A 121,896-nucleotide genomic window follows, 5' to 3' on the forward strand; every position below is an offset into this window, starting at 1 on the left:
TACTCAACAAATAGTCCTCAATGGCACTACATCCAGACGGAGAAAAGTAAACAGTGGGGTACCACAAGGTTCCGTCTTAGGCCCAGGACTCTTCAATACCTTCATAGGTGACTGAGATGAGGGAATTGAACAGGAACTCATCAAATTCACAGATGACACCAAACTAGCAGGAGGAGCCAACACCCCAGAAGACAAACACAGGATCCAGAAAGATATTGACCAACTTGAAAAATGGGCCCTATCTAACTCAGTCAGTTTCAACGTGGAGAAAAGCAAAGTCTTACATTTAGGCAGGAAAAGTCAAAGGCACAAGTACAGAGTGCGCGAGACCTGGCTTAAAATCAGTAACTGTGAGAGGGACCTTGGAGTCCTAGTGGACCATCACTTGACTATGAGCCAGCCGTGTGCAGCAGCAGCCAAAAAAGCTAATACAATCCTGGGTTATATAAACAGAGGCACAGAATCAAGATCACGTGAAATATTAGTACCGCTTTATAAAACCCTAGTGAGACCACACCTGGAATACTGTAGCCAATTTTGGTCACCATACCACAAAAATGATGTTGAGAGTTTGGGGAAAAAATCACAGAAGAGCAACTAAGATGATCAGGGGCTTGGAGACCAAAACATACGAAGAACGGCTACAGGATTTGTGTCTGGCTAGTCTAAGGAAAAGAAGAAATAGGGGAGACATGATAGCATCTGAGGGGCTGCCACAAAGCAGAAGGGGCCAGGTTGTTCACCAAAGCACCAGATGGAAGGACGAGAAACAAGGGTTGGAGACTGACCAAAGAGAGAAGCAACTTGGAACTAAGGAGAATTTTCCTGACAGTGAAGATAATTAGCCAGTGGAACAGCTTACCCCCAGACATCGTGGGTGCTCCATCACTGGAGATTTTAAAGAGGAGGCTGGACATCCACTTGTCTGAGATGATATAGGTTCTCCTGATTGAGCGGGGGGCTGGACTAGAAGACCTCCAAGGTCCCTTCCAGCTCTATTCTATTCTATTCTTTAAAAACCACTGCAAAAAACAAACTAGAAACAAACATTAAAATAAGCAAGAGAATGGTAAGAGAACACCTATCCGACCTTGACGAATATAAATCGCTGGGACCCGACAGATTACATCCCAGAGTTCCGAAGGAGCTGGCAGATCTTATTTAAGAACCATTGCACCATATCTTTCTCCTGGGGCACCGGGGAAGTACCTGAGGATTGGAAAATGCTTGATGTGGTCCCCATCTTCAAGAAAGGGGGGGAAAAGGAAACAGGAAACTTTAGACCAATCAGTTTAACATCAATATCTGGCAAAATCTTAGAAAAGATAATCAAAACACAGATTTGCAAAGAACTAGAAGCAAATTGGGTGAGACCTGGCTTAAAAACAGTAACTGTGAGAGGGACCTTGGAGTCCTGGTGGATGATAACTTTTACTATTATCCAGCAGTGTGCAGCAGCCGCCAAAAAAGCTAACGAAATCCTGGGTTGTATAAACAGAGGCATAGAATCAAATTCACTAGAAGTGCTATTACCACTTTACGAAGCCATGGTAAGACCACACCTGGAATACTGCAGCCAATTTTGGTCACCATATCACAAAAAAGATGTTGAGATTTTGGAAAAAGTTCATAGAAGAGCAACTAAGATGATCAGGGCCTTGGAGACTAAAACATGAAGAATGGCTGCAGGACTTGGGTTTGGCTAGTCTAAAGACAAGAAGAAATAGGGGAGACATGATAGCAGTGTTCCAGTATCTGAGGGGCTGCCACAAAGAAGTGGGGTCACGTTATTCTCCAAAGCACCAGAGGGCAGGACAAGAAACAATGGTTGGAAATTGATCAAGGAGAGAAGCAACCTGGAAATAAGGAGAAACCTCCTGACAGTGAGAGCAACTAACCAGTGGAACTGCTTGCCTCCAGAAATTGTGGGCGCTCCATCGTTGGTGTTTTTTTTAAGAGGAAGATAGACAGGCACTTGTCTGAGATGGTATATGTCCTCCTGTTTGACCGGGGGCTGGACTAGAAGACCTCCAAGGTCCCGTCCATCTCTATCCTATTCTAGTATCAATTATTACACATAATGGTTGCATTTGCTCTGTTCTACTCTACTCTTCTGACCTTCAAATATGGCCTGTTGGGACAGCAGTGAACGTGGCGCCTGGAGCCCACCTGGTTTCTCCGACTGTTGCTGTCTGGAGCATCTCTCCCCAGGCTGGAGGAAGGGTTAAAGACCGTGTGAATCCACGAACTCCACTGATGGATGGCCTAGTAGATTTGATGGGTCAGTGTCAAACCTTCCAGCTAGTGTTTTCTTCCATCTATGGGTCAATTGTATCTCCCCAGTTACATCCCCCCCATTTAAGGCAAATACAAGATAAAGAAGACAGAAGTTCAGCTAAAGGGACTCTATTAAGAGAATCTTGCAAGTCTGAAAGTAGAAACCTCCCACTGTTGCTTTTAACTACAGATCTATTATGGCGGCTGCTTCCTCAGTCTCTTTCTCTGACTGTTACGTAGACGGGCGACTCCTCCTGCTCCTGTCTGACACGTCCCATTGCCCTAATTTAGAAGAAAATGAAAAAGATGAAAAAGTGTAGGAGAAAGGGGGGAAAAAAAAGAAAAGCATTGTGTTCCAACTTCTTTTGGAGCAGTACAATGATGTATTGACCTACAATCTTGATTTTTCATTTCAAATAATAATAATAGTGTAGTAGTAGTAAAATTTATTTTATTTTATTTTAATCCCATTTATATCCCACCCTTCTCCGAAGACTCAGGGCGGCTTACAATTTAAGCACAAACCAATGTGCTTAGCAATAGCCTTCATTCTATGTATATGCCTGCTTATTAGGGCTTTTGCCCCCCCCCCAGCGGCATTATTACAAAGTCAGCTTATTGCCCCCAACAATCTGGGTCCTCATTTTACCTACCTGGGAAGGATGGAAGGCTGAGTCAACCTTGAGCCTGGTGGGACTCGAACCTGCACTAATTGCAGGCAGCTGGTGTTACTTAAGGAGGCATTAGCCCACTGCTCCACCAAGGCTCCTAATAATAATAATGATAATGATGATGATGATAATGATAATAGTAGTAGTAGCAGTAAAATGATAATGATGATGATGACGATGATGACGATAATAATAATAATAATAATAATAATAATAATAATAATAATAATAATAATAGTAGTAGTAGTAGTAGTAGTAGTAGTAGTAGTAGTAATAGTGGTTGTGGGGATTGCGTACTCTGAGGAAGATGAGAGCTATGCCAGAGGCTCAACTATACTGGGCCGGTCTCATCAGAGGAGTCAAAAAGTGTCTCTCCCATAAAAAATATAGAGAGACGTAAATTGCGGAAAGCCACACCAGCTCGGATGTCGCCCAGGTTAACAAGGTCCACCCTAGATATTGGAGTTCCTGGATATCTGGTGAAAAATGGACTAGAGCAGGGATCTCCAACTCCCGGTCCGTAGACAGACTCAGTCCGCGGCCTGCCAGCAACCGGTCCGTACAAACAAACAAAGCCCCATTCGAGGCATGCAGGCAGCAGACAAAACCACGCACTGTCCGGTCTGCAGAAAAACCTCTCTCCATGGATCTCCTCCCTGGTGTCCCAATGGTTGGGGACCTCTGGGCTACAGGACTGTTGGCTGAACAACCAGGGCCAGCAGCTGCAAAACTACTGGAAGAAATGGTGGATAATCAAGTGCCTAGAAATAACAGGAGTGAGTAGAAACGTCAGAAAATGTGTGCAAAGATCGATGGCACAATGGAAGACACAGTTCCAGGTCAATGGTGAGAGACTGGGAGAGGTTAACATCAAGGGAGGAAAATTTCAATATTTCACCTGCCACATAGCATCCTGGACTTAACAATTGTCGATAAGAAAGACAAAAAAGTCTGGATAGTGGACGTGGCAGTGCCTGGAGACAGCAGAATAGACGAGAAAGAATTGGAGAAGATCATAAAATACAAAGACCTTCAAATAGCAATAGAACGACTGTGGCAAAGGCAAGCAAGGGTGGCACCAACAGTGATAGGTGCCTTGGATGCACCACTTGGACACCATTGGCATTGCAAATGGCGGCCTTACTGGGAACAGCTTCCATCCTGCGATGATATCTGTAACACCACCAAACATCCACATCTGCCCATCTGTTCTGACTCAGCTTCCGAACGCAACAGACGCATCAATAAATCTCCAACATGCTTTTTGTTCAGGAACGCCAGCAGTTTCACCCAGCTGGCTGTTAAAGTCTTTAGCTGCCTCCCAAACACCCAGAGTTAATCTCCGTCTCTCACCACGCTTGCAGCCAAAATCCTTCAGGCAAGCTGGCTCTTTTCCAATAAAAGATGCACGCTCCTGCTCCGAAAGCGCTCCGACTCCCAGCGCCACAGGATCCGAGGAAACTCCGGCAAGTTTCCTAAAGAAGAGTCAGGAGTTCCAACTAAAAGTGGCTGACCGGCAGAGAGACAGATAGTTATCTGTCATGCGTATTTGTCTCCTTCCCCTGCCATTTATGCACAGCTGAGGGTGGGACTCTGTTGACAGTGGTGGCTCTTCCGCCCCGAAGACCGGCCCATAGGCTCTCGCCATTCTCCTCTCCTCAGCCTCCGCCGTGCCCGCAGATCAATCACTGGCCCCGTGTGATCCTCCGCTCCTGAATCTCTTGCCTCCCGGCATGGAGGTCTCAGCCTTCCCCTCTGGGGCTGGCATTTGGCCCAGGCTCCCTCTTTGACCCTGGCTGCGACAGCTCCATTCCTTCATCCCCATCAGAGCTTTCAGATGGCCCTGACGCCCACTCCTGTCCTTCCTCCTCTGAGTCGGCTGTGGAGTCCTCCAGCGGCTGACAGGTGATGATACATAATAATAATGATAGAATTGGAAGGAACCTTGGAGGTCTTCTAGACCAGGGCTTTTCAACCTGTGGTACACCTACCATTGGTGGAACTTTGGCAGGTGGTACGTTTACGATGGGTTGACAAGCACTGTAAAAAAAAGTGTTAAAAGGAATTATAAAAGTGTAGCGTGGGGATGTGCTGAAGCGGTGGCAATGCAGCACAGGCCTGTGGGAGAGTCAGCTGGAGCTGCGGTCTTGCTGGGGTTCTGCCGAGCACGCAGGATCTGCACCAGGCTCCAGCTGACTGGCACTTCCCGAGGCTGCGTGCAACCTGGAGAAAGGAGTCAGTTGCAGCTACACCGAAGGCAAAAGGAGGAGGATGGGGAGAGAGGAGAGGAGGCATGGCAGCACCTTCTGGAAACTCCTGTTCCACCCCAGCCCCCGCAGCTACCTCCTTCGGAGCCTTCCAGATGCTGATGGTCCTGCCAACATAGGACTGCCCACTTCATCCTGCAAAGCGCGGCTCACCTGGCACATCTCTGTGGTGCGGAGCAAGCCATGCCACCCGCTAAGTGACTGGTGGGACTTCAATATTGGAATATCTCAAAGTGGATCAATCTGAACAGGTTGAGAAGCCCTGTTCTAGTCCAGCCCTCTGCTCAGGCAGGAAACCCTATGCCATTTCAGGCAATTGGCTGTCCAGTCTCTTCTTAAAACCCTCCAGTGTTGGAGCACTCACAACTTCTGGAGGCAGGTTGTTCCACTGGTTAACTGTTTTCACTGTCAGGAAATTCCTCCTTAGTTCCAGGTTGCTTCTCTCCTTGATTAGCTTCCATCCGTTGCTCCTTGTCCTGCCTTCACGTGCTTTGGAGAATAGGTTGACCCCCCTCTTCCTTCTGCAAACCCCATATCAGCCCTGGTCCTTCCCCACCCGCATTTTGTTTCCTAATTTGTTATACATGTTTTTTGTTTGTTATACATGTTTTGTTTGTTATACATGTTTTTCTTATAGTTGTTATATTTGTTACAGAAATAGGATTTGTTATATATGTTATATTTGTTATTTATGTTTGTTACAGTTGTTTGAGAAATAGGATTTGTTATATATGTTTGTTATATTTTTGTGTTCTGTTCTATTGTTAATATTGAAATTAAAATGTTTGAAATATTTCTCCGGCCCCTCTTTTGTCACAGAGCACACAACTTATTCACATCTTGGTCCTCTTGGCATTTGTGGTGAAAAAATGTGCAGGTGCCCCTTTTGGAGTGTTACTAGGGGGTGGAAACCAACCCAACGTCTTTTCCCCAGAAAGCGTCTTCAACGGATCACCTATTTCCACCGTCACCACAGCAGAGAAAGGACTTGTGTCCTCCAATTGTGGGTCTGTTATGCAACCCAGCCTCCAGCAGAGGCAATCTCTGCCTCAAGGGAAGAGGCCCCCGACAGCCTCCATTCGGAGATAAATGGCGTCTCCTCTGAAGAAACGGCTTCTTTCGCAGGCCTTGTGAGAAGGCCATGATACTCCGTCTGGTGTTGGGCTCGTCTAGGGGGGCTCTCTGCCATTCCCAAGCCGGTATTTGGGGAAAGATAACCTTGATTTGGCCAAAATCATCATTTCATTGCGTAGAGCAGGGGTGTCCACGCTTGGCAACTTTAAGACTCGGGGACTTCAACTCCCAGAATTCCATGGCTGGTGAATTCTGGGAATTGCAGTTGACAAGCCTTAAAGTTGCCAACTTTGAAGACGCCCCCCAACCTCCATGGGGACTTCTGGGAGTTGGAGACCAGTAGATTTAAATTAGCCCAGTTTGGAGACAGCCCCACCCCGAGTGGTGGGATTCAAATACCTGAACAACCGGTTCTCATATTTGATGCAGGCCTGGGCCTCCGATGCCTAGAACAGACTTCCGGAAGTGGCATCCACCCAGTTCCTGTGGGCTGCTCTAGGCCTGGGAGTCCACCCGCAGTCTGTTCTGAACCAGCCCTCTTCTCGCAACCCCTAATTAAGAGAAGAGTCTGGAAAGCGTCCAAGGCTAAAAGGCTTCTGCCAAGATTTAATTACGCAGTTAACAAAAACACAAGAGCTTGTCTTCTCAAGCGGAAAAGTTGCTTTCAGCAACCAGCCCCTCCCCAAACACTTCTTTTATAGAGAGCTCAGGGCGTGGTCTCCCTGTGCCTCCTTCCGAGGAGTCCCATAGTCTTTCTTTGTTTGTCCCTGCTCGTCTGCCTCCTACGTCGGGCGTCCTTGAACAGGGCCAGCTGTGGATCATCATCCTCCGCACTCTCGGGCTCACACAGCTGAGAAGAGGTCCCCGGCTGAGGACTCTGCAAAGCCTCCAAATCATCATCAGCCGGTTCGTTTCCCTCCTCCCCCACATCTGAGTCCTCCGATACATCGGACCCGGCTGTCGGACCCACAGGCTGGCCCTGAGTCACAACACTATCCCGCACCGCAGGGCCCTTCCCTCGGGTCTGCCGATCCGGATGCGGTCGGGATGGGAACTGTTCGTGAAAAGCAGTCACCAACGCAGGGGCATGAACGGCGGTCGCGTCTTCCCATGTGAAGTCCTCCGGCCCGTACCCTTTCCACTCGATCAGGTACTGGAAGCGACCTTTCAGCCAGCGGGAATCCCTGATGCTGGCGACCTCGTACTCGGGGGTGCTGCCTCCATCACGAGTTCCTGATGGGGGAGGTTCCGCTTGGCGAAGTGGACAGGCCGGTTGTTCGGGGACCAACAAGGACCGATGGAAGACGGGGTGCACGCGCAGGGAACGTGGCAGAGTTAAACGATAGGCGACCGGGTTGATGACGGCCTCGACTGGGAACGGTCCAAGGTAACGGTGGTCCAGCTTCCTCGCCGGCCGAGTGGATGGTAGGTTCCTGGTGGACAGCCAGACCCGATCCCCCACCGATAGTGGAGGCGTATCCCTTCTCGACCGATCGGCGAACCTCTTGTAGTCGGCCTTGGCCTTCTCCAGCTGCCGTCGCACCAACCGATGGATCGCCTGTAACTCCGCCATGAATTCGTTCGCTGCCGGCTCCGGTGAGTCCACGGGAGAAAGAGGGAAGAACCTGGGGTGATAACCCACGTTGGCCAAGAACGGTGTCATCTGCGTGGAGGTGTGTTGCGAGTTATTAAAGGCAAACTCGGCTATGGCCAAATAGTCCACCCAGTTGTCCTGCTGCAGGTTAACATAGCAGCGCAGATACTGCTCTAAGATGCCGATGACCTTCTCGGTACCCCCGTCGGTCTGAGGATGATGCGCGGACGAGAGGCAAACCTTAATGTCCAACGCCCGCATCAACTCCTGCCAGAAGCGGGCTGTAAACTGGGCCCCCCTATCGGAGACGACTCTATCGGGGAGGCCGTGCAGCCGAAACACCTGTTGGATGAACATGCGACTAGTGGCGCGAGCTGACGGTAAGCCGCGACAGGGGATGAAGTGCGCCATCTTGGTCAACATGTCCACCACCACAAACACTGTCGTGAAGCCGGAGGATGGGGGTAGATCCGTCAGAAAGTCCATGGACACAGCCCCCCAGGGTCTCTTGGGCGTTGGCAAAGGCTGCAGTAAACCAGGCGGGGCCCCTGTCGCTGACTTGGCCTGCCTGCATGGGACGCAGGAGGTGACATAAGACTGGACATCGTGTCGGACTCGGGGCCACCAGAAAGTACGGGAGACCAGGTTCAGAGTCTTGAACAGGCCAAAATGCCCCGCAGCCGGGTTATCATGACATTGGCTGAGGACGAGTCCCCTGAGTGGCCCTCCTGGAACATAGAGCCGGTCACGATAATACAGGAGTCCATCCGTGACCGACCAAGGCGAATCTGGCCCCACCTCTTCCTTCCGCTGAGCCACCCACGCCTCCTGCTGCTGCGCCTCCCGGATCCGAGCCCGTATATCCACCGGCTCCCGTACCGCAGCAAAAGACTCGACGGGGATCACTGTCCTGGGCGGAAGCTTGTCTTCCACTCGGGTGTACTCGGGCTTCCTGGACAGAGCATCCGCTCTCTGGTTGTGCCCGCTTGGTATGTACCGCACCCGAAAGTCAAACCTCGCAAAGAAGAGGGACCACCGGATCTGGCGTTGGTTCAAATTCCGAGCGGTCTGCAGGCTTTCCAGATTCTTGTGGTCCGTCCGGACCTCGATTTGATGCCGCGCCCCCTCCAGATGATGCCTCCAAGCCTCGAACGCCGCCTTGATGGCCAGCAGCTCCTTCTCCCAGATGGTATAGTTGCGCTCCGAGGGATTCAATTTCCGAGAGTGATACGCGCAAGGGAAAAGGGTACCGTTGGGCGTCGCTGCCTGGAGTAACACGGCCCCAATGGCAATGTCGGAGGCGTCCGCCTCCACGACAAACGGCCGTTGCGGGTCAGGATGCTTCAAGATGGGCTCCTTCATGAAGGCGTCCTTCAAAGCTTGGAACGCCTGTTGTTCGGGGGCGTTCCACTGGAACCGAGTCTTCTTCTGCAGGAGCCGGGTGAGGGGGGCTGTCAAGGCAGCAAAGCCAGGGATGAATGTCCGATAGTAGTTGGCAAATCCAAGAAGTCGCTGAACATCCTTCACGCGACGCGGGGGTTGCCAACTCTGCAACGACTCAACTTTACTTGGATCCATGGCGATGCCCTCGGGAGAAATGCGGTGGCCCAAGAAATCAATGGTCACCTGGTAGAACTGGCACTTCTCCAACTTGGCAAACAGCCGATGTTTCCGGAGGCGCTGCAGGACCTGACGGAGATGCTGATGATGCGCTTCACGCGACGGGGAGTAAATCAGGATGTCGTCCAGGTAAATCACAACAAACTGGTCCAACAGATCCCGAAAGATGTCATTCATAAAATGCTGAAACACAGCGGGGGCGTTGGTCAGGCCAAACGGCATCACCGTGTACTCGAAATGTCCATAGCGAGTACCAAACGCTGTCTTCCACTCATCACCCGGCCGAACCCTGACGAGGTTGTAAGCTCCACGCAGGTCCAGTTTCGTGAAGATCTTAGCCTCCCGGAGTCGGTCCAAGAGCTCGGGGATGAGGGGCAGCGGGTAGCGGTTACGCACCGTGATAGCGTTGAGTTTCCGGTAGTCACAGCAAAGCCGTAACTCGCCCGACTTCTTTTTGACGAAGAGCACGGGCGCAGACACTGGCGAGGACGAGGGCCGGATGAATCCACGAGCCAAGTTCTTTGTCAGGAAGTCCCGCAATGCAGCCAACTCGGGCTCCGACATGGAGTACAAACGCCCCACTGGGAGAGGCGCATCAGGGACTAGGTCAATGGAGCAGTCGTAGGGCCTGTGCGGGGGTAATTGGTCCGCCTCTGACTCGCTGAACACGTCAGCAAAGTCGGACAGTACGGGAGGCAAGGAAACCCCTGAGGAACCCTCCACCTGGCCGGCACAGATATGGCGGGTGTGGTCCACGCACTGCAAACTTGGGAAGGTGACCAAGTTCTGAGACCAATAGATCTGTGGATCATGCGCCCGGAGCCACGCCAGTCCCAAGACCACGGGGAAGTGCAGATCCGAAGTGACGTAAAACTGAATGGCCTCCACATGGGTACTGATGGCCATACACACGGGTTGCGTGGCGGCCGTGATAGGCCCGGACAGGAGCACTCGACCATCGATGGTCTCCACAAGCATGGGCGGATCCACCGGACACTGGGGAACAGCCCATTTGGCCACAAAGGCCGAATCCATAAAGTTAGTGGTAGCCCCAGAGTCAATTAAGGCATGGACCGGAATCCCCTCTGGCTTGCCAGGAAGGATCAGTCGTGCCTCCAAAATCAAATGCCGTGGAGGTTCACAGGCACCGTCGAAACGGCGTCGCTCGGCGTGATCGTTGTGGGTCGCCCGATCTTTCACACCGTCTAGATCGGGCTCGGGCCGTATTCCCGATAGCAAAGCAGGGGACTTTCTCGGGGGAGGCTTGGTCACTGACGCCCGCTGACGCTTCTTCGGGCAAGAAGCAGCCAAATGTCCAGGGTCCCCACAGTAAAAACACAACCCCTCCGATCGTCGTCTGTCCATTTCCGTCACCGATAGACGGGACCTGGCGGCACCCAGCTCCATTGGCTCCTCCCTCTGGACTGGGGGCTCACGCACAACAGGGGCGGCAGGGGTCTGTGGGGTGGCACGGCGACTCTTACGCTGCTGCAGCCGGGCATCGATCCGCAGACAAAGATGGATCAGCCCATTCAGGTCTGAGGGAATGTCCACGCGGGCCAGCTCATCCAACATCTCCTCTGTCAAGCCATCCTGAAAGGCATCCACGAGCGCAGCCTCATTCCAGGCGGAATCCTGGCTAAGCAGCCGGAAATCGCTGATATAGGCCTGTAGGGGGCGCTGACCCTGCCTCAAAGCTTTCAGACGTCGGGTGGCGGTCTGCGCCTTAATCGGGTCCTCGTACATGAGGCGCATATGGTCACAAAACCCCCCAAAGTTATCCAACAAAGGGCTAGGCTGTGCCAACAGAGGCGTGCCCCAACGAGCTGCATCTCCCGACAGAAGGCTCAACACGAATCCCACCTTATCTCGGTCAGTGGGGAAATCAGCTGCTCTCACGCTGATATAAAGCTGGCATTGTCCCAGGAAGGCAGGAAACAGTTCTGGTTTACCAGCAAATTTATCCGGCATAGCTAACTGACATTTCCTCCTGGGTGGGGGGGCAGCATGTACCTGAGCCTGCAGTTGTGCCACCTGAGTGGCCAGCAAGGTGAGTTGCTGGTTGAGCTGGGCATTCTCGGCAAGAAGCTGCTCCATCGTAGTATTAAGGGGTGGGTGGCTGAAAGCAAACTGTTCTGAACCAGCCCTCTTCTCGCAACCCCTAATTAAGAGAAGAGTCTGGAAAGCGTCCAAGGCTAAAAGGCTTCTGCCAAGATTTAATTACGCAGTTAACAAAAACACAAGAGCTTGTCTTCTCAAGCGGAAAAGTTGCTTTCAGCAACCAGCCCCTCCCCAAACACTTCTTTTATAGAGAGCTCAGGGCGTGGTCTCCCTGTGCCTCCTTCCGAGGAGTCCCATAGTCTTTCTTTGTTTGTCCCTGCTCGTCTGCCTCCTACGTCGGGCGTCCTTGAACAGGGCCAGCTGTGGATCATCATCCTCCGCACTCTCGGGCTCACACAGCTGAGAAGAGGTCCCCGGCTGAGGACTCTGCAAAGCCTCCAAATCATCATCAGCCGGTTCGTTTCCCTCCTCCCCCACATCTGAGTCCTCCGATACATCGGACCCGGCTGTCGGACCCACAGGCTGGCCCTGAGTCACAACACAGTCCTCCGATACCTTCTCCAGGCCTCCCAGGCCTAGAACAGACTTCCGGAAGTGGGCTGTTCTAGGCCTGGGAGGCCTCCTCCTAAACTGATGAGAACTGGCTGAATCCCACCACTGGACAACCCGCACCTCCCTGTCTATTTGGCTGGCTCGGGAATTCTGGGAGTTGGAGTCCAGAAGCCTTAAAATTGCCCAGCGTGGAGACCCCACTGATCTAGATGGGGAATTCTGGGAGTCCACAAGCCTTAAAGTTGCCCAGCATGGAGACCCCACTGATCTAGATGGGGAATTCTGGGAGTTGGAGTCCAGAAGCCTTAAAATTGCCCAGCGTGGAGACCCCACTGATCTAGATGGGGAATTCTGGGAGTCCACAAGCCTTAAAGTTGCCCAGCATGGAGACCCCACTGATCTAGATGGGGAATTCTTGGAGTTGGAGTCCACAATCCTTAAAGTTGTCCGGCTTGGAGACCCCACTGATCTAGATGGGGAATTCTGGGAGTTTGTGACCAAAAGATTCAAATTTGCCACCTTTGGAGACCCCCCCCCCCTAGTCTAGAGAGCCAGCTGGGGAATATGCAGCCTAGGGGAATAGGGCAGTATATAAGTCAATAAATAAATAAATAAATAAATAAATAAATAAATAAATAAATAAATAAATAAATAACAAAGAAAGAGAAAGAAAGAAAGAAAGAAAGAAAGAAAGGAAGAAAGAAAGAAAGAAAGAAAGAAAGAAAGAAAGAAAGAAAGAAAGAAAGAAAGAAAGAAAGTCCCAACCACGCTCAACTGCCAGAGTTATTCCATGCACGAAGAAGACGTAATTACACTGTAGGTTAGAAAGACCTTGAGAAAGGAGGCAAAGAAAGGCTACCTTCTACGAAGCGGTCAGATAAGAGAGGGCATAGTCTGCCCAATGAGTGGAGGAGAAAGCAGTTGAGTAGGGACCCTCCCTAGCTTCTCAGGCTATAGAGGAGATGGTGGAAGCTTTGTCAATAAAGTAGAGCTAGTTCATCTGGACACGATTCTTGTGTGGCAAATCTGAGAAGCCTGACATAAATGAACTCTTCTATGTCTGATATCAAGTTTCTGTTCTCCTGGAACACCACAATCATTTAATTAGATAGATCCATAGATGTATTTATTATAAGTTATAAATTCTCTGGAGGACTCCCTGAGTGAGAGTACTTTTTTGCAGCAGGTCGCCCTCTGATCTCCATGGATTGAAGAAGGCTGATGTCCAGAAGACAGGAGTGGCTAAAACTGACCAATGCACGGCGTGTGAAAATCATATGAATGGAAGCCGGGACTATAATTGTGAATGGATGGAGTGTGACTGAGAGTGCGGATGGGCGATGTGGAACATCCAGGAGTGGATGTAGCCCACAGTGTGTACGTGTATGAGTTGTCAAAGATGTGTGTGGTGAAAGGGGGAAGTCTAGTATTGGATTACTCTGATACAGTGGTGGCACGGAAGGATTAGCCTTAGGCCCAGCTACATCCGGCCTGGGGGTGACATGAATGCAGCTAAGCCTCCTTATGATGCAGAATGGAAGGAAACCGGTGCATATTCATTGGAGGAAGCCAGGGGAATTTGCTCAGCTCCAGTGTCCCTGACCGAGGTTGGTACAAGTATAAAACCAATAATATAAAACCAATAGAATAACAGAGTTGGAAGGGCCCTTGGAGGTCATCTAGTCCAACCCCCCCGCCCAATCAGGAGACCATACACCATTTCTGACAGATGGCACTCCAGTCTCTTCTTGATAGCATCCAGTGATGGAGCTCCCACAACCTCTGAAGGCATACGAGGCCAGCCATCGTATGCTAGTTTTCCCCCAATTAACCCCCTTCCCCAACTCTGTTATTCTATGAGTCAACCCCAAGTGTCAATGGAGACTCAAGGAACTCTCGAACCCAGACCTCTGAGTACTTCCAAACATCAACCCAAACCATTTTTCTTTAAAATAAAAATAGAGAGACAGACAGAGGGGCTTTTACGACAATTCACCCACCCAAAAATCTTTTTTTCCAACAACCCTCCTCTGGCAGGGACCCCTAACTGATGGTCTGAAAAATTAAGAAGGTGCATCAGCATCGCGATTCTTTTTAAAAAATCCTCAAATAACTGCTGCTAATAATTGCTAACACGCAAAAAGTTTCTATCGAGAGAGATTTTGCTTCCCTTTCCCCCCCCCCTTGTCATCCATATTTATACTGAGAAGCGATCTGTTTATTGGCTTTGAGATCAATAATATCCTAGCCATGTTATCATAGCAACAAAAATCCTTGGGAAAGGAAGGGTACCAATCGTATATTAAACTGAAAGTCACTAAAGTGATCACCCCAAATTCATGGTTCCTAGAAGCTGTGGCATGCTGGGGCCATGGCAGAAATGGCTGCAGTTATGTGTTGTTTTTCCCCCTTCTAAACAAGGGACACTGTGCTTATAGCCTTGAAGGACTCTTGCTGAAAAATCACTGACAATACTTAATTTCGGGTTATATTAGTCCAAAGAGGACTTGAGGGGTTTTTAGAAGAGTTTCTTTGATTACAAAAGGAAAAAAATACTTATATGCTACATAACATTGTTAGGCACCAGACCTGCCATCTTTCTAGTTTTATCCCTTCGACTGTTTTTTTTCTTTCTTACGGCTGAGTGGCAAACAGGTTCTTTAACAAGAGACTTAAGGAAAGGGAGGAATCAGCTGGTGTCTATTGGAAAATATCCTTTTTTCCTTTGAGAAGTTTTATCTATAATGCTTTATCATTATTTTTCAATAGTTGTATCAATCAGATGGATTCTATTTTTCTTGAATAATGATGGATACAATTTTCGATTGCATTTAATTTTTATTCACACTTTACTCCTCACATCAGCAGGCTTACTAAACATAAAAATAAAATAAAATAAACAGTAAAGAGAAAATCCCTCGCAATCATGGCGAACCTGCAATTTTGGATGTAAGTTGTGACAGTCATAAAGTGGATCACTTGTGGCAGTTATTAACCGAACACCGTAGTCATTAAGCAAACACCACAGTAATTAGGCAAGCCCATTCTTTGCTATGGGGCTTTTTTTTGCTAGAAATTGGAAGCAAATACCAGATTGTGCAAAAGCATAAATTGGGGTCACGTGACTGTGAGGCGGTACAAATGGCTGAAAATATCGTCCAGGTGCCAAGGCCCAAAATGCGGCCATGGGACCACAGAGGGTGGGGGGGACACTGGAACTTTGAAAGTGGGTCCTAGGAAGTTTTTTTTGGGTGGGGGGATGTTCCATTGTAACCTCAAGCCACCTTAAGGGCTCCTTGCACAGAATATTGGATTCCCTGTCACGGAAATCCTTGAGGAATTGGTTAAATTTCTCCCTCCCCTTCATTTCAGGCAGTCCTGATCTATGGATGAAAAGAAAGAGAAAAATGTTGTGTATTTTGTCGTGCTTGAACTTTGGTGGCCAGGAGAAAAAGGAGGGGGTCTTCATCGAAAGAGAGAGAATGGTGGGACCTCAGCCGTGAGGTGAACCGAAAAGAAGCAGTCAGGAAAAGCACCGGCAGAAAGCTGTCCCAATGAGTCTCACTCAAGGGAGGGACTTAATAGAGCTTCCCTAGCAAGGGGCAGTCTACCTTGGGAGATCTAGGCCTCTTGGCTAAAAAGAAGTCTGATTCTTTGGCTTTCTGGAAAGAGCAGGAGGGTCCCTCAACCCTGGAACTGGTCTACAAGAGGATCCTGTGCTTTGGGGCGCAGCTTCATTAAGGGGCGCAATATTTTGTTTTGGTGGAATCTCTTCCACGTGGTTGGATTTTTTCTTTCTTGTCTGGATTGCTTATGAGAAATTACCTCTCAATTTGAGCACTCCAGGAGAGAACTTCTCTTTTGCTTAAAAACAGCATCATCTAAAGATCCTTTGGCAGCCGGAAAAAGGTCTCTGCCCCTCAGCAGAAACAACGCAGGCAGCTGACCTTTGACAGAGGGACGTTGCCACAAAAAAGGGAAAAAAGGACCCCAAAGCAGAATGGCAACACAAAGGGAATCAAAATGGAGGCTGGCCAAGAGCTGCGTCAGCTAGCTTAGTGGAGCTTCCACATAAAGAGGCAGTCTACAGCCAAAGAGCCGTGCCCTCTGTGCCAAAAGATGGGAAAGGGGCAGATTTGGTGATTTGTGGGTCCGTTCCCAGAGACTTTGGGCTGGCCTTGGTGTGTGCAGAAAAGGTGGGGAGGGGGATCTGTGGGGACCCCAGAGGAGGCCTGTTCTCTCCTGGAGGATTCCACTGGCTTGGTGATGTCATCCAGATGGTTCAACTGACACTCATCTGCCTCACAATGGCTGCCAGGATGTAAGTGGGGCTGCTGGGCTCTGGGGAACGTTCCCCGTTTTCTGGCCAATTTCTCAGAGGATTGGGACACTCCGCAGAGGGGGGGGCAGCCATGAACGGAAGGGAAGAGCTGTCTGCGGGAGTGGAAATCTCTCCATTCTGGGGTGGGAGGCCAAACCTCTTCAAGGGAAAAGAGGAAAGTCCATTTCCCTGGTGGAAAAAGGATCTCTGGCATGATCATCCTAGGAAAGGGGATCAGGCGGGGGGAGGAGGAGGCAAATGAGTTCCAATTTTATCTTTATTTCTTTTTGGGGGATAAAAGGCTCGGTTGAGCCCTTTCCAATAGGTTTAAGGAAGGCTAAAAGGGAGGGGCTGGTTTCTGGAATCAAAGGGATGGTGGGAAGGAGGCTTTAGCGGATCCCGTTTCTTACGTTCCTTTTTTCTCTCTTCTAGGGCTTTTTTCTGCTGCTTTCCTTACTTTGCAAGAAAAGCAGCAAAGAACCCTACCCCTACCTCTACCCCTACCCCGAAACCTACCCCTACCCCTATCCCTATCCTGAAACCTACCCCTACCCCTACCCCTACCCCGAAACCTACCCCTACCGCTACCGCTACCCCTACCCCTACCCCTACCCCAAAACCTACCCCTACCCCTACCCTGAAACCTACCCCTACCCCTACCCCTACCCCGAAACCTACCCCTACCGCTACCCCTACCCCTACCCCTACCCCAAAACCTACCCCTACCCCTACCCTGAAACCTACCCCTACCCCTACCCCTACCCCGAAGAGAGTGATGTACATCTTTAATGTGGAGATGGTCAAGCGGGAGCCGTGTGGTGAGTGGACACTTTGGGCCAGGCTCCTCCTGGCCCACTCAGCACCCCTCCCTCTGCAGCTCCTGCATGACTATCTGGGAGCGTCTCCCATGGATGCCCAAAGGGAGCTGCATTTCCGAATTGCCCCCGTAGAGAGAGCAGGAGTTGCTCCAGGCCTGGGTGAGAATCTCTCCCCGGCCAGGAGGATCCACCAGCTCCGTCAACCGGAAGGAGCTTCCGGATAGATGGGGTGGGGTCTCAAGGGGAAGAGGAGTGCAGAGGAGGCTCTGATTTGGGGGGGGTCTTCATCTGGGGGAGGGCTAAAAGTTTGCTCAACACTTGTGTCTCCCTTTCCCAGAGGTCCCTATAAGGAAGAGGAGGCAGAGGAGGAGGCAGCCCCTCTTTATCAGGACTGAGAAAGTAAGTAGCCACCTGGAAAGGCCAAACTGTGGACCCCCCCCCATATAATCCCCCTCTTGGGGAGAAAGGGCAGGGGAGCCTCTTCTTCCTTTCAATCCACTGGGTGGTGGATTAGGGGATCCCTGGACCAGGCGCTAATCCTCGTCTCGGTGGGCCAAAGGGAAGGCGGGGGGTGAGTCTGCAAGACCCTTTGGCCACAGCAAGCTGGAGATCTCTCTTCTGTCTCTCTCTTCCAGTTGCCACATCCCCAGATTTTAAATCTGGAGAAGGAGGAAGAGGACATTCATATCAATGAAGGTAAGTTTCTTACTGATAAAGTGATCAATGAAGATACTTGTGGTGGGTCATTGTGTTGATAGACATAGGCTTCCCTTCCTTCTTTCCTTCATTCGTCGCACTTTTCCCCCCCAATGCAGGAGACCTCTTTTTGGAGGATGTCTAGCTTCCTCCCCACCACCTTCTCCACCATCCTCCAAAGCGCCTGAAGGCAGGACGAGAAGCAACGGATGGGAACCGATCAAGGAGAGAAGCAACCTGGAACTAAGGAGGAATTTCCTGAGAGTGAGAACAATTAATCAGTGGAACTACCTGCCTCCAGAGGTTGTGGCTGCTCCAACACTGGAGGTTTTTAACAGGAGACTGGACAGCCACTTGTCTGAAATGGGACAGGGTTTCCTGCCTGACCAGGGGGTTGGACTAGATGACCTCCAAGGTCCCTTCCACCTATTATTATTATTATTATTATTATTATTATTATTATTATTATTATTATTATTATTATTATTAGTATTATTAGTATTATTATTATTATTATTATTATTATTGCTACTATCATCATCATTATTATCATCATTATTATTATCATCATCATTATTATCATTATTATTATTCCTATAGCATGGATTTAAAGGACTTCCACTTGAACCCAACAAAAGTCCCTGTGTTTCTATTGCCATCTGTTAATGATGTTAGCCAAGATGGCGGCAGCCTTGGAAGCAGAATCGGATCAACTGGGAGAGAAGTAACCAAACTCAGTGGGAAGGTACTAGGAGAGAAGAAGGGGGAAGGGAGGAAAAAGAAGCAGAATGCTAGATAGGGAAGAGAGAAAGGATAAGGGAAAAGGGGGAATTGGGGCCAGGAGGAAAAGGCCAGCAAACAGGAGTGCAGCGAAGGAATGGCTGCACGTGGAGTCTGAGGCAGCCGGCAGCAGAGAAGGAGGGGGCCAGCTCAGGAGCTCAGCTAAGCAGATCAATGCTGGGAAGGAAAAAGAAAGAGCAACGAACCGGCAGCTGAATAGCAGACCAGGAGGGAGACTGTGGGAAGCAAAGAACCGCCAAGATTGCACGTTTTAACGGTTGGCCATCTGACTCTTGTGTCTGCAAGAGGAATTAACGGTTCAAAGGGATGCTCTTCACGAAACTCCATCCAGGCTGAGGGAGGCCCAGCTGCACCTGGGAGGATGAGCCAAGAGACCGGAGGCCCATGGAAGAAGAACCGGAGTGCCCCAGCCCCGTCCCACAGAGCGGCCGCACAGGATCATAAAGGGGAGGACGTTGGAGGACCTGAAAGGCCCGGAGGCCCAGCGACCCAGCCTGGCCCAATGTAGCAGAGTCCAGTGGCAAACCGGGCAATCCATTATGCCGGCAGCTTCAGCGGTGGAGAGGAGGCAGCCTGTGGCAGTGCAGAGCAGCGGACCAGTGAGGCGGCCAGGAGCAGCACAGGGGTGGTGGGTAGCGGCATCGCAGAGCAAAGGACGGAGAGGCAGTGGGGATGGCGCAGAGGTGGTGGACGGTGGCGGAGGCGGACTGGGAGGCCTGCAGGCAGCATCGAGGCTGCACGACAGAGGCAGCGGAGCAGCGGTGGAGCTGAACGGCAGCTCCAGAGAACCTGGCTGAATAGAGAAGCTAGAAACGAGGCTAACTGCAAAGCAGATCCACCAACTCAAAAGAAAGATTTTCAAACAACAAACTCATGCAACAGGTGACGTACTGTTGTGGTATGCAGCACATGTTCCATGTATGTTCTTATGCCCAAAGAACATACAAACTACACATGCATTAGATGTGAACTACTACAAGGAAAAGTAAGGAGCATAGAGGCAACCCCAGCCAAACCCTAACGTACGAAAAAAAGCTCTATCAAAACCTAACCAAACAATGAACAAATAACTGGCCCTACTGATAAACCCCTGGAGGAAGAGAAATGGAAGTGTGTCACACAACGAAACACAACACTGAAAGAAAGAAGCAGCGCACAACTACCAGTAGCAATCCCCTTCTGCCCAATCCAACCCAATCAGAAGCAGCCCCATTAAAAGTGAGCAATCGATGTTGCCCCTTAGATGGAAACACTCAGACCCACCACCTGCCCTTCAAAGAAAACATGCAGACATCTAGCAAAGAAACAAGTTCAAATATCCCTAAAAATAAGTTCAAATATCCCTAATAATATCACATCCACAAACACACCTGAGATAAACAAAAAAGCGCCCCAGACTGCAGCCCCCCAAAAAGGAAGTCGAGTTTTGTTAATAGGAGCTTCTCTCCTCCGAGGTACAGAAAAATCCGTCTGCAGACCAGACACACAATCCAGGGTTTGTATGTTGTCTCCCTGGAGCAAAAATCAAAGATGTGGCTGAGAACCTAACCAAAATAATACAGATCGCTACCCTTTCCTCTTCCTCCACATTGGGACGAGTGTCACAGCAAAGCACCAGAGTACAATAGTGAGAAATTATAAAGAACTAGCAAGAAGCCAGGAGCAGAAGTAGCGTTCTCATCAGTACTCGTCTCATCTGAGAAGAAGTGACAGAGGGAGTTGAAGTGGCTGTAATCTTGGGCGAAAGTGACCACGTCGTACTGGAATTTAATATAATGCAAACAGCAGCAAGAGGAAACAATGCAACCAGGGTCTTAAATTTCAAAAGAGCTGACTTTAGCAAACTCAGAGAGAACCTAGGGAAGATCCCATGAATGAAAATCCTAAAGGGGAAAACAACCCAAGAAGTGTGGTAAGCTCTGAAAAATACGATGATTAAAGCCCACACAAGCACAATACCACTGAAAAAGAAAAACAAGAAATTCAAAAAGAAACCAGCATGGCTGCACAATGATCTCTCTGATAAACTGAAAGACAAAAAGGACAAATACAAAAATTGGAAAGAGCGGCACATAACTAGGGCCAATTATGAGCAGACAGCCAGAACATGCAAAGTCACAAAAGCAAAGGCTCAGAAGGAAGAAAGACTTGCCACAGAAATCAAGGATAATAAAAAAAATCTTCCAATATATTAAGAAGAAGAAAAAACTCAAATCCACTAAAGAGAGAAGATGGCAAGGAAATAACAAGCAACAGGGAGAAAGCAGAGCTACTTAACTCATACTTTGCAACAGTCTTCACACAAAGGAAACTATAGCCCAACACATCAAAAAAAAACCCACTGCAAAACACAAAGTACCTGAGGAATGAAAAAGATCCAGGAAACTACAGACCAATCAGTCTAACATCAATACCCGGGAAGATCCTGCAAAAAATAATTAAAAAACCGATCTGCAAACAGCTAGAAGCAAACAAAGTCATAACCAGCAGCCAGCACGGGTTTGTTAAAAACAGATCACGCCAGACCAATCTTATTTCATTCTTCGATAAAGTGACTAAACGAGTAGCCTAGCAAAATGCTGTGGACATAGTAAACTTAGATTTCAGTAAGGTATTTGATAAGGTAGACCATTCCCTACTCCTTGGCAAGCTATAAAAAGCTGGAATAGACAACATCATCACCAGAAGATCTGTAGCTGGCTGGCAAACCGTACTCAACGAGTAGTCCTCAATGCCACTGCATCCACACGGAGAGAAGTAAGCAATGGGATACCACAAGGTTCCGTCTTAGACCCAGTATTCTTCAATATCTTCATAAGTGACATAGATTTGAGATTTGAGGGGGAACTCATCAAATTCACAGAGGACACCAAACTGGCAGGAGTAGCCAAACTGGCAGGAGTAGCACCAGAAGACAAACACAGGATCCAAAAAGATGTTGACAAACTTGAACAATGGGCCTTGTCCAACAAAATGAGTTTCAATGTGGAGAAAAGCAATGAGACAGCCGTGTGCAGCAGCAGCCAAAAAAGCTAATACAATCCTGGGTTGTATAAACAGAGGCATAGAATCAAGATCACGTGAAGTATTAGTACCGCTTTATAAAAGACTAATAAGGCCACAACTGTAACACTGCAGCCAATTTTGGTGACCATGTCAAAAAAGATGTTGAGAGTTTGAAAAAATTCAGAGAAGAGCAGCTAAGATGTTCAAAGCATAGATAATAAAACATACAAAGAACGGCTGCAGTTCTGGCTAGTCTAAAGAAAAGAAGAAATAGGGGAGACATGATAGCAGTATTCTGGTATTTGAAGGGCTGCCACAATGAAGAGGGAGTCGCATTATTCACCAAAACACCAGAGGGCAGGACAAGAAACAATGGTAGAAAAATAAAGAGAGAAGGAGAAACTTTAAGGAGAAACTTCCTGAAAGTGAGGACAATTACTCAGTGGAACAACTCACCTCATGAAATCATGGGTGCTCCATCCCTGGAGATTTTTAAGAAGAGGCTAGACAATCACCTGTCTGAGATGGTATAGGTTCTTCTGGTTGAGTGTACTACAAGACCTCCAAGGTCCCTCCCAACTCTACTCTATTCTACTGCCAATGAAAGGCCAACACCACTGAAGGGAAAAATAATTCTAGAAATAAAGCACTGGCTAAAGGGTTGGTGTCGCCAAGAAAACTTTGGTTTCCTGGATCATGGACTGCATTTCCTATGGGAAGGACTCTCGGCAAGGGACGGGCTGCACCTCACGAAAACAGGGGAAAATGTACTTGGGAAAAGACTGGCCCAACTCATCAGGAGGGCTTTAAACTAAAACTGAGGGGGAAGGGTGACCAATCTCTAGAACCTCTAGAACACAAAACCAATCACAAATCCCAAGAATACAAATCAAACAATGAGGTAGGGAGTGAGGAGAAGCACATCCACGGACAGGCAGAAAAGTCTTAAATGCTGATCTACAAATGTTCAAAGCTTGGGAAACAAACAGGGCGAACTAGAGGCAATGTTACACGAGGAAGGCTATGACATAGTTGGCATCATAGAAACCTGGTGGGATGAAAACCCATCAGTGAAATGGACTGATGGATGGATACAAATTGTTCAAAAGAAACAGGTCCACAAAAAGAGGAGGGGGAGTTGTACTATATGTAAGAGAACACTGCATATCTACCGAAAGGCACATAATCAAAGATAAAATCTCTCCAGAATGTACATGGGTCAATATAAAAAAGAAAAAAAGGGACATTGCCATAGATGCAAATTGCAGGCCACCCAACCAATCAGAAGAAATAGATGGATTCTTTGCCAACCAGTTAACAAATATATGTAGGAAGCACACCACAGTACTAATGGGAGACTTCAACTATCCAAATATCAACTTGGAGACAAATTCTTCAGCGAGCAGGAGATGAAACAGATTCCTAACCAACCTAACCGACAACTTTGTCATCCAAAAGGTGGAGTAGGGAACTAGAGGCAAAGCTGTGCTGGACTTTATTCTTACTAATAGAGAAGAAGTGATAGAGGGAGTTGAAGCTGCCATAATCTTGGATGAAAGTGACCACCTCATGTTGGAATTTAATATAATGCAAACACTAGCAATAAAAAAACAATCCAACCAGTGTCTTAAACTTCAAAAGAGCTGACTTTAGCAAATTCAGAGAGAACCTAGGGAAGATCCCATGAGTGAAAATCCTAAAGGGAAACACAACTCAAAAAGTGTGATATACTCTGAAAAATGAGATCATTAAAGCCCATATCAGCACAATTCCACCGAAAAAGAAAAACAAGACATTCAAGACTATACCACCATGGCTGCACAAAGATCTCTCTGACCAACTGAAAGACAAAAAGGACAAATAGAAAGAATGGAAAGAGGGACACATAAGAAAGGCCGATTATCAGCAGACAGCCAGAACATGCAAAGATGAAGTCAGGAAAACAAAGGCTCAGAAGGAACAAAGATTTGCATCAGAAATCAAGGATAATAAAAAAGTTTCTTCCAATATATTAACAAGAAGAAAAAAGTCAAGGAAACTCTAGGTCAGGGGTCGGCAACCTAAAAAAGAAAAAGAGCCACTGGGAACCGGTTCCATCACAAATTAAAAAAAGAGGGAGCCGCGTGCGTGTCTCCATGCACGCGCATGCGCAAAAAGGTTTTTTTGCGCATGCGCGGACGCACACGGCTGCCATTTTTTTAAAAATGAGATGGAACCGGTTCCCGGTTGCCCGATGGCGACGGCCCGTCTGCAAAGCTTTGCAGACGGGCCGTGGCAGCTTCCTCAAAGAGCGGCGCCCCTGCCCATTCCGAGAGGTGCGCGCGCACCTCTCCGAACGACCGGAGTTGCGCGCGCACCTCCCCAAACCTATGGGGAGGTGCGCGCGTACCTCCGTGCGAAGGGGCAGCGGCGCTGCTCTTTGAGGAAGCTGCCGAAAGCGGCAGCTTCCTCAAAGAGCGGCACCGCTGCCCGTTCGCGCGGAGGTACGCGCGCACCTCCGGTTGTTCGGAGAGGTGCGCGCGCACCTCTCGGAATGGGCAGGAGCGCCGCTCTTTGAGGAAGCTGCCGCGGCCCGTCTGCTAAGCTGCCGCTTTCGGCAGCTTCACAGACGGGCCGCGGCGGGCTTCCTGAAAGAGCGGCACCGCTGCCCATTCGCGCAGAGGTACGCGCGCACCTCCGGTCGTTCGGAGAGGTGCGCGCGCACCTCTCGGAATGGGCAGGGGCGCCGCTCTTTGAGGAAGCTGCCGCGGCCCGTCTGCTAAGCTGCCGCTTTCGGCAGCTTCACAGACGGGCCGCGGCAGCTTCCTCAAAGAGCGGCACCGCTGCCCATTCGCGCGGAGGTACGCGCGCACCTCTCCAAAGGTTTGGGGAGGTGCGCGCGCACCTCCGCCCATTCGGGGAGGTGCGCGTGCACCTCTCCAAACGGGCGGTGCCACTCTCCATTTGGAGAGGTGCGCGCGCACCACTGCCCGTTGGAAGAGGTGCGCGCGCACCGGGCGGCTGGTTGCCGACCTGTGCTCTAGGTCCACTAAAGAGAGAAGATGGCAAGGAAATAACAGGCAACAGGGAGAAAGCAGAGCTGATTAACTCATACTTTGCATCAGTCCTCACACAAAGGAAACTATAGCCCAACATATTAAAAAAAACCATGGCAAAAGAGAAACTAAAATTAAAATAAGCAAGAAAATGTAAGAGAACACCTATCCAACCTTGACAAATATAAAGTACCTGGACCCGACCGATTACATCCCAGAGTTCTGAAGAATCTGACAGGTGTTATCTTAGAACCGTTGCAACATCTCTGACAAATCCCGGAGCAGCAAAGAATTACCTGAGGATTGGAAAAGGGCTGATGTCCCTATCTTTAAGAAAGGAAAAAAACAGACCAATCAGGCTAACATCAATACCTGGGAAGATCCTGGAAAAGATATTAAAAAACCGATCTGCAAGCAACTAGAAGCAAAGAAAGTCATAACTAGCAGCCAGCACAGGTTTGTTAAAAACAGATCATGCCAAACCAATCTTATTCCATTCTTCGATAAAGTGACTAAACTAGTAGACCAGCAAAATGCTGTGGACATAATATACTTGGACTTCAGTAAGTCATTTGATAAGGTAGACCACATCCTACTCCTTGATAAACTAAGAAAAGTTGGGATAGACAACATCACTCCCAGATGGATCTGTGACTGGCTAACAAATCGTACTCAACAAATAGTCCTCAATGGCACTACATCCAGACGGAGAAAAGTAAACAGTGGGGTACCACAAGGTTCCGTCTTAGGCCCAGGACTCTTCAATACCTTCATAGGTGACTGAGATGAGGGAATTGAACAGGAACTCATCAAATTCACAGATGACACCAAACTAGCAGGAGGAGCCAACACCCCAGAAGACAAACACAGGATCCAGAAAGATATTGACCAACTTGAAAAATGGGCCCTATCTAACTCAGTCAGTTTCAACGTGGAGAAAAGCAAAGTCTTACATTTAGGCAGGAAAAGTCAAAGGCACAAGTACAGAGTGCGCGAGACCTGGCTTAAAATCAGTAACTGTGAGAGGGACCTTGGAGTCCTAGTGGACCATCACTTGACTATGAGCCAGCCGTGTGCAGCAGCAGCCAAAAAAGCTAATACAATCCTGGGTTATATAAACAGAGGCACAGAATCAAGATCACGTGAAATATTAGTACCGCTTTATAAAACCCTAGTGAGACCACACCTGGAATACTGTAGCCAATTTTGGTCACCATACCACAAAAATGATGTTGAGAGTTTGGGGAAAAAATCACAGAAGAGCAACTAAGATGATCAGGGGCTTGGAGACCAAAACATACGAAGAACGGCTACAGGATTTGTGTCTGGCTAGTCTAAGGAAAAGAAGAAATAGGGGAGACATGATAGCATCTGAGGGGCTGCCACAAAGCAGAAGGGGCCAGGTTGTTCACCAAAGCACCAGATGGAAGGACGAGAAACAAGGGTTGGAGACTGACCAAAGAGAGAAGCAACTTGGAACTAAGGAGAATTTTCCTGACAGTGAAGATAATTAGCCAGTGGAACAGCTTACCCCCAGACATCGTGGGTGCTCCATCACTGGAGATTTTAAAGAGGAGGCTGGACATCCACTTGTCTGAGATGATATAGGTTCTCCTGATTGAGCGGGGGGCTGGACTAGAAGACCTCCAAGGTCCCTTCCAGCTCTATTCTATTCTATTCTTTAAAAACCACTGCAAAAAACAAACTAGAAACAAACATTAAAATAAGCAAGAGAATGGTAAGAGAACACCTATCCGACCTTGACGAATATAAATCGCTGGGACCCGACAGATTACATCCCAGAGTTCCGAAGGAGCTGGCAGATCTTATTTAAGAACCATTGCACCATATCTTTCTCCTGGGGCACCGGGGAAGTACCTGAGGATTGGAAAATGCTTGATGTGGTCCCCATCTTCAAGAAAGGGGGGGAAAAGGAAACAGGAAACTTTAGACCAATCAGTTTAACATCAATATCTGGCAAAATCTTAGAAAAGATAATCAAAACACAGATTTGCAAAGAACTAGAAGCAAATTGGGTGAGACCTGGCTTAAAAACAGTAACTGTGAGAGGGACCTTGGAGTCCTGGTGGATGATAACTTTTACTATTATCCAGCAGTGTGCAGCAGCCGCCAAAAAAGCTAACGAAATCCTGGGTTGTATAAACAGAGGCATAGAATCAAATTCACTAGAAGTGCTATTACCACTTTACGAAGCCATGGTAAGACCACACCTGGAATACTGCAGCCAATTTTGGTCACCATATCACAAAAAAGATGTTGAGATTTTGGAAAAAGTTCATAGAAGAGCAACTAAGATGATCAGGGCCCTGGAGACTAAAACATGAAGAATGGCTGCAGGACTTGGGTTTGGCTAGTCTAAAGACAAGAAGAAATAGGGGAGACATGATAGCAGTGTTCCAGTATCTGAGGGGCTGCCACAAAGAAGTGGGGTCACGTTATTCTCCAAAGCACCAGAGGGCAGGACAAGAAACAATGGTTGGAAATTGATCAAGGAGAGAAGCAACCTGGAAATAAGGAGAAACCTCCTGACAGTGAGAACAACTAACCAGTGGAACTGCTTGCCTCCAGAAATTGTGGGCGCTCCATCGTTGGTGTTTTTTTTAAGAGGAAGATAGACAGGCACTTGTCTGAGATGGTATATGTCCTCCTGTTTGACCGGGGGCTGGACTAGAAGACCTCCAAGGTCCCGTCCATCTCTATCCTATTCTAGTATCAATTATTACACATAATGGTTGCATTTGCTCTGTTCTACTCTACTCTTCTGACCTTCAAATATGGCCTGTTGGGACAGCAGTGAACGTGGCGCCTGGAGCCCACCTGGTTTCTCCGACTGTTGCTGTCTGGAGCATCTCTCCCCAGGCTGGAGGAAGGGTTAAAGACCGTGTGAATCCACGAACTCCACTGATGGATGGCCTAGTAGATTTGATGGGTCAGTGTCAAACCTTCCAGCTAGTGTTTTCTTCCATCTATGGGTCAATTGTATCTCCCCAGTTACATCCCCCCCATTTAAGGCAAATACAAGATAAAGAAGACAGAAGTTCAGCTAAAGGGACTCTATTAAGAGAATCTTGCAAGTCTGAAAGTAGAAACCTCCCACTGTTGCTTTTAACTACAGATCTATTATGGCGGCTGCTTCCTCAGTCTCTTTCTCTGACTGTTACGTAGACGGGCGACTCCTCCTGCTCCTGTCTGACACGTCCCATTGCCCTAATTTAGAAGAAAATGAAAAAGATGAAAAAGTGTAGGAGAAAGGGGGGAAAAAAAAGAAAAGCATTGTGTTCCAACTTCTTTTGGAGCAGTACAATGATGTATTGACCTACAATCTTGATTTTTCATTTCAAATAATAATAATAGTGTAGTAGTAGTAAAATTTATTTTATTTTATTTTAATCCCATTTATATCCCACCCTTCTCCGAAGACTCAGGGCGGCTTACAATTTAAGCACAAACCAATGTGCTTAGCAATAGCCTTCATTCTATGTATATGCCTGCTTATTAGGGCTTTTGCCCCCCCCCAGCGGCATTATTACAAAGTCAGCTTATTGCCCCCAACAATCTGGGTCCTCATTTTACCTACCTGGGAAGGATGGAAGGCTGAGTCAACCTTGAGCCTGGTGGGACTCGAACCTGCACTAATTGCAGGCAGCTGGTGTTACTTAAGGAGGCATTAGCCCACTGCTCCACCAAGGCTCCTAATAATAATAATGATAATGATGATGATGATAATGATAATAGTAGTAGTAGCAGTAAAATGATAATGATGATGATGATGATGATGATGACGATGATGACGATAATAATAATAATAATAATAATAATAATAATAATAATAATAATAGTAGTAGTAGTAGTAGTAGTAGTAGTAGTAGTAGTAGTAGTAATAGTGGTTGTGGGGATTGCGTACTCTGAGGAAGATGAGAGCTATGCCAGAGGCTCAACTATACTGGGCCGGTCTCATCAGAGGAGTCAAAAAGTGTCTCTCCCATAAAAAATATAGAGAGACGTAAATTGCGGAAAGCCACACCAGCTCGGATGTCGCCCAGGTTAACAAGGTCCACCCTAGATATTGGAGTTCCTGGATATCTGGTGAAAAATGGACTAGAGCAGGGATCTCCAACTCCCGGTCCGTAGACAGACTCAGTCCGCGGCCTGCCAGCAACCGGTCCGTACAAACAAACAAAGCCCCATTCGAGGCATGCAGGCAGCAGACAAAACCACGCACTGTCCGGTCTGCAGAAAAACCTCTCTCCATGGATCTCCTCCCTGGTGTCCCAATGGTTGGGGACCTCTGGGCTACAGGACTGTTGGCTGAACAACCAGGGCCAGCAGCTGCAAAACTACTGGAAGAAATGGTGGATAATCAAGTGCCTAGAAATAACAGGAGTGAGTAGAAACGTCAGAAAATGTGTGCAAAGATCGATGGCACAATGGAAGACACAGTTCCAGGTCAATGGTGAGAGACTGGGAGAGGTTAACATCAAGGGAGGAAAATTTCAATATTTCACCTGCCACATAGCATCCTGGACTTAACAATTGTCGATAAGAAAGACAAAAAAGTCTGGATAGTGGACGTGGCAGTGCCTGGAGACAGCAGAATAGACGAGAAAGAATTGGAGAAGATCATAAAATACAAAGACCTTCAAATAGCAATAGAATGACTGTGGCAAAGGCAAGCAAGGGTGGCACCAACAGTGATAGGTGCCTTGGATGCACCACTTGGACACCATTGGCATTGCAAATGGCGGCCTTACTGGGAACAGCTTCCATCCTGCGATGATATCTGTAACACCACCAAACATCCACATCTGCCCATCTGTTCTGACTCAGCTTCCGAACGCAACAGACGCATCAATAAATCTCCAACATGCTTTTTGTTCAGGAACGCCAGCAGTTTCACCCAGCTGGCTGTTAAAGTCTTTAGCTGCCTCCCAAACACCCAGAGTTAATCTCCGTCTCTCACCACGCTTGCAGCCAAAATCCTTCAGGCAAGCTGGCTCTTTTCCAATAAAAGATGCACGCTCCTGCTCCGAAAGCGCTCCGACTCCCAGCGCCACAGGATCCGAGGAAACTCCGGCAAGTTTCCTAAAGAAGAGTCAGGAGTTCCAACTAAAAGTGGCTGACCGGCAGAGAGACAGATAGTTGTCTGTCATGCGTATTTGTCTCCTTCCCCTGCCATTTATGCACAGCTGAGGGTGGGACTCTGTTGACAGTGGTGGCTCTTCCGCCCCGAAGACCGGCCCATAGGCTCTCGCCATTCTCCTCTCCTCAGCCTCCGCCGTGCCCGCAGATCAATCACTGGCCCCGTGTGATCCTCCGCTCCTGAATCTCTTGCCTCCCGGCATGGAGGTCTCAGCCTTCCCCTCTGGGGCTGGCATTTGGCCCAGGCTCCCTCTTTGACCCTGGCTGCGACAGCTCCATTCCTTCATCCCCATCAGAGCTTTCAGATGGCCCTGACGCCCACTCCTGTCCTTCCTCCTCTGAGTCGGCTGTGGAGTCCTCCAGCGGCTGACAGGTGATGATACATAATAATAATGATAGAATTGGAAGGAACCTTGGAGGTCTTCTAGACCAGGGCTTTTCAACCTGTGGTACACCTACCATTGGTGGAACTTCGGCAGGTGGTACGTTTACGATGTGTTGACAAGCACTGTAAAATAAAGTGTTAAAAGGAATTATAAAAGTGTAGCGTGGGGATGTGCTGAAGCGGTGGCAATGCAGCACAGGCCTGTGGGAGAGTCAGCTGGAGCTGCGGTCTTGCTGGGGCTCTGCTGAGCATGCAGGATCGGCACCAGGCTCCAGCTGACTGTCACTTCCCGAGGCTGCATACAACCTGGAGAAAGGAGTCAGTTGCAGCTTCACCAAAGACAAAAGGAGGAGGATGGGGAGAGAGGAGAGGAGGCATGGCAGCACCTTCTGGAAACTCCTGCACCCCCCAGCCTCCGCAGCTACCTCCTTCGGAGCCTTCCAGATGCCGATGGTCTTGACAGCATAGGTCTGCCCGCTTAATCCTGCAAAGCACGGCTCATACAGTGCATGTCTGTGGCACTGAGCAAGCCATGCCACCCACTAGGCAACTGGTAGGATTCGAATATTGGCATATCCCAAAGTGGAACTATCTGAACAGGTTGAAAAACCTTGTTCTAGTCCAGCCCCCTGCTCAGGCAGGAGACCCTATGCCATTTCAGGCAAGTGGCTGTCCAGTCTCTTCTTAAAACCCTCCAGTGTTGGAGCACTCACAACTTCTGGAGGCAGGTTGTTCCACTGGTTAACTATTTTCACCGTCAGGAAATTCCTCCTTAGTTCCAGGTTGCTTCTCTCCTTGATTAGCTTCCATCCGTTGCTCCTTGTCCTGCCTTCACGTGCTTTGGAGAATAGGTTGACCCCCCTCTTCCTTCTGCAAACCCTATATCAGCCCTGGTCCTTCCCCACCGGCATTTTGTTTCCTATATTTGTTATACATGTTTTTTGTTTGTTATACATGTTTTGTTTGTTATCCATGTTTTCTTTTCTTATAGTTGTTATATTTGTTACAGAAATAGGATTTGTTATATATGTTTGTTATATTTTTGTGTTCTGTTCTATTGTTAATATTGAAATAAAAATGTTTGAAATATTTCTCCTGCCCTTCTTTTGTCACAGAGCACACAACTTATTCACATCTTGGTCCTCTTGGCATTTGTGGTGAAAAAATGTGCAGGTGCCCCTTTTGGAGTGTTACTAGGGGGTGGAAACCAACCCAACGTCTTTTCCCCAGAAAGCGTCTTCAACGGATCACCTATTTCCACCGTCACCACAGCAGAGAAAGGACTTGTGTCCTCCAATTGTGGGTCTGTTACGCAACCCAGCCTCCAGCAGGGGCAATCTCTGCCTCAAGGGAAGAGGCCCCCGACAGCCTCCATTCGGAGATAAATGGCGTCTCCTCTGAAGAAACGGCTTCTTTCGCAGGCCGGGCCTTGTGAGAAGGCCGTGATACTCCGTCTGGTGTTGGGCTCGTCTAGGGGGGCTCTCTGCCATTCCCAAGCCGGTATTTGGGGAAAGATAACCTTGATTTGGCCAAAATCATCATTTCATTGCGTAGAGCAGGGGTGTCCACGCTTGGCAACTTTAAGACTCGGGGACTTCAACTCCCAGAATTCCATGGCTGGTGAGTTCTGGGAATTGCAGTTGACAAGCCTTAAAGTTGCCAACTTTGAAGACGCCCCCCAACCTCCATGGGGACTTTTCTGTTCCTAAGCGAGACAGACATTAAGTGAGTTTTGCCCCATTTTATGACCTTCATTGAGGATAGGAAGGCCTGGAGGAACGTTGTCCATGGGGTCACAATGGTTGGACACGACTTCGCAACTAACAACAACAAATGACCTTCATTGCCAGAGCTGTCAGTGAATCACTGCAGGTGTTAACTTACTAACACGGTTGTTAAGTGAATCTGGGTTCTCCATTGACTTCACTTGTCAGAAGGTTGCAAAAGGGGATCCCATAAGCCCAGAACACAACTGTCATAAGTACATGCCAGTTGCCAAGCATCCAAATTTTGATCACATGACAAGGGGATGCTGCAAGCATGAAAATCATAAGTCACTTTTTTCAAGTGGTCATTGTAACTTAGAACGGGCACTAAACGAGTGGTTGTCCTTGTAAGTCAAGGATTATTTTTAAAAAAGTTGTACTACAAAAATAACAGAAATAATATTAATATTAAATAATATTAAATGCTAAATAGTAGTTAGCATGAAGTATAGTTTAGCCTGAAAGAGGTGTAATCTGGTTCTCTCTTCATTTTCTAAAGGTAAAGGTAAAGGTTCCCCCGCACATGCGTGCTAGTCATTTCCGACTCTAGGGGCCGGTGCTCATCTCCGTTTCAAAGCCGAAGAGCCAGCGCTTGTCTGAGGACATCTCCGTGGTCATGTGGCCGGCATGACTAGACGCCAAAGGCACACGGAACGCTGTTACCTTCCCACCGTAGTGGTCCCTATTTTTCTACTTGCATTTTCTACTTTTACGTAATAAACGATACAACGGATAAATGACACCTGTATTTTTACTTCTTTTGCAAAGAATTTTCCTGCCGTTTCAGCTCAGGTCCTTGGCAGAAAAAGGGGGTTAATTACCAGGTGGCCAATGTCAAACCTGCCATTTTCTCTCCATGCAAAGAAAGAAATTTTCATTTTCCGTTCATCTCGCTAACAGGCAGCAATCTTGTTGACTGACTCTCCAGGAAGCGCTTTTATCCATCCTTAACCAACGTTTAAATCAAGTGTCCAACCGGACTATGAAATAATATGCGCCCATTGGCAAATCGTTCTTGGGTGTTTCAAAAGCGACCATGTAATTTGGGTTTCCCCCCCCCAACAAAATGATTTACAGCAGTGGCCAAAATTGTGGAAACCTTTTGGGGAAAGTGTACAGTAGAGATGCCACCTTTGGTTAAGTTTCCACCCATTTTTCTTCTGATTTCTTTATAACTGTAGCCTTGTTCGCTTAATAATACTATTTGGCATCGCTTTCTGGGCAACAGGTCGACTCTTTGCACCATTATTTTAATTTTATTACGTTTTTCAAGCTCACTAAGTGAACACCAAAAAAAACCAACCGACTTGATGGTGATCACGTAATACACTGACAAATGTCGTCCTCTCGGCTTCAATACAATGACATCAATAACTGGATCCTACTGCGATTTGATTGGCTCATTGCCCAAACAAGATGACACTCGATTGGCTCTCTAAAACATTACCATTTCGTGATAATCACTTCAAAAGTTTAGAACAGGGGTGTCCAGTCTTGGCAACATTAAGATGTGTGAAGTCCTGTTCTATACCTTTGAGTGATATCATGAAATTGTGGGAAGTCAGCCCCCCACACGCACACACAGAGGGAAATATTTTGGAGGATATTAAAAAGGCAGAATATTATATTTCCCCGAAGGAGAGCGGGCCCAGGTTTTCTTAATAGCCCCAGACACAAACTCAGCAGGCCAGCTCTGCAGAAATGCAGCTTTGATAATCCCACTGAGAAAGTCTGAGGCCCCATTCATGAGCAAATACTGACTGCATAAATCCACTCAAGAGAGGATCTTTCGAAATCCCTTGGAGCAAAATTGATAGCAAAACTGATAGGATTAGAACCAGCATCCCCTCATTCAAAAAAATACAATATAAGAAGTAAACCATCAGCCACAGCCCCCAGGGAAGCAGGACATGACCGTTAGGACATAATAGGATTAACCCAGTACCATCAGGGCACACTGAACCCCAGGTCAAAGTTCATGCCACAGGAACAGGAACAACTCCAAAGACAAAAGCCCAAGAAGGTATAAAAACCCGCCACTCCCAGCACCATGTGGTCAGCCACCCCAAAAGCACGCTGCTATTACTGAAGTTTCTGGCAGCTCAATAGACAAAAACTTCTTTCTTAAAGCAGTCTCCATTTTGTTTATTCCCGCCTTGGACTGCACCCTGATGAAGATTTTTCTTTGAACATAATGATATACCTTCAAACACTTATATGTTTTTAACAGCCTAGAAGCCTCAAACATTCTGAATTCCCTCAGGAAACGTGCCAGCATTTATACCACCGTGGTGCCCATTCAACTCACATACACCGTAAAACAGTTCAAGTGCCAGGCTACATAGCATTGCGTAAAAGCATTTATTGGCTTTAGCATTTGTGTGTGTGTGTGTGTGTGTGTGTTTATATTTATATTTATATTTCTGGCTCTCCAGAAGCTTCCAGTGCCGCAGTTAGCTTTTTTGGTCCTGCTTCTCAAATGGTACACTTGGCTGGTTATGGAATGGGGTAGGAAGCCATGTTGGTGATGCCACATTGATTGGATCCTTGTTCCAAGAGCATGTATCCGTTGTCCCCCCAAAAGTGAGACCAACTGTGAAGGGAAGCATGCAAGAGATTTATTTATTTCAAAACCATGTAGGGCAGGGCCTGTTGGGAACTGGGCCACGCAAGCAGCGGATGAGCACATGAAACATTTATGTGTGCATGCACGGGAACTAGGTTGCATGTGCGAAACCATTCCCCACCTTGCTGCTTCTGCTGCCGGTTCACGCGGCTAGAAAGGTTGGGGACTGCTGGAGTAGGGAATCATGCTGGCTGTGGAATTCTGGGAGTTGTAGTCCATGTGTCTTCAAGTGGCCAAGACTGAGACACTCTGGAATGGAATGGAATGGAATGGAATGGAATGGAATGGAATAGAATGGAGTGGAGTGGAGTGGAGTGGAGTGGAGTGGAGTGGAGTGGAGTGGAGTGGAGTGGAGTGGAGTGGAATGGAATGGAAAGGAGTGGAGTGGAATAGAATAGAATAGAATAGAATAGAATAGAATAGAATAGAATAGAATAGAATAGAATAGAATAGAATAGAATAGAATAGAATAGAATAGAATAGAATAGAATAGAATAGAATAGCAGAGTTGGAAGGGACCTTGAAGATCATCTAGCCCAACCCCCTGCTCAGGTAGCAAACCCTATACCATCTGAGACAAATGATTCTCCAATCTCTTCTTAAAAACTTCCAGTGTTGGAGCACCCACAACTCCTGGAGGCAAGTTGTTCCACTTGTTAATTGTTCTCACTTTCAGGAAATTTCTCCAGGTTGCTTGATTAGTTTCCATCTGTTGCTTCTTGTCAGGTGCTTTGGGGAATAGCTTGACTCCCTCTTCTTTGGGGCAGCCCCTGAGATACTGGAAGGCTGCTATCATGTCCCCCCTGGTCCTTCTCTTCATTAAACTAGAGAGACCCAATTCTGGAAACTGTTCTTTATATGTTTTAGCCTCCAGTCCCCTGATCATCTTTGTTGCTCTTCTCTGCCCTCTTTCTAGTCGCCAAGATTGTGACACTCAGGAATAGTAGAAGTTGCCCTTTAGTTACCCTCCTGCCAGCATCCCCTTCTCTTCACTCACCTGTTCTTCACAATCCAGTACTTGGTGCTGTTATATCCAACCACCAGCATAGCATGAGTCAAGTGGGGGTCTCCAAGCCAGGGGTTTTTGAAGATACCTAGAGAAAGAGGAGGAGAAATTGTTCGGTAAAGTGAAAGCTCCGTGCTTCTTTGCCAGATCATCCGGATTTTGAAATAATAGGAAACGCTTGTAGCTCGGCATTTTAGATTTTGGCTGTGGTTTGTTTCTCCAGGCTTCTTTTAATATAACTATTGAACGTTTCATTAGCAAACTAGGTAACACCATCACCAGGAGCTGCAGGCATTTCCTATTATTTTGAAATGATACGGGCGTCAACTTACTGAGGCCTGATATTCCACCAAAGGAGCAGTTAACATGGATCTAGATCAGGGGTAGGCAACCTTGGCTCTTTCATGATTCGTGAACTTCAACTCCCAGAATTCCTGAGCCAGCCGGGAGAATTCGAAGTGCCAATCAACAACAGAACCAATCAGCTGCTCGGAATTCAACTGTAGCTCCAGACAATTGAGCACAGAGTCAAAACGAGACGCTTCTGAGCTAAGGAGGGTCGTAGAATTAAATTATGCTGCTGGTGTTACCGAGTTTGGGAATAAAACATTCAGGAATCATATTGAAACAAGCTTGGAGAACAAACCACAGCCAAGGTCATCTGGATTCCCAAAAGGACAGCCAGGAACATCACTCCGTCCTCGAATTTTGCTCTTTTTAATGGGACCACCTCTTCTGCAAAACAGGCAGGCCGGAAGAAGCTTTTACCTAGAGCCATTCAGATCTTTTCCAAGTAAAGATGTGTCTTCCTACCTGGAATAATATACCATCTCCACACTCAAGCTGAGGGCTGCCCCTCCATGGAGTTGGGTATCATGGTGAAAAAAGTACAGTTCTACATTTGAGCAAGAAAAACCAAATGCACAGGTACAGTGTAGATCAGTGGTGGCAAACCTATGACACGCATGCCAGAGGCGGCACTCAGAACCCTCTCTGTTGCCACATGCACCACCATCAAGCCACCACCACCACCCGGAGCAGGAGCCCCGCCCAGCACAAAGGAGACGAAACGGCCAACTAGCAAGCTCGAGTAGACCATAGTCAATTGGTGGACTGGAAGAGAGGGAGAAGCATTTTACATGCGTGCATGGGGCCACGAGCACGCACACACTGCAAAAGGGGCAAGGCTAGTGCCTGCGTGATACTCATTAGCCCTGCCCTGTCATTGTGTGGTGCAGTGCCTTGTATCTGCATCCCATGGCGCGGCGGTGGCCATTTTTGCACCTTGCAGCACTATGGCCCATTTTTGCACCCCCGGGTTTTGCATGCCAGAGGTGGTACTCAGAGGTGCTTCTTTGCCCCCCCCCAAAGCCACTACAATGCTGATGTGACCCTGCCACTTTGCAATAAATAAGTGGGTTTGGGGTTGTGGTTTGGGCACTTGGTCTCTAAAAGGTTCGCCATCACTGGTGCAGGGGGTACCTTGCTCAATAGCAGTAACTGTGAGAGGGATGTCAGAGTCCTAGTGGACAATCCCTTAAAATGAGCCAGCAGTGTGCTGCAGCTGCCAAAAAAGCCAACACGGTGCTAAGCTGCATTAACAGAGGGATGGAATCAAGTTCACATGAAGTGTTCATACAACTTTACAAGGCCTTGGTAAGGCCACATTTGGAATCCTGCATCCAGTTTTGGTCGCCACAATGTAAACAAGATGTTGAGAGTCTAGAAAGAATCCAGAGAAGAACAACAAAGATGATCAGGGGGCTGGAGGCTAAAACATATAAGGAACGGTTGCTGGAATTGGGTATGTCTAGTTTAATGAAGAGAAGGACCAGGGGTGACATGATAGCAGTCTTCCAATATCTCAAGGGCTGCCACAAAGAGGAGGGAGTCAAGCTATTCTCCAAAGCACCTGAAAGCAGGACAAGAAGCAACGGATGGAAACTAATCAAGGAGAGAAGCAACCTAGAACTAAGGAGAAACTTCCTGACAGTGAGAACAATTAACCAGTGGAACAACCTGCCTCCAGAAGCGGTGAATGCTTCCACACTGGAAGTTTTTAAGAAGAGCCGGGACAGCCATTTGTCTGAAATGGTACAGGATTTCCTGCCTGAGCAAGAGGTTGCTCTAGAAGACCTCCAAAGTCCCTTCCAACTCTGTTATTCCATTCCATTCCATTCCATTCCATTCCATTCCATTCCATTCCATTCCATTCTATTCTATTCTATTCTATTCTATTCTATTCTATTCTATTCTATTCTATCCTATCCTATCCTATTCTATTCTATTCTATTATTCTATTCTATTCTTCCAATCAAGCTGATCATAGGAACATTCAAAGTTCAAATGCAAGGGGCCCCTTTCTTATTCCACAGGAACCTTACCTGACTTGTAAAAATGAAACTCTGAACTCCGGGCATCCACTCCGACAGAAATTGGGCCAACGGCGGCCACTGCCTGCAGAAGGCCCTTTTCGTCTCCTGGCAAGATGACTCCTATTGTGGAACACTTAGTAACAGAATTCTCAGCTTCATAGCGACAACTATAATCGTCCTGAAGAAAAATAAAAGAGTAATCATAGTTAGACCCAAAAAATAGGGTTTCCTGCCTGAGCAGGGGGTTGGACTAGAAGACCACCAAGGTCCCTTCCAACTATTCTATTCTGTTCTATTCTATTCTATCTTATCCTCAATTGCTATTCTATTCCATTCCGTATTCTATTCTTTTCTGTTCTGTTCTGTTCTACTCTGTTCTGTTCTGTTTTGTTCTGTTCTGTTCTGTTCTATTCTGTTCTGTTCTGTTCTGTTCTATTCTATATTCTATTCTGTTCTGTTCTGTTCTATTCTATTCTACTCTACTGTACTCTACTGTATTCTACTCTACTCTATTCTATTCTATTCTATTCTATTCTATTCTATTCTATTCTATTCTATTCTATTCTACTCTACTCTACTCTACTCTACTCTACTCTACTCTACTCTACTCTACTCTACTCTACTCTACTCTACTCTACTCTACTCTATTCCACAGCACTCTATTCAACCCAACCCAACTATAGTTTGAAGAATGCACAGGAACACACAGAGAATTACCATTCCATCATATGGGTAGCTTTTCTCTGAGTTGATCCCTCCTTCCTTCTGCACATAGGTAAAAGCATCTGGCATAAGTCCACCCATGCACCCGTGATTCCCCTGTTCGCTGGAACAGTCGATAAGATTTTGTTCGCTCAGCGAGACCAGCTTCTCCGTCTTCTTGAAATGCATGCCTTCCAGAGCGCCGGTGGCACTGAAGGACCAGCAGGAGCCACAATCGCCCTGGGTAAAAAAAGAAAGCTGCAGTGATTCACCAAGCAAGGGAAAACTCGACATATGTCCCTTTAGCAAGTTACTTGTTTTCAGTTCTTGGTAGTAGGCAGCTGGGCAAAATATAAGTTACAACAGAAAAGAATATTTTGTAGCTCAGGGTTGAACTGTGGGGTCCTTGCTGCTCTCTAAGCCTAGTTGGGTTCTTGGAGATGTTTCATTACCTAGCTAGGTAACATCATCAGTGCTAGAGTGGGGATTGCAGGAGGGAGGGAGGGAGGGGAGGATGGAGGGAGGGAGGGTGGAGGAGGAGGAGGAGGACTGTGGAGTCTTGGTGCTCTCTGAGCCTGGCTGTTTTTTGCAGACATTTCATGACCCAATTAGGGAACATCATCAGTGCTAGAGTGGAGATTGCAGGGATGATGATGATGATGAGGAGGAGGAGGAGGAGGAGGAGGAGGAAAAAGGAATAAGCCTGTGGAGTGTTGGTGCTCTCTGAGCTTGGCTGTTTTTTGCAGACATTTCATGACCCAACTAGGGATTGCAGGGAGGATGATGATGATGATGATGAGGAGGAGGAGGAGGAGGAGGAGAAGGAGGAGGAGGAGGACTGTGGAGTCCTTAGTACTCTCTGAGCTTGGCTGTTTTTTGCAAACATCTCATTACCCAACTAGGTAATATCATCAGTGCTAGAAGGGAATGTGGGGTTTGTTCTCTCTTGATATACATGAGCTGTGACAAAATTGGAGCTTCAAAAATGCAGTTAAAGGAGGAAAGAATTTAGCTTTGTCTGCAAGATTTCACAAGTCCACTAAATTCTGACTTGAACTGCAAATGGGCAGATCATACCCCCTCTCCTTTTCCTTAAAAGCCCCTCTGCATCTGTCCTCCGTTCCTGGCTGGTCTCACACACACACACACACACACACACACACACACACACACAGAGAGAGAGAGAGAGAGAGAGAGAGAGAGAGAGAGAGAGAGAGAGAGAGAGAGAAGCACACAAACACATACACACACACAGAGGCTCTTCAGCACCCACCTGATCTTTGACTTCAGTCACGGCACCTTTGGCTCGCCAGTCCACCCCAGTTGGAATCTGCAGGTCTTTGGAGGATTGGAAGGTGACCACGTCCTTTCGAGTTGCATGATCCACGTCAGGAAGCAAACATTTCAGCTTCTGGTTAATCTCTTCATGAGTCTGAGGGTTGCAAAGAATATGAAGATCAAACATCAGTTACTGGAGGCAGTCTGGCCTAGTGGTTAAGGCACTGGGCCAGAAAGAAGAAAACTGTCAGTTCTAGTCCCGCCTTAAGCATGAAAACCAACTTGAAGACTTTGGGCCAATCACCAGTAGACAGTGAGTTCCAGTCCCACCTTAGCTATGAAAGTCAGCTGGGTGACCTTGGGCCAATCACTAGGAGACAGTGAGTTCTAGTTCCATATTAGGTATGAAAGCCAGCTGGGTGACTTTGGGCCAATCACCAGGAGACAGTGAGTTCCAGTCCCACCTTAGCTATGAAAGTCAGCTGGGTGACCTTGGGCCAATCACTAGGAGACAGTGAGTTCTAGTTCCATATTAGGTATGAAAGCCAGCTTGGTGACTTTGGGCCAATCACCAGGAGACAGTAGGTTCTAGTTCCATATTAGGCATGAAAGCCAGCTGGGTGAATTTGGGTCAATCACTAGGAGACTGGGAGTTCTAGTCCCACCTTAGGCATAGGGGGAGGGCATTCTCTGTGAGTGCGCCCGCCCTTTGGAACGAACTGCCGATGGAGCTTTCGACTGCCCCCGACCTTCGCTCATTTCGCCAGGACTTAAAAACCTGGTTGTTCGAATTGTCTGGCCTGGACTGAGGGATTTTAAATTTTAAAGTATTTTAATTAAATCATATTAAATTAATTTTAAAATTTTAATTTTATTGTTATTATGAATCGTGGGCTTGTACTAATTTAATTCCATTTTATTCTCTTTTTGTACTGTTTTAACTGCCCTGTGAACCGCCCTGAGTCCTTTGGGAATAAGGTAAAAAGGTAAAGGTTCCCCCGCACATGCGTGCTAGTCGTTTCCGACTCTAGGGGCCGGTGCTCATCTCCGTTTCAAAGCCGAAGAGCCAGCGCTTGTCCGAGGACGTCTCCGTGGTCATGTGGCCGGCATGACTAGACGCCAAAGGCGCACAGAACGCTGTTACCTTCCCACCGGAGTGGTCCCTATTTTTCTACTTGCATTTTTACGTGCTTTCGAACTGCTAGGTTGGCAGAAGCTGGGATGAGTAACAGGCGCTCACTCTGTTACACGGCACTCGGGATTCGACCCGCCAAACTGCCGACCTTCTGATCGACAAGCTCAGTGTCCTAACCCACTGAGCCACCGCGTCTCTCCTTTGGGAATAGGGCGGTATATAAATTAAACTAATAAATAAATAAATAATAAATAAATGCCAGCTGAGTGACTTTGGGCCAATCACCAGGAGACTATGAGTTCTAGTCCCGCCTTAGGCATCAAAGTCTGCTGGGTGACTTTCGGTCAGTCCGTCTCCCTCAGCACAACCCGCCTCACAAGGTTGTTGTTGGGAAAATGGGAGGAGAAATTTATCCTGGGGACGTTCACCACCTTAAATTATTTGCAAATAAGGGGGGATGACGGGATGATAATCAATTAATTGAATTAATGAATTGCCCAGAGTCATTGACTTGAGATGGCGGGAGTGCGGGGGGACGACAGCAAACAAACATCTATGTCTTATTGAATAAATAAAACTAGCATTGATCCACACATACCAAGTCACCAAAGTGATTCATCCCGAGCTTGTAGGTGTGTTTTCCCCGGTCAGCCTGGCTGTTATGCTCTTGGATCATCTTCAGATTATCCTCCCAAACAGCTCTCCGAAAGGATTCTTCCCCCTGCTGGGAAGCCAACATTAAGACGGTCAACACCCAGTGACACCTAGCAGGCCTAGAATGAGGGTTCCTCCCTTCCACAAATTTGCAGGTGACACTAAGGAATAGCCCACAGCCCAGAAGACAAGGATCCAAAAAGATCTTGACCAACTTGAACCATGGGCCCTGTCCAACAAAATGAGTTTCAATGGGGAGAAAAGCTAAGGTTTACACTTAGGCGGGGAAAAACATAGGTACAAGCGCCGATTAGGCGAGACCTGGCTGAAAAACAGCAACTGTGAGAGGGTCCTTGGAATCCTAGTGGACGATCACTTGACCATGAGTCAGCCATGTGCAGAGCAGCCCCCAAAGCTAATACAATCCTGGCTTGTATAAACAGAGGCATAGAATCAAGATCACGCAAAGTGTCAGTACCGCTTTATAAGTAAGACCACACCTGGAATACTGCAGCCAATTTTGGTCACCATATCACAGAAAAAGATGTTGAGACTTTGGAAAAAATTCAGAGAATTGCAACTAAGGTGATCAGGGGTCTGGAGACTAAAACGTATGAAGAACGTTTGAAGGATTTGGGTTTGGCCAGTCTAGAGAAAAGAAAGATTTGGGGAGACATGACAGCAGCGTTCCAGTATTTGAGGGATCACCACAAAGAAGAGGAGGGGGTCAACTTATTTTTCCAGAGCACCAGAAGGCAAGACAAGAAACAATGGTTGGAAACATCTGTGCAGATTCTCAGTCCTCCAGGTCACAGTTGTCCCAAAGAAGCTTTTTCACAACAGAGATGGACTTCCTTGTTTTTCTTTGAAGACATTTCGCTTCTCCTCCAGGAAGCTTGGGAGCTGAAGAAGCTTCTTGGAGGAGAAGTGAAACGCCTTCAGAGAAGAACAAGGAAGTCCAACTGCCTCCTGAAAAAGCATCTTTGAGACAATGGATGGAAACCAGTCAAGGAGAGAAGCAACCTGGAATTAAGGAGAAACTTCCCAACGGTGAAGACAATTCACCCGTGGAACAGCTTGCCTCCAGAAGTTGTGTGTGCTCCATCACCGGAAGCTTTTAGGAAAGGACCTGTCTGAAATGGTAGAGCATCTCCTGCTTGAGCAGGGGGCTGGACTAGGAGACCTCCAAGGTCCCTTCCAGCTCTGTTATTCTGTAATTCTATTCTCCAAAGCACCAGAAGACAGGACAAGAAACGATAGATGGAAACTAATTAAGGAGAGATTGATTTGAGTTCCAGTGGGGCAAACTCACCAGGGCGTATTCCTTACTGTGAGTGGCTTTCCACTCTCTCCATGTCCCCTCCAGGGTCGGATCCAGAGCTGTGGACAAGGTCCTCAGGGCCACCAAATAGGCCAAGGCTAGCAGCCAGGTGGACAACATTGTCTTTCTCTAGGAGAAGGAAGAGCATTGAAGAACTCAAAGAACAGTAACGATGGGACATGCAGGCTAGCAGTTGCAGGTCAGCAAGAAATAGTTGGCTACAGTGTCCCCATCCCTGACTTTGAAGGATAAGACAATTCTATATAAACGACTGCCAATACATACACGGACCAGATGAGAACCCTGGAAATATTTGGAGAGTCTAGTCCAGGGGTAGGCAACCTCGGCTCTTTTATGACTCATGGACTTCAACTCCCAGAATTGCCTACCCCTGGTCAAGTCTAATTGGACTCTAATTGGAATTGGGTATGTCCAGTTTAATGAAGAGAAGGACATGATAGCAGTCTTCCAATATTTGAGGGGCTACCACAAAGAAAAGGGGGTCAAGATATTCTCCAAAGTGCCTGAAGGCAGGACAAGAAGCAACGGATGGAAAGTAATCGAGGAGAGAAGCAACCCGGAACTAAGGAGAAACTTCCTGACAGTGAGAACAATTAACCAGTGGAACAACTTGCCTCCAGAAGTTGTGGATGCTCCACCACTGGAAGTTTTAAAGAAGAGATTGTACAACCATTTGTCTGAAATGGTATAAGGTTTCCCACCTAAACAAGGGGTTGGACTAGAAGACCTCCAAGGTCTTGTTCTGTTCTGTTCTGTTCTACTCTATTCTATTCTACTCTACTCTATTTCAATCCAGTAAATTATTCTATTGCTATTACATTCCATATCCTATCCTATCCTATCCTATCCTATCCTATCCTATCCTACCCCATTCTATTCTATTCTATTCTATTCTATTCTATTCTATTCTATTCTATTCTATTCTATTCTATTCTATTCTATTCTATTCCATTCCATTCCATTCCATTCCATTCCATTCCATTCTACTCTATTGCAGTCCAGTATATTATTCTATTGCTATTGCATTCCATATCCTATCCTATCCCATTCCATTCCATTCCATTCCATTCTATTCTATTCTATTCTATTCTATTCTATTCTATTCTATTCTATTCTATTCTATTCTATTCTATTCTATTCTATTCTATTCTATTCCATTCCATTCCATTCCATTCCATTCCATTCCATTCCAATTCCTACTGGAGAAATAAAGCGTGGCTTTTTTGTAAGAACTACACAGAGGGGACTTTAGCAAGAAAACGGAGACCTCACCTCAAGCAGGGCTGTCCTACGGAAGGCAAAGAGGCAGTTGTGAAACCAAAAGGCAGGCAGCCCTTTTATACCAAGGCACGCAGCCCAAAAATTCACACCTCCCACCGCATTTAACTGACTCCTTCAAGGAAATTGCTACCTGATCTCTCGATATCTTCAGACAGCAACATTTTTCGCTTAAATAAGATAATCCTTTTTTAAAATCTCTCTCTCTTTGTCTTCTTATGCTGGGGAAAGGGACCCTCTACCACTGCATGAAGGCCACTGATCAAACTGCTGATCTGATTTGTATCTCCTGTTTCTGGAAAGTTCCCTGGCTTTCTGTGGTTGCAACAGTTTTAATGGGCAAAGAAGATAAATGTTTGATTTCTATCTAGCTTCTCTGTCTTATCTTGCTCCTTCCAAGAAACGCATTCTTCTCCATCCTGCCTTTCCCCCCCCCAAGCAGGAGATTCAAAATCAACTCGTTGTGACTAACTCTGTGTGTGGGGGGGATATGTGAATTGTGGGTCCATCTTTATCTGTGCAACTGTCACATTGAGTTCTTCCACCTTGAGAACCATTCATTAATGCTTGTGCTAAAACGGTTATGATTTGATATTTATTTTCCAGATGTGGACTCTACATGCAATTTCGCAGCCCCCCACAATGCACGACCACCATTGCACCCAAAATGTATGTTGCTAAGTGAGACATTGGTTGTTTTGGCTCCATTTGATAGCCTTTCTTGCCACATCACAGCTGCAGTTGTTAAATGAATAACATGGTTGTAAAGTGAAATTGGTTTCCCCCTCTTAACTTTGTCGCAAAAGTTGAGCACGTGACCCTGGGACGTTGCAACCATCACAAATATGAACCAGTTGCCCATCACACGGATTTTGATCGTGACACCACCCACTGCAACCATCATAAATGTGAGTCAGCTGTTGAGCATCCAAATGTAAATCATGTGACCATGGGGATGCTGAAACGGCCATAAGTGTGAAAGATGACAATTACTCACTTTTTGCAGTGCTGCTTCAACTCCAGGCACTAAGTTTTAACTCGAGGACTACCTATAGAGGTTTGGTAAACTTCGGGGCGGTGTACAGGGCAGTTAAAACATAGCATACAAAGTTAAAAATAAATTAAATTAAGTTTAGCCCCAACCAAGTAAATCAAATTCTAAAATTTAAAATCCCAATCCCTCAGTCCAGGCCAGCAAGCTCAAATAACCAGGTTTTCAGGTCACGGCAAAAAGAGCGAAGGTTGGGAGCCATCCGGAGCTCAACAGGGAGCTCATTCCAGAGGGCAGGCACGCCCACAGAGAATGCTCTTCCCCTGGGGGCCACCAGCTGGCACTCCCTGGCCGACAGCACCCTGAGGAGGCCCTCTCTGTGGGAGCGCACAGGACGATGGGAAGTTGACGCCGGCAGAAGGTGCTCCCGTAAATAATCTGGACCCATGTCAGTTAGGGCTTTGTAGGTCATCACCAGCACCTTGAATCTCACCCGGAGGGCAACTGGGAGCCAATGCAGCTCGCGGAGCAGAGGTGTTACATGGGAGTATTGGGAGACCCCCATCACAACTCGCACAGCCGCATTCTGCACCAGTTGGAGCCTCCGAGTGGTCCTCAAGGGCAGCCCCATGTAAAGAGCATTGCAGTAGTCTATTCGAGAGGTCACGAGCGCATGAGTGACTGTACGTAGGGCATCTCGGTCCAAAAAGGGCCACAACTGGCGCACCAGACGAACCTGGGCAAAAGCCCCCCTGGTCACAGCTCCTTTATGATCTTCCAAACTGAGCTGTGAGTCAAGGAGGACACCCAAGTTGCGAGCCCTATCTACAGGGGGTAACACCTCACCCCCCATAGTTAAAGATGGAATAGGCTGGATTACCCGAGATGCCGGTATGTACAGCCACTCGGTCTTGTCGGGATTAAGTCGAAGCCTGTTCCTCCCCATCCAGACCCTAACCGCCTCCAGGCAATGGGACATCACGTCGAGGGCATCACTGGGTTGATTTGGGGTGGAGATAAAAAGCTGGGTATCATCAGCATACTGATGATACCCCATCCCAAAACCATGAATGATCTCACCCAGCGGCTTCATATAGATGTTGAACAGGAGGGGCGAGAGGACCGACCCCTGAGGGACTCCACAAACGAGAGGCCTCGAGGCCGACCTCTGCCCTCCTTCCAACACCGACTGCGAACGACCCAGGAGGTAGGAGGAGAACCACTGTAAAACAGTGCCACCCTTATTAAGCCTTTTGATTTATCTTTTCCAGACCTATGTTCTGCGGTGTGTGCAGTTTCGCCTAGCGTGTAAAGACTTTGCAAACATCTGTTTTATAATCGATTCTTGTACCATTTGTTCATAAACAGAGGCTCCTTTGGCAGATTATAATATTCTTATTTGCAAATTGCAACAGCAAAGTTGGGAGAATGCGGGATTTCACTAGTTAAACAGAGGCACAGAATCAGAATGGCATGAAGTACTAGTACCGCTTTATAAAGCCTTAGTAAGGCCGTGCCTGAAATACACCATCCAATTTTGGTCACCACGTTACAAAAAAAAAGATGTTGAGATTTTGGAAAAAGTGCAGAGAAGAGCAACTAAGATGATTAAAGGCCTGGAAGACAAAAAAAATATATGAAGAATGGTTGCAGGATTTGGGTTTGGCCAATCTACAGAAAAGAAGGATTTGGGGGGGACATGATAGCAGTCTTCCAGTATTTGAGGGGGTCCCACAAAGAAGAGGGGGGGTCCACCTATTCTCCAAAGCACCCGAAGGCAGGACAAGAAGCAACGGATGGAAACTAATCAAGGAGAGAAGCAACCTGGAATTTAGGAAGAATTTCCTGACAGTGAGAACAATTAGCCAGTGGAACAACTTGCCTCCATAAGTTATGAGTGTTCCAACACTGGAGGTTTTTAAGAAGTGACTAGACAGACATTTGTCTGAAATTGTATAGAGGTTCCTGCCTGATCAGGGGGTTGGACTAGAAGACCTCCAAGGTCTCTTCCAACTATTCTATTCTGTTCTGTTCTGTTCTGTTCTGTTCTGTTCCGTTCCGTTTCTTTCCGTTCCGTTCCGTTCTATTCTATTCTATTCTATTCTATTCTAAAGCTTTGCACTCTAAAGTGCAAAAATTACTGGGATTTTCCTGTTTTAATGTTTTTTTACTGATTCTACTGTTTAAAATGTTTTTTAGAATTTTAACTGAAAAATATGTTTTGAATTGTGAGCCTCCCAAAGTCATTTGATGGGATTGGCATCTATAGAAATAAGAAAGAAAGATGGGCTTGTCCAGAGTCTTCTTAAAGATCTCCCAAATTGGAGCGCCCACAACTTCTGGAGGCAGGTAGTTCCACTGGTTAATTGTTCTCACTGCCAAGAAGTTTCTCCTTAGTTCCAGGTTGCTTCTCTCCTTAATCAAATGTCTGGACTCGATTCTCCAGCCAGCCAAGTCCAGACATCAGAAAGTTGCCAAGGTTGAGAAAGACTGATCTTAGCATAGTATTTTTCAGACTTGGCAGCTTTAAGACGTGTGGACGTCAACTCCCAGAATTGACTTACAGCTGGAAGGGGCCTCGGAGGTCTTCTAGCCCAACCCACTGCTTAAGCAGGAGACCCAATGCCATTTCAGAGAAATGTTTATCCAATCTCTTCTTAACAGACTCCAGTGATGAAGCTTCCACAATTCCTGAAGGCAAGTTGTTTCCACTGGTTAATTGTTCCAAATATCAGGAAGTTTCTCTTTATTCCTAGGTTGAATCTCTCCTTGGTTAGTTTCCATCCCTCATTCTTTGTCTGGCCTTCAGGGGATTTGGAGAACAGCTTGACTCCCTCTTCTTTGGGGCAGCCCCTGAGATATTGGAAGACTGGTCCTTCTCTTCACTAGATGAGCCGGGCCCAGTTCCTGCAACCGTTCTTCGTATGTTTTAGCCTCTGGCCCCCTGGCCATCTTTGTTGCTCTTCTCTAATCCTTGTTTTCCTCTTTCTCTCTCTGGTTCTCCCTTCTCTCCCTCAAGGCCATCCTCTCCACACCTATTTTGATTTTATACTGAGCTCTCTTTTCCTTTTGCTTCTATGGTTATAAATGTGCTTCAAATGCTTTCTTGCTGTTTATAGAAGTGATATGACTTCACGGTCTGAAATGGTGTCTATAAATGCAGGTAGTCCTCAACTTACAACCGTTTGACATTTCGACAGCACTGAAATGACCGTTTTTTACCTTTAGGACCGTTGCAGCATCCCATGGTCACAGGATCAAAATTCAGACACATCAGAACTGACTCATATTTACGAGGATCGCAGTGTCCTGGGATCACGTGATCCCCTTCTGCAACCTTCTGACATGCAAAATCAATGGGGAAGCCAGATTCAGCAGGGGGTTGGACTAGAATACTCCATACAGTTTTGGAATAGAATAGAGCTGGAAGGGACCTTGGAGGTCTCCTAGTCCAGCCCCCTGCTCAAGCAAGAAACCCTAGACCATCTCAGACAAGTGACTGTCCAGTCTCTTCTTAAAGACCTCCAGGGATGGAGTGCCCACAATTTCTGGAGGCAAGGAGTTCCACTGATGAATTGTCCTCACTGTCAGGAAGTTTCTCCTTAATTCCAGGTTGCTTCTCTCCTTGATTAGTTTCCAACCATTGTTTCTCGCCCTGCCTTCAGGTGCTTTTGGTCACCACGATGTGAAAAAAGATGTTGAGACTCTAGAAAGAGTACATAGAAACACAACACAGATGATCAGGGGACTGGAGGCTAAAACATACAAGGGACGGTTGCTGGAATTGGGGATGTCTAGTTTAATGAAGAATAGGATGAGGGGGGACGTGATAGCCATGTTCCAATATCTCAATATTCCAATATGAAGAACGGTTGCAGGATTTGGGTTTGGCTAATCTAGAGAAAAGAAGGATTTGGGGGGATATGATAGCAGTGTTCCAATATCTCAGAGGTTGCCACAAAGAAGAGGGAGTCAAGCTATTCTCCAAAATGCCTGAAGGCAGGACAAGAAGCAACGGATGGAAACTAACCAAAGAGAAGCAACCAAGAACTAAGGAGAAATTTCCTGACAGTTAGAACAATTAATCAGTGGAACAAACTGCCTCCAGAAGCTGTAAATGCTCCAACACTGGAAATTTTTAAGAAGAGACTGGACAGCCATTTGTCTGAAATGGGATAGGTTTTTCTGCCTGAGCAGGGGGTTGGACTAGATGACCTCCAAGGTCCCTTCCAACTTTATCATCATCATCATCATCATCATCATCATCATCATCATCATATTATTATTATTATTATTATTATTATTATTATTATTATTATTATTATTATTATTATTATTATTATTACTACTACTACCTCTTCCTCCTCCTCCTCCTCCTCTTCTTCTTCTTCTTCTTCTTCTTCTTATTATTATTATTATTATTATTATTATTATTATTATTATTAATTATTTGACCTACAAGGTCCCTTCCAACTCTATTCTGATTGATAGACTTTGGGCTTAATTGTGGCCATAAGTCGAGGACTGCCTGTATAGCAGTTTCAATGTTTGGCCGAATCGCCTTTTGGGGCCAATCACAAAGACACATTCTGGCCCGGCTGGGAGTGAAATCTTCCAGGTAAACCAGGGGTCTTCCAACTTGGCCCTTTTATGACTGGTGGGCCAACTCCCAGAATTCCTCAGCCAGTGTGCCTGGCTGAGGAATTCTGGGTGTCGAAGTCCACGAGTCATAAAAGGGCCAAGTTTGAAGACCCCTGACTACAGTAACCACTGTGTTACTAACTTAACAACCACAGCCATCCCCTTGGCAACTGCTGTGGGAAAGGCCGTAAAACGGGGCAAAAATCCCGGGAGAAATGTCTTGCTTAACCTTAACTGCAGAAATTTTGTGCTTGGTTGTGGCCGTAAGTTGAGGACCACCTGAAATCAGCCAAAGGACTCTTCAGCACACGTTCCACTTAGTGACTCAAGGCAGTGAGAGCATCTAATGATTCTGTTCACTTTGATTGCCACCCCAATCCTAACCGCTTGATGTTAACTCTCGTCCCATCCTTATCTGCTTCGTCCACGCCTGACTAGAATCTCCTGGCAGTTTGTGGTATTGTGACCTCTTTGTGGTTTAATGCAATGAGACAGAGTCACATGAGAGGCCTGTCAAGCCCAGTTTAGTCACCAGGTCCCAATTAGCGGCTTCTCAGGTCTACTGGTCAATGACACGGCTATAGGGAAGGGTCAACAGGGACATTTGTGATCTCCCCTGCCAATCAGTGTCACCCGCCAGCAGGGATGAAATGGATGGAAACCGACCAAGGAAAGAAGCAACCTAGAACTAAGGAGAAATTTCCTGACAGTGAGAACAATTAACCGGTGGGACAACCTGCCTCCAGAAGTGGTGAATGCTCCAACACTGGAAGTTTTTAAGAAGAGACTGGACAGCCATTTGCCTGAAATGGTATAGGCTTTCCTACCTGAGCAGGGAGTTGGACTAGATGGCCTCCAAGGTCCCTTCCAGCTCTATTTTGATAGAAAGGGGAAATCTCCCGATCGTTCACCTTGACCTGTGGTGGGCAGTTGCAGAAGGAAAGCCACAGGTATTCATATGAAGAACAGTTGCAGGATTTGGGTTTGGCTAGTCGATCAGAAGGTCGGCAGTTTGGCGGGTTGAATCCCAAGTGCCGCGTAGCAGAGTGAGCACCTGTTACTCGTCCCAGCTTCTGTCAACCTAGCAGTTCGAAAGCACGTAAAAATGCAAGTAGAAAAATAGGGACCACTACGGTGGGAAGGTAACAGCGTTCCATGCGCCTTTGGTGTCTAGTCATGCCGGCCACATGACCACGGAGACGTCCTCGGACAAGCGCTGGCTCTTCGGCTTTGAAACGGAGATGAGCACCGGCCCCTAGAGTCGGAAAGGACTAGCACGCATGTGCGGGGGAACCTTTACCTTTACCTTTACCTTTAGTCTAGAGAAAAGAAGGACTAGGGGGGCATGATAGCAATATTCCAGTATTTGAGAGGTTGCCAGAAAGAGGAGGGGGTCAACTTATTTTCCAAAGCACCAGAAGGCAAGACAAGAAACAATGGATGGAAACAAATCAAGGAGAGGAGCACATTGATTCGTGCTTTAGATTGTAAGCCACCCTGAGTCTTCGGAGAAGGGCGGGATATAAATGGGATAAAAAAACAACAACTCGGAATTAAGGAGACACGTCCTAACAGTGAAGGCAATTAACCAATGGAACAGCCTGCCACCAGAAGTTGTGGGTGCTCCAACACTGGAGGTTTCTAAGAAGAGAGTGGACAGCCACTTGTCTGAAATGGTATAGGGTCTCCTGCCTGAGCAGGGGGTTGGATTAGAAGACCTCCATGGTCCCTTGCAGCTCTATACTGATTGATTGATTGTTTGATTGATTGACTGATTGACATGATACTAATATTCCAGTATTTGATGGGTTGCCACGAAGACGAGGGGCTTAACCTGTTTTCCAATGCACCAGAAGGCAAAACAAGAAACAAGGGATGGAAACTGATCAAGGAGAGAACCAATTTCGAATTATGGAGAAACATCTTAATAGTGAGAACAATTAACCAGTGGAACAACTTGCCTCCAGAAGCTGCGAGTACTCTATCACTGGAAGCTTTTAAGAAGAGATTGGACAACCATTTGTCTGACATGGCATAGGGTCTCCTGCCTGCACCCCACATGCCTGTGTGCACACATACACAGGCAAACTCTGCTATCTGGTTACACTACTGTTGACACTCCTTGCCTCGCACTCTCCCTGAATCCTCCATGCTTTCCATGGCGCTGCAGCTGATCCGAGGCATGGAGAGCATGGCTGACAGGTGATTCTATAGCAGACGCACACACACACCTCTTAGCTTCCTCAGGTGAAGGTTATCCTCAAGGTTGCTGCTCTGGGTTTTCCCTATGCCCTTCTGGGCCTGACAGGTTCCACGTCAAGATCCAGCTCCTCCAGCCATTTTGCCTCATCTTGAGCATGGCGTGATCTGGGGGGGGGGTGAAACCCAGCCGTGGTCCTGGTCTCCTCCAGTTCACTCTTGTGACTAGGCATTTAGATGCTCAGTACCCATGGTCAACAAAAGTGTGTATATTCAAGGCTATGGTCTTCACAGTTGCAATGTATGGCAGTGAAAGTTAGACCATAAGAAAGGCTGAGCGCCAAAGAATTGAGGCCTTTGAACTGTGGTTCTGGAGAAGAGTCCTGTAAGTCCCTTGGACTGCAAGGCAATCAAATCGGTCAGTCCTAGAGAAGAACAACCCTGACTACTCTTTAGGCCAGATCCTGAAGTTGAAACTCAAATACTTTGGCCACCTAATGAGAAGGAAGGACTCACTGGAGAAGAGCCTAATGCTGGGAAAGGTTGAGGGCAAGAGAAGAAGGGGATGAGAGAGAATGAGGTGGCTGGAGGGAGTCACTGAAGCAGTAGGCGTGAGATTAAATGGACTCCAGAAGATGGTAGAGGAAAGGAAGGCCTGGAGGAATGTTGTCCATAGGGTCGTGATGGGTCGGACATGACTTTGCAGCTAACAACAACAACAACCCATGGTAGATTGCCATCTCCAGGTTGACCATGAAAACAGATCTTGCCTAATGTCAGGGCTGCCTCCATTCAATCCCTAAGGAGAAAAAAACCCTTGGCTCCATACATTTAGAAAAAGGTACTTTTACTAAGAAAGAAATTAATACAGCAGACGTCAGGCAAGATCTGAAGAAAAATGGGTGACGAAGCAAATTGAAACGAACTTGAGTCCACACAGCCCCAGTAACCAACCATCAGCCAAGAAGATGTTTTGGGAAAGTCTCTGCTTCAGGTGCCTCCATTGGCCGGATGGTTGGTCTTGGAAATTTTAAACAACTTGTGCATGAATCTTGTTTGTGTCAACAGCTAAAGGACTGGTTGGAGTTTGTTCCACAAAATCTGTGTCAAAATAAAAGGGGCTTTTTCTTACAAAGTCCTGCCTTGTTCCATGCAAAGGGGTTTTTCCTCACAAGTAAGCAGTTGAGCAGTATTCGCGGAGGCTGGAACAGAACAATATGTAGCATCAACCCAAAAAAATTATTTCCAAAATTCAGAATCTTTTTTGCTGTTTCTGCTCAATCCATAATTATCTACAAAAGATATAGCAATCAATCCCAAAAAGTTATACAATTGTGTTATATAATTCAAAAGTTTCTTAAATCATATTGATATTTTGATTAACAAACATGAATATTAGACTGTAATGGCAATAGCAGGACAAGCCCATATTATGTGAGTAAGTGCTATTACTTACTTCCAATACACTGAAGTTAACACGGTTAACCTTTTTAAGCACTTTCTGTTATATGAAGGAAAGTCATTGGTTGAATCAATCCTTCTACGGTCAGAAGAAACATGCTTTGTTTTTAAAGCCTTTATCTTAATGCGAGATATTCCAAGTCAGTGCTTGGCAAATATCTAATATTCACCTTAGCAACATTCTTTAATTTTTATATGTATAAATACGGTGGATTTAGACCCATCAGAAGTCATGGTGAGACAGATAATGGCTCGGAGTGCTCGGTGCTGCTAATGTAGCTGGATTGGATGAGAGATGGGAAGGGGCCATAAAGGCTGAGTGCTCACATTAACAGTTGCAGAACTGGGAAGCTACCTGGTCGTCTCCAAGAATGAGCCTTGGCTTCAAGAAACTGGACGCAGAAACATTGCAGTTGTAAAGCAGCAGCCCTATGTCTGTGCAGATGCACCCCCTTCCCTATGGGTTCTTCACCTCATCTATATTTGGAACAGACCCAGATTTGTAGCAGCAGAGTCCTTAAGAAAAGCTATTTTGTGTGATATAATTCACTTTAATCTTTTAAGCTTGACAGTATTTGTTTGAAAGAAGGAGCAACAGGCACATAATTATTGCACTAATTAAGCTGCCAAAACAGAATTCTGCTACATGGAGCACCTTTGAAACAGTGAGCCCTCAATTCATTAGCATCTGCGGTAAGCTTATTAAGCACCTAACAAGCAATTAGCAAGCTGTTACTGTTTGATAAATAAATTTTTGGGTTAATTTCTTCCTCTGATAATAAAGAAAACATTATGAAAATTAAGTAAGCGACAATGTAAATGACCTTTTTTTTGCTGAAGTCTAGTAGACCACAACCTTCTTCTTGGTAAACTAGAAAAATGTAGGATAGACACGATCACCACCAGATGGATTTGGAGCTGGCTGACAAACAGTACTCAACGAGTAGACCTTAATGGTACTATGTCTACATGGAGGGAAATAAGCAGGGGTCACCACAAGGTTCCATCTTAGGCCCAGGACTCTTCGACATCTACATTAATGGCTTAGATCAGACATGTCAAACTCGCGACGTCACGTGACATTGTGTGACGTATCAGAGCTTTTCCCCCATTGCTGGCAACGGGGTGGGCGCGGTTCTGTTGTGATGCGTCCAGCCCGCGGGCCGGCAGTTTGACACCCCTGGCTTAGATGGAGGAGTAGAAGGGGAAATCAATAATCTGCAGATGATAGCCGAACCCTAGAAGACGCTCCTGGGCGAGGGCTGGCTCCTTTTTGCCCAACCTGTTCCTTAGGGCCTATTGATGCTGGTGGGGTTTCAAAGCTGCTTTCGGCCCTGGCTGGGGTCCCACTAATCAACCCTGGCCCTGCTCTAGCCCGCTGCTCTGTTTCAGGCATCTTCTCCTGAGTCTTTACTACCCCTCTGGAGGCTACCAGAAAGAGCTTTGGGGTTCAGGACCCCTTAGTGGAACTGATATTGAAAGAGAGCTAGTTTAGTGAAAAACCCAATGAAGTAAAACATCAGAGACATGGTGATCTCCAATATAAACTTAGACATAGCATACTGGTATGATAGAAGGAAAGCTTGCTCTGGCAATATGGTTGGAAACAGATAATTAAACAAGTAAAACTTTCCCTCCTTCTCTGACAGTTCCAGTCACATTATCCAATTAATCTCCCAGCCATTGTTATGAGAAGAAAACTTTGGTTCGCCAAAACATCTCTTCAGCCATCTCGGCTGTCACACTGATAGGGAACACCTGTGGATCCCAAGCTCTTCCCTCCCCCCTCGCAACAGTAGGCAAGATAGAAGCAATATGGCTGTCCTAATAACAATAAGGGACGCGGTGGCTCAGTGGGTTAGGATGCTGAACTTGGCGATCAGATGGACGGCAGTTTGGCGGGTCAAATCCCGAGTGCCGCATAACAGAGTGAACGCCTGTTACTCGTCCCAGCTTCTGCCAACCTAGCAGTTCAAAAGCACATAAAAATGCAAGTAGAAAAATAGGGACCACGACGGTGGGAAGGTAACAGCGTTCCGTGCACCTTTGGCGTCTAGTCATGCCGGCCACATGACCACGGAGACGTCCTCGGACAAGCACTGGCTCTTCAGCTTTGAAACAGAGATGAGCACCGGTCCCTAGAGTTGGAAACGACTAGCATGCATGTGCGGGGGAACCTTTACCTTTACCTTTAATAACAATAAGTCTTTGTAGCTTGACGATGACTTATACAATGTTTGCATCTCAAGAGGAGCCCCCTTGACACTCCATGACTGGTAGGTCTTGGCCGAAGAGGTAGCAATTGACCAGGTACAAAACAAGTACCGTCTGACTTGGCCATGGAAAAATTCACCTCCAGAGATGAGAGAGACGGTGAGACCACCTAACCCTCAGCCATGCTCCACTGCCTGCTTCAAGTGTGGCCAGGAAGGGCGCTGAGCAGCGGAATGCAAGACTCTCCAACCCACCAAGAAGAGTGCTCCTACTGGGAAGGCCACCAAGCTACCACAGCATCCCAAGGAGACAAAAGGGATGGAGTTAGTTGAGTTCATCCCCTCCCCAATGATGAATGAACTCTGACCTCACCAGGCAAAGGCCAGGGGCCCACTGATACTGATACTGATAACAACCGCCTGCTAAGCGATATGATTGCACCACTAATGGTCCCTGTAAACTTAAATTTCCAAGCTTCGGGGCTGAGAACCACCAGATCAGCTCTCCTAGACTTGGGCTGCACCAGGTTCCTAGTCAAACCAGCCACCATAGAGGAATTGGGGGTCTGTTTAAGGTAGATGAAAGTGCCAGTTGTGTTTTGCCAACTAGATGGATCAGTAGCATGGGGCATCCCAGTGAGGTTCATCACCAAGCCCGTAGAAATGCAAATGGGGGCCCTACAAATGGGGGCCCTGAATGGAGCGCCTCTTGGTGCTAAGGCTGGCATGGTTGAGGAAGTGGAACCCTTACGTAAATTGGAGTAGGGGACTGCTAAAAATCTGAGCAAACTGTCCTCCCCCCAGCACTGAGAAGACTTGGGAGGCAGCTCCTTCATCCTGCGAATCAGGGGCTGCAGTACTAGAACAGGGGAGGACCTTGCCTTCAACCCCCAAGAGTATTGAGACCTGAGAGGGGTATTCAGCAAGAAAGGGTCGGACTTCCCCTTCACTGGCTGACAGACTGTGCCATTAAGATCCTACCAGGAACTAAACTACTCAAATCAAAACTGTATTTGATGACCCCAAGAGAGCTAGATGAGTTGTGGGTGTTCATTGACCTTGCCTATGAATTTATTCAACCGGCATGGCCCTGGGTGGCAGTCCCCTCTTGTTCTGAGAGGAAAAGGATGGGTTGCTTCATTTTTGTGTTGACTATAGAGGACTAAAAGGGGGGGGGGGGTGTGGACAGTGTTTACCCCTTGCCCCTAATGAAGGACATGCTAGCCCATATAGCCAAAGGCAAGATATTTATTAAATGGATTTACGAGAGGCTTATTATAGTATGAGGATCAAAGAGGGGGACAAATGGAAAACAGCTTCTAACTGTCCACTAGGGTGCTAGTTAAATACTAATCTAGGTAACAACTTTATTGATTAGCCCTTGGGCCATATCAAAGTACAAAGTTCCAGCAACAAACCGTCACCAAAACTAGATAAAAGCAATCCGAAATGGAATTTGATAAAATACAATTTAAAATGGAATTAAAATACAATTTAAGTTAAAATAGTAATAAAATACAAATTTAAGATATAGATAAAATATGGTAATGTTATATTTCGGAGTCGCCCTTACAATCTACCCCAATCAGTCCCACATAGGCAGATCTTAACCGGATCATTTTGTTTAAATACTGTGCTACGTTGAATGTTATTTTCAAGTTCTGGCCGGACATAAGGTAAGTTATTTTGATATGGGGATCCCAATGGGTCATTCGTTTGGTATATAGACCAAGATACCTGTCTCTCACCCTCTTATACAGACAACAGTCGAATAGGATGTGAGCCAGGTCCTCTACCTCTGCTGCTCCGCAAATGCAGAGACGCTCATTGTACGGTATAGCATGAAATCTCCCATATCTGACCATTGTATCAAGCTGTTCGAATCTCGCTCTCGTAAATATCTCCCTAAGATGTTTTGGGAGTTGTAACTTCAAATAACTGTCCACTTGAAAAGTACATTTGTATTTACTCAGCCATTTCAAGTTACCCACCTTACTAAGGATAGCTATATCAGTTTGTGCTTCTATATCCTTAATTCTTTGGGCAACTCTTTTTTTAGATTGTTCTCCTGTTACGCAAGAAACAGGAAGGCCACAGCTTCTTACAAAATTTGTTAGTTTGGTGATCCAGAAGATTTGTGATTGCAGTTTTATTTGCTCTAGTAGGCATAATTTGGGGAGTCTATCAGTCTCCATTTCATTAACTTTGCACCAGTAGTTATAAGCTCTAATTTTAGATAATGCCTGAATTGTATGAATTCCCAATTCAGCTCTAACTGCTGCAGCAGATGTTCTTGGATCTACACCCAAAATACATCTCAGATGCTGGGACTGTGTTTGTTCTAAAGCTGTGGTTGAATAAAGACCCCAAATTTCTGCTCCATACAAGAGCATTGTCGTAACCTTAGCCTTATAAACTTTGAGTAGTGGAGCTAGGGACCCTGGGTAACTATGGTTCTTTAGTTTGAGCAATAAATTCAAACGGGCTTTTGCTCTAAATGTACTTCGTTGATGATGGCAGGCCCAAGATCCAGTCTTGGAAAAAGTTACTCCCAAATATACAAAGGTATTAACCTGCTCAATTGGTTCACCATCTAATGGTTGAGGGCAAGAGAAGGTTGAGAAGGTCCCTCCACTAAGAAGTTGGCTAGAATTTTTCTCAAACATATCTACCAACTCCATGGTGCTCCAAAGCAGATTATTTCAGATATAGAGGTACAATTCACTGCCAAGTTCTGGAGAGACTTTCTGAAACTTATTGGGTCCACACAGGGACTGTCATCGGCTTTTCATCTGTCTACTAATGGAGCTGCTGAAAAAGCTAACTCTATGGTGGAGCAATATATTAGGTGCTATGTGGACTACCAACAGACTTCTTGGGCTGGCCTCCTCCCCTTTGCTGAGGTGGCTTACAATAACACTATACATAGCAGCACTGGACTCATTCCTTTTAAAATAGCCACTGGTAGGGAGTTTATTCAGGATCCTCCAATTTCTGACTTTAAATCAATGGGTGACTTCTTGGAAAACCATGTGGGACAATGCAAAAGCGGCTCTAATCAAAGCCTCAAAGATTTACAAACAGCAGGCAGAGAAGAGAAGGGCACCCCAGAGATAATTTCATGTGGGGGGAAAAGTTTACCTCTCTACAAAATATCTAAGACTTAAACTACCTAGCAAACAATTGGGACCAAAGTTCCTTGGACCTTTCCCATAGTGCGAATTATAAACCCAGCCACAGTAGAATTAAAGCTTCCTCCCCTTTTGGGAAAAATTCACCCTGTGTTTCACTGCAGCCTATTGAAACCATACCAAGAGTCCTCATTGAGACCTCCTCCCAAACAGGAACCAGGTCCCCTAGTTGTGGAGGGAGAGACTCATTATGAAAAAAAAACGAATCCTTGACTCAAGGTTGTATAAGGGAAAGTTGCAGTATCTAGTGCAGGGGTAGGCAACCTCGGCTCTTTTATGACTCATGAACTTCAACTCCCAGAGTTGAAGGCAGGCTCCATAAATGAGCCATGTTAATGACTCCAAGTGCATTTTAACAGCCAATTAATTCTTGTTTGTTAGCTGCTGCAACTTCTGGAATATTAGAGAAAGAGGAAGGCCAGGTGGATAAAACACTCTTGACCAAGCAAGCTCTTCTTTCTGCTAGACATTCAACCCTTTTCCTGCTAGCAGGGGTAGGCAACCTTGGCTCTTTTGTGACTCGTGGACTTCAACTCCCAGAATTCCTGAGCCATCATGGGGGAACTATGGCCCCTTCATGACTTGTGGACTTCAACTCCCAGAATTCCTGAGCCAGCATGGCTCAGCTTGGAAACCTCTCCCTTTTCCCTCAGCATGACTGGCTCAGGAATTCTGGGAGTTGAAGTCCATGAGTCATAAAAGAGCCGAGGTTGCCTACCCCTGATCTAGTGCAACGGAAAGGTTACCCACTATCAGAGGCCACCTGGGTGAAAAGTGCTGATGTAAAAACTGATAAATACGTCAATTTTATGATAAGCATCCAAATAAGCCTAGGGGTTGATTTCTAACTCTGAATTCTTTTCCACTCACAGAATTTCTCTCTTCTCTAGGGGATCCGACTGTCAAACCTTCAAAGACTCTGAATGCAACCATGTTTATTCGTTTTTTGTTTGCCACAGCAATGGGCGGGGGATGCATTCTTCTAGTTTAGTCAAAACAATAACTTTCTTGTGGGAACCAAGGTCAGGCAGCCTAAGTATTTGGTTGGGCTGGAGCTACCGTTAAGAGATTCCCCCCAAAGGTGTTAATTGGGGATTGTGATTTATGACACATCAAAGGGCGGGGAATTTAACTTTTATTTTGTAACCTTTGAGTGGGGGGGAGGGCGACTTTCAGTCTTGGTTTCACCTTTATGCTGATATTATGTAGCCATTGAAAGTGTTCTTTGAGGAAAGCAATTGCCTCAGTTCTTATTTCTACTGGTCTCATTTATTGGAACCATGACATACGGTAGTCGAAAGTGAGACTGAAATTGGAAGTAAATGTTGGAAACTGGCAACATTCGCTGGATGCTGAAAATGGCTGTAAAGGTAAGTCATTGCCAGCTGCCCAAAATGTGACCACATGTGTCAGGACCCACCCCAAACCACGTCTTAGGAAGACAAAATTCTTGGAGTCAAATCTATTCCAAAAAGAATCTTTACTATGACATGCTTGGTTGTAGGAACGAGACAGGACTTAATATTATTCCACAAAGTAAACCCTTATAAAGAGTTCCCGGTTTAACCCCCCTTAACCCCATTTGGTCAGTCCCCCATCCTTTCTCTCGTATCATCCATCTCATGGGAAAAAGGAAATTAGGACCCTTCATGTTTATTGCTGTCTTCAGTGACAAAAGCCCCCCCTTTTGTTTCCCCAGTTCAAAAGGCTTCTCCTTTCCTTTGAAATGCCTATTGCTGGTTCAATACACATCTATTCTCTTCTCTTCGGGAGATGGCAGAATCCATGGAATAATGTTTGAAACATTCCATTTATGAATATGATATAAATGGATTCTGACAACATGACTGCTAAGGTGTGGGTGGCTGTTGTGACTCTGAAAGTTGGTCATAAATTTTTCTGGGGAACTCTGTCGTAACTTCCAACTTTCTTAAGCAACTGGTAGAGAATTACCTGTACATCCTTAGGGTAGGCCATCCTAATCAGCTTCCTACTCTTGCAGCGTCACAGAAGGCAATAAACTGCATATGGACTAGGAAGTTATCTGAGCCTGGCAAAGAACTAATAGTCACATCCACCATCTTCAGCTCTCACATTATCAACCCTCTGCCAGGCCTTGGAGTCATGGCCAAGGCTGCACCTGAAACCCAGGAGACAAACATTGGTAGAATCACACACATGCCACTTGCTTGAATAAACGCGGTTCTGCTGCATATGAGCCTGGTTTTCATCAACATCACCCGAACCGGAAATCCAACCTCCTAGACCCAGGAATGAGGGGAAGAATCTTGGTGGGCTCCTCGATCTCTCTCAGGCACTTCCAGCTATTTGAGTAAGCTCAAAATCCATTGACAAATTAATTTACTTGTATGGGTAGCCAGAAGGCTCCCAAGATTTGCCTTGCACAGCACAGCACAGCCAAACTCAGCCTCCAAGAATAACTCCTCCATTTTGATGATGCTTGAATGCAGATTTTATAGACATAAGTGTTTTTCTGCTTACTTTGTATTCTCGTTATTGTGTCGTGGCATTTGAAGTTATTATTTATAAGCCAGAAATATAAAGCAGCCACCATTTTGCTGTATCCCCACCCACCCAAAACGGCAGCATGCCATTTCAATAAAGTACAAGAGAAGCGACACAGAAAATAAAGGTTTATTGATATGTAGTGTAAAAGGGAGACTAGAAATACATAAATACCTCCCAGAGAAAAGAGAATGATAATACTTGTAAGTATTAATATATCAAAACCAGGCAATTATTGTTCAGTTATTCAAGTTGCTGAGAACAAGAGCACTTGGTGAATTGGTTAATCTAAGCCTTCCGGAAGAGCAACACAAGAGGCATTCTCAGAATTTCTCAGTTTTGAAATCAACTTTCTCCCCACACATATTAAGCCCACCAGGTTAAGCTTCCCCACTTCTCCTCTGTTTACAATCAGCTGCAATTCCTGTCACCTCAGAAAAATAGCGATGGAGCCCGTACTCCATTGCAGTCCACACATTCTAGTTCCTTGTGCCTGGAAGGTCCACTTTTCAGGTGGACAAAGGGCAAGAATTTTGAAGCAATCTGCTTTTCACATTTCCATGTAAAAAAGTGGATTTTTTTTTCCAGAACCCCAGAACTCCATATATCTGCTTTGGAACTATTCCAAAGTTACTTAAAAAGCAACACCAAACTTTCCAGTCCTTTATATTTATTCCTAAAACACGTAACATCTATGCCAAATTAATTCTCTCACCAAAAGGTTTTCCCTGCAGATATAGTATCCTTTATAGTGGATTATCATACATCATTTACAAAATATTGTATTTTAAGATGCTGCTATTAATCACCTTAGCACGAGATCAAAGAATTTGAGCAATTGGGGCCCATTGTTTGGAATACAACTGGCACAAGCCAAGGCACAGCAGGAGCAATGTTTCCCCAGAGGAAGGGGTCTTTCCGGGAGCCCCTTTCAGCAGAGTTCCCCACTACAGGTTGAGTAGAGCCACGGCTAACAGCCACAGCCACCGGTTGACAGAACATATGTAAGAACACAATTAGATTCCATGGGTAACTGAAGAGACACACTTGCTGCTCTAGGAAGATGCCCCTTCCTCAACAAGCTACAGATCTGGAAAGGACAAGCTGGTCTTCGGCCCTTGACTGCCTCCAACCTGTAGCTGCAAAGGGGGGGGGGGTCCAGCACTACAGCCAAGCCCACTACAAGAGGCACAGGTGTTCTTTTGCTTCTGCATTTTTTTAAAAAAAAAATTTAAATTTTTCCCCCAACTATTTTAGTTGTTAATTAGCTTATCTGTAAACAGTTGATTTTTTTTTCTTTTAAAAAACAACAACGATCGAACACAAATTTTAAGCTGCTGCGTTTTAAGGTTGCATAACAGCTTTTCATTTTTATCTATCCAGTCCTGCTGTCCTTAAAGCTACAAATAAATCAGTAATAAACACTCTTATGAAAAAGTATCTTGTAAAAAGCAAAGTATTATCTGATGTATTTTTCTCTCCCGAAAACAGCAATAAAAAGGCATTACTACTTTTAGCTAGTCTTCAAAGAGGCAGCTTGGCCAGCCAAGCCACCATGGAGCACGGGGGGGGGGGGGGGAGGGGGGGAGGGAGGAGCCTCAAGGCCAGTTCCAGGATAAAACACTGTCAGCCTCGTCTAGCCCCCCACTCCGCAAGACGCAGGCCCACTTCTCTGAGCTGCCTGGCTCAGGACCTGACATCTGCAAGGAGGGGGAGGGAAGATGTCTGGGTAAGGCAGGATTAGCATTCTCTTAGGGCTGTCAGTCTGACATTCAGGAGAACTTCACTTTGGTCAGCATTTTGACTACTTATAAATAAAAGCTTCTATTTTTCAAATCACGGGTGATCTTTTCATTTTGTTTAAAAATGGGTTTGCGTAAATATGTTTCCGCATTCCTGCTACAAGCAGCTGGGGGGGGATGGGGTTGGTAATGAGTTACCAACTCCTAAGCACTAAGGGACGTTAAGAAGTTGGCAAAGTTGCCTGCAGCCTAAAAAGCCAGCTGGAGCCTCAATTCCCGTAGCAAATCAGTCCCTGCCGCATGCGGATGATCTGGAGCAAGGCTGCTTGCACATCTTCATCCATGTGACCCTGAAAAATTAAAAGGAGACCTTTAAAAAGGTAAAATACTAAACATTGAAGAGCAGCCCATTCTTGTTCTGAGGATGGATTGCTTGAATAAGTCTCGGGGCCTAAGCCTTAAGAGAGAGCGGTCACACTCCAGCACAGTCCTGGAAGAAGTCACCCAGGCCAAGCAAACCCTAACCCCAACCCTCCCCCTCCAAGTCCCTGCAGGATCACGCACCTGAACAGCACTAAGAAGGTGTGTCCGGTATATTGAGATGACTTCCTGGTGCTGCCTCTCAGCATCCTAAAACAAACGAATCTTCCGTTAATTTTCTACAGGAAATGATCCAACTTGTTGGCTTCACTCTCGTGGAGGAGAAGTGAGATGTTACACAAGGGACTGATGCTTCCGACACCTCTAGAAATTCCTCCAAGATTTTAATCCAGCGCTCAGAGTAAAATACCGGCAAACACCAGGAAAAAAATCAGATTTAAAAGGGAAAGATTTTAAAAAATCTCCATGAGATGAGCCTTCTGGGAAGCTCCTGCTCTCTGAAACATCTTATGCCCTTTCCCTCCCTCCCTCCTGACGTCTTCTAAGAGCCTTACGACCTGGCTCTGCCAGATGGCTTGGGGACCCGATGGAGAAGCTTCATACTGGAATTGGTTGATGAACTAAAATTTAATTCCACCTCCCCACCCCTGCGTGCCCACCTCTGCTCTTTCCCATCTGATGTTAATGATTTTACTTGTTAATCTTATCCACTGTGTTCTAAGAATATTGATTTTAATGTTTTTTATGTTTTTATGCTGTGAGCCACCCAAAATTGTTGAATACAAGATGGGCAGCAAATAAATTTCATAGATGATAGATTAGATAGATAGATAGATAGATAGATAGATAGATAGATAGATAGATAGATAGATAGATAGATAGATAGATGGGAGGGGGGGAGGGAGGGAGGGAGGGAGAGAGAGAGAGGGGGGGGTCCACCATGTTTGTGACCTACCGTTCATTTTCACACCTGCGGATTGGCCTATTTGAACCGTCCGGATGGACAGTTGGGGTGGGGTTTTCCTTGACTCTTTTGACATTGAATCGTCCAGGAAATCCTCAGATCCTGCCTTCTCTTGCTGCTGTCAACACCTTCCAATAAAAGTTCCCTTTGAAATGATCCCCTGGTAAGTAGCCCAATCACACCTCTAACAATCCCCATAGAACTGAGCTTTCAAGAGTCAGGTCTAAAAGCCAACTTAAGGGCCCTGTTGGACTCAGGCTGCAGGGCAACCAGACTATTCGGAAGGAGGGTGCCCTGCCCCTCTTCACAAAGCTCACCTGGGGAATAGGATTTAAAGCATTTAATTTAATTTAATTTAATTTAATTTAATTTAATTTAATTTAATTTAATTTAATTTAATTTAATTTAATTTAATTTAATAATATTTATATACCGCCCTTCTCCCTGAGGACTCAGGGCGGTTCACAGGGCAGAATAAAATAATAAATACAAACATTAAAAAGAGATTAAATGATTGCCCAAGTTAAAACAATTGGAATACAATTCTAAAACCCCAAGATAAAATTAAGACACCAAAAATAAAAAACCCCACCAATCCCCATCAGGCTAGGCCGGCTTGTACAAACAGAAACGTCTTGAGATCGCGACGAAAGGAGCGAAGATCGGGCGCCATCCGGAGCTCTACCGGTAGCTGATTCCACAGCTCCGGAGCGCCCACAGAGAAGGATCTCCCCCTGGGGGCCACCAATCGACATTTGTCAGGAACAAGTGTTGCATTTTTCTAGCCACACTTGCTGTAACCGACATCTTGCTACCTTGCTTTGCTTTGCCTTGCCTAGCCTGGCCGTGTGGGAGTTCGCAACAACACATCTCTGCTCCGGGTTGTGCCGCAGTCCCAGGGAACCCTCCATGAGACAAGGACACACAGTGACCAAGCTTCCTGAACTGGGCTGCTCCCCTGGAGGTCTAGCAGCCAGGAAGTATTGGAGGTGTGTGTGCGTGTTTAAAGCTTGTTCTTGGACTTGCAGTAAATGGTAGGAATTTTGGGGGAATGCTGGAACAATAAAAAGGGAGTTAACCCTTCACCTTGGCTGTGTCACTTCTGTGCCCAGCTCTGGGCCATATTACTGTGACTGTGGAGTTAGAATTGTCAAAGTCCCTTCGTGGGGTCCACCTTGTGTTCCACTGTAACCTCTTAAAACCTGAGATTGTTGCGGCTTCCGGTTTTGCACAGTTAGCGCAACAGGCAACGGATCATCGGTCTCCCCTCCCTACAGCTGATTTCTCTCTGTTTGGGGACCCTAAATGGGCCAAAAGTCACCCCGGAGAGGTGGCAAAGGAGGAGAGGAATCCCACCAAGTATGGGGAGATGGCAGTCAATCCGGACATCTGGGGAAACCAACAGACGAAAGGCTAGCGTCATTCATGAGTCTAGCCCAAGCAATATGCAGCTGAAGCCAAAAAGCACTAAATTAAGCAAGCATAAACAGAGTGATTGAACTGGGTAAGAATATTGATTCTCTCTCTTCTACCTGACTGATTTCCTGAAAAAAAAGAAAAAAACCTCAGAAATAAAAATCCTCCGAAAGTGGGGGGGGGGTGTCTTTGCTCCACCCTCCTCTAAACGGAAGTGGTGAATTAAATTTATGAGAAATAAAAATACACAGAAATAAAATTAAGATAAGATTTAAACTTGAAAAAGGTGAAATTGATGGAATTTATTAAGAGTATCCTGGCAAAAGATTATTGACGGAGATAAATGGCTTGTTTTGAAAATTAAAAGATGGGCTGGTGCTGACATCTAGTGGCGGGTGGAAATACTGCCCTAAATATACAGCCCAGGGGAAAAAAATGTTATTCTGACCTTCAAAGCTTTTAACCAAACAAAGAACAGCTGTAATAAAAGAAAAGAAAACATTGTGGACTATCTCTATAAAATTTAGAAAAAAATTGACCTTCCTGAACTATAAATATTTTTTAAACTGTAATTTTAAAGCGATTGGCAGAGAAAGAATTTTTGGTCATTATGGAGCATTAGAGGTCTGCAGAAAGAATATATGAAGAAAAACTAACTACTTTCCAAGAGGAAAGTATTGTTTGAATAAGGTTAAAAAAATAAAATTTTGAATACAAATGAATCTTAGCTTAGGAGGGATAGGCTCCTTAAGCAAAATAGTATTTTTTTTGCCTATGATATGAGAAATATAAAAATGTGTGGGAAGATTTATATGAGGGAAATGTATTAAATATTTAAATATAATGAATTTTGAAGATTTGATTATGTTTTTTAAAAATGAAATATTATTAAGGTATTTTAGTTTAAAAGGGATATGCTTTTTTTTTAGATAGTATATTATTTTTGTCGTTTCTATTTCAAGATACGAAAAATGTAAGCGTTGGGATGGTTCATATGAGGAAAAAGACTTCAATATATGTGTAATTAACTCTAAGAAAATTTTAACAAGTAAAAATGCTTTCTTTTGAATATTGTGGGGAAAATAAATTTAACTGGGAACTCAACAGGATCTATGACAAGGTGATCTAGATGATTAATTAGAAAAGAAGGTTAATAATGAAGTGGAGGATATTCGTAGACATTTAATTGTTATTTTTCAAAAAAAAAACCAAGAAATGTTCTAATTTAAGGTTGATAAAAGAGATTATTATTGGAAGAAGAGAAAATCAAGGAAAATTACTATGGGGAATATGGAACTATAAAAATTAAATGTTATTATTTGTAAATACAAACTTAGACAACACACTGTTTACCAAATATTAATGTGATATGTAAAAAAAACCAATAAAATATATTTTTAAAAAACCCAGTTTCTACCCTTAGACCAGGGGTCTCCAACCTTGGGCAACTTTAAGACATGAGGACCCAGATTGTTGGGGGCAATAAGCTGACTTTGTAATAATGCCGCTTGGGGTGTGGGTGAAAGCCCTAAGAAGCAGGCATATACATAGAATGAAGGCTACTGCTAAGCTTGTAAGCCGCCCTGAGTCTTCGGAGAAGGGCGGGATATAAATGTAATAAAAAATAAATAAATGTGGACTATGCTGGGTGAGGAATTCTGGGAGTTGAAGTCCACAGGTCTTAAATTTGCCAAGGTTGGGGACTCCTGCCTTAGACCAAGCCTTCCATCACCTCCTGAGCCAATGATGGTGGGGGGGAGCAACATTTTGCCATTCTGCTGGGGGTGGGGGAGGAAGGCTTCTGGCATTCTTTGCATGCTTTCGCTGTAACCGCTTGGGAATTAGGGAGGGGGATTGTCTTCAGACACGGAGCAGACTCCTTCCCAATCAGTTCCAGCCTGGTTCCAAGGCCATCGTGTCCTGAAGAGTGAGCTGTTATTTGCCCAGCACCTCAGCGTTCTCATAACAACCTTAGGGGCATCACATTGGCTGCCAGTGGACTGGTCAGGGGGGCTGAGTTTGGGAAAATAAAAGAACTGCTTTGCTCTTTGTACGGGACCTTCAGATTCCGCCTGACTTCTCTGCATGCAGTATCTCTCAGTAAAAGTTCTTTTGACTAACCTTAATGGAGTTGAGTTTAACTTTCCTGAGGAACCAGCTGGGGCAGGTCCTTACAGGAAGACAGACGGACACTCAGTCAGTCAATCAAGGAGCCCTTGGTGCTCTCTGAGATTGGCTGCTTGCTTGCAGACTAGCAAAGCACTGATGGGATCTAGTCAGGACAGGAAACCTCTGCAAGGAACAGCCAAGGCCAGACAGGACCCACAGCTCCACACAAGCTATATATATTGTCTTCTATAGGAAACAAGTGTTAATGGAAGGGAGAGGCCATGCACTCACAGAGAGCATTCACGTTTCTTCTGCAGATGTGCAAAATTGCAAGTCATGCAAGGACTGAGAGATTATTTCCCCACCATATCTCAGCCTAGCACTCCTAACACGCTGCAATGGGTCCTCATGCCCCAGATCCCTACTTACAGCCAGCTGCTGCTGTAGACTTTCCACCTGGTTCTGGAGCACGTCCATCTGTGGATTTTGCTTCTTGGCAGGAATGTTGTGGGTAAGCTGTGAGAGGCCATTAAGGGCCTGTTTGAGCCGTTCCACATCATTGAGAAGCTCCGTTATCTTCAAGACAGACATTGACAAAATTCCAATGACAAGAAGAATCAAGTCCCGTCCTCCCATCACCCCCAGCCCACAGATAAGGAGAAAGAATGCAAGCCAATTGCTCGGGCACTTTTATCTAGAAGAGGACAGAAATTCAGCTCTGCCCACAAAAGAGGGCTGAACCCCATTTTTATACGGAATTCTCGCATAACATAAAAAGGCAGGAAGCAGGAAACAATTGCAGACACCTCCATGCTGAGCAGCTCTTGTCTTATTTTGTTTTAGCTACATTAACAGCTTTGGAATGACTGCCTGCTACACCACCAACCCCAACTGCAGAAGGAAGAAGGAAAGCCAGCTGCTCAAATCCAGGGAGACTTCAGGTCAGAAAACCAAACTCCTGAGAGTTTTAAGATATGACTGACCAACGTCGCTTGTCTTTTGAAATCTGGGCATTATTTTTTATTAAACGGCAATGCTGTGATAATGCACTGTCCCCCCACACATATACACACCAGAGCTTGCCAGCTACTATGCCACAGTGACTACATGTAAGCTACCTGGAGTTTAAATTTGTAAGTTTGTAAGCCGCCCTGAGTCTTCGGAGAAGGGCGGGATATAAATGGAATTAAAATAAAATAAATAAAAATAAAAATAAATGTAGATGGTGGACATGACTACTGTAAATAAAAGACTACGTGTAAAAACAATGGCAGGTTTAGACAATCCTTTTAACCTAGAGTCCTATTCAGCCTTTCACAAGTTACGTGTTTTCATAGCTGAAAAGCTCCAGCAAAGGCTTCCATAAATTTTAGCAGCTTTTGCAAATTCCCCACACGTGCACCCAAAGGTCTGCAAATCTGTGTAATGCTGGCCTATCCAGTGGTTTCCATGTGAGCACAAAACCTGATGGTGCAGCTTCTGCTCACCTGGAAATCCCTGTAAAGGTCTCCAAGACACAGAAGTTCAGGGTGGCTATTGGCATTTTAATCTCCTTGGGGGTTTCCATAAAATACTTGTGTGGAGAGTTTATAAAGGCAGCTTTGTGTAACCACGTGTGCTACTGCTTCTCTAATGACTTCACACATGTGACTCCATTCCGAAGCTACTGAGAGGAAATCTACGAGTGAGTCAGCCTGGCTCTCCTCTGTGACTCCTCAGGCGTCTCAGCTTCCCCCGTTTCAACTGGCTCACCTTGTTATCTTTGGCCTCCACCTGCTTGGCAGACTCCTGGATCCTTTTCTGCAACTCCACGATGGTGCTCAGAGACTTGTCACACCGCTCTTTCTGGTCTTTGATTTCCTGCTCAATGTTGACGTTTCTTGGCTGGAGCAGCTCCTTCTCATCCTTCAAGGATGGCTGCTCCGCATTTGTCTCCGGCGAATCGTCCTGCAGCTTCTCCATCTTTTGAGTCAGCTCAGCCAGTTTCTCAGCCATGCTGCTCACCTGGCCTTCTAGCCTGCTTCTCATCCTCTTGTGCTCGGAGGCCTCCACCACCTCTCTCTTCTCCAGCTTGCTTAGTGCTTGCTTTGCGCTCTGAAGTTCAGAGTGCAGCCGGGAGGCCTCTTCTTTTGTCCTTTGGCTCTCTTCCTCCTTCTCTCTCCATCTGGACTGCAGGACGGCCAGTTCCTTCTCCAGCCTTTCTTTGATTTGGGAGTGTTCTGCCAGAGGCACTGAGGTGGCTTGTAGGTGGGCCAGTTCCTGCTGCAGCTCTTGCGCTCTTTGCAGCTCTTGCTGGCTTCTGGCTGCCTGGCTGTCAAGCTCTGCTTTCAGGCCCTCAATGGTGCAGCTGAGCTTCCTCTCCAGGGCCTCCACCTGCTCCAGAGGAACATACTGGCCCTGCAAGCGGCTCTGCATGAGGAGCACCTCTGAGCGCTGTCTGGCGCTCTCCTCCTGAAGCCTCTCCTTCTCTCCTGTGACCTCAGCAAACTTTTGCTGCAGCTCCCTTAACTCCTTGTTCAGGCCACCCGCCTTGCTTGCCAACATTCCCTCCATTTCATGATACTTCTCTGCAAGGATGTAGTTTTGCTGCAGATCGTTTTGGACAGCCAGGATCCCAGCCGTTAACTTTCCGATTTCCTCAGTTTGTTTCTGGATTTCTTCCTCTTTTATTCTGAGTTGTTCCCCCTGTTCCAGGAGCTGGTTTTTCAGCTCCATTACAGTTGCCTCAAAGTCCCGCTCCTTTTCATCCAAACTGGCAAGGGGAGCGTATTTGGACTTGATGCATTCTTGAATCAAGTCAATCTCCTTCTTCTGGGCTTCAATCTCTGCATGCAATTGGGCAACTTCTTCTTGCTTTCCTTGGTACTTTGCCAGCATTTCAGAGTTGCTTCTCTGAAGGTCCTGAATATTTTTATTCAGAGCAGCGACTTTACTGTCATGGTCTTTTGCATTGAGATATTCGGCCTGCATTTGGCTTTGCAGCCCCCTCAGCTTCTGCTTCAGTGCATCGTTCTCTTCATTCACTTTCAAATATTCCTGCTTCACCTCTTCCATCTTCTCCTTCAGGTCTGACAATTCTTTACCTGTTCTTTCCAGCATGGTGTTCAAGGCAGTTTTTACCTCTTCGTGAGTTTCTGAAGAGACGTACTGCTCCTTCATGACATCTTGGAGAGCTGCATTTTTAGTTACCAATTCAGAAACTTTGGCCTGCTCTTTTTTGTACCTCTTGCTAAATTCATCAAGCTGCTTTTGCAAGTCTGCCAAGGTAGATTTTAAGACTCCTATTTCCTTCTCGTGCTTTTCAGGAGGAATGTAAACTGTCTGAAACTTACTGACCTTCTCCTGTAGGCACAGCTTCTCCGCTAGGAGTTTCTCTGTTTCTCCTTTATACCGGTGATATTTTTCAGCGGTTTCTGTCAGCTTCTTGTTCAACTCTCCTACCGTTTTCCTTGTGTCTTCATTGACCTTCAAAGGAACATACTGGGTCTTCACCTCACCCCTGAGGGTCTCCATCTGCTGCTTTAGGAGGCTCTGGTCCATCTGAGCCCTTTCTACTGCCTTCTGCAAGGCTTGGTTTTTCTGTTTCAGTTCCAAGTGCCCCTTCTCAAGTTCACGGGCCCTTTGCTCGTATCTGCTTCTGACATGCTTATGTTCCTCTGGCTTCACGTAGTGAGCAAACTGAGCTTTCTGCTTCTCAAGCTCCATCCTCAGATGCTGAACTTCCGTGCACAGCTTTTCCCGCTCTTTCTCCAACTCTGCCAGCTTCCAGCCCTTCTCATCAATTTCACTGGACAGAGAACTCTTCATCTTGTCAAACTTGTTAGCCAATTTCACTGTCGTTTCCTTCAGCTGCTCTTCTGCCTCAGAAAAAGTCCTCTCCCTTTTTTCACGTTCCACCTTCAACATTCCAAGTCCTTTCTGCAACTTTTTGTTTTCCTCCACCAGCCTTGCTTCATCTCGTCTGAATTCTTCCACTAGCAGCTCATTCTGCTTCAACTGGTTCCTCAGCTTGCCCACTTCAGCTGAAGCTCCCTCATACTTAGCCTTCATGTCTTTCAGCTGCTCCTTCAGCTCCTCAGTCACCTTAACGCTACCCGCAGCGGCTTCGTTTGTCAGGTGATCCTTCAGGGCAAGAAAGTGGGTCTGCATCTGCTTCACTTTCCCTTCTGAATCAAACATTCTCCTCTGCACATCTTTCAAAGCATCTTCCAGCTGCTTTATCTGCTGATCCGACTCTTGCTTAATTCTCTCACACTCAGACGCCAGGGCTTTGCATTCTGCAGTTTTGTGGGACAGCTCTGCCTGAAGCCTGCTTAGCTCAACTCTTGCTGTCTCGTAACAGCTCCTGATGCTGCTGAGCTCCCGCTTGACAGCATCAGCCTCCGAGGGGCAACACTGGATTGGGCCCAGCAGCTCTAAAGGCCTCACCATGGATCGGCTCTGGAGACTGGCAGGCGCCGAAGCAAGTGTTTGCTTTAAAACAAAAGAAAGGTATTTGTCAAGTCTTGTGCAACGGTTTCCATAAAACAGTCGTTTTAACAGTTTTTAACGTAAAAGGAAAAGCCTCCATTAGTTCAACTCTGGTGTTTCGAATGCCCCGCTCCCAAGTTCAGTCCATAATTTTTCAGATTAAAAGGCAGGCCGGGGACTTCCGGTGGCTGCGCGGCGCCGGAGACAGCCTTCCCGGGCTGCCCGCGGCTCAGCTGAGTAATTTTCACCCGAAACAGCGCCGATCAGCTGTTTGGGTGAATTTGAAGCCCCCTCCTCGGGAGAAGAGGAGGGGGTGAGGCCCCAGGTAGGGGTCGAGTTCTCCGGGGCCGCCTGAGCTTGTAGCTTGGGCGGCTGAAGGATTGAACTCCCCCGTAGCCTGGGTCGCTCCCAGCTGGTCAGCGTCTCTGCTCCGGATTTCTTGGAGCAGAGCCAGGCGTTTGCGACCACCCCTGCCTGAAGGAAGGACTATGGAATAAAAGGAGCAGGCAGAGCGGTACAAGAGGAAAAGGTGAAGAGGATTATTATATTTTACTCTCGAGCTTGATGGACTTTTTAAATTTAAAGTGAAAGTGCGTCACAAGTGAAAGTAAAAGATGGCGGCTAAACCTCCCCCAAAAACTCTTCGGAGTGGTGGAACTTCTCCGGTGCAACAATCATCATTGCAGGCGTTGCATCCTCCTGATGTATTGACACCGAAGCATTTACAAGATGCTCTTGAAAAACATGCCCAGGTAATTTTGGAATCAATGGGTGATAAATTTGCACAGATGGAGGAGAAATTGGAGAAATTGGAGGAGAGAATGGAAGAGAGGATGGAACAGAAGTTCAGTGTGATGAAGGTAGACATTTTGTCTTCAGTGCATAAAGTGGCTGAATGTGTGGAAGATCTGGATGAAAAAGTGGAAGATTTGACTCAAAAGAATGCCATATTAGAAGCAAAAGTATTGGAGAATGAAGATTTAAGAGACAAAATGGACAGAGAATTGAGTCTTGCTCAATATTACCAGATGCAGTTTGCTGTTAGAATCAGAGGCTTAAAAGAGAATATTAAGGAAGATTTAAAGCAGCTGATTTCTGAGGCTCTGGAAGTGGTATTGAATCAGCCAGCATCTGAAATAAAGGGAGGCATGGATAAAGTGTTTCGTGTGAATTCATGGATTGCTAGACAGAGAAAGCTGCCTAGAGATGTGGTGGTTTATTTTGCAAAGAGGGAAATTAGAGATGAAGTTATACAAGCTGCCTATGATTCTAAAGTTGTGATTGCTGATCAAGAAGTTTTGGTTCTAAAAGAAATCCCTCCAAAGATTTTAAGGAGGAGGAAGGATTTTACATTTCTTGTGCAAGAGCTCAAGCAACGAGATATAAGGTTCAGATGGGAGATTCCAGTTGGGTTGATGGTGATGCATGAAGGTAAAAGGTACCGTCTGGTTACTGTGATGCAGGCGCGTGATTTTTACAATAACGTTTTAAAAGCAACCTCATTATCACTTCTGGAAGCTGCAAAGGGATCTGGAGAAGGAGAACATCAAAAGGCTGAAGATGGACAGACAGAGGAGAACGGTGCTGGAGGAGATCAAGCTACAACTTCTTTGGATGATCCTAGAGAGCAGAGGGTGACGCATGCTGCTTTAAAACGATCAAAAAAAACAAAAGAACAAGATCAGCAGAAGTCTATGGAACTTCCACAACGTACTTACAGCCAAGCAGTGGGAGGAGCACGGCCTAAAGAAGATAGTCCTATCAAAGCAGTGCTCCAAGAGCTTTGGGATGATATGCATGGCAACTAAATTTTTAACTTGGAACGTTAATGGACTAAATTCACCACAGAAGAGGAAGAAAGTTTTTCAATATTTAAAATAATTCAAGATAGATGTTATATGTTTGCAAGAAACGCATATTAGGGTTGTGGATCAAAAGTATTTATCGAACTCAAGGCTGGGTACGCAATTTGTTGCTTCTGCAATGAATAAGAAAAATGGAGTGGTTGTTTATGTTAAAAGTGCTTTAACAGCAGACTTAATTGAAGCAGATAAGCATGGAAGATACGTTATGATAGAGCTGCTGCTAGAAGGTAAAAAGACGCTTTTAGTTGGATTATATGCTCCTAATCAACAACAAGCTGACTTTTTTAGTTTACTTCATACAAAGCTTACCCAGTTGGATTATAAATCTTTTATTTTTATGGGGGATTGGAATGGTGTTTTGGATGTACAGATGGACAAGGCTGGAGCTTTTAAGCGCGTCCCAAGTCATGCTAGACTGCCTAAATCCTTTTTTGAAATGAAGGATGACTTGGAACTGCGAGATATTTGGCGCGAGAGACATTTGCAGGAAAAGGATTATACTTTTTTTTCTGACAGACATCAATCTTTTTCTAGAATTGATTTTATTTTGTTGACTAATGATTTTTTTTAAGGACTAAGAAGGTGAAGATTTGTGCAAGAACTATTTCTGATCACAGCCCAGTTTGGCTAGAGATTGATAAGGAGAATAGAGATAGGCGCTCGTGGCGCGTAAATGAGAATTTGTTTAGAAATCAGAGAAATGTGGAAGAATGCAAACAGCGGATGAAGGATTTTTTTTGAAATTAATATGAATAAGGGCACCTCTATGGACATGGTTTGGGATGCTAGTAAGGCCTATATGAGAGGGGTGTTGATATATATGAATAATAAACATAGACGTGCTGTGGAAGCTAGGAGGAAAGAACTGGAGAATGAAATAAAGGAAAAAGAAAAGGCTTTGATTTTGAATTCAGAGGATGTGAAGATTAAGGAGGCTATTAAACTGTTAAGAGGACAATTTGATAAATTAATGGCTGACCAAGTGGCAACCAATTTGCGGTTTGCCAGGCATAATACCTTTTGCAACGCCAACAAACCAGGTAGATGGTTAGCTTATAGATTGAGGAAAAAGCAAAGGGCTTCTAATATAGACAAAATTGAGCATAAAGGAAGGGTTGTGTTTCAACAGGACCTTATTAAGGATGCTTTTGTGGATTTTTATTCTAAATTATATGCTAAGGAGAAGATTAATGAAAAAGACATTGATATATATTTGGAGAATGCTAGCATCCCGGTTCTTACGCAAGTACAAAAAGAGGGGATTAATCAATTAATTACAGAAGAAGAAATTTTTACAGCAATTAAGGAATTGAAGATGGATAAAGCACCAGGTACGGATGGTTTGTCTGCGGCTTATTATAAAAATTTACAATTAGAGATGATGAAACCGTTAAAGGAACTGTTCCAGACAATCCAGAGGGGGGGAAAGGTGCCACCGTCTTGGAGAACAGCTTTTATTTCCTTGATTCCGAAGGAAGACCAAGATGCTACTCAAGTTAAAAATTATAGACCGATATCGCTTTTAAATACAGATTACAAGATATTTGCTAAGGTGTTGGCTAATAGACTGATGAGGGTTCTGCAACAGGTGATTCATGGGGACCAAACGGGGTTTATTAGTGGTAGGCAAATGAAAAATAATGTGAGGCATATAGTTGATGTGTTAGAGTTTTTGGAAAGGAACAACCAGATCCCTGCGGCGCTAATCTTTCTAGATGCTGAAAAAGCTTTTGATCAATTGAATTGGCAATTTTTGATGAAAGTTTTAGACAAAATGGATTTTGGGGAAAATTTTTTACAACCGATTAGGGCATTATATCAAAAACAAGCTGCCCGAATTATAGTTAATAATAGTCTGACAGAAGCATGTAATATTGAGAAGGGCACAAGGCAAGGGTGTCCGTTATCGCCCTTGTTATTTGTATTAACATTAGAGATATTATTGGTTAAAATACGGAATTCGGAAAAAATTAAGGGTATACAAATTAGAGATCAGGATTATAGATTGAGAGCATTCGCAGATGATCTGGTTGTTACAGTGACCCAGCCAGAGAACTCTGTTGTGGACCTGATGGAGATAATAACACAATACGGGAAGGTTTCTGGATTTAAAGTTAATATACAGAAAACCAAAATTCTGGCCAAAAATATGACAGTTTCGCAAAAGGCTCTCTTAGAACGATTAACTGGATTTGAGATTATTAAAAGGGTAAAATATTTGGGGGTGCTTTTGTCACCCTCTAATACAAAGTTATATAAAAATAATTATGAAAAACTATGGGGGAAAATTCAAAAAGAATTGGAGAGTTGGGAAAAATTGCAATTGTCCTTGTTGGGACGGATCGCAGCAGTGAAAATGAACGTCCTGCCTAAATTTCTATTTTTATTTCAAATGATACCGATTCTTAAGAAAGATTCTAATTTGGAGGAATGGCAGCGAGGTATCAATAAATTTGTTTGGGCAGGGAAAAGGCCACGAGTTAAACTTAAGATTATGCAGGATACTCGTGAGAGAGGTGGTCTTAAAATGCCCAATTTTAAACTATATTATGAAGCTGCTGCATTAGTAGGAATAAGTGATTGGATTAATTTGACACAAGAGAGATTATTAAATCTTGAGGGCCACGATTTGTTGTTTGGCTGGCATGCATATTTGTTGTATGACAAGAAGGTAGACAATGTGTTTAGAGTGCATATTCTAAGACAGGCATTGTTGAGAGTTTGGAAGAAGTATAGACATAAGCTAGATTGTAAAATACCACTGTGGGCAATTCCAAAACACGCAATAGAAAATATACATGCTGGTTTCAAACATGATGTGACTACGTACAAGGAGATTCTGAGCTTGGAAAGAAATGTCTGGAGTTTGAAATCATATAGCCTCTTGCGAGAAGAGAAGGTTGTTCAAAATTGGTTTCAATATACTCAGCTACGGGCCAGGTGGAAAGAAGACCAGAAAATTGGTTTTACAATGACTGATGAAAATTTGATAAAACAAATTAGAAATCAGGGTCCCGCACATATCAAACGGATATATCTTGCATTGATAGAAATTGACTCAGAAGCAGAGCTTGTTAAAGATTGTATGATTAAATGGGCCCAAAATATTCAAGAAGTAGTTACAATGGATACGTGGGAAAGGATTTGGGTGAGGAACGTAAAATTTACACAAGCTCAAAATCTAAGAGAGAATTTTTACAAAATGTTTTATAGATGGCATCTAGATCCTAAAAAGCTTGCAAGTATGTATCCGAATTATCAGCCTAAATGTTGGAGGTGCGGTGACGAAGACGCAACATATTTTCACATATGGTGGACTTGTAAAAAGGTTAAGGCTTTTTGGATAAAAGTCTGGTGGAACATGCAGAAGATTTTTAAACAGAGGATAAAGTTTTGTCCGCAACTTTTTTTGTTGGGAATAATTACAGATGCTACAGTTGTGGACACTAAGTTGATGTTGAATTTAACTACGGCAGCAAGACTCTTAATAGGTCAGTATTGGAAGAAGGAGGAACTGCCGACTATAGGAGAATGGACTTTAAAGGTTTCTGACCTGGCAGAGATGGCAAAGATATCGGCCTATTTGAAAGATCATTCGCAAGAACGCTATATTATGGAGTGGAGAAAATGGATTGAGTATATCCAGAACAAATATGGGACTAAAAAGTTTCATGTAGCATTTGAATAAGTCTTCCCTTCTTTTCTCTTTTTTTTTTCTCTTTTTTTATATATTTTATATTAATAGTGTTTGTAGTTATCCTATATGAGCTAGAGAGTGATAGATTTTAGAGTTTACGGTTGTTAGCATATGGTTGTTTATGATTCTTTTTTTTTTGTTTTTTATACCTTGTACTTAGCTCTGGGAAGTCGGGGGGGGAGGGGGGGAGGGGTAAGGAGGGAGGGATAGGGGAGGGGTAGGGGGGTTTGTTAAAGATAAAATGTATGATAAAACTTTTCAATAAAAAAAAAAAAAGGCAGGCCAACGCCGGTTAGAAAGATGGAAAATATTCATGCCTTGTCGGACCACCAATTATAATCAGGATAGAAAGTAGGAAATAGCCGTAAGGACATCCCTCCACTAACGTAAAAGTATTGCCTCTAAATTTTATTAACCTGAAGATTAAAATAGCATCCTCATTTCCAGGTTTAAATTGTCAGCATGCAGGTCAGCAACCCTCCAGCTCAGAGCGAGCAGGAATGGGCCAATGTCTGCGGCCAATGGCCACGCAAAGCATCTGGAAGGGTTCAGAGGCTGCAGCAAGTGGGGCCACAAGGGAAAGGAGTAGCTTAGATTGTGTTCCTTTTTTTGTGTGAAAAAGGCCTAGTTTTTAAATAGCATCGAACCAATATTTCAGTGCTATTTTATTTATTTATTTATTTATTTTATTACATTTATATACCGCCCTTTCCCGGAGGACTCAGGGCGGTTTACAGGGTAATTAAAACCAAAAATACAAAAGTTAAAAACCAAGTTTAAAAAAGATTAAATTTATCCCTGTATAAATAAAACCCCAATTAAAATAAATTAATCCTCAGCCTGGGCCCGAGAGCTCAAAGAGCCAGGTCTTCAGGCCCCGGCAGAATGAACGGAGGTCGGGGGCAGTCCTCAGCTCCACTGGCAGCTGGTTCCAAAGGACAGGCGCCCCCACTGAGAAGGCCCTATCCCTGGGTGTTGTCCGCCGGCAATCTCTTACCGGTGGCACCCTGAGAAGGCCCTCCCTGTGGGAGCGCACAGGACGAAGGGAACTTGATGCTGGCAGCAGGTGTTCCCTCAGATATCCCGGACCCAAGCCATGTAGGGCTTTATAGGTCATCACCAGCACCTTGAATTTCACCCGGAGGGCAACCGGAAGCCAATGCAGCTCGCGGAGTAGAGGTGTTACGTGGGAGTATCGGGAGACCCCCATCACAACTCGTGCGGCCGCATTCTGCACCAGTTGAAGCCTCCGAGTGGTCCTCAAGGGCAGCCCCATGTTGCAGTAGTCCAAACGGGAGGTCACGAGCGCATGAGTGACTGTGCGTAGGGCATCTCGGTCCAGATAGGGTCGCAACTGGTGCACCAGGCGAACCTGGGCAAAAGCCCCCCTGGTCACGGCTCCTATATGGTCTTCAAAATTGAGTCGTGAATCCAGGAGGACGCCCAAGTTGCGAGCCCTATCAACGGGGGGTAACACCTCACCCCCCCATCGTTAGAGATGGAATAGTCTGGTTGACCCGAGATGTCGATATGCACAGCCACTCAGTCTTGGCGGGATTGAGACGAAGCCTGTTTCTCCCCATCCAGACCTGGACCGCCTCCAGGCACCGGGACATCACGGCGAGGGCATCGCTGGGTTGGTTCGGGGTGGAAAGAAAAAGTTGGGTATCATCAGCGTACTGATGATACCCCACCCTGAAACCACGAATGATCTCACCCAGCGGCTTCATATAGATGTTGAACAGGAGGGGCGAGAGAACTGACCCCTGAGGAACTCCACAAATGAGAGGCCTCGGGGCGGATCTCTGCCCTCCCGTCAACACCAACTGCGAGCGGCCCAGGAGATAGGAGAACCACCGTAAAACGGTGCCTCCCACTCCCAACCCCCTGAGACGCCGCAGCAGGATACCATGGTCGATGGTATCAAAAGCCGCTGAGAGATCTAATAGGACCAGGACAGAGGAGCAACCCCTGTCCCTAGCCCTCCAGAGATCATTCACCAGCGCGACCAATGCCGTCTCCGTGCTGTATCCGGGTCTGAAACCCGATTGGTACGGGTCCAGATAATCAGTTTCCTCCAGGAACAGAGGAAGCTGATGCGCCACCACACTCTCAACAACCTTCGCCAAAAAGCGAAGGTTGGAGACTGGACGATAGTTATTTAAAACAGCCGGGTCCAAGGCAGGCTTCTTGAGGAGGGGTCTCACCACCGCCTCCTTCAAGGCGGCAGGGAAGACACCCTCCTTCAAAGAAGCAGTTATTACTGCATGGAACCAGCCTCGTGTCCCCTCCCGGGCCGCATAAGCTAGCCAGGAGGGGCACGGATCCAACAAACAGGTGGTGGAGCTCAGCCTCCCCATGATCCTGTCCACATCATCAGGGGAAACAGGGTCGAACTCAGTCCAGATAACATGCTCAAGACCGTCCGATTCCTCCACATCAGACTCTGCCCAGTCAGAGTCCAGACCGGTCCGGATCTGAGCGATTTTGTCCGCCAGATGATGACTAAACTCCTCGGCTCGTCCCCGCAAGGGATCCTCCCTCACCTCCTGATTAAGGAGGGAGCGAGTTACCCTAAACAGGGCGGCCGGGCGATTATCTGCGGACGCGATAAGGGCAGCAAAGTAGTTAGACTTCGCCGTCCTTATTGCCGCAAGATAAGACCTTATAAAGGTTCTTAACTGCGATCGGTCAGATTCGGATCGGCTGGACCTCCAACCGCTCTCTAGACCTCGTCTCCGACGCTTCATCTCCCGGAGCTCCACAGAGAACCATGGAGCCCAGCGGGATCTGCGCCGGGTCAGACGTCGCAAGGGTACAACGCAGTCAAGTGCCCCGGCGGCCGCCCTTTCCCAGGCATCCACCAGAGCATCGACTGGGCTGTGGGTAAGGGTGATGGGTATAGGCCCAAGCGCCCTCTGGAACCGTTCCGGGTCTGGAACCGTTCCGGGTCTGGAACCGTTCCGGGTCCATTAGGCGCCTGGGGCGGAACCACCTGGTCGGTTCCGCAGCCCAGCGGCGGGGGGTGGCATAACGGAAAACCAGCCGCAGGAGGTAATATTTTGGGGGTGAATTTGTAGTTTTTATGAATTTCCCACCTTAAAAGGGCAGAAAAGCCAATTGTTCACAAACACAGTTGCAGGGGGAAAGCAACAGCCAAAAAAAAAAAAAGGCAGGGGGAAGAGGGCAGTTTTGAGGGCGCCTGTTCTGGCTTCTCAAAGCTCCAGCCTGCTCGCGGGCGGAGCTACAAGAAGCTCCGCTGAGGAATCTAGCACCTCTGGGGGATGCACAATAACAGAGTCAGAGGCCAAATATTATACGGATCGCATTTGGAAAGCAAACTGGAGTTGCATTGGATACAAGAATATTCAAGTACCTGGGATCCCGCAGAATAGCCTGAGTCTTTGAGTAGTACATTTTCTTTCCCTTAAGAAAAACAAAACACATTCGTTCTTTAATTTGAAACAAATGTCCACATATTATATTTTCAAATAAAGAAAAAAGAAAATCAAACACACACACACACACACTAATTGCACCAACGCTTTTTAAAATGGTATTTCATCTCTGCAGATGCACCAAGTATTTCCATAAGCTTGCAAACACATCTGGAAGGTGAAAAACACAATACTAATTATTTTAAGCTGTATTAACTTAAAGCAACATTAATTTAATTTAATTTAATTAATTAAATTAATTATTAATTAATTAATTAATTAAAATTAAATTAATAACCTAGCTTTAGCTTTATACAGAAGAGCTGTTACCAGAAATATCATGGCAACAGTAAGCTAATGAACACTTATTGTGAGATGTAAAACATTACTTTGGACTACAGGTGACAGATCTGAAAATCAGGATCGTTTTAGCAGTTTCACAGTGGAATCTCCACTGGCTACTTTAAAGTTGGCAGCAGAAAAGACTCGACTGAAACTATCAGAGGCTGAAACCAGGGTGGATTACATCCCAGGGTTTTGAAAGAGCTGCCAGATGTGATCTCAGAACAACTGAACCAGATCTTTCAGAGTTCTTGCAGCTTTGGGGAACTATCAGAGGACTGGAAAAGAGCTGGTGTGGTTTCAACCTTCAAAAAGGGAAAAGGTGTGGATCCAGGAAACGACCGACCAATCAGCTTAGTACTGATCCCTGCGTGAAATCCTAGAAAATCAAGCAGTGGATCTGTGAAAACCTAAAAACTAGCAAGGCGATTAGCAGAAGCCAACGTGAGCTTCTTAGAAACAAACCATGCCAGACAAACCTTATTGCCTTTTTCAATAAAGTGGCTAAATTAGTGGATCAAGGAAATGCTGTGGGTGTAGTTTATTTAGACTTCAACAAGGCATTTGACAAAGTAGAACACAAGCCTACTTCTTGGTAAGAGAACTATGTGGGTTAGACAGCATCACCACCAGATGGATTCACAGCCTACTGACCAACCACACTCAGCATGTAGTCCTAAATGGAACTACATCTACATGGAGGGAAGCATGCAGTGGGGTACCCCAAGGTTCTTTTCTTGGACCAAGGACTCTTCAACATCTTCATAAATGATGTAAGTGAGGGGATAGAAAAGGATCTCATCAAATGTGCAGATGACACCAAGCTGGGGCAAAAGCTAACACTTTAGAAGATAGATTCATGATTCAGAAGGACCTTGACAGACTTGAAGACTGGGCCCTATCCAGCAAAATTCAATTAAGTGGTGAGAAAAGCAAGGTTTTACACATAGGCAAGAAAAACCAAATGCACAGCTATAGAATAGGTAGTACATGGATCAACAGCAGTATTTGTGAGTGGGATCTAGAAGGTCTAGTGAACAATCAATTAAATATGAGCCAGCAGTGTGCTGCAGCTGCCAAAAAAGCCAACGCAGTCCTAGGATGCATCAATAGAGGAATAGTATCAAGATCATGAGAAGTGACAATGCCATTTTATACTGCACTGATAAGACAACATTTGGCATACTACCTAAAGTTCTGGTCAATAAAATACGAAAAAGATGTTGAGACCCTAGAAAGAGTACAAACAGTAACAAAGATAGTAAGAGTCTGGAGGTTAAACTGAGTCCAACGAAGAGAAAGATTAGGGGGTGACATGACAGCAGTCTTCCAACATCTGAGGAGCTATCACACAAAAGAGGGCGTCAACATATTCTCCAAAGCACCTGAGAGCAGAAAAAGAAATAACAGGTGGAATATCATTAAAGAAAGATCCAAGTAGAATTAAGGAGAAATTTCTTGACAGTGAGAGCAATTAATCAGTGAAATAGCTTGCCTCCAGAAGTTGTGGATGCTTCATCACTGGAGGTTTTTCAAGAGGAAACTGGTTGGCCATTTGTCTAGTATGATATTAGGTCTCCTGCCTTGAGTAGGGAGAATGGTCTAGAACACAGGTCGGCAACCTTGGCTCTTTTATGACTCGTGGACTTCAACTCCCAGAATTCCTGAGCCAGCTGGCTCAGGAATTCTGGGAGTTGAAGTCCACGAGTCATAAAAGAGCCAAGGTTGCCTACCCCTGGACTAGAAGATTCCAAATCACTTCCAACTTGGTTACACTATGTTCAATGAAATGTCATTTTCAAATTCTGAATATTGCCATGATAACAGAGGCATGTCCTTCTGCTGGAATCTGTATCTTTTCATCGCTCAGTATGCCTATTATGAAGCTGCCAAGGAAAGGAGAGAACAATGCTTTCTTAAAACTGAGTCAGCATGGTCTGGCATTGGAGGCACTGCACTAGGAGCAGGGAAGTCCAAGTTTTTGTCTCCTTAGTAAGACCACACCTGGAATATTGCTTCCAGTTGTTGAAACTTTGAGGGAAAATGCAGAGAAGAGCAACTAAGATGATCAAGGGCCCGGAGACTAAAACATATGAAGAACGGCTGCAGGACTTGGATTTGGCTAGTCTAGAGAAAAGAAGGGCTGGGAGTGACATGATAGCAGTCTTCCAGTATTTGAGGGGCTGCCACAAAGAAGAGAAGGGGGTCAACTTATTTCCCAAAGCACCAGAGGGCAAGACAAGAAACAATGAGTGGAAACTAATCAAGGAGAGAAGCAAAGGGTGACAACCAAAGCACCTTAGGGTAGGACAAGACGTAATGGGTGGATCATAGTCAGAATGAGATCCAGCCTGGAATTAAGGAGAAGCTTCCTGACAGTGAGGACAATTAACCAGAGGAACAGAAGTTGTGGGTGCTTCATCAATGGAGGTTTTTAAAAAGAAACTGGACAGTCACTTGTCTGAGATGGCATGAGGTCTCCTGCTTGAGCAGAGGGTTGGACTACAAGGCCTCCAATGTCTCTTACAGCTCTGTTCTGAAATGAACTGAAGCCTTCTTTACCTCCACCCCCTACACACATGCGTAAACCTAAAAACAGATGCCACAAGACTCATGAACATCAACGCTGAAAGTGAAACTTTCCTCCACAAAAGAGGAAGAGAGCAGAAGACAAAGAAGAGGCAAGGAGGGCAGAATATCATATGGTGTTGGAAGAACCAGCCCTACCTCATCTCTTAAAGGTACCAAAATGTCCAACGCTGGGCTACCTGAGCATCCTTCACCAGCATCTGACTGTAATGGGCACATCCATGTACTTTTTGCACATGGACTCAATTCCATTGAGAAGTGTACCAAACCCACATCTCCTCAACTTCAGTAAACACTGCCTGCTTACTGGGAAAAAAAACCCACACATTGTTTTGGAAGAAGACAAACACAAGGATGCACAACTATAAGCTGCACAAATAAGCAACTGCAAAACTGTACAGAAAGACTGCCTGGCATGCTGAAGAAGATACCAAAAGCTACGTACTGTTATTAGGGTTGCTTCCAGATCCTGCATGGTCACCCTGAAATCACAAAAAACAGACATGGTTTCACACAGATCAGGGGTCCCCAGCTCCCGGGCCATGGATCAGTATTGAGCCGCAACATGCCAGCAACCGGTCTGCACAAACAAGCAAAGCCCCACCTGCAAGATGAAAACAATGTACCCTCTGGTCCGTGGAAAAACCTCCACGGAACCGGTCCCTGGTGCCCTAAGGGTTGGGGACCTCTGACATAAATAATTGGCTCTCCAATCAGGAGCTTTAAATGAGATTTCCTTCCTTCCTTAAAATTCCCTCAGAATTACCAATTATAAAATACAAGGTCTTGTAAAATGTACGGAAGTGTCATTCATGTCAACAAAATGTATGCACGAGATAGTAGCACACAACTGAGCTAACTAGATCAAGAGAAGTTACAGTTTCACCCTATTCTGCATTGGACAGACCACAGCCAGATTATTATGCCCAGTTCTGGGCACAGGATTTGGGGAAGGATATTCACAAATTGGAGCATGCACAGAGGACATCAGCCAAGAGGCTTAGTGGAACTGATGAGGAATAATGGAAAGCATTGGCTGCTTTTAGCCTGGACAGAGGAGACTGTGGAAAGAAAAGGCAGTTTCTATCTGAAGGGCTGTCATGCAGGCAACTGGGAAAAATTGTCCAGTACTGATCCAGAAAATGGGCAAAAAACAAAGGTTTAAAATATAAAGTAGATTTAGATGGGGCACCAGGAAAAATTCTGTGGTGGGGTGGTGAACTCCTCTTCACTGCAAGTACTGAAAGCAAGGTCATCTGATGCTATAAGTGTGGATCCCTGCAGGGGATCAGTTTAGATGATCTCTTGGATTCCTTCCACCCCTTCCGTTCTGTAATTCTCACCCAATTATTTCTTCTCTCTCTCTCTCTCTCTCTCTCTCATACACTCACACACACACACACACACACACACACACACACACACATTTTCTGGTTCTGCAAAGGACGGCTAGAAAGAGAGAAGCAACCTGGAATTAAGGAGAAACTTCCTGACAGTGAGGACAATTAACCAGTGGAACAGAAGTTGCCTCCAGAAATTGTGGGTGCTCCATCAGTGGAGGCTTTTAAGAAGAGACTGGACAGTCACTTGTCTGAAATGGCATAGGGTCTCCTCTTTGAGTAGGGGGATGGACTAGAAGACCTCCAAGGTCCCTTCCAGCTTTATTCTACTCTAAATTCACAACTGAAGACTGCCTTCCAAATTAAGAGACGTTACCTCATGGAACTTGAGTTTTGACTTCAGAGCTTCAAGCATTTGTAGGCTCTCTTCTTGTTGCTTTTCCTTTGTGACCAGAAGCCTCCTAAGCTCATCTTTCTAGAAGAGAGCAACAGGTCATTGCTACGGGGAGCCAGAACTAGATGTTTCTCTTTCTGAGATAATATACCTTTACAGATTTGATAAATACACATAGCCCCCAGTGTATAGCAGTCAAGCATGCTAAAGTTACTTGAGACATAACATATGCTGCCATTACATAAATCCTGGTTCATTAGCACAATCAACCCCAAATGTTTCTAAAAGGTCCATTCCCACTAATTTATGATTTTAGATCTATCAGGCAATTATCTAAGCAGATAGAAAAAATATTTCCCTTTCAGGTTAATGAGAAAGAACAATAGAAAAAATCTCTTTTTTTTACCTCAGTTTCAAGATCATCAGCAACCATTTGCTCCTAAAAACAGAACAGAACACATTCAGCAATGTTTGAGATTGTTTCTTCTTTCATTCACGAATGGCTAGTGCTATAACTCACCTGCCAAAGGATATGTTTCTTTTCTATTTCATACATTGTCCCAGATTTGGCCAAAAATATTCTGTACACAGATTTCTGCGTTCATACCCCCACAAAAATAACCGTAAGAAGTAGATTTGTTCACAAAGGACAAATCCTGTCCTTTCCCATTCCAACCCCTGACAGTTCAAAGAAGCCAAAATTCTAAGATCAAAGTTGCAGAAGGGAAGAAGGAAAACAGAGCGGCCTCTCTTGATGTTACCTTCTTTCCTTCCACATGAGAAAGCTTAACAAAGCACCTCAGTTGGCCAGGAAGCCACGCCAGCAGAGCTTTTTAAAAATACTGTTCTGACACAAGAGGCAGAACAGGCAATCGAAACTAGAATGTTTGGTAACAATGTGGTTTGATCCCCAAATGCAGAATAGCATTTAAACTTGTGCATCGCTCTGTTTAAAATGGAAAGCCAGAGAAAACGACTGTGTCCCCCTCTCTAACCATCACGAGAAGCATGCTGCGGAGGGAAGCCAGGGTGGCCACAGAAATGTCTCCAGGTCCCAACTGCTACATAACCCTCCCTGGACTATACCCCCTCTTCAGAGGGCAAGGTTTCTCCTTGGGCACACTGGCCACTGCTACAACTTTACATTCATTGCTGTTGAAGGCGGTGCCAGATTCCAGCAATGGGGACCCCACTTCAAAAGGCAGACGGGGGACTCTTCTGCCAGAGAATAGAAAAAATGTCATCCCCTTTATTCTAACCATTGTTCAGAAAAGGATGGTAGGTAAAAAGAAAAAAAAAGAAAGGAAAAATCTGGGGGTTGATAAAATACTAGCAATCTCAATTAAATGTTAAGCGTACAGCACAAACTGGGGTTGGTTACCTCGTTGAGCTGCAACTGCAGCCCATTTATTCTGTCTAGTAGGATTCGTTGTTCCTGCTGGATATCCCTCACTCTTCCTTTTAAGTCTTCATTTTCTCTTTCTAATTCCTGGGAACAAAAAATAATAATAATCTTATTCAAACTGAGGATGCTCATCAGGCATGACAGCTAATCGTAGCTCCCACCCCAAGTGAGGCCTTCTCCTTTATTGGGAGATCCAGATTTCTTTCCTGTGTTCCCATCGCCAACCGCAAAAGACCCGACTTCTCCCTGAAGCTACATCTGAGCCTCGTGCCCTCCCAACCACTCCTCACTAGCAGAAAGCAGCCAGTGGCCTCTGTCTGCCTGCTGACTTATTCACACCCATCCCCCAGCTCTGCCAAACACTGCTCAGCTGCAGGCCAGGAATGGCCCTAACAAGGTAAGGACCTGCCCCAGCTGGTGCCTCAGGAAAGCCAAACTCTTGACTCCACTGAGTTGAATCAAAAGAGCTTTTACTAAGAGAAAGTAGTTGCAGAAAAGTCAGGTGGAATCTGAAAGTCCCACGCAAAGCACAAAGCAATTCTTTCGTTTTCCCAAACCCAACCCAGTCCACCGGCAGCCAATGTGATGCCACAAGGTTGTTTTGAGAACACTGAGGTGCTGGGTAGATAACAGGTCACCCTCAGGGCATGACGGCCTTAGAACCAGGCTGGAACCAATTTGCTCCTAGGACAATCCCCCTCTCTAATTCTCAAGCAGTTACCGCAAAAGCAAGCCAGCAAGCCTTCCTCCCCACGCTTCAACAGAATGGCAGGACAACTGTCGAACGTTTGTACCAGGCATTGCAGGACTCTTGAGAAGTGGTTTAGGAACAGATTGAGAGTTTTCAATATGTTTTTTGATTTCTTCGTTTTTTGTATATTGTAAATGTTTTTTTGTCTTTGTTGATGTATGGTGTGTTTTTAACACGAAATGTAAATAAAGATTCATTTATAAAAAAAAAGAGCTGATAGATGAAGTTTTTATTTTTTTCAAAGGAACTTCCTTCACCTGTACGTTCTGGTGCTCCTTCAGAAATGGTTTACTGCTCACTTCGTCCAAGATATTAGGTTGAGTCCATTTGGGTAGCATGCTAGGCACCTGAAAGGAAAAAAATGTTGAAGTTCATCTTCAGTAAGGAAATATTTCAGCAATACTAGTTACCTCAACTGCACAGGTCTCCCATTCCTTACATACACCTTAAAGGTAAAGGTAAAGGTTCCCCCGCACATGCGTGCTAGTCGTTTCCGACTCTAGGGGCCGGTGCTCATCTCCGTTTCAAAGCCGAAGAGCCAGCGCTTGTCCGAGGACGTCTCCGTGGTCATGTGGCCGGCATGACTAGACGCCAAAGGCGCACGGAACGCTGTTACCTTCCCACCGGAGTGGTCCCTATTTTTCTACTTGCATTTTTACATGCTTTCGAACTGCTAGGTTGGCAGAAGCTGGGACGAGTAACAGGCGCTCACTCTGTTACACGGCACTCGGGATTCGACCCGCCAAACTGCCGACCTTCTGATCGACAAGCTCAGCGTCCTAACCCACTGAGCCACCGCGTCCCTTAGGCAACTGCAAACTGGACAGAGATGGCAAGCTTGGCCAGAGATGCTGTTAAAGAGGGCTGATCATGTTGAGAAAGGCCACAAACACTGATGATGCCAACAATATATCTTCCCCAGAGGCCAGGAACGTCCTCCAAACCACCTCCAAGGGGCAGAAATTAGAGGCTTACACTGGACATCTCCCAGAATCCTTACCTTCAATAATTGCTGCCCTTTCTTCATTACTTCATAACCTGCTAAAAAAATAAAGCTTATGTTTAGGTATTCCATCCATGCTCAGGCAGAATGTGAAAACAAACTTATTCTTTAAAAAGCATCTTCATTAATGTTTTATACCCAACAATACAGAACATCCAATTCCAAAAATGACTTGGAATAGTCACCTCAAGCTGAAACTCTCCGAGATTCAATGGACTGCGCACCCAGCTAGCCACTAGCCTGAAGGGAATCTGATAAAACTCTCACAGCACTGGGCAAACAAGAAAAGAACATATGCTGGTTTATTTAAAGGGCTTATGTGCCCCTCACATGAACAATGCCGCTGTGGGTCAGGAGGAACTGGAGATCAAAAGATGCTTTTTCCCCCACTAGGCAACTGGGCTTTCTTGGAGAAATAATAATAATAATAATAATTTTATTTATATACCGCCCTTCTCCCGAAGGACTCAGGGCGGTGAAAATACTAGACATAAACAATGTTAAATGGGAAAGAAGTTAATTAGTAGTTCATCTCAAAAGTATCAGCATAGTCTGGCCCACAAAGAGTCCAAGAAGACGACATTCTGCCTTGAGGAACTCACTAATCAAAGACGACTGGAATCTCCTATTACATTTTTCAAGATTCTGTACCTAACTTCTAATCTTTGCATTAAACGTATGACTTAATTCCTGCTTCCTTGAAGGTGCCCTGTGAGCAGCTTACAAACCTTGTTTTCATTAAAACAAAAACAAAAAAAATAACACCAGCTTGCTTGTTTGCTTTGTTTATTTATTTGTTATATTTGTGTAGCTGCCCCTCTTAAAGTCTGGGTGGCTCACAGCAACAATAAAATAACAGAACCATCAAACAAAATCATTAAGCAAATGATTACAAAGTTTCACGGCAGAAAGAAAGAAAATAACTCTATATCAATTAACCCCCCAAATTACAAGAGTTTTCATCACTAAGACTTCTGGGGGGTGGGGGGAAACGTTTTGTAGGCTTTGGAGATCTTAGGACAAAAGAGCCTTGGTGGCGCAGTGGGCTAATGCCTCCTTAAGTAACACCAGCTGCCTGCAATTAGTGCAGGTTCGCATCCCACCAGGCTCAAGGTTGACTCAGCCTTCCATCCTTCCGAGGTAGGTAAAATGAGGACCCAGATTGTTGGGGGCAATAAGCTGACTTTGTAATAATGCCGCTTGGGGGGGGGGCGAAAGCCCTAATAAGCAGGCATATACATAGAATGAAGGCTATTACTAAGCACATTGATTTTTGCTTACAGTGTAAGCCGCCCTGAGTCTTCGGAGAAGGGCGGGATATAAATGGGATTAAAATAAAAAAAATAAAAAAATAAAAAGCACTTCCAAAGAGGGCAACAACTGGGGGAAAAAAACACCTTGGAATTTCTGGCAATGAACACAAGGACTGAAAGGCAACCTCTTCCACCGGATCTTATCCGATGGGCAGAAACGACCAGGAGATGGCAGTATCATGAGTGAAGAAGACATTTCTCCTGAAAACATGAGGAAAGCTGATGTACCTTTGCTGGATTCTTCAAAGGCAGACTTTACCAGAGACAATATTTCAGCACTGTCCCCAATTCGTGCATAATAAAAACAGTCATGGCCTAGCGCGTCAACCAAAGTAACATCGGCTCCATTTTTGAGCAAAACTTCTACAGCATCCTTACAGCCGTACTCGCAGCCCAGCATCAGAGCGGTCCTGCACAGGGAAAGAAGAAAGCATGCAAGTACAGTGGCTGCCAGCTGCCCTGAATTTTGAACATGTGGCCATGAGGCTACTGTGATAGTCCTCAGAGTGAGGATCATTTGCAAGTCACTTCTTCCGGTGCCGTTGTAGCTCTGAGTGGGCATTCAACAAACAGAACTACCTGTACTCTGGGGTCAGCTGCTTGATTATTTCTGGCTCATCCCTCTTGCCAGTGGAAACGTTTTCTGTGGCTTGATTCAGCGATGCGCATTCAACGAACTGGTCCTTGGGAAAGGGTGTGATCTGGGAGCTTGTCGTCTTGACAAGCACATCAAAGAAACACCCCACCAGGTTTTAGCAAGGAAACCTGCCTGTCGGAACCAATATTCTAAGGGGCCTCTACTCCTTCTTTAACTCAAACTCTACTCTCTTTACATTGCTGGGTTCTGCCATGCTCCTGGAGGGGAGAGGGGAAAAGCACTGCGGGTTATTGCCTTGGTTTCCTCTATCGCTGCATTGTAACTCTTTGCTGTTTCTGCATACTTCCTCTGTGAACTATCTCTCCCCTTGATGTCAGCTAGTAAGGGGGCGGGAGAAGAAAGGAATGAGCCTCTGGCAACTGGTTTATCTCCAAGTTCGCAAGGGAAGGTGCGAAAAGCTGACAAAACATTGCTGCAGCCTGGAGGCGTTATCTCCTCTTTCCCACAACGGACTTAACACCTGGGAATTGGCCCATTTGAACTGACCGGATGAACTATGAGGTGGGGTTTGCTTGGGACACTTTTAACCTATTGATCTGAGCGGGAAACCCTCAGATCCTGTCTATTATGCCTGCTATCAGCTTCTCCTAATAAAAGCTCCTTTTGGAAAGAAACTGTCCAAGAGTCCTGCTTTCTTAGGATGAGGCTTTGAAGTGGGCCCTGAAACTGCCTGAATGCACAGCTCCCTTCTCACACTAAACAACCTGGCCAATATGTGTTTTCCAGATGTGCCAGTTCTGTGATTTCTTGAGCCATTCCTGTTATCGAAGGGGCCAAGAAGGAATGAGTGCACGCCTTTTGTGGCTGCGATAAGAATTCCAGCTGTTTTTTATGTCAGACAGACCCAGGGGCTTTCATGTTGTAACTACTAACCTTTCATGAATTAGTTTATGCCTATATCTGAACCAATGCATTATTTTATGGAGCACTATGAAAAATGATGCTCTATGGAACAATTTCAAGATTGCAATGGGGAGAGAGGGGCTCTCGAGGCAGACACCCCTCTGGCACCCTTTGGGCTGAGCTCCCCATGTGCAGCGAGGGGGAGCGCTGGCGCCTGGGCCCCTTCAAGCGCAGCTGCTGCTTCCCTCCTTTCCCCGCTTCGCGAGCCGGAGGAGACGGGAAGGGTTGCTCCGCAGGGAAAGCCAGCGGCAGCTCTGGGAGCTCAGCCTGGCGAACCAAAATCCACTTTATTAAAAGAAGAGCAGGCTCCCCGCGTGCGCAACGTTTATGTGTTGTTTATTAAGAAAATCCAGGGTGACGCCGAGCGGTTTACAGTAACAGAGAAATCTACAGAAATTGAAATGCCGTTTAAATACTAACTCAACGACCTTCACCAACTCCTTCACCAACTCCTGACCGCAGTCCCGCCCAAGCCTGGCAGACCCCCCTTCTTCCCCCCCCATTGGCCCCTGGGGTCAGGCGGCTGTCCAGAAGGGCGCAGAAGGAGAGCTTTTCATACAGTTATTTTTTTGAATTATATTAAGCACCTAGTTATTTATTTATATCATCCATATGGCTTCCCAGCTCAAACAATGTGACTTTCTAGGTAATGTACAAAAATGGGAAAAAAACAAACCAACAAATATAAAAAGAAACTACAGGTATCCTTAGAACCTACTAAAACCCATCAGAGGTTAGAGTGGAAATTGATTGTGACTGATCAGACTGGAGACTCTGCTCCTCCTGCCCCACAGGGCCAAGGAACAAGGCAGATCTTGACCACCTGCTAATGGCCTGGAGGGTTGGGCAAGGCAGAAGCTGCCGGCGAGAAGACACTCCTCCTGGGTCCCCATAAAGTGGTCCTGATTCATGGAAGGAGCGTGTGGGACGTTCAGATATGCTTCCGGGCAGGGGGTCCCACAAATGCCCCAGTCATATTCCATACGGAACTTCAGAGGTGTAACTACCGGTAGCACCTTGGACTGTTCCCAGAAGCACACTGAAAACCAGTGCAGATCATAGAATAGAGGTGCCAAATGACTACCAAAACTACCCGCCTGAATGCATTTTGAACCAACTGTAGCTTCCAGATAGTCTTCAAGGGCAGTCCATGTATACAGTGTTGAATAGCCCACAAGGAGGTGAATGAGACATTAATGGCTGAGAACAGGGGGCCCATCCCAGGAATAGGCAGAAGTGGCACATAAGATGAAGTACACAAAGACCCCTCTGGCCACATCTGCCAGCTGCTTTTCAAACAAGAGCTGTGATCCAAGAGAACCTCAACATTGCACACCAAATTCAAGGAAGGCAAGTCAAGATCTTTCTGAGTCAAGTACGAAATGTTTCTATTTACAGAATCCATGGGGCCCAAAATTCACAATTTCTTGGTCTCAGCGGGGTTTTACTACAGAGAAACTAATTCTAACGTACTCCAGAAGCATATAGGCAGTTTATCTGCAGATGACTTGCAGGAAGATATCTTACCGATTCTGCTTATCTCTCGCATTGACTTCAGCACCTCTATCTAACAGAAACTGGCATCCAGCTGGACGGCACATCTGAGTGGCCAGCACCAATGGTGTCCTTCCATCCTGGAAAAAGAACAAAAAACTTCTTCTGGGGAAGAAATGGCAGACAGCTCCATGAAAAGGAGAGCTGATGCCTATGGCGGAATGAGGTGCTGGCAATCTTCGATAATTCCTCTTCATATTACCCACAGGTGCTCCAGAAAACTCACAAGAGAGCCATCTCCAGTGCGTTTAGAGCTCCAGGAGAAATGCAAAAGCCATCTTGCTCAAAGCACAATTGGTGCCTTTGAAACATCACTAAGCACACATACAATACTTCCTTCAGAAATTGCTTAACTGCTTTTCAGCTATTAGGAGTCTTTGGAGTGACAGGTTTTACAGCGATGATTTTCCTTCAATCCTTAATGAAAAAAGTTTTAGCTACAAGTTTAAGAACTTTTTTCTTTTTTTAAAAAAAAAGATTTTTTTTGGTACCAACAGCAAAAGCAAGTCTTTGATTTTAGAAAGTTGCAAACGGGTTTAGGGTCCAGATAAAATTTGAAAGAAGATTTTGAAATTCATTATAAAGAATCCTTCCCAAGGGAAAATGCTTTTGTTTTAAAATTCTTTAAAAATGAGATACACAAGTAACAAATCAAGAGAGTGATCTAAAATTTTCTTATATTGGATTTACAAAATAGGCTTGTTATTTGAAGGGACTAAAGATTAAGATTGTGAGAAGTAAAAGGAAGGAATATAATTTGGTTTATTTGATCAAGGTTAAATAGATAAGTTGTTATCCGCAGTAATCCTTAATGGACCTTTGCTGACATCAGGACTGAAATAGCAATAACAATAGCACTTAGACTTATATACCACTTCACAGTGCTTTACAGCGCTCTCTAAGTGGTTTACAGAGTCAGCATTTTGCCCCCAACAATCTGGGTCCTCATTTTACCGACCTTGGAAGGATGGAAAGCTGAGTCAACCATGAGCCAGTGAGACTCAAACTGCCGAATTGCTGGCAGTCGGCAGTCAGCAGAAGTAGCCTGCGCCACCACAGCTCATAAATGAGGTTTTATGGATTTGTTTAGACCAGGGGTAGGCAACCTTGGCTCTTTTATGACTCATGGACTTCAACTCCCAGAATTCCTGCTGGCTCAGGAATTCTGGGAGTTGAAGTCCATGAGTCATAAAAGAGCCAAGGTTGCCTACCCCTGGTTTAGACAAAAGATGGAATACAGGAAAAAAAGATCATTTGTTATATTTTAAGTTACTACAATTATACTTGTAATAAGGCGGCAGTCTCTTTTTCATTTACTTCATTCATTTATTATATTCTTGTTTTTTTCTATTTTTCTTCTTATTTTTTCTTTTCCATACATTATTTTTTTTCTTTTGTTTTTTTGGCTTGTATTTGTTTTTATTGACGTATAGTGGTACCTGCTTTGAAACTCATCAAATTTGACTCAATGCATGTTGAAGTGAACATTTTGTCCCGGTACTCAATGCACAAGCTAGAACCTGTCACTGTCAGCTGTCTTGTGACTACACTACATTATTCCTTACAGGAAAAATTTGTTTGGTAATCATCATTTTTGGTACTCATCGCACGTCCCGGAACCAAACAACAATTAGTACCGAGATACCACTGTAATTGTACTGTTTAATGAAATGTTATCAAAAAAGAAAAAAAAACCAAGAACTTGACTGATCCCGAAAGAAGATTCTGAAAGAACTTACAGCGTCTTTGGCATTCACCAAGGCTCCATGGTCACATAGCAACTGTATGCTGGATGTACAATCCGACATTGCTTTGGGAAGCAAAACAATAGATGTTACTCGTGGAAAATTCAAGATTCAACTAAAGGTAAAGGTAAAGGTTCCCCCGCACACGCGTGCTAGTCGTTTCCGACTCTAGGGGCCGGTGCTCATCTCTGTTTCCAAGCTGAAGAGCCAGTGCTTGTCCGAGGACGTCTCCATGGTCATGTGGCCGGCATGACTAGACGCCAAAGGCGCACGGAACGCTGTTACCTTCCCACCGTAGTGGTCCCTATTTTTCTACTTGCATTTTTACGTGCTTTCGAACTGCTAGGTTGGCAGAAGCTGGGACGAGTATTTATTGGCTGTAGGACCCATGGAACATGTTTCTGGACTGTTTTAATAATACCTAGTAATATCTAATAGCCAATGTCTCAATCAGAATGCATCTGTTTCAAAGTGGTAAGGTAATAAAAAAAAAGTTCCTTAACAATTATCATTCATCTTTTGAAGAAACACAAGCAGCATCTGTGCTAATCATTGGCTTTTCCGTGTTGTCAGTAACATTGCTAGTTTTCTCATTATAATAGGAATCCTGGCTTACCCGCATCATGAAGAGCAGTACGTCCTTGTAGATCCACATTTTCTGTTGAGCAGTTGTACTGTAGAAGAGCCAAGCATATCTTATTACCATTTTGTTGAGATTTAATACCTTCAATATTTAGCACGGTTATTTTAATAATAGCAGAATCTAAACCTGGCAACACTTCAAGCAGCACTTCAAATGCATTTTCGTTCAAAAATGTTACATGCGTGGATCAGGAACACTCATTTAAGAACCAGACTTAATAGGTAACATCCTACCTCAGGGGTGGCGAACCTATGGCACGCGTGCCACAGGCAGCATGCGGAGCCATCCCTGTGGGCAGCCTTCCATCCTTCCGAGGTAGGTAAAATGAGGACCCAGATTGTTGGGGGCAATAAGCTGACTTTGTAATAATGCCGCTTGGGGGGGTGTATGAAAGCCCTAATAAGCAGGCATATACATAGAATGAAGGCTATTGCTAAGCACATTGGTTTGTGCTTAAATTGTAAGCCGCCCTGAGTCTTCGGAGAAGGGCGGGATATAAATGGGATTAAAATAAAAAAAATGCGCACCATCACCCAAGAGGGAGGCAGGGCCAGGCTGCCCCACCCCCTCTCCACATGCTCCTGCACTCTTGTTCTCTTTTTCTCTGCACTGAGAGTCAGGAAGCAGCTGCAAGAGCTGGGTGGATCCGGGCTGGATGGTGGAGGCAGCTGCAGCATGAGTCCAGGTAAGCCTCCGGAGCAATTTCACGCCCCTCCCCCAGCCGATCATTTTATGATGCTCCAGCGGCCCGATCCGGGCATCGGAGGCCTGCAAAATGCTTCTGCTGCCCAGATCTAGGGCTGCAGAGTGATTTTGCTTCCCCCACCCCCGCACAGCTGATTTTGCAAGCCTTTGACCCCCAGATCAGGTCGCTGGAGCATCGCCCACTTGGTGGCCACATCCCTGGCACCCAGCGATGCATAAGTGGGTTTCGGGTTGCAGTTTGGGCACTCGGTCTCAAAAAGGTTCGCCACCACTGTCCTACCTACTCCAATAGTGTCTACAGGAACATTAGCAAATCAGCTTTCTACCAAATCAGCCCACAAGCTCCACACGGTCTCTTTATCTGCATGCCGCCCTTTCTAAGCATTTTCCCTCCTACCCCACAGACAGATTTGCTGCACACAGAGCCTCCACTGAACTCCACGGGCCTTCCTTGTCTCAAAGAAAGAGACTTGCATGTGCACAGAAAGACCCTCTGTCATGCAAAGTTATCCAGCTTAATGTTTTTACAGGTATTTTGAAATCCACTGGACATTTGATAACTACCATATATAGCTAATCAAGGACCTGAATTTTCCCCATGCAAAGAAACAAAATTCCCTGCCATGCTTTCTTTTCTACGTAACATTTCACAATTTGTCAACTGCTGAATACCTGCAATAGTTTTTGCAGACAAAGCGCATGTCCATATTTCGCTGCTAAATGTAGAGCAGTCCTTCCTGAAGAGAAGAATTAACAAGGAGATTGTGAACATAGCCAGAATATATTATATATACATATATACTGCTCACCCTGTCAACAAAAGTGCGTATAGTCAAGGCTATGGTCTCCCCATTTGCAATGTATGGCTGTGAAAGGTGGACCATAAGAAAGGCTGAGCACTAAAGAATTGAGGCCTTTGGTTCTGGAGAAGACTCCTGCGAGTCACTTGGACTGCAAGGCGATCAAACCGGTCAGTCCTAGAGGAGATCAACCCTGACTGCTCTTGAGAAGGCCAGATCCTGAAGCTGAAACTCGAATACTTTGGCCACCTAATGAGAAGGAAGGACTCACTGGAGAAGAGCCTAATGCTGGGAAAGATTGAGGGCAATAGAAGACGACAGAGAAGGAGGTGGCTGGATGGAGTCACTGAAGCAGGAGGCGTGAGCTTAAATGGACTCCAGAAGATGGTAGAGGACAGGAAGGCTTGGTCACTATATTTTAACTAAATTATATACCTCAAGGAAGAGAAAGGAAATTGGGTTTTTTAATTAATTTAAATTGATTTGTAGTGCAGAATAAATAGTTCCTTTACATAGCTCTTTTTTTTTTAATTTCGCGGGGTGGTGTTGGTCAATAAGATACTACAGTTCCAAAGTACAGGCAACAAAACAAGCAACACGGAACCAAACAGGCTTACAGGGCCAGACACACAATACATTAGTTGGCCTTTCAAAATCGTTTAAGTAACAACATGCAATTGTTCTATTTTAAACAAGGAAATCATACCTGCTACATCAGTGGCGACAAGGTCAACTCCATGAACAAGAATAGCATTCAGACAATCAAGGTTACCCTTTGAGGCTACAACATGGAATCTGAGTGAAACGAAGGGTAAAAAAGTAACGTCTTGCTCATCTGCACAATTTCATTTTGTACAAGTAAATCCTACCGAGTCCAGGAGAATTTGCTCCCAGTTCTAGAGCTTGAAATTATTCCAACATGTGAGTTGGAAGAGACAAATGTTTTAAAAGGAAAATATCCCAATAAATAATCTTGACCATGGCCTTCCTGAGCTAAAGCTAAAGTAGAGCTAAATCCTGAACTTTACATAATCCACTGACATGTGCAACAACACGCTTGCAAAGCTTACGGTGTCGCTAGGATTGACTGACCGACCCCAGCAGATTAAGGAGGGGCCGGACGCTGAAATGTGCAATACCAACCAAGAAGTGGCCCTGTGAGATGGCGCCCTGTTTACGGCGGGGGGCAAAATGTGCACCAGAATCCCCTCACAGACGTAGAGTCTCCCCCCACACCCCCACACCCCAAGCGGTGCAGCCACATTTTACTTCCTTTCCTAGCCTTGTTTAGCTTTGAATAGCTGCCACAGCCCTTGAGCCCTGCTAAGGCTTTATGTTGCCAGGAGACGCTGCGTTCAAGTCCATTTCAACCAACTCCGACGCCTAGGCTCACTTGCCACAAGTGGTTCGATAAATCTAGCACAGAATATTCCAAGCAATCATCCTTCTCAGCTTTTCAACTTCAGAGAGAAAGCCATTCTGCGGAGTCATTTACAGCTGATATGCAAGGCATCTTGGCTTTGGGCGCTAGAAGATTTGGAAATTACCAACATCTTTCCTTTTTTCAGTGAGGGGTGGGTGGTAGCCTGCATGGCCGGCACAGGTCACCTGGGAGTCCTGGGGGAGGCAGGGGGGGGGGACTCGGGAGAGCCAGTGGAAGCCGCAGGTGGGAGAAAAATCCGGAAGGACTTGCAAACTTCCTGCTGACTTCCCCACTGACTTTGGCTGTGGGGAGTCGGCAGGGAAGGTTGGAAATATTACTGGGGCTCCCGGAGACGTTGTAATCATGAGCTGGGCACCCGGATCACGATCCAGAGGCTGTGGGGCTGCTGCAAGGGCCGGAATCTCACGGCCGGTCATACATTCAGATTTTCAGCTCTGCCGTCGCTGAACGAATGGACGTAACCTGAGAATTACTGTATACAACATTTTGCTCATTTTCTGCTTGTGTTTGATTACAACCTGAAATTCTTTTCATCCACAATATCATGTCGGGTATCCTTCTTTGCATAATTATGCATCTGAATTTTTTTCAGAAAACTTTTCACACTGTGCAATATGAGCTTGGCATAAATGAAAGAACGTTTGAATTTCCTGATGTTACTTAAAAGAAAAAGGTTTAAGGCTAATCAATTTTTTCAGCATTTAATAGAGCATTTGCAAAAGCAGCTCTCTCCAATGCTTCTTTAAATATTTCTAAATTTCAGAATTTCAAATAAAGCTGGTTATTCCAAAACACATCGGTTGTAAACATGAAATTCGTCTCCCAGGATAAAAGCCCCCACAACTTTCTATTCATTTTAAAAAAATTCTACGGCATTTTTCATAAGGGTTAAGCAGGTTTCCTAGGAAATTCCTAAGAAATATTCCACTATTTGAGGGGCTACCACCAAGAAAAGGGGGTCAGGTTATTCACAAAAGCACCAGAGGGCAGGACGAGAAACTATGGTTGGAAACTGATCAGAGAAGCAACCTGGAATTAAGGAGAAACTTCCTGACGGTGAGGACAATTAACCAATGGAACAGAAATTGCCTTCAGAAATCATGGGTGCTCCATCACTGGAGATTTTTAAGAAGAGACTGGACAGTCACTTGTCTGAGACAGTATAGGTTCTGCTGCTTGAGCAGGGGGCTGGACTAGAAGACCTCCAAGGTCCCTTCCAGCTCTATTCTATTCAAATAAACACTAAATCAAGTTTATATTAAGGACTATTAGGAATAACATCCCTCTGGAAAATCTAGTTTAAATGAAGAGCTGCCCATACAGGTTTCCCCTCCAAACTGCCAACGGTTAGGATGGAGGCCAAAATAGTTGCAATCAAGCTTCTCCTTCTACTTACGCAGATCTCCCTTCCAGATCAAGTTTTGTGGGGTTCACTCCCTTTTTAGCAAGGACAGACAAGATCTTCTCCACATCACCCCTTTCAGCTGCTTTCATCAAACGATCATCATATTTGTTCCAATCTGCAGTCAACTGTTTGAACAATGCAAAAAAAAATATATGTCAGTATTGGAAAATCTAGCAGGAATTCCAGAAAATATCTGTTTCACGCAAATAGTGAGCATCTTCAATAAAAATGGATGAGCTCAAAGAATTGTTGCTCATCTGGCACACTTGAAAAGTCAGGTTGCAAGCACTTTTGCAGGCAAACTCCCTGGAGGATGCTGGTCTAAGAATACAAGAAATAAATCTATTCAATTACATGTTTAGCAGCCACTCTAAACTAAGGCACTAAGTATTGTTTCTTCTATGATATGAGCCTGACACAGAGCAGTATACTCCTGAATGCTCTTCAAGATACAAATGTCTTCAACAAAAGTTGCAACCTTGGTTAAACGTCTGGAGGAAGTTTATGCAACTTCTGCAGGATGTCAGTCTTGAAAATGGGTCGCTGGAGGTTGTACCCCAATAAATAAAGGAAGCAAGAAAAACAAGAATGTGACTGAACTTAAAATTTAAATCCATTAAAAATGCTACAATTTATCATAATACTTAAAATAATATTAAAAGTTAGAAATGGGTAGCAATTGTAGATAAGGATGTGGGAGCCATAGCATTTCAGTGGCCTAGTAGATTGCACAGTAAGGGAAAAAATTATTTGATCCCCTACTGATTTTGTACGTTTGTCCTCTGACAAAGAAATGATCAGTCTATAATTTTAATGATAGGTTTATTTTAACACTGAGAGACAGAATAATAACAAAAAAATCCAGAAAAGACGTATTTCAAAAAAATTATAAATTATTTGCATTTTAATGAGTGAAATAAGTATTTGATCCCCTATCAATCAGCAAGATTTCTGGCTCCCAGGTGTCTTTTATGCAGGTAATGAGCTGAGATTAGGAGCACTCTTTTAAAGGGAATGCTCTGAATCTCAGCTTGTTACCTGTATAAAAGACACCTGTCCACAGAAGCAATCAATCAATCAGATTCCAAACTCTCCACCATGGCCAAGACTAAAAAGATGTCCAAGGATGTCAGGGACAAGACTGTAGACCTACACAAGGCCGGAATGGGCTACAAGACTATACAAGACTATCGCCAAGCAGCTTGGTGAGATGGTGATAACAGTTGGTGTGATTATTAACAAATGGAAGAAACACAAAATAACTGTCAATCTCCCTTGGTCTGGTGCTCCATGAAAGATTTCACCTCGTGGAGTTTCAATGATCATGAGAACGGTGAGGAATCATCCCAGAACTACACGGGAGGATCTTGTCAATGATCTCAAGGCAGCTGGGAACATAGTCACCAAGAAAACAATTGGTAACACACCACGCCATGAAGGACTGAAATCCTGCAGGGCCCACAAGGTCCCCCTGCTCAAGAAAGCATATGCACAGGCCTGTCTGAAGTTTGCCAGTGAACATCTGTGATCAACTTTGGCATCAACTCAACTCGCCGTGTTTGGAAGAGAAGGAATTCTACCTATGAACCCAAGAACACCATCCCTACCATCAAACATGGAGGTGCTAAGGGGACAGAAAAACTTCACCACATCAAAGGGTCGATGGACGGGGCCAAGTACCATCAAATCTTGGGTGAGAACCTCCTTCCCTCAGCCAGGGCATTGAAAATGGGTCATGGATGGGTATTCCAGCATGACAATGACCCAAAACGCACAGCCAAGGCAACAAAGGAGTGGCTCAAGAAGTAGCACATTAAGCTCCTGAAGTGGCCAAGCCAGTCTCCAGATCTTAATCCCACAGAAAATCTGTGGAGGGAGCTGAAGGTTCAAGCTGCCAAACCTCGGAAGCTTAATGACTTGGAGAGGATCTGCAAAGAGGAGTGGGACAAAATCCCTCCTGAGATGTGTGCAAACCTGGTGGCCAACTACAAGAAACGTCTGGCCTCTGTGATTGCTAACAAGGGTTTTGCCACCAAGTACTAAGTCATGGTTTGCGAAGGGGTCAAATACTTATTTTTTTTTAATTCCATTTATATCCCGCCCTTCTCCGAAGACTCAGGGCGGCTTACAAGCTTAGCAGTAGCCTTCATTCTATGTATATGCCTGCTTATTAGGGCTTTCACACACACCCTCCAAGCGGCATTATTACAAAGTCAGCTTAATTGCCCCCAACAATCTGGGTCCTCATTTTACCTACCTCGGAAGGATGGAAGGCTGAGTCAACCTTGAGCCTGGTGGGACTCGAACCTGCACTAATTGCAGGCAGCTGGTGTTACTTAAGGAGGCATTAGCCCACTGCTCCACCAAGGCTCTATTTCACTCACTAAAACGCAAATCAATTTATAACTTTTTTGAAATGAGGTTTTCTGGATTTTTGTTGTTGTTGTTGTTGTTGTCATTCTGTCTCTCACTGTTAAAATAAACCTACCATTAAAATTATAGACTGATATTTCTTTGCCAGTGGGCAAGCGTACAAAATCAGCATGGGATCAAATAATTTTCTCTCTCCCTTTATCTCCCTGGGTGAAAGGATCAAGCATAGCATGCACAACCTTCTGCCAGGGAGATGCTTTCCAATCAACAGTGGGAAATGGAGCCTAGCGTATTTGGAGGTACTGAGCAGGCAAAAAGATTCTGAGACTGTGTAGAGGAGACTCCTGCTTAAGCCTATGGCGTTTCTCGTTTCCTGTATAATATTTTATTCATGGCCTGAGCTATCTATCCTCGGAACCAAAATAAGGTTACGTACAGAAGAGAATCAATGTTCTTGAATTCTTCCAAGGACTCTTTGTTTTGGGGAAGGAAATTGCAAGTATTATTTGGTTTTTAATCAGTCTTTTTTCTCCTCAAACCTTCTCATCCTCCCCAGTTCAGCTCTAATCACTACCACGGACTGTGTGTGATGGCAACAGCACCCGAACTGCAGTTCAAACTAATATTGTTCATGAGGTTACTCCTGTTCTCCAGATTCCTTAGAGATTAAACCTCAAGAAAAAATAACCATCTGAATAGCAGAGAGTCGGTCTCGTGTAGTAGATGAGATAGAAACAAAAGGCATAATAAGCGCTGTAGTCTCCATTCATAATGCGCCAAAATGTGTCTGCTTTCTTCAGCCAATAGTGCGGAAAGCGCTGCCTAAAAAGAAACGCAGATGAGGACAGGAGCTGCCAGATGGAGAGAGCAGGTGACTTTTTTGAAGCAAGTGCGTTCACATTCACGCATCAAGGAAGAAGCATTTTCCCACTTGCACTGCGGCCACCATTGACAAACTATTCTTCCTATTTCCGTCGTTTCCTCGTATCTAATAGAACTTCCTTTGTGGAAGGGGAATCTCAGAGGGCCGCTAAAACGAGATGTACATAATTAGAGTTGCATCGTTCCCATCTCCACAATCCAATTTAAAAATGGACACCCGCATTTGTTGTCTAAACGGCTTCAGCACAATAGAAGGAGCCCCCCATGTTTCTGTGTGCCAAGTCTCTTTAGACTCAGGCAAGAGCCTGCTCAATTTCCCCTGCTCAGAATCAACGATGTAAACATTTTAGTTCATTATCCCAGAACTAATGGTGGCCTTTATTGAACTAGGGTGGCCCGGGGTCACTCCATCTCCTGGCCTTCTTGCTCTCTAAACCTTCTCCTTTCCTTCTAGCACTTCTCAAAGGGTCCCTTTCCCGATTGCCAAAGAGACCAGGCAACACCATTCAGAGCCAACGGTATCCTTTCCAAGCCGTATCAAATCAAACGAAACCCCCCTTTCAAATCAGATACTGCAAGAGCATCACAGACATGAGACTGGAAGTCATGCGCACTTCCTCACAGCACCAAGGAAGTGGTGGAAAATGAAGCGCTAGACAAGCCTTCCCAAAATGTCTTGTAGATGGTCTTCCCCTTTCAAACTGCAGCCAGATTCTGAAATCAAATATTCAAAGAAATCAGGCGTGATACTTTCCAATCACTGTGTATGCCAAAATGTGTTCCCAAATGCTTCATTAGCTTTGAGCATGGACTTGCAGCAAATATACAGCTGAATTGGATTGGGAAATCACTAACACAATCCTTCCAAGGTGGCGGAATCCCAGCAAGCCAGGAACATGTTCAGTCTAAGAAAGATGTTATTTCAGCCGCTTTCCTCTTCATATTATCTACATATTCCAGACTGAAACATATATATTGACCTCTTCAAAAAACGCCTCTTGGAGTTTCAATCCTAGGGCAATAAATGCTTCCTTTAGTTAACTTTGTAACAGTTCATAAGTGCCCCAATGATGCAACTTTTTTTAAAAAAAAAATCTAAGTTATGCCAAAAGTAACGTTAAAAAATACTCTGGAGGGTTTGTCACAGTAAAAGCATCTGTTTATAGTTGGAATGCATTTTAAAATTACTCTCTCTACAAATACGTGGAAGCACACATCAATTAATTCAACCTTTTTCTACGCTCAATAGCTTATTACGTAAATTTATCCAGCCTGTTTGATGTAAAAATAGCTGCAAATTAACCAATAGTTGAAGAAAATTATAAACAAAAACTTTACAACTGTGGAAGCCAACCAAAGTTAAAAAGGGATAACAGGTATTGGAACAAATTTAAGATTGCACTGCCAAAAATGGCCTGGTTTCTTATCAAATACATGATACCTACTAGGTTTTTAAGAGCACATGAAAACCAGCAACTCATCCTAGCATTCCACGTCCTTGCTGCCAAAGAGCAAACAATACACCTGCTACAGAAGCAAAACAGTCCGCTTGAATCCAAGGAGGCGACACAATGTCATCGGGGGTTTTGCTGCCCTGCTGTATGCATCTTGGCCATCCATCCTTTCCTTAGCTTGGATCCTCAGCCGGGCTCTCTTCATCCCCGCATTCTTCTTCAGACCTCATGCCTGAAAAGACTCGAGAACTCTGCCCAAGCCCAAGCGCCTTCCCAGCATGTCCTGACAATTGCTTGGGCTGCCAACCGCCTGGCACTGGGCAAGAAAACCTACACGGAGAGTCTGGATTCGTTTTGCAGCCTTTGGGCAGTGGCACCAATTATTGCTGCAGCAATTCTGACACAGTAAGTATTACCCGGGTCCAAAATAACCTGTAAACAATATGCAGACAGTCTCACATTGGTCCAGAGCTATTTTCTGATTCTCCTGGTACTTGATAGCAGGGTAATAGAAAAAAAATGGCTAATAATACATTCAGTTGCATGCTCAACTAGTGAGTAATATGTCAACTAGTGAGACAAGAATGCGTATGTTGCTACCACCACAAGTGGGCGACCGTCTCCAAATGGGTCGTTCCCAATCAGCTTTGGACAGGAGCAGCCCCAAGGGAAGCCACAGCCAGGTGGCCTGACACAGCACGGCCCTCAGTCACCAGTAGTCCTTGACTTACAACCATTCCTTTAGTGACCCATTCAAAGTTACGACACCACTGAAACAAGTGGCTTATGACCGTTTTTCACACTTTGCAGAATCCCCACGGTCAGGTGATCAAAATCCAGGCGCTTGGCAACTTGCATGTATTCATGACGGTCGCAGCGCCCCGGGGTCACGTGATCGCCTTTTATAACTTTCTGACAAGCAAAGTCAACGGGGAAGCCAGGGTCACTTAACAACCATGTTTATTAACTTAACTGGGATTCACTTAATAACGGTAGCAAGAAAATTCATAAAAGGGGGCAAAACTCATTTAACAAGCATCTTGCTTAGCAACACAAATGTTTCGGTTCAGTTGTGATCGTAAGTCGAGGGCCACCTACACAGTAACTTCCACTTTGTGATCAGAAGACTGTAGCAAGTGAAATTTCAACTAGGGGTAGGCAACCTTGGCTCTTTTATGACTCATGGACTTCAACTCCCAACATGGCTGGCTCGGGAATTCTGGGAGTTGAAGTCCACGAGTCATAAAAGAGCCATGGTTGCCTACCCCTGATCTAGCAGAAGGAATCTACAAATCTAGTTTGGAAAAAACTACTCAGAACTTAACTTAGAAGATGTACCATGCACCTTTTTGCCTTTTGAAAAATAAAAAGAAATTTCCGTAGAAGTTTCCATTCAGAAAGAAAGGTTCAGCTAAATTCTGCTGCCAGGCTGTTTTCTATAGGCCAGTGGAGAAGGCTTGTGAAAATACTCAGTGTAAAAAAGGCAGGGGCTCCTCTCTCTTTCTCCCCTCCCTCTCCTAATGGTGAACATCCACCTCATAGGCATGCCATCTAGACTGTATTAAATGGCTTGTTAATTAGATTTATCACAGAATACTTCAATAGGTGCTTTGAAGAAATTAAAATATATAATGTCCACGGAATCCCCACAATTTGCTTAGGAAATTAGCAGTCAATGAATAAGGTTAATCTGAGATTTGTTACTGGTAAATGCTTCCTGGCTATTGGAAGGACTGCGTTATTTATAGGGTCAAATTGCTTTATAATCTGTTCTAGAATCTTTCTAGGTGTTTCTGTCAGACTGACTGGTCTCTCCTCATTTCTGTCTTCAGAAAAAGAACAGTTCCTCTTGTCCAGGGGTGTCAAACTCAATTTCATTGAGGGCCGCATCAGCATTGCAGTTGCCCTCAAGGGGCACGGTGGGTATGGCCAGGGTGGGCGTGGCCTAGTGGGTGGGCGTGGCTAGTGTGTGGCCTACTGGGTGGGCGTGGCCAGCTCTACATCATTCGCATCAAGGGTGCCTATGGGGGCCTGGGCAGGAGTGGGACAGATCTGAGGGTCTCTGGCAGAAGGAGGGTCTCTGGGCCAGGGCCAAGGCAGTGGGGGCCATTCCCTCACTGTTTCCAAGATGGCTTCGCGGGCCACATGAAACCACTTCGTGGGCCGTATCCGGGCCCCGGGTCTTGTGTTTGACATGTCTGCTCTTGTCGGATCAGCTGTCATTTGTTCTCCAGGATTTTTCACGGATCTGCAGATAGATGATATCGGATTATCCTCTAAGCAGCCAGTGGCAGATGTATCGATAGCTGAGGAGGGCTACATCTTGCAAAATAGTGTGTACTACTACTTTTCTTGGAATGAAAATAGTTCATTTCTAGTCAAAATTTGATGCACAGATTTTGAGATCTGCAGAATAAAAAAAATGGAGTCAAGGGTAGCTGAGGAATGAGAAAACTCCAGACTTTATCAATGATCCTTATTGCATCCTATCCCACTTTCTCTCCTCTTTTTACCTTTCCTTTCAGTAACTCTGAGTCAAAAAAAATTACACGTAAAGTAAAATATACTTTAGGAATGATGAGCTTAAGGAAAGACTGGGCCAGAGTCACTGGCTCCATCTTCATGAAAACCACCAACCACAACTTTTATTGTAATAAATGGGTGTAAGTAAAGAAAGCAGGAAAAAGAATGATTTTATAGCATGGATTTATGTGTCCTAACAGAACCAATTGGAAGCTAGATTTAAACTCTGTTCTGTTCTTGGCTTATGAATCTTGGATTGTGCTCAATTATCCTGAGGGGTTGGATGATCACAAAGCTGTCTGTGGCAGCCAAGACCTCAGGGGACATAAAGCTGAGAAAACTGTTCTAAATTTCTGTAGCTGGGATTCCCACATAGAAAAATAATGTAACTGGTCAAAGTAAAAAAAATAATAAAATAAAATAACCAATGAAGGAGCTTTTATTTGTAGAAGTACCATCAGATTCTTTAAAAAGAAGCATTTGTATTCTTAAAGCCAAATAGGGTTGAACATCATCCAGATGTTGGGGGATGCAGGACTGAGAAATTCATTCTCTTGTTTTCTGGATGATCTTTTTCAAAATAAGTTATGGATTTTGTCTTGTTAGTGCCTAAATGATTGCATCTGTGACTTTGATTTCTACATCTTTTGCTTTGACTGCTTCTGTTATTTTTACTGCTTGCCATTTTGAATTAGTTTTTAAAAAGTACTGGAAAATCATCGCCAATACCGCTAAACAGGTAGTCCTTGACTTACAACCTCAAAAGTGGTTGGCTCCTCCTCAGGCTGCAAGAAAGTGACTGGCCCAAGGTCACCCGGCTAGATTGTCCTCATGGTGGGACTAGAAGTCATTGGCGCCTGGTCTTTAACCTGATACCTGACACCAAACTGGCTCTCTTCCTTCTCTTATTTTCCACTTTTTTAAGGCATAGTCTCTCTAAAAAGTCATCTTCAGTGCATTTGGATGGTGATGACAACAGAACAAGACATTAGTTTTCAGGGAGAAAACCTGGTAAGACAGGAGACAGCTGGATTGGTAACAATATATGTGAAGAATCTTGGAATGTGGTCCAGCATACATAGAGTATGAGTCAACAAACCTCATTTTCGGGGGTGGGGGGTGTTGTCCATTTTTCGTACATTTCTGTTAAATCAAAGAGTACATCACCCACGGTGAATCACATTGTTTAGATGTTGAAATTATTAAATAAAGCAAATGACATGATTTGTGGCAATTTACAGCGCTTGTGTACTGACATCATTATGCAAATGACACAAACTGAAGCAAACATGATTTCCAAAATTATACAATAATGCAAATGTCACTTAGTCAACATGAAAAATTTGCCGCTTCAGGGCAGTCCTAGCTTTGCAAACTGAATGTTTGCAAACCTCAGGAAATAATATTTTCACTTCATTCTGCCTCGGTCAGACGCCTTTAATGTTTAGATTGCATGAAAACTGTTGTGGGAAAGGTGTTATAGAAAAGTTGTAATAAATTAAAAGGAAAAAAATTGTCATTACTTAAAATTTCAGATAATTTAAAAAAAAAAGAACCATGGCAATAATGGTTAGCCCAGGGGTCTTCAAACGTGGCCCTCTTATGATTTGTGGACTTCAACTCCCAGAATTCCTGAGCCAGTTGCTGGCTGAGGAATTCTGGGAGATGAAGTCCAACAAGTCATAAAAGGGCCACATTTGAAGAACCCTGGGTTAGCCTTTTAAGTTGCACGATTCCTGCTATGCACCTAAGCACCACCCTGCAAATCCAGGCTCTGTTTCATTAAAAAATAACAGTAACATCTTTCCATTTGCTGCAAGCCAGAAAGGTTCAAGAGACACAATTGAAGCCTGGCTCAGATTTCTAGTGAGGAATGAAAAATATTCTCACCATGGAATTTAGCAGGATAATCATTTTGGAAGCAATGTATAAAGAGATGTGTCCTAAAGTTCAATACACTGCACAGCTATTCATTGACTTGCTTCTGAAAAGCCACATTAATCTTTCCAGGCTGCAGTGGGAATTGCGTAGATAAGGAGGAAGGGAAAAGCTGGGTGTTTAATTGAGGCACTCAAGTAGCCGGCTAAGAAGAGAGGCTGATTGCATCGAGATCAGGAAGCACACCTGTGCATGCCTCCTGACAGGTAAAATAATAGCTTCAGTCTTACTTATTTTGATTTCCCAAACTTTCTTTACACACACACACACACACCACAATTCGTGGGGAAAGAGGACCCTGAAGGCTTCTTCCTTCTACAGACCACCACTGGTCCTCTCAGTGAGACCTCTTTATTGGACTGACTGGAGGCTAAAGACACTGTTCCCAGAGTCAGACCAGGGGTAGGCAACCTTGGCTCTTTTATGTCTCGTGGACTTCAATTCGCAGAATTCCTGAGCCAGCCTGGCTCAGCTTGGAAACCTCTCCCTTTCCCCTCAGCATGGCTGGCTCAGGAATTCTGGGAGTTGAAGTCCGTGAGTCATAAAAGAGCCATGGTTGCCTACCCCTGAGTCAGACAGATCTTCTCTGTCGCAGACAGATCCCTGGACAAATTCACAGAGCCCAGACCCCCAGTCTGTAAAACGCTAAGTAAGCTATAATGGATTCCGGCTTGCTGTCAAAGTTCAGTCAAGTCCAGCCAAGTTTTAGAGCCTGCCCTTCCCTCCTCTAAAAGCCCAGTGGCATCCCCCATTTTCTGATGTGGTCCTCAACTACTTTTCTTTCAGTCTTTCAGGGTCCGAGCCCCTGAGAAGGGAATTTCCCACATTCTGGATCGAATGACATCAGCATGCTCAAGTCCCATAATCCCAGTGAGAGAAAAATGGCAGGAGTGGCAGCTGTCTCTGATTCTGCCTTAAATAATCTCTGGGACAAACTCTCCCAGGAGAGTCTCACACACATATCAGTCACATATAGCCATTTTCAAGCTACGTTCTTTGCCAGAGAAGCCTACAGCACAGGACAGAGTCAGAGACAGCAACTTTTCCCCCTGAATTTTGCCGCCCCCTTCTTTTTCTTCCTTCTACTTTCTGACTCGGCATTTCTAACAGAACTTGTGGTTCTCTTGCAAAAAAACACGTCGCTTGCCAGCCCACAAGAATCTTTGCCAAAATGTGTATGGTAGATCAAGGCCCTATACCCATGGCGGTGAACCTATGGCACAGGTGCCGCAGGTGACACGCAGGGCCCTCTCTTGGCACGCACGCCTGTCCTCAACATTATAAAAGAGTGGTCCCAAACACACTTCTTTGAGGAATTATTCCAGTCTGGGAGCCACACAGGAGAGGATCCTCTTCCCAGGGCAGAAAGAAGAGCTTCTGGCAACGGGGTCACCTTTGGAAGGGCCTCTTCTGCTGATCCAAGTAAATGGACCGCTTCATGGGAGGACATGGGGCCATATAAGGCTTTAAAACTCAAGACTAGCATCTTAAATCATGCCTGATTATCAGCCAGCAACCTCTGCCAATCTTATGAGTGTAGGTGCTATATGAACCCTGCTTCTTCCACCAATCTGGTCACCTCCTTTTGCACCAAATGCAATTTTGCCCACTTTTCATGGGAACCCCTTTTGCAGTTGTTGAGACTGTTTTGGACAGAGGGACAGATGTCCGCAAAGAGGACATGACAGAGTTCTGTGGGACAGCACCAATCAATGATCAAGGTGATGAACCTGAGCCCCGCCATCCCCCCCCAGCACCACCTTCAGGGTATGTCCCAACAGGAACGGATGGAATCACTGCAACTCCACCGACAACCTAGAACAGAGGTCCCCAACCTTTTGGGCACCAGGGACCAGTTCCATGGAGAGGGGTTTTTCCACGGACCGGAGAGTGCGTGGTTTTGTGCGCTGCCTGCATCCCGCGGATGGGGCTTTGCTTATTTGTGCGGACCGGTACTGGGCCACAGACCAGGGGTTGGGGACCCCTGACCTAGAAGGACACCATAGTTGATGATAGGAAAAGCAGTGAAGAGGTCCAGAACCAATAGGGCTGCATTGTGATGGACTACAGTGAAGCAGCAATTTCCTAGGAACGAGGGAGTACATACCAAAGGTGGGGGGACAAGACACAACACGGCCTTTAGCTGGCTAGGAGGCAGAGGAAGAGTGTAGCCACTCCCTAAGAACCTCAAAGCGCTCATCTGTTAGGGTGAGAGTAGGAAAGATTTAGTCTCCTATTGGGTGTGAGGAAATAAAAAGGAACCTGTTCTATGTCATTCTTGAGCTGGGCCTTGACACGCACTCCCATCATCTACTCGGTAGATCATCCACCAAGTGAACAAAACAGTCTCAAAATCATTTCCCAAATGAACCCGACTGAAATGGATCCGGATAATCATACTTAGAGATGTAATAATATATCCAGAAAAAAAATCAAAATTAAGTAGAAATGGTAGGGAATATTCTGGAAGGATGGAAGGTTTGCTCCATTTAAGTGAGCAGTTTGACTTGTCGTGCACGGTGTCATTTTTTTCCATGAACCTATTTTCCCATGCTAGAAATATTATAAAAGCATCCCTAGCACATAAATATCATTCCCTCTTAGGTAAGGAAAAGAAGGGATCGAGAGCAACTAACACATACTACTGGCCTGTTGATAGCTTTTTCCATTTATTATTTGGCTCTCTAAGCATGTGCTTTGCCAATTTCATAACTCTGCCACTGAGAAAAAAGTTTATGAACAAGGAAGGTATTGTTATTTTATAGAAAAAGATTTGAAGCCAGTTAGAGATGGCTTGAGAGCGGAAAGCATTCCCATGAGCCTAAATAGCTTTACATATTTCTACAGGAAAAGGGAGTTGGAAGTTAGGCAATTCTGTATACCGGAAAAGTTATGATCTATATCCAAAAACAATGACACTCCCTCCAAACACATACCAGATAACACACCCACTCACTCTGAGGAACAAGAAAAATTAAATCCAGTTGATAGTTATACTCCATCACTTGTGATTATGTGAAAACCTCTTTTTTGGTTATAAATCAAAATACAAATGGAGACACTCCTTTAAGAAGACGATTACTGGCAAATGGACTTGGAAGTGTCTGTTCTGCCCAACTGAGAAAGTTTTCTGCTAGTCCAAGGCAACTAATCCTGCTTACAGCTATCCTGTTTGATAGAACTGAACCTTCTATGCAAAGGATCAAAATGAAAATAGTTTCCTTGCATACCTAATTTTTCCCATATAACTTTCATTAGGAATGTAGGGGGTAAGGTTTACACTCTATTCTAATTATCCTGATTCCTGGTTATTCTCTACCGATTCTGAAGATTAGAAGGGATTTTGGATATCATCCAGTCCAGCCCATTGCCCAACCGGCCAGCTCACCACCACCACCAAGTTGCCACAGGACAACTCCACATGGCCAACTTGCCACAGGGACAACTCAACATGGGCTTAGAAACGCTGCTGATGCCATGGACGCACCGGGCTCAGAGCTGCTCCTGCCGCTGCACCAGATGCTGTGCCAGGCTTGGAGCCACCACTGATGCCGCTACTGTGTGAGCTCAATGAGGAGACTGCTCCACGGCAGCAGCAGTAGCAGTGATGGTGAGTGTGAAGATGGGAAGCTCTCAGCCTCCACTGCCTCCCCGCTACTCACCCCGACTCCCATCGCCACCATCTCTGGCCTCTTCTCTTTGGAGCCTGGCGTGGCAGTGGGTATGAAAATGGGAAGCCTCCAGTCACTGCCTCCCCATCGTCCACCCTGCCCTGCGCTCTGCCCACTTGCTCGCTCACCCACCAGGCTCTCCCTCTGCCCGCCTGAGGCAAGTTGGCCATGAGGAATTGTCCTGCAGCGACTTAGTGGTGGTTAACTTAGCAGAGGCCAGCTGTCCTAGGCCCCTGCCCAGGATAGGAATAGACTACTACAAGAGCCAGGCCTCTCTTTAAACCTCTTCAGCAAAGGACAGTGTTCTACCTCCTTGTCCATTACTAAATAGCACTTAGTGGCAAAACATTTTTCCTGAAATCCAAGTGAAATTTCCTTCGTTACAAGACAAGATAGAAAGACCTGCACATGGATTACAGGAGAGAGTAAAAGAACTGAAATGGAAATGGGCTGATCACTTAGCAAGAACTGACGGCAGGTGGACCAAGGCAGTCATAGAATGGATCCCACTTGATACAAAGCATCCACAAGAGAGACCTAAAACAAGATGGATCGTGGACCTCAGCAAGTATTGCAGGCCCAATTGGCAAAAGAAAGCTCAGGACTGTAGCGGTTGGAAACATGCAGAAGAGGCCTTCATTCTGCAGTGGATAGACAACGGCTAAAATGATGAATAATCCATTGTTTCTTTTCCTGCCTCTTGGAATCAAGAAAACAATTTTCCCTATTTCCTCCATTTTCCGTCACTGAAACTGTTGAGAGGTAGGCTTAAAGCCTTCCCCCCCCCCCCAACAATGGCTTCACTCACTTGCTAAACCCAATTGAAATAATTGGCTGTCCTGATGCAGCCTTTGCAGGGGTGTCAAACAGCTGGCCAGCGGGCCGGATGTGTCATCTGGAAGCCACGCCCACCCCATTGCCGGCAATGGCATAACCGTCCCGATATGTTGCGCGACATCACATGATGTCACGAGTTTGACATGTCTGTTTTAAGGGTTAATCCCAGGGCCTTTCTGATACAAAAGGGCTCTTCTTGTGGTGTGCAGCATCTGGGGAGGGACAACATTTTGACATTCCTGAACAGAATTCTAGAACAGCAGGTTTTAGAATCAGCCTCCTTCATCCTGTAATTAATATAGACATGTCTGAACTCATTTATCCACTAATTATGCAATTCCATTTTAGAAAACAGAACACCTACTATATAGCATTATTAGTGGATAAATTAGTGGCTAAACATGTACTCTTTGTATTAAAAAATGTAAACAACCCAGTAAGATTGCCTCCCAAAAAGGAACTAATTATTTACAGAAGTGTCTTTGAAGCTATTTCAGTCATAACACCTATAGCCAAAAACTTTGAAAAAATGAGCTTGTGATATTCAATTGCACTCTCCAACAAATAATCTCAACCAAGGTATTATTGCACTAATTAAATGTACACACCTTTTGTTAAACTTACAAGCCAACTAAAATTTCTAACCTTTCTCATGCAATTGCTAAATATATCAGAATACTACAGAATTTGGAGTTACAGTCATACTTTGGCCACATTCAGAATCAGACTCAAAGTAATTATGACATAACTGATCAAAACCAGACCACATACACAGAAGTACTGGTTCCCCAAACTGAACAGAAACATTTCAAAGGAAATGTAAGGTAATCATTAATCATAATTACATGTCATACTCACTTAATTATGGTTATGTGGTGACTGTTTGCAACCTCCTGATGGCTTCCCCATTGACTTTGTAGCAAACGGAGATCACAGATGAGGTAGGCTACTCCATAAGGATATAAGGACGAGTCACAATTACCATTTGTTCAATTGCTGAATAAACTCTTGATCATTAAACACAGGGCCACCTGTAGTTTACTTTTCCTATATAGTTTTTGTTTGCATTTTTTATTCAAGAAAATCTACACTAAACAGCACTTACCGGCCATTCACTAGATGCCATATAGTACTTCAAAAGTATACAAGAAGCATGTTTTATGCACAAAAAGCAGCATAACCTATAATATGAGCACGCATCACATCAGACAATACAAGAGAATCTATTACACAATATGCACAGTAGGAACTAAAAAAACACCTGCACCTGACACCTGGGTGCAAATATTACTCTACAAGGTAGTACAGATCCTCCTTGGAAGATTACATCTTTCAGATAGCTATTGCAATAAAATAAGCAATTTTATATCAACATCAGCAAAAAAAAGTTCAATGTCTTTGCCAGGATATTCTTTTTACAGAATCATAGAATGTATCAGTTGGAAAAAAGTTCATCCATTCATTAGATCTTTCTCACATGCATCGTCAAACCACTTTTCCCAGGTCTCTAGTATTCTTTTTTTTCCTACCCAGATGCAAGACCTCACACCTGACACAGGTGAAAGTTACACAACTGGACTGGCCGTAATGTTCAAACATTCATAAAGTCAATTTGAATGGTGATTTTGTCCTTTAAGGCATTAGCCTGTTTCCCTACCTTAGTTTTATTAACAAATTTTACAAACCTCTCTTCCACACTGCTAAACACCATGAAAAAAAAACCCACTATCAGTTGTGATAAAGACCCCTGAGCATAGTAATGGGATCTACTGCACATGAGCTAAAACTCCTCAACAACCACACTTCTGCAACTCCTACCTTCCAAGAATAGTTAAACCACACACTCTGGGCAGTATAGCCAGCTGCTAACCAAATGTAGAGAACACAACAATATAGCATTAAAGTTGCAACACTCAGCCAAGGGTTCTGCAGGGCAGTTAGTTCTTGTCTTTGCTCTCTCACACAAGACTTTGAGTAAGCACACACGGTGTACCTGTCCTGTTCATTCACTATGTCACAAAAGAAAAAGTACTCTCTTTACTGTGCCGAGGACCTTGTGGCCTAACTGAACTTCATAGGCCAACGTCTACCCGGGAGAAAGCGATGAGGTCAGCTTTCCTATTCCGCTGTATCCCACGGGCAGCTTACAAGTCGTGTCTTATTGCTCAGAGAAGACTCAACGTTCACGTGCAACATTCGGATCCGCCTGACACGGTGGCATCCTGAGCTGTTCCCCTACTCTGGCAAAGCACAGGGGAGGTAGAATGAAAAACAGACAGTATGGCATTCCAAGGAAGACAGTTGTAAAAACTCGTTCGACTCTGAATTTCCTTCCATCGGCACCCACCATAATGGACAGGGTTAGGGCAAAGGCGACACCCCCGAGAGCTAGTTCGATCAACCACGGTAGAAAAAGCTCGGACGCCAAGGGAGCCTCTCTAAGGAAAAAGGTGCAAAAGCGGACTCGAACTCCATTTTTCAGCAGGCGGAACTCACAGCTGCCGCGTCTTCAGTCCAAAGTTCAGCAACGGCAGAAAAGCAGCTTTAGGCTGCAGCAAAAGCCCTCCCGCCGGGCAGGAGAAGCAGAAGCCGGCCGGCCGGCCTCTGCCTTTCCCGCTTCCAGCTGCGTTTTCCCCTTCGGCTGCTGCGTCCGGCGCCGTCCCCGACCGCTTCCCCGGCCTCCCTCCCTTTAACGGGCTGCAAGCAAAGCGCTCCGCGGGGTGGGAGAGCCCAGGAAAGCAACTCGCCTCCCCCGGGCAACCGCCGGACGAGGAGGGCTGGAGAGCGAGCCGCATTTCCCCCGCCTCGTCCGCCGCCATCCCGGCGCCTTGGCTCGACCCACGCGGGCCCCTCCGCGGCAGCCCGGCCGGACTCCCTCGCCTGAGCCGCCACCGAGACTCCCCCGCCCGCCCGTCCAGGAAGCCGAGGGCGGCAGGGCAACCGCCGCAGCCTCGCGGCTGAGTCCGGGCCGGCTGAGCCGGGGACGCCGACGGGGCCGGGAGACCCCCGCCCGCGCTTCCCCGCTCACCCCGCCGAGGCCGCTGCCGACGGGCGAGGCCTCCGGCTTCCTCAGACGCGACTTGAGGCTCTTCATGGTGCCGCCGCCGCCCGGCGGGACGGAGCGCCGCCACTTCCCTCAGCCGCGCCGGAGGAGCGCAGGCGCCCGTGTCGGGCAGCCGGGCAGCTGGCCACGCCTCGGCCAATCGGGCCGCGCGGGGGGCGGGACTTCCTTCCTTGGCCCCGGGCGGAGTCGGCGCGCGCGCGGTCCCCCGTCAGCGGCGCTCGGAAGTAGCGCCTCAGCCCGGCTGCGGAACTCGGCTTCGCTGAGGACGCATCAGCGTCGGGGTTACCCGGGGGGGGGGGGCGTGGCCGGCTCAGCGTCGCTCGCGTGGAGGGGGGGGCGGTTTCCTCGGGCTGCGCGGGGAACCTGGGCTCTTTTATGACTCGCGGACTTCAACTCCCAGAATTCCCGAGTCCTAAAAGAGCCGAGGTTGCCTGCCCCTGCTCCAGACGGTGGTGGGCGCTGCCCGGAGCTCTGGAGAGCGGGGGGCGGGGGACCGCCCAGCCCGGCCCTCAAGACCCGCCCCCGGCACCGGGACCCCGCAGCCCAGCCCACTTCCTCAAGGGGGTGCCCAGCTGCGCGTACCTCCTCCTCGAGGCTGCTGCTCTGCTCGCTCTCCTTACCGGGTTGCTCATGGTGGGTGCAGGAGGGCAAAGTGCGTGGCCCGCTCCCTCTCCACGCGAGGAGACCCGGTTTTGTAACCAAGGCATCCTCAGCGATAGGATGGGAGACCACCAGGAGAGGCCAGGAGGAAGGGGCAAGGGGATGGCGGAAGGGCAGCAGGGCTGCTGGTAGCCAAGCGCCAAGGAAGGACTTCCCTCAGCTCAGACCCTCCCTCCCTCCCTCTCATTCCAATCTCCCTCCTTCCTTCCTCCCTCCTACCCTTCCTTTCCTTCCTTCTCCTTCCCATCTCCTTTCTTCCTCTCTCCCTCTCTCCATGCCCGGGAAAGGACCAGGGGAGGGGGAGAGGTTGGCAGCGCGGCCAGTGCTCGTGCCTCTTCCACGTGGGGGTGGGGATCTAAGGCTGACCACATTCTGGCCTAGATGGAAGTTGTAGATCGGCACCCGGCCGGTCAGGGCCAAGGCGGTGGGGACCAGTCTCTTGCTGTTTCCAGGGTGGCCCCATGGGCCACATCTAACCACATCGTGGGCCGGATGTGGTCTGCAGGCCTTGTGTTTGACACGTCTGACGTAAACAACATACAGTGGCAATGAGGAGAAATCCACTGCAAAGCGCAACTGCTGACACACCACTTTCTCCCCCTGACTCACGTGCCCAGGGAATCAATGGAGCCTCTAAGCCAGACATGTCAAACACAAGGCCCGGGGGCCAGATCCAGCCCGCGAAGTGGTTTCATGTGGCCCGCAAAGCCATCCTGGAAACAGTGAGGGAACGGCCCCCACTGCCTTGGCCCTGGCCCAGAGACCCTCAGATCTGTCCCACTCCTGCCCAGGCCCCCATAGGCACCCTTGATGCCAACGATGTAGAGCTGGCCACGCCCACCCAGTAGGCCACACGCACTCTAGCCACGCCCACCCAGTAGGCCACGCCCACCCAGGCCACACCCACCCGGCCCCCTGAGGGCAACCACAGTGCTGATGCGGCCCTCAATGAAATTGAGTTTGACACCCCTGAGTCTAAGCGATCTGAAAAGGATCAGGAGGGCCAACTAAGGGGGGGGGGTGGAAGGAGAATTCAAGCCCTGGGATCGAAAAGGGCAGCTAGCAGAGTCCCTCCTGGTGACACTAACAGAGGAGCCCAGTGCTCCCCTCATGCCTGATGAGACAGGTTGAAACCGTCTAAGCATGGTGGCCTTGCAATGCCATACAAGGAAGGGCTTTATTGGTGACAACCAACACCCTAAATTCTGCCCATAAAAACCTGGAACCACACATTGCAGTCATCCACTCTGAAGCTGACCAAGGCAGGCTTGACCCTGAGCACTGCCTCCCAAAAAGGCACAGAGGACACACAAAATGTGACTGTGCAGAGGTCCTCTTGACCGCAGCTGTCAGGAGTTTAGGAGGACTCCCCAGTTTGCACGCTGTTTCTGTTGGTGGCAATGCCAATCCAAAGTTATGGGTGGAAAATCATTGGATCCAGGGAACCATAAAGACATTCAGTCTTCCTGGAATTGAGTTGAAACTGGCTCTTCCCCAGCCAGGCCTTCACAGACAACGATAGGCCACTTGGCCAGCCTGAGCTGGAGTATGACATGGAGCCTATGGAGTGAGAGAATGAAGAGAAGGTCAAGCTCCGAGACCACATCCTGCAGTGAAACTGACTCCAAAGGAAGAGTGCAGCACCATGTCTCCACTCTTAACTCCCAAAACTGACCCAAAAAGACAATTAACGATATCAGGTCATTGAGAGATCAAGGAGAGCCAGAGGCACCAAGCTCAGCTCCTGCCGAAATAGCAGTGCTTTTCAACATCCTTCCCTAAAAAGGAAAAATTGGAGACAGGACAGACATTCTCTAACATTGTTGCGTCCGATAATGGTGCCTTGCAGAGGGGGTAAATCACTACCTACTTAAGCAATGGTGAGACACACACACCCCTCTGCATGAGCATCAGTTTCATGTTTTGTTATTAATAGATGCCATCTCGGTGTGTCCCAACTGAAGCCTGCATACAAATCTTCATTGCCCACGAGGTGCCACGAGAACTTATTCCGCCATTTTTGCCAGTTGCAGTGCTGGACCAATGCACCAGAGCTCTGATTTTATGATGCTTTTGATTAAAATGTACATCTGTTGGAGCCATATTTCTGAAGATAACCCAGTGTAAAAAATCACCAGATCTGTCCAGCATTCACCAATATAGGAGGACTGGCCTCTTTGGAAGCAATTGTTTCTTGTGGGGTAGAATGAACGCCTATGAAATTAAGCCACGATAGTCCCTTTGCAGCAGGCAGCATTGCAACATGCTTTGTAGCTCAGGAGTGAAGTCAGCATGAGAGATGCATCACTTGACTACCCCAATCTCACGAAGTCCTTGTGAAAAGGAAGGGGTGTCCTGGAACATGGTGTCCTGGGGCTGGAAGGGCCCATGGTGTTGTTCTACCTAGTCCAGCTCTCTGCTCATGGCAGGAGCCTCATGCAGTCTTACTCAAATGGTTGTCCAGTCTGTTTTTAAAATCCTCCAGTGAAGGGGCACCCCCGACTCTCGGAAGCAAACTCTCCCACTGATTAATTGTTCTCATTTTCTCTTTGCTTCGAGGTTGGATCGCTCTTTAACAGGTTTCCACACATTGCTTCTTGTCCTGCCCTCTGGTGCTTTGGAGAACAACTCAATCCCTTCTTCTCTAAGCCCCACGAACTGGAAGAGTGCTATATCATACCAGTCCTGATCCTCCTCTTTGATAGGCTGGTCATACTAGTTCCCTCAACCATTCATCTTACAACTTAACCCCAGACCCCTTATCATCTTTGTTGCTCTTCTCTGCACACCTTGTAGGGTCTTTTTTTGCATGGTGAACAGAATTGGATGCCGTGTTCCAAGGGTGGCCTCGCTAGTGCTGTATAAAATGGTACTATCACTTCTTGTGACCTTGATGCTCTCCCTCTGCTAATGCAGCCTAAGACTGCATTGGTGTTTTTTGTCAAATGCAGCACAATTCTGGCTCATAATTAAGTGGTTGTCCACTACGACTGCTACGGTGTATCTCTTGCATAGTCACTACTGTTGAGCCGAGTATCTATTCTGTACCTCTGCGTTTGATTTTTCCTGCCTAAGTGCAGGACCTTATTTTACTCACCACTGAACTGTGTCTTTGGATAAATTGTTAGACAGATCTTGTCCCCAAAGGCCATAGATTAAGGTTAAGAGGATGTGCATAGTCCAAAAAGCTAAGGGTGAACGGTGCTCCTTTCCATGTCATTTAGAAATATCTGATACACATGTTCCTGATTCCACTTCCTTCAGAAGGCCCAGATGAAGGGTCTCCCTTTTATTAAAAAAAAACTTGTCAAAAGAAGAAGAGCAACAAAGATGATTAGGGGACTGGAGGCTAAAACGTATGAAGAACCATTGCAGGAATTGGGTACGTATGTCTAGTTTAGTGAAAAGAAGGACTAGGGATGACAGAATAGCAGTGTTCCAAAATCTCAGGGGTTGCTCCAAAGAAGAGGGGGTGGTGGTCAACCTGTTCTCCAAAGCACCTGAAGGCAGAAGAAGCAACACATGGAAACTAATCAAGGAGAGAACCAACCTAAAAATGAGATTTCCTGATGGTGAGAACAATTAATTGGTGGAACAATTTGCTTCCAGACGTTGTGAGTGCTCCAACCCTAGAGGTTTCTAAGAAGAGATTGGACAGCAAATGGTCTGAAATGGTATAGGGTCTCCTGCTTGAGCA

At 45.7% G+C, this 121,896-nt stretch overlaps 2 protein-coding genes across 6 annotated transcripts; both read right to left on the reverse strand.

Annotated features, from left to right (window-relative positions):
* Window positions 1–34,454: 34,454 nt before the first annotated feature.
* On the reverse strand, window positions 34,455–44,662 carry LOC308673622 (cathepsin L2-like). Of its 2 annotated transcripts, none has more exons than XM_081337462.1 (8): window positions 44,634–44,662; window positions 43,193–43,330; window positions 41,825–41,950; window positions 40,087–40,245; window positions 38,829–39,053; window positions 38,121–38,289; window positions 35,728–35,824; window positions 34,455–34,697 (listed from the first exon to the last, which is right to left on the reverse strand). In XM_081337462.1, the coding sequence occupies exons 2-8, from the start codon at window positions 43,319–43,321 to the stop codon at window positions 34,601–34,603; spliced, it is 1,002 nt and encodes a 333-aa protein (XP_081193588.1). In that variant the 5' UTR covers window positions 43,322–43,330; window positions 44,634–44,662; the 3' UTR covers window positions 34,455–34,600. The 2 variants fall into 2 exon arrangements, with proteins under 2 accessions (XP_081193588.1, XP_081193587.1); XM_081337461.1 differs by having other exon boundaries at window positions 44,495–44,636.
* Window positions 44,663–61,833: 17,171 nt separating this feature from the next.
* UACA (uveal autoantigen with coiled-coil domains and ankyrin repeats) lies at window positions 61,834–117,610 on the reverse strand. 4 transcript variants are annotated; one of them, XM_081337373.1, is made up of 20 exons: window positions 117,504–117,518; window positions 112,075–112,167; window positions 100,789–100,922; window positions 98,655–98,743; window positions 97,821–97,885; window positions 96,417–96,474; window positions 95,795–95,865; window positions 94,029–94,135; window positions 91,169–91,350; window positions 89,625–89,662; window positions 88,882–88,971; window positions 87,850–87,957; window positions 86,875–86,907; window positions 86,451–86,549; window positions 85,180–85,216; window positions 81,743–81,792; window positions 70,087–72,807; window positions 68,764–68,910; window positions 64,029–64,094; window positions 61,834–63,814 (listed from the first exon to the last, which is right to left on the reverse strand). In XM_081337373.1, exons 2-20 carry the CDS (start codon window positions 112,165–112,167, stop codon window positions 63,734–63,736), a joined length of 4,269 nt encoding a protein of 1,422 aa, XP_081193499.1. In that variant the 5' UTR covers window positions 117,504–117,518; the 3' UTR covers window positions 61,834–63,733. The 4 variants fall into 4 exon arrangements, with proteins under 4 accessions (XP_081193499.1, XP_081193500.1, XP_081193501.1 ...); XM_081337374.1 differs by lacking the exon at window positions 112,075–112,167 and having other exon boundaries at window positions 89,625–89,665; window positions 117,504–117,610; XM_081337375.1 differs by lacking the exons at window positions 112,075–112,167; window positions 117,504–117,518 and adding an exon at window positions 105,498–105,740 and having other exon boundaries at window positions 89,625–89,665.
* Between the last annotated feature and the right edge of the window lie 4,286 nt (window positions 117,611–121,896).

Source organism: Vipera berus (genome assembly GCF_964194415.1).
Source record: "Vipera berus genome assembly, chromosome: 12".
NCBI classification, from domain to species: Eukaryota; Metazoa; Chordata; class Lepidosauria; order Squamata; family Viperidae; genus Vipera; species Vipera berus.

What these genes read in the sequence shown, in the direction of transcription:
- LOC308673622 (XM_081337462.1), bottom strand. Translation starts at nt 43,321, where the DNA reads ATGTTGTCCACCTGGCTGCTAGCCTTGGCCTATTTGGTGGCCCTGAGG. An exon ending in TGAATCACTTTGGTGACTTG is followed by an intron (nt 40,246 to 41,824) that starts GTATGTGTGGAT and finishes TGCAACCCTCAG; the next exon opens with ACTCATGAAGAGATTAACCA. An exon ending in GTTTCATTTTTACAAGTCAG is followed by an intron (nt 35,825 to 38,120) that starts GTAAGGTTCCTG and finishes CTCTTTCTCTAG; the next exon opens with GTATCTTCAAAAACCCCTGG.
- UACA (XM_081337373.1), bottom strand. Translation starts at nt 112,167, where the DNA reads ATGAGCGCTTTGAGGTTCTTAGGGAGTGGCTACACTCTTCCTCTGCCT. An exon ending in TGGTGAATGCCAAAGACGCT is followed by an intron (nt 94,136 to 95,794) that starts GTAAGTTCTTTC and finishes TTCTTTTTCCAG; the next exon opens with GATGGAAGGACACCATTGGT. An exon ending in GCTATTCTGCGGGATCCCAG is followed by an intron (nt 72,808 to 81,742) that starts GTACTTGAATAT and finishes TTTGTTTTAAAG; the next exon opens with CAAACACTTGCTTCGGCGCC.